The 144,179-nt window shown below is 44.2% G+C and overlaps 2 protein-coding genes across 2 annotated transcripts; both read left to right on the forward strand.

Moving 5' to 3' along the window:
* Positions 1–18,479: 18,479 nt before the first annotated feature.
* Positions 18,480–37,764, forward strand: SPATS1 (spermatogenesis associated serine rich 1; the record flags this gene model as incomplete). Its single annotated transcript, XM_080917453.1, has 8 exons — positions 18,480–18,624; positions 20,245–20,398; positions 22,449–22,609; positions 25,684–25,845; positions 29,816–29,936; positions 31,111–31,173; positions 34,063–34,178; positions 37,562–37,764. The coding sequence occupies 8 exons, from the start codon at positions 18,480–18,482 to the stop codon at positions 37,762–37,764; spliced, it is 1,125 nt and encodes a 374-aa protein (XP_080773579.1).
* Positions 37,765–46,076: 8,312 nt separating this feature from the next.
* On the forward strand, positions 46,077–82,657 carry CDC5L (cell division cycle 5 like). The gene is made up of 16 exons (XM_080916616.1): positions 46,077–46,340; positions 48,754–48,857; positions 50,264–50,425; positions 50,965–51,092; positions 52,317–52,416; positions 57,051–57,269; positions 59,914–60,058; positions 60,915–61,103; positions 61,735–61,883; positions 62,986–63,148; positions 64,022–64,186; positions 67,128–67,208; positions 67,487–67,729; positions 70,364–70,561; positions 81,413–81,625; positions 82,257–82,657. The coding sequence occupies exons 1-16, from the start codon at positions 46,296–46,298 to the stop codon at positions 82,359–82,361; spliced, it is 2,409 nt and encodes an 802-aa protein (XP_080772742.1). The 5' UTR covers positions 46,077–46,295; the 3' UTR covers positions 82,362–82,657.
* The last annotated feature ends 61,522 nt before the right edge of the window (positions 82,658–144,179 follow it).

Here is a 144,179-nt window from a genome sequence, read left to right on the forward strand (position 1 = left end):
CTGGTGTCTTTACCCACTGAGCCATTTTGCAGGCCCTAATTTGACTTTGAATAAAAAGGTTTATCAGAGTTGTTTCTCACACAAAACTTGGTGAGCAGATTTAAAAATTTATACTACAACACAGTAAGTAACGTACGGAGATGCAAACCCTCAGATATGGTCAAAATAAAATTTAACTCCTATGCATGGGAAGCGCTTCATTTTACCCCCAGTGAACTGACAATGTCTGCTTTGGCATAATAGGTGAGTATATTGAAATATCACTATTTAGAATATTTTACCCAGCACTTGAACTTTATCTACTTTTTCTCCCACAAAAAAAAGCATAACATGGCCTCCCGATGTTGATAGGACAGTTAAATCTATAATATCGTCCACCCAGCCCTAAGGGTGTCAAACTGTGCCCAGTGGGGGTCCACACAGAAATCCGGGGCATGGCAATGTGTGCTGGTGACTCACTGGGGACAGGAGCTGGAGCAGACAGGACAATGTCTGCCAGCCTAGCTGGAAAAGAAAATGGCGGGGCCTAGGTCGGTGGATAAGTCACTTGCCGTGAATGTGTGAGGACCAGAGTTCAGATCTTCAGAACCCACTTAAAAGTCAGGCAGTGTGGATCCACGGGCAATTCCAGCAATCAGAGGCAGATGGACGTTTCCTGAGTCAAGCTGGTTAGCAAGACGGACAGGGTTCACAAGGGCTGGAGAGATGGCTCAACTGCTAAGAGCACTGACTGGTCCTCCAGAGGTCCTGAGTTCAATTCCCAGCAACCACATGGTGGCTCACAACCATCTGTAAAGGGTACTATTATTATTTTAGCTTTCTTTTTCTGAGCCAAGGCCTCATGTAGCTCTGGCTGGCCTAGAACTGAAAACTACACGGACAAGGCTGATCTTGAACTTTACTGATTCTCCTGCTTCTGCCCTTTGATTGCTGGGGTTACAAGCATGTGTCATCACCCCTGACATCACCCCGCCCCCAACATCATCACCATCGTCATCATTTTGAGACTGTTATTTTAAGGCAGGGTCTCAAATAGGCCAAGCCGACCCTAACCTTTCTATGTAGCTAAGGTTGAGTGATGTTGAATTTCTGAACATCCTGCGTCCACCTCTGAGTGCTGGGGTTGTAGATAACGCTGTGTCTCATTTACACCACACTGTGGTTTTGTACACATTAGCCAAGCACTACCAACTGAGCTACATCCCCAACTCCTTAAAAATCACTACTTAAAATGATTTTTAACTGTGCGTTTATGTGTTTGTGTGTATGCACACATAAGTGCCAGGGCTTAAAGAAGCCGGAAGAAGGTGTCTGATCGTGAGACTGGAGTTAGAAGCTGTGGTTACGGCTGTGAGCTACCTCACTCAGGTGCTGGGAACCAAACACAGTTCCCTATGAGAGCAGCAGGTGCTCTTTATGGCTGAGCCATCTTTGCAGCCTTTGTTCCAATGACTTTAAAATGTCCACTCACGTTACTGTGCCACTGTAACCACTACCCATCTCCACACTGAAGCGCTGTGTTCTCTGAACACCAGCCAGTCTCTCCAAGCTACTAATCCACTTCCTGTCTCTGTGAATGTGGCTCTTCCAGTGTGGACACCAGATGTGACAGTGACCTGGTTTCCTTGTATATTAGTGCTCCCCTATGTGGTGGCTGGCTATGGATGGCCCTGGGGACTTTTTTCTTATTAACTGTCACCCCTGGAGAAAGCTGCTATTCAGCTGATGTTCTCACTCCCACCAATGGTCCCTAGCATAGGAACTAAGAACTGCCAACTTCATAGCTAGTTTTCTGCAGTCACAGGAGTAAGTGAATGCCATCTGGTGGGGGTGGGTATCGGTGGGACCTCCATGGAGTGAGCACAGGCTTTCAGGCTCTGAAAGTTCTGTCTGAAGCTGCTGTCTCTGCTGTGATGGTTTTGGGATCTTTCTTCATTACTTCACCTACTCTGAAAGATACCTCCCCTCTCTATCTCTCTGATTCTCTTTGTTTCTCTCTCTGTGTATGTCTCTGTCTGTCTCTGTCTCTCTGCCTGTCTATGTCTGTCTGTCTGTCCATCTCTCTGTATGTATGTGTGTGCATTCATGTGCCCTAGCATGTGTGCTAAAGGCAGTTGAAAACTTTCTGGAGACCACTCTCTCCTACCATGTGGGTTCTGGCAACTGGACCCCAGCCATTAGGCACCTTTAGCTGCTTAGATATCACCCTTCTCTGAAAGATTCCTTTCCATATTGTTAGGCCTTAGACTAAAAAATGTGCCATCTATCTATCTGTTTGTCTGTCTGTCTGTCTATCATCTATTTATTATCGATTTATCTATCTATCTACCTATCATCTATCAATTGATCAATCAATCATCTATCTATCTATCATCTCTCTCTCTCTCTCTCTCTCTTTCTATATATATATATATATATATATATATATATATATATATATTTTTTTTTTTTTTTTAATGGTGTAAGGAGCTGAAGAGCTCAGTGGTTAAGAGTGCTTGCTGTTCATGTAGAGGGACACAGTTCAGTTCTTAGTACCACAGTGTGTGTGTGTGTGTGTGTGTGTGTGTGTGTGTGTGTGCACGTGTGCGCATGTGCATGATCACAACCATCTAGAACTCTAGCTCCTTATGATCTAGAACCCTCTTCTGGCCTAACCATATAACATACACACACACACACACACACACACACACACACACACACACACCTTATCTTAAAAATAAACTTCGAGCTGGTACCTGTTTCTTTTCTGTCGTCACCTTTATCTGCTGGTCAGAATGAGTCCCTGGGCTGTTTACAGGCTCATTTCATCGTCTGGAGAAAGGTGCATCTGGTTTTGAGCTTTTCTGGAAAATGAAGAACCGGAATAAACTCTGAGAAGACTGATGTGTGTTAGGAGAATATGTTCCTGTCTATCTAAGGGCACGGGAATCTTGAAGACCTCTGTTCTGCAAACAACAACAACAACTATTATTGTTACTATTACCCCAGAGGCGGTAGCAGGAGCTGTCCAGCAACTGTGAATGTGCACCACAAGCTCCTTCTTGGGAGCTGGAGAAGACAGAAAGGTCTTGGGAGAGCTGCTGAGAAAGGGTCAGTTTCGCTGGGTTGTCATTGATGGAAACTCAGCACTGTTAGAGCAGCTCCTCCGCCGTGTGGTCTTTGTGTTTTCTCCTGCTTGTGTGACTGTGTCACAGCCATGGAGACAGAGATGTTGATCCAGATTGTTGCCCCCAGCAGCCTGAAGAGGTCCTTTATCCTGTAGAGATTCACTGAGGTAAAGCTGGATCCTTTGCAGAAAGAATTTCTAGGGGAGCCACTGTGAATCAGGATTGGACTTTATTATGAGACAACCGAAAAGACCCTGAAGCCTGGGGCTTAACAGAAAGAGTCCCCTGGAAAAAGAAGAGGAATGCTTGTGCGCTGGGGTGGTCTTCTACTGTCTTCACAATAACAGTGTATGCAGTTTGGGTGAATTTCGAAGTTATTATTTCCAGAAGATTACCTAGGAATTTGTGCACACAGGATGATTCCTGTCAGGAGTGTGATGGGTAAGGGGACACCCTAGATAGAGATGCAGGAAATGAAGATATTTTCACTCTGTTCCAAAGCTGGTTGTCTTGTCTGTGAGATATACAGCGTGTCTGGGGAGGAGGAAGGTCATGTGTGACATATTACACACTGGGTTTAACTCCCGATTCAGTTATTTTTACATCCTTAAAAGAAATACTGTCTCTATGACTGGGAAGATGGCTCAGTGGTTATGAACACTTGCTGTTCTTCCGGAGGGCAGGAATTCTATTCCCAGCATCCGTGCGGGGATGGGGGGTGTTAAGAAATGGCTCACAACTGCCTGTAACTTCAGTTCCAGAGGATCTGGTGTCCTCTTCTGATTACCATGGGTGCGGGCACACACAGGTGTGTGCACACATAATACACTGATAATAATAATGATAATAATGTCTCTATGTCAGCAACCTGCATAGTAAATGTTTTTTATACTAGAGTTGATTCTCAGCTTGTGAGAGGTCCCAGCCAGACTCCTTTCCCTCCCTATATTCCCTTCATTTTTCTCTTTCTGCCATGCCTCAGATGGGACATATGTTCTCGACTCCCCAATTTGGGCTTTTCCCATGTGACTCTGAGTAACCGCACAGAGGGTGTGACAATGTGACATTTTCAGTTGAGTCACTAGGCGTCCTGTTCTCACTCACCTCCTGCCTTTGCCATCTGACATGAGAACACATCCTCGCTGTTTTTGGGAGAATGGAACAAATCTGGGGAGCAAGCCTTGGCCTGAGCTGCATCCAGCATCCAGGCCACCTTGAGCCTGAAGCTGATTGGTAGTCACGGACTCATCCAGACTCATGGACAAGAAAACGAGAACATCTCATGTTTGCTGTTGTAGGCAGCTGAGTTTGGGGGCTGTACGTTATGCAGCATTGTTATGGCCAGAGCTGACTAATGCACAGAACAACTGTCAGAAGCCAAAGCAAAGGACAAGGGAAGGAGATGCTGGTGTGCGAGACAAAACAGTAAGTGATGAGTGATGGTTGATGATGCAGTCACAGGCTGGAAGAACACCTGGAAAAGGAACCTCCCACACACATAGACGGACACACACAGACACATACACACAGACATACACGCACAGACACACACACACAGACATACACACACAGACACACAGACATATAGACACACAGAGACATATAGACACACAGATACACAGACACACAGAGACATACACACACAGATACACAGACACATACACACAGAGACATATAGATACACAGATACACAGACACACACAAAGATACACACAGACACATACACACACAGACATATAGACACACAGATACACAGATACACACAGACATACACACACAGACACATTCACACACAGAGACATATAGACACACAGATACACAGACACACACAGACACACACAGACATACACAGACATACACACACAGACACACAGACACATACACATACACACAGAGACATATAGATACACAGATACACAGACACACACAGATACACACAGACACGTACACACACAGACACACAGACACATACACATACACACAGAGACATATAGATACACAGATACACAGACACACACAGATACACACAGACACGTACACACACAGACACACAGACATATAGACACACAGATACACAGACACACACAGACATACACACACAGACACATAGATACACAGACACACACAGACATACACACACAGACACATAGATACACAGACACACACAGACATACACACACAGACACACACAGACACACAGACATACAGACACACAGATACACAGACACACACAGACATACAAACACAGACACACCACATACACACCACACACGTACACACACACAGAGAGTGGTGGTTTGAATATGTGTGGCCTAGGTATGGCCTCGTTGGAGTAGGTGTGTCATGTGGGCATGGGCTTTAAGACCATTGTCCTAGCTGCCTGAAAGCCAGTCTTCTCCTAGCAGCCTTCAGATGAAGATGTAGAACTCTCAGCTCCTCCTGTACCATGCCAGACAGGAGGCTGCCATGTTCCTGCCTTGATGATACTGGACTGAACCTCTAAACCTATAAGTCAGTCCCAATTTAATGTTGTCCTTATAAGAGTTGCCTTGGTCATGGTGTCTGTTCACAGCAGTAATAGCAAAACTAAGACACACACACACACACACACACACACACAGAGTCATTTGTGAACACTGCCTGTCTGGTGTCATTGACCAGTATTGCCAATGTCTGAGAGGTTTCTAAAGAGTGGAAGTTTGATTTCTTTGATGGTCCAGATTTCTCCTTAAAAAGAACAGAAAGAGTCAGACAAGGTGGTGCACATCTTAAATTCTAGCACTTGGGATGCCAAGGTAGGTGGATCTACCTGAGTCTGAGGTCAGCCTGGTCAACAAAGTGAGTTCCAGGACAGCCAGGGCTCTGTTACAGAGAAACTCTGTCTCAAAAAAACAAATGTCATGTAGTCTTGATTAAGATTACAAGTTCAGGAGCTGGAGAGATGGCTCAGTGGTTAGGAGCACTGACTGCTCTTTCAGAGGACCTGAGTTCAAATCCCAGCAACCACATGGTGGTTCACAACCATCTATAATGAGATCTGATGCCCTCTTCTGGTGTGTCTGAAGACAACAACAGTGTACTTAATAAATAAATAAATAAATCTTTAAAAAAAGATTACAAGTTCAGTTTTCTTTTCCTGATAAGAACCGGTTCAGCTAGTACTTGAGACTCCTGAAATGCTTCACCATGCTAATGAGGCTTCTCAGTCTATAAACCTTCAGCCAGCCTTTGCCCAACCTGGACACTGTGACTTTTCTCTTTGTTGTTACCAAATATCTGATAAGAAGCGACGTAAAAGAGATTTGTTTTAGAGTCAGGTTGAAGGGATATTACCCACTGTGGCAGGAGAAGGCATGCTATCAGTGTGAGAGGACAACACAGTACAGACGTTCCTCTATCTTGTGTTTGCAGAGGCCATTTTAGGTTTAAATGAAATTCGATCTCCTTGTGTTAGTCCCACACTAATTAAATGGGAGGAGAAAGATTGACCCAAATCATCGTGGCCAAATTAATCAAAGCAAGTTTTAAAACTCATGTACATGGGGTTTGAGACCTCAGTATTGGATGTGAAGAAGACAAGATAGTTTTTTAAAGCTCAGAGGTAGAGAGTTTCCAAATGGGGGAACTAAAGGGCAAAACGGGCAGGGTTACAGGTGTGGCCCATAAACATAACAAGTTCAAGTTCATCATAACGACTTCCGGAAACGAAGATTTGAAGGCAAGGTGGTTGTAACAGCAGGTAATGAAGAGTTTTTGTAGCAGCCAAGGAACACCACAAAATGACACCAAGCAACAACCTCATACAGATTTACTGAGGACAAGTGGGTACAAAATGGCTGCCTCTGAGTGAGGATGGAGGCTGGCAGGCTAGGTCAAGATGGCCGACTTTATGGGGGGGGGAACTACCATGAGGTGGCAATGGTGGAAACATGCTCTATTGGTCACTAGTGATGGCGAGTCACTGAAGGTGGGATGGGGTGCTCTGAAGAACCTGGTTTCAGGATGTAGACCAACATATTAGACCATATTACAACACAGTAAACCAATGGGTAGTTATAACAGGGTAGCCATCACGACCCTTTTGAAGCAAAGGTGGGGCTGCAAAAATGGCTAAAAACAACTTTTTGAAACAAAGACGTGATTATCATTCTTGAAACAGGCAGTGCAGAACCGTTTGTAGTTACAGTTATAGGTGGGGTATAGCCCAGTCCTTGAAAAACAGGCTTAAAAAGAAAGGAACCTACTTTATCTTTACTGTAAGATGGCTTTTAAGCCTAAGATAGAGGCAGGCTGGTTCTTCACTTGATGGGAAGCCCTGTGGAAAATTACCCAACTCTATTCTAGGATCCCCAGGTCAAGATGCTCCAGCTAACTGATCTTGGCTTCTGTTAAACTGCCTACTCGTGCAAACCTCCCCATGCAGCTTTTGAGATACCAGAATGGAAATTTTGCCTTTAAAAAAAAAAAAAGCCTTCTGTTAAACACTTGAGGCTACACTTGGGTCTTAAATTCCCGAGTATAGTCCCAGCTGGCTGAATTAAAGACTCTTATTTGGCTATAGACTGTGTGGTGTTCTCTAGTAGGCTTCCCTTAACAACAGGAGGGTGAGGGAGTTAATCATATTACCTCTGAGTCTGAGAGCAGAGAGAACAGGAAGGGGGGGGGTTACAAAACTTCAAGCCTCACCTTTAGTGACCCGGTTCCTCCAGTGAGGCTCTTACCTTTGAAATGCTCCACAGTTTCCCCAAACAGCTTTTCTATTTGGAACATCAACTGTTCAAACACATATGTTTACTGAAGACGTGGAAATGGGAGTGGGCATGGGGTGGAGGCGGGGTGTAAGATGACGTTTCATATGGCTACTGCCAGGGTCTAACACCCCTCCTCACAGAATGTCTGCTGAGCAGGGCTGGTGGATAACCTGGGGTTGGGAACCTTGCCACAACCTCAAGTGTTGGCTCTGCCCATATTCTGTCTCACAGATAAGGGGCCAACTCATAAGGATTTTCTGGGGTCAGCATTGTGGTATTCATGTTATCATTTTAATTTTCAAAGCATTGGCTGGTTTGAAAGTTCCAGTAACATTTATTTATGTTTTTTAAAAAATATTTATTTATTTTATATGAGTATACTGTAGCTGTCCTCAGACACACCAGAAGAGGGTATAAGATCTCATTATAGCTTCTTATTAGTCCCCCAAGAAAAGTCTGCCCTCTGCTGGTGGATTATCTCCGCCCCCCAGCCTCTCTGTCTCTGAAGATAGAGTTTCTCCGTTTAGCCTTGGCTGTCCTGTAACTCACTTTGTAGACCAGGCTGGCCTTGAGCTCAGAGACCCACCTGCCTCTGTCTCCTGAGTGTTGGGACTAAAGACATCACCACCGCCACCGGACTGGATGTTCTTTTTTAAAGTGTGGACCACTTCAGTGTATCTGTCATCCCAGGGCTTGGGAGGCTGAGGCAGGAAGAACTCAAGTTTGAGATTAGCTTGCACCGTACAGTCCCAGAATCAAAACAAACTAAAAATAAGAACAATATTGAAATAATGCGGATTATGTAATGCTCTGTTTCCAATTCTGAGGGTCAGGTACCAATCCCAGGCAACAGAGAAAGACTCCTCCACTTCCCATTAATATATGATGTCAGTCAGCTCTTATCATGATAGAATCCAACCTCGTGATTCCCCTGTGACCTCTGCCCTTTTTTAGCTGGTCTGGAGATTAATGTTCCATTACATTCACTTTAGAGACATTTCCTCTAGTCACAGGACTAGATGTTGTCTTGGTTGCCTCTGGCTGGTTTATCATATCTAGCAAGTCACCTCTGGCCCCCTCTCTGCTCAACAATATTTCTACCGGCTTTTCAATTTATCAGATAAAGCCCCCAGAGATCTTAAGGATTTCTATTGCTGAGACAAGACACCATGGGCAGGACAACACTTATAAAGGATAACATTTAATTGGGGCTGGCTTACAGTTTCAGAGGTTCAGTCCGTTATCATCATGGAGGGAAACATGGCGGCGTGCAGACAGGCATGGTGCTGGAAAAGAAGCTGAGAGCTCTACATTGTGAGCCACAGGGAGCTAGAGACTGTTTTTCCACAGGCAGCCAGGAGGAGGTAATGAGGTAACAAATGCAGCTGCCATTGCAGAGAGTGTTCACTGGGACTATGGGCTCACTACAAAAACAAGAGCCAGAAGGATTCTGCCTGGCTCTTTTATGTGGGCATGGGGAATTGAACTCAGGTCCTTATGCTTAGGGAACAGGCACTTTGCTTTCTGAGCCATCTTACCGGCTCCCAGGACTGTTTTTTATTCACCTTTGAGTCTTTGCTGAGCACTATTCTTGGGACACAGAAGGTATCTAATTATGGACCCTGACCTAAGTAAGGTTCATGTAGATGGGGGCTGGATCTGGGGGGGTCACTCATACTTTCTTACCTCACTGAAGGTTCAGCAGATTGGGTCATCATTCAGCACGTCTTTCTTTTTCTCCCATGCCTGGGTTTACACTGCCATCTGGTGGTCACTGATGGCATAAACAGGCACAACAATGAATTGTAGTGGGGTGACCTTTTTCTGACATTGAGGAAGGCAGGCTTGCTTCCCTGTAAGGGTTTTGGCCCTGCTGCTAGGCCCTCCAATCCCCAATTTAACTTGCAGCTCTTGGGTGTTAAAAGGCACATGGCCTTTTTACCAATGCATGCTACTCCTCAGACAACTTTCTTTCATAGCTTCTCAGCCTGCTTTGCCATGACCCATGGGAGAAGAGGGAGAGCTTATTTGATATCTTTCTTCTCGGCAAGCTATTTTTCTCTTATCCCCAGACACCTAATTCTTACCTCTGCCCCAGCTTCTCTCAGGGTTGCAGGAGGTGTAGAAAAACAGAGAACACTGACTGTCTTGTATTTTGTGTGTTATGTGTGTGTCCCCTGTCCCACCCCCACTCTGTGACAGCCAGGGTCTCAGCTCTTCATGTGGTTCACAGTTCCTGTTTCCCTGCCTCATCTGGAACCAAACTCCAGGTCACTGAACTGGGTAAAGCCGGGTCCCGTAGAGTGACGGTCAGGGATGCAGGCTCAAGTCCAGTCTCTGTTTCTGATCAGATGGCCGGAGCTCTGTAGGAATCCCTGAATAACAAGGCCAACATCTTCTAGTCCTGGTCAACTGAGCTGAGTGGCCAAGCCTCATAGGTTTAGAGTTCAGAGGTTTAGAAGCCAGAGACTCATGGCTCTTTGGTTGGAGGCTTAACTTTAACATCAGTGGCTCTGGCTGTGGTGGAGGCAGAACAGAGCTAGCAGCAGATGGCTCGGACCTCCTAGGGTTACAGTTCCTGTACAGGCCTCAGGTATTGGGACCCTTCCTTGTGTAGCAACCAATGCCATGGGCGTTGTTTAGGATGTTGGAATCTTGGCTCTCCACAATAGGCTCTGTTACAGTTCTCTGAAAACTTAGCCCTTAAGGCTTGGCAGCTCTCAGGAACTTTTGGGCTTTCTTTCTTGGTCTATTGCTAAAATCTCCACTGCTGTGTGCTCCACCATTACAGTCTTTCTTTCTGTTACTAGCTGAGTCTAGTCTACTAGACTAGACCGCCTGGGGAGCTGGCTTAGTATGTAAGGAGCATGCAAGCCTGGGTTTGATCTTCAGAACCCATCTTTAAAAGCTAGGAGAGGGGGCTGGAGAGATGGCTCAGTGGTTAAAAGCACTGACTGCTCTTCAAGGGGTCCTGAATTCAAATCCCAGCAACCACATGGTGGCTCACAACCATCTGTAATGGGGATCTGATGCCCTCTTCTGGTGTGTCTGAAGACAGCAACAGTGTACTCACATAGGTGAAATAAATAAATCTAAATAAAATAAAATAAAATAAAAAAGCTAGGAGAGGTGGACCTTTGATACCAGCAGTAGGGTTTCAGAGATGAATGGCTCCCTGGGGTCTGCTGGCCAGATAGTTGAGCCAAATAGAAGGACTATTTAGTAAAAGATCCTCTATGAAAAATTAAAGTGGAGAGTGACTGAAGCAAAGGCTCGCCGTAGACCACCGTCTCCACATGCATGTACACACATACACACAGAGCACAAAAAGATCATTTTCTATTGACCATACCAACCACTCCAATCTCAAGAGGGTACAAAAAAGGGACTTTGTGAACTGTGTTTATACGGCTTGCACCAATCACAGCAGACTCTCATGAAAATGAAGGAAGATGCTTGCAACTAGTTGCAGCCTTTCTGCTGGGCTGCCAGGAAAGTGTTCCTCTTGCCGTCAGAGGCAAGATCATTTAGAGTTTACCAGAGACAATGATCCATGCAAGCTGCTTGAAGCAGTCATAGGTGGGGCTTTGCCTCCAAGAGCAAGCAGCTGTAGTTGTTGGGTTACTGTGTCACTTCCTCCAAGTGTCCATCGGCGTAAGGGCAGTCCCTCTGACTGTTTGGTGACAGTCCTATCAGGGCAGTCAGGATACCTGGGAAAGGTGTAATGCTTATCAACTGGGGAGTCAAACCACTTGATCTCAGCACTCAGGGGGCAGAGGCAGGGGCAGGCAAATCTGTGAGTTCCAGGCCAGAACTCTACAGAGAGAGTTTCAGGCTAGCTGCGGCTACACAGAGAGACCCTGTCTCAATAAAATAAAAGTCAAGTCACTCTGGCCCCAGCACCCCAGCTTTTTATTGAGAGAAAAAAAAATTACCTTAAGAGGGATGATTACAACAAAATTTATCATTAATGTAAAGGTGCTTCAGCTTCTAATCTGTCAGTGCCTTTAATCTTGTTGTGGTCCCTGATCGGAATGCTGCTATTTTACAATTAAAATCAATCCCGAGAAACTGTTTGATCTCTGAGAGGCCTTTGGTCATTACCACCTTCTCCTTTTCTTTCTGAGACGCACATGCACGCACATGCATACAGCACACAAATCAATTTATTTAATTTAATCAAAGATTTGTCCTTCACCATAGGAGAAGCTAGGTTTCAATATAAATTTAGAGACTAAGCCTGGGGGGGGTTGTTTCTATGCGAGATTTATAAACTTGGGGTGGAGGTGGGGCGTTTCTATTAGAGATTTATTAGGGAGAGGGTTAGGAAGGTAAATTTTAGTCTATACCATGGAAAGAATGATGTCTTTGTAAGGATGACACTTGGGAGTGAATCCGTTTTCTGGATGACCTTGAACGAGTCTTTGATCAAAGTCAGTTTTCTATTTTGAAAAACGCAGCTGGCTGTTGAGGGAAGACAGCATCCAGCAGGGCGCTTGGCCCAGAAAAAGGCACGTTAAGTGGTGGGTGAGTCCTGTCTAATCAGGATGCCAATTCGACACTGACATCTGCTTTTGTTCATGGCCACCGGAGGTTACAGAAGTAGCAACGACGGTTGTTGGGAAAGAGCCACAAACTGAAAGAAAATCCTGAGGTTCTGCAGCTCTTAGGTCTGAGACACCCTCCCCCCCATCCTCAACCCAGGCCAGAGCGCAGGGTGCAGCAAGAAAGGTGCTTCAAGAGAAGCGCGCCAGCTCGCGGGAAGTGGCTCGTTGTCCTGGCAACCCTGGACCGAGCCTTGCAGGCGGTAGTAGGCGCCCTTGCTTTGCATCCTGGCATTCGGCAGTTCCGCTGCCAGTTGGTGCGTTGATCTGGGCCATATCCTCCATGGAGTCCTCCAAGGGTAGATGAAGGGCTTCCCCCGGGGAAGTAGGGTGGGACTCAGGTGGAAAGGAGACTCAAGGGTGGGCCGGGGAGAAAACTCTCTGGAGCCCTGAGTCGGGAGGAGGGAGAGTGGGTTTGACATTCAAACCCATGAGCACCGCTAGGACTAGTGAGATTTAGGGTTCCCCCTTGCTCTACCTTTTGAATTTCAGTGACTTATGGGGTATGTTGGTTTTGAATGGTAGCTTTTCTAACAAGCACCTTTAAAAAAATATATTTATTATATATAAGTACACTGTAGGGGCTGGAGGATAAGAGCATGGGCTGCTCTTCCAGAGGTCCTGAGTTCAATACCCAGAAACCACATGTGGCTCACAACCATCTGGAATGGGATCTGATGACCTCTTTTGGTGTGTCTGAAGATAGCTATGGTGTACTCATATTAAATAAATAAATCTTAAAAAATCAATCAATCAAACAAACAACAAGTGTATAACTATATATATATAAACACAGCTGCTTGGTGTTTTTTTTTTTTTTTTTTTTTTTTAAATAAACACAGAGGCTGGGCTTTGCCGTAGAGTTTGTCCATATCCTTTTTTCTTGCTCAGATATTAGTAGAAATGTGGTATTGCTTATTGGCTGGGGCACTTCAGGTGGAAGTCCTGAGCGCTCCAAGGCAGGTTTAAGTAGGCAAGGGCTCTTCTCCATTGATTGGCTCTTAAGGCAGAGGATGAAGAATGGCCGCGTTTCTCTTGAGGGCACCGAGTCCAGACGACAGTACAGTTCCCAAAACCCTTCCGGGTGAATCTGGGCTCAGACTGTCCTAACTGTAAGTCAGTAGCAAGTGTTCTGCAAAAGGGGTTGGTGAGGTCTCAGCCTTGTCTCCTAGGCCCACTTCTTCACATCAGATTCTCCTTAATAAGGTAGAGGAGGGAGCTTTTCCCATCCTGGGCTATGAACTGGGCTGGAAGGAGCTGGAGGACCTCAGCCCATTAATGGCCTGTCATAGCTAAGATAGCAAGGAGAAAAGGTGCCATTTCCTCCCCCCTGACCTGTGTCATGTGCTTCACATTAACCTAAACTCAGCCATGTACCTGAGGACGACCTTGCACATCAGGTCCCTCCTGCTCCCACCTCCTGGGAGCGCCATCATGTCTGGACTCGTGCGTGCTGGGGGTTGAATACAAAGCTTCGTGTGTGTTAGACAAGTGCTCTGCTGACTGAGCTACGGTTCCTGTGCCTGGGAACCTAACTTTAAATTTCAGAACTGCCTGTTTCTCCAGTCTGGTTTCGAGTAAGGAGGAAGCCATTTTAAGCTAGGGGGTGGGGTGTGGGGGATCCATGCTTTGTAATTGGCAGTTCCTTTCCGGAGACACATCGAAAGTTCAATTTAACACAGAGTCTAGGTCTTGGGGAGCTGAGGAGCCCCATAAGCTATCTCCTTGTACAGTGTGTGGGTATGTGCCTTTTTCTCATCAGGAAAGGCCCATTACTTTTCTTCCTGCTGTAGGGTTGATGCATCTTTTCTTAAATTATAGTTATTTTTATTTATTCACTTTACATCCTGCTCTTTGACCCCCTCCATGTCACCCCCTCTCATGCTCCTACCCCCATCCCCTCTCCCCTTCTTCTCTGAGCAGGTGGGGGATGAAGTCTCTCCCACTGAGGCCAAACAAGGCAGCCCATCTAGAAGAACATATCCCACAGACAGGCAACAGCTTTTGGGGCAGCCCCTGATCCAATTGTTTGGGACCCACATGAAGACCAAGCTGCTCATCTGCTACATAAGTGTGGGGAGGCCTAGGTTCAGCTTGTGTATGTTCTCTGGTTGGTGGTTCAGTCCCTGAGAGCCCCAAGAGTCCAGGTTAGTTGACTCTGTTGGTCTTCCTGTGGAGTTCCAATCTCCCTAGGGGCCGCAATCCTTCCTCCTATTCTTCCATAAGAGTTCCCAAGCTCCATCCACTGTTTGGCTGTGGGTGTCTGCATCTGTCTGAGTCAGCTGCTGGGTGGAGCCTCTCAGAGCACAGCCATGCTAGACTCCTGTCTGCAAGCTTAACAGAGTATCAATAGTATCAGAGGCTAGTGCTTGCCCATTGGACGGGTCTCAAGTCGGGCTGGTGGTTGATGTGTTTTAACAGTCATTCACCCTAGAGCTTTAGCTAGCTTGTTGAGCAGATAAAGAAGGAAGTGTGTAACTTTTTTTTTTAACTAAAAACACTCCTTATTAAGCCAACATGGTTTGTTGCGGCATTGTTTTTCTCCCTGCCAGACAGAGGGCTTTGAGCCAGCTGATGAGACAAGTGTGAGAACGCACTTCCGTTATGTAAGGTGTTGTTTCTGCCCAGAGATGTGCAAATCCTCTTGTTTCACAGATGGCACCAGAGACTCAGATTTCCTTCCAAATTCTCTTTCCCTCATGAATTCCTTTCTGGTCTCTAGCATCTTCCATTGGTCTTAAACATGTTTATTTGAAAATTAATATGGCAAGGCAGTGGTGGTGCATGCCTTTAATCCCAGCACTTGGGTAGCAGAGGCAGGTGGATCTCTGACTTCGAGGCCATCCTGGTATACAGAGCAAATTCCAGGACAGCCAAGTGTTATGTGTGTGGATAGGTATACACAAGTGTAGTTGGCCATAGAGGCCAGAAGAGGGCGCTGGATCCCTTGGAGCTGGAGTTACAGGTGAACGTGGGTCCTCTGCAAGAGCAGCAAGGGCTCTTAAAAGCTGGACTATTTCTCCAGCCCCTATTTTGCTTTTTAAGTTATCATAGTTTTTCATCCTGTAGTGTTGCTGAGGTTTCTGGACAAATGGTGACCTTCTGGAGGCATATGGTCCTCATCACAGCCTTTGAGCCAAGCAGGAAAAGATGGCTGGAGCTGGGAATGGGAGTGGGGGTAACTGGCTTCCCTAGAGCATGGCCAACACTAACGTCAGAAGGCATTCTTTCTCTGCCTGGGCAGCGGGAGGCATCTTGAGGCCATGTTTAATGCCTCTAGCCCTTGTTTGAGACGGGAATACTCCCTGGGATATCCTGTACGCAACTTGAGATGGGGGTTGTGACATTTTGTTAAGAGATGGCTCATCGGTCAAGCTTCCCCATCACAGAAGCACCGGGACACTATTTTATTAGAGTGTTAGTACGGTAGAACCTACTCAGAACACTAGGAAAAATGCTAAAATCTTAGATGTAACTCAGCGTTCACTAGTCAGGGTGATGTAGTACTTTTAAATTTTCCCAGAATCCCAACATACTTATGAAGGGGAAAGACCCTCTGATACTATCCACAGGGTCAGTTACTATGTGTGTGTACTCCACTGCACACACACAGTCAGAGAACAACTTTTAGAAGCCGATCCTTCTTCCAGTGTCTCTCTTGTTTCTTTGTCCTCCAGGCTAACCCGGCCTGTGAACCAATGGGCAATTCTCCTGTCCCTACCTTCCATCTTACTGAGCGAGTTCTATAATTACAAATGTACATGCCATTACACCTGGTTTTGAAACATACAACCATAGAATTATTGTGCGTCTGTTTGCTTGTACAGGCTGTGTTTCCCCTGTACATATGCATATGGGGAGGTCAGATGACAGGTTTGTGGTCTCAGTTTTTTTTCCTTCCAAGCTCTGGGGATGGAGCTCTGTTCTAGGTTTAAGGGGCACGTGCTTGTCCCCTGCTGAACCACCTTGCAGTTGTGTTTCTGAAGTTAGGGATGGTGTCATCAGCTCTTCAGGTATGAGGAATGCCATAGTCCCGTCTTTCCTGTGCGAGCCCTGAAGTATGCCAGATGCCTCCATGGCTTGGAGGAACATTCCAGAGACAGAGGGGAGAGTTTGTGTTTTCAGTGCACTGAGGTAGAAAATGTGGAAATCAGTGACTGAGCTGGAAAATGACTTAGTAGCCAGATTTTTGAACATAAATAAGGTGTAAGAATACCTTAATCAGGGCTGGAGAGATGGCTTAGTGGTTAAGAGCACTGACTGCTCTTCCACAGGTCCTGAGTTCAATTCCCAGCAACCACATGGTGGCTCACAACCATCTGTAATGAGATCTGATGCCTTCCTCCGGTGTGTCTGAGGACAGTGACAGTGTACTCATACATAAAATAAATAATTCTTAAAAAAAAAAAAAAGGATACCTTAACTCTGTCCATTCCTCCCTCTTCTTCCCTCTTCCTCCCTCACTCTATTTTCTCTGTAGCACCAGCTGTCCTGGAACTTGCTCTGTAGACCAGGCTGGCTTCAAATTCACAGATATCCACCTGCTTCTGCCTCCGTGTGATGGGATTAAAGGTGTGTGCCACCACCATGCTATTATTATTATTATTATTATTTTATTATTATTATTATTATTATTATTATTATTAGAGAGAGTTTCTCTGTGTAACCCTGGCCATCCTGGAGGTCTCTCACTCTGGAGACCAGGCTGGCCTCAAACTCATAGAGCTCCACCAGCCTCTGCTTCTGGAGTGCTGGGATTAAAGGTGTGCACCAGCACACCCAGCCCCAACTATTCCCTGTATGTGCATGTATCACAGTACCTACACCCAAGTCTAAAGGAATGCCTCAATAGGGATAAAGTAAAGATTCCAGGTCATCTGGACTGGAGAGATAGCTCAGTGGTTAAGAGCATTTGCTGCTTTTGAAGAGGGCCTGAATTAGATGCCCACACTGGGTAACTGGCAACCACCTCTAAATCCAGTTCCAGGGAATCTGATGCCCCCTTCTGGCCTCCTCAGGAACTGTACACACACCGTGCACATACAGGCACTCCACCACACACACATACATATGCAGTAAAACAAACAAACAAACAAAAAAAAAGCCTCCAGGTCATGAAATATTATGTCATCAACCGAGAACTTTTGTTCTTTGTGGTGCATAAAACAATGTTGTTAAAACTGATAATGTCTTCTACTAGGTGAATTGCATGCAAGAATGCAAAATTCTAATCCCATAGGTTTGAGTGTTAATGTGATTTCTAGAATGATTTCTTTTTGTTGAATTATTCAGCATTGTGGTTTGAACTCTCAAGCTTATGGTGAGGTTTTGGCTTGGGGCTGTCTTTTTGATTGATTTCTAATTGCATTGAGTGGAGTCTATATGCTCTTCTTTGGCTCTTTTGTGGCCTAGCAAAGATGGGTTACTCTCTGGTTGCTGGAGACTGCCCTGCCCTCCTTACACCCCTGTCCTTTTCCCATCCCTTCCACTGGCTTTGACTTTATCTCTGGCAACCACTTGGCCTCACTGTACCTAAGGCTGCCCTGGGTTCTGGCTCCCAGGGCTTTGGGAGTCGGCCACGGTCACAGCTCTTGTACCTTACTCCAGAAAACCTGAAGGTGGAGTAGGGGATTGTGAAGACAGGAAGTAGCTCGGCTGACCTTTGAAATCCTGTGAAGGGTGTAATGTGTGTACCTCTTCTTTTGGTTTCCCTTCATTCCCTCTCCTCCCGATCCCCACTCCATTTTCCTTTCCTTTTCCTCATCTCTTTTTTCTTCTCCTCCTGTTTTTCCTTCCTTCCTCCTCTTCCCCTCCCCCCTCCTTTTCCCCTCCCCCCTCCTATTTCCCTCCCCGCTCCTTCCTTAGTCTCACCATACTGCCCAGGCTAGTCTTGAACTTAGGACTCTTTCTGCCTCAGCTTCCATCCACGTAGAACTGTGAGCACATGCTACCACGTCTGGCAGTCATGAAGAGTTAGGTGACGGGATTCCCTGGGTACATGAATCTCAGAGGCGATGAAGAAGTTGACTGCTCTGGAGGACCAGTGTACAGAGGGGTCCTGTGCAGGGGACAAGGGCGGAGCACCTAAGAATGGACTCTACACTCCCAGAGGACTCGATTTGTGTCATTTTCTTACCACAAGCAATTGCGTTGTGTCTAGTGAGCTTTTGTGCTCTGTGAAGTTATTCACAAAGAAATCCAGTGTTAACTTATCTGGACTCAGACAGAGGAGTGACTGGAGGGGTGGAGTGCTGGCTCAGCTCAGATGGACAGTGCTGCTGTCCCAGAGAACTGGAGCTTGTTCCTAGCACCACAGCAGGTGGCTCAACCATCCGTGTGACTCTAAGGGATCTGACTCCCTCTTCCCGCCTCCATGAACACTGCACACGTGTATACATACAGGCATGAAGGTGTGCACACATACACACAATAAAAATAACTCTTAGAAAGTAACTAAACAGGACACACAGTGTTGCAAAATGATACAGATCTACTTTTACACAATATAAATCATACAGCAAAAAAAACCAAACCAAACCAAAACAAACAAACAAAAAAACCAACCAAACAAAAAACTGGTTCAACTCTCCCCGTGATAGTCTCAGATTTAAAGGACGCCTTTGTCATTAAGAGTGGCAGGGGTAGAGGTGGGGGGGGGGAGGTGTTCCTTTTTATTTTTATTTTTCCTCCTCCTTTTGATACAATGGCTGACCTTGAACACTTTATGTAGCTGAGGGTGACCTTGAACTTCTGATTTTCCTGTCCCTACCTCCCAAGTGCTGGGATCACTGGCAAGGGCCACCATGCCTACTTTATGCAGTGCTGAGAATGGAACCCAGGGCTTCCTACTCACCAGGCAAGCAAGTTACCAACTAAGTTTCACCCCCAGCCCATAGAACTCTTTCCATTTATTTACTCTAATACTGTTTGAGGTCAGTCAGGCCAGGCACTACTCTAGATGCCAATGGCAGCAAAGTTATGTTTGTGAGCGAGTGGCTAGGTAATAGGGGGTGACGTGTGGACACTTATGAAGGCACTTCTTCAGGTCGTGGCCACCGGCTGTGTTTCTTCATTCTGACATGAACAACCGTGCTGGGGAGTTGTACCAAGGTGCCCACACAGTGGATGGTGACACCTAGGTGCTCTCCTCCGCTCAGTTCAGAGCACGAGAGCTGTGTGGAGGCACAAGCAGTCTGGCCTAGTGGCTGGGATTTCAGACTCTGGCATCACAAGTATTAAATTTGGAGCTAGATGTTTACTTTCTTTCTGAACCTAGGCACGTGTTTAACCTTCTGAATATTTTTCCTCATTGTGTGTGCTCTCTGTGTCTGTCTGTCTGTCTGTCTGTCTGTCTGTCTCTCTCTCTCTTCTCTCTCTCTCTCTCTCTCTCTCTCTCTCTCTCTCTCTCTCACACACACACACACACACACACACACACATACAAGAACTTATGAGAGCTAGATGGCATATTGATGGGTTAAGATCCCCAGGACACAGGAAATACTAAATGTTAGCTGTCTTATAAATGTATGTATGTATTGGGTGTGTGAATACAGGCATGCTTGCGCCAAGGTGCCATGTGGAAATTAGAGGACAAACTCAAAAGTCAGTTCTCTCTTGCCACCTTGTGAGATCAGATTGTCAGGCTTGGTAGCAAGCCCCTTTACCCACTTAGCCATCTCACCCCTGCCTTCCCCATTTTTCAAGTATAACATAGGAAATAAAACAAAATGTCAGAGATTTCAGCAACATACTTGACTGGTAATATCTGTATTGCAGATGCCCAGCACAGTGATCTTCTAGAATCTAAATGTTGCGTGGCCAACAGAACATCCTCTTGTCAGAACAAAAGGACCAGCCTCTCATCTTCTGATGGAACAGATCTGAGAGTCACTGAGTCCCCAGGCCTCCCCAGGGTGTCGACTTCCTTTGAGTAAGTGTGCATGTCAGGGTGTCGGGGGTGGAACTGTGAGCCAGAAGTCAGTAGTCTGAGATCAGTGTGACCTGTGAGGCAAGAGCATTAGAGCTATGCTACACAGGTTCAAATCCCAAGTCTTCCACTGGTGAGCTGTGGGAATTCAAGCAAACTGTATCACTTCTCTGAGACTCTGGTGTTTTATTTTGTTTTTAAACATTTATTTATTTATTACCCCCACCCATATGCCTTCATGCATGTTGTTGTGAACATGTGGAGGTTAAAGGAGAACTTGAGAGAAACACACACACATGCACACATGCACTCTCGAGCGCGCGCGCACGCGCACACACACACACACACACACACACACACACACACACACACACACTGAAGAAAGGAAAGTGAAGAGAGACCATCTGTAGAAATACAGTCAAGAATATGATTATCTTTCTGGGTAGGAGGCCCACAGATGGTGCCTGGACATTGAGCTAGAGGGGTGGAAGGAAGACCTGGCACTGTTTGACCTGATAATTTACTTAGTTAGAAAAACCTTGACTTTGTAACATTGGTTTATTGATTTCCTTTGTGATTGTGCATGGCACAGCAGCATGTGGAGGTCAGAAGATAACTTTTTGAAAGTCACTTTTCTCTTTCCTCACAATCCTAGGAATTGAACTCAGGTCCCCAGGTTTGGCAGTAAGCGCCTTCACCCAATAAGCCATCTTGCTGGCCTGGAATTACATCTATAAGTACTTATAAAACTGCATTTATGTTTTAGGGACTTTTCTCCATTTGTATTTCTGTTAGCAGTAAAAAAAAAAACTTTTTCTATTTTTTTTTGTTATAATGAAAGTTTATTACAAAAAAAATTAAAAAATATGAAACCACTTTTACTACAAAGAAAAGTCACAGTTTCATAGTGTAGAGAATGTTAACATTTTGATGTTATGTTTCGGTTTTGCTTGTTTGGTTTTGCTGTGAGGGGGAATCAAACCCAGAACATCATACCCGGAGCCTCAACCTGGCCCTGATGCCTGTGATACATCCAGTCCTGATACAAGTCTTCTTTAAAGATTTATTTATTTTATATATAATACGTACACTGTCGCTGTCCTCAGACACACAGGAGAGGGCGTCAGATCCCATTACAGATGGTTATGAGCCACCATGTGGATGCTGGGAATTGAACTCAGGACCTCTGCAAGAGCAGCCAGTGGCTCTTTTAACAGTTGAGCCATCTCTCCAGCCCCCTGCAGCCTGTTTTTAAGAATTATATTTTATAAGCTGGGTGGTGGTCCACACCTTTAATCCAAGCACTTGGGAAGCAAAGGCAGGTGGATCTCTGTGAATTGGAGGCTACACTGCTCTACTGAGTGAGTTCCAGAACAGCCAAAGCTATAGAGAAACCCTGCCTCAAAAACAAGACATAACACAAGCAAACAAACAGAAGAATTAAATTCCTTCCATCCATCCATCATCCATCCATCCATCCATCATCCATCCATCCATCCATCCACCCACCCACCCATCCATCCATCCATCCATCCATCCACTCACCCACCCACCCACCCACCCATCCATCCATCCATCCATCCATCCAGTCACCCATCCATCCATCCATCCATCCATCCATCCATCCATCCATCCATCCACTATCCATCCATCCATCCATCCATCCATCCATCCATCCATCCATCCACTATCCATCCATCCATCCATCCATCCATCCACTATCCATCTATCCATCCATTCATCACATGACAAAGTATGTACGTGGAGGCCACTGGGTAGTAACAGGAGTTGGTTCTCTCCTTTGGCTACATGGTTTACCTGGGATCAAACAGGCTCTCCGTTGTGCAACAAACACCTTTACCTGATTGTTTTAAAGTGCACATCTTTTGAGTAGGTTTCCCTTCAGGCTGTGAGTCAGTCAAGCACACTCAGGGACTATGTGAAGAAGCGAGGCCTGTTGTTGAGGACTTGTGTATAGAGTATGAGATCAGAGTCTGGCCGCAGTTGCAGTTTGAGCACAGCGATGATTCTAACCCTCCCACTTGCCTTCCAGCACGGCTGTGGGGCTGGGTCAGAAGACTTCCTCCTCTTCCTCCTCTTCCTCCTCCTCATCTTCCTCCTCTGCACGATCTGATCCCTCCTCAAAAGTTTCACTGCCTGAAATTCAGAAGGAAAAATACCCCGAGGAATTCAGCCTGCTCAAGTCACAGACAAGTGAGTGGCCCCGGGCCTCACTCCACAGGCCTCTGCTCCCAGGACCTTTCAAAACATCTGCCCTGGTGTGGGACGAGTCTCTGAAGGCCTCCCCTGCCCAGTGCATACACATGTATAGAATGTAAACCCTCTTTTCCAAAATTCCCCAACAGTATTCTGCCCAGTAGCTGTGAAGAAGTGAATTGTGGAATGTGTATGTGATGTGTGTATACATACACACAGACACAGACAGAAGCAGTCGTAGGCTGCATGGTGCAGCGCTGGCCAACAGTGACCTTCGTGTATGGCGGTGGTTCCATCAAAGTTTGACGATGCAGCTGAAAGCTTTCTATTGCCTAGAGATGCCATAGATTTCCTAATATAACACATGTGTGACTTGTGTCTGTGCTGCTACTGTTGGTCAGCTGTATAAAAAGCATAGCACACACATCGCATCTGATAACAATAAATAACTACATTACTGGTTCAGATATTTAGTACACTACACTATACCAGCATTATAGGGTGTACTCTCTCTATTCAGCACAGGAAGTTAAGGGGCTGGGCAAAGGTCCTCATGGCTAAGCCTGACCACCTGGAGTTTTGATCCTCAGAACACACATGGTGGAAGGAGAAAACTGACTCCTGGAAGCTGTGCTCAAGCCCCCACCATGGTGACGCAAGACACAAGCATGCGCACGTGTGTGCACAGAACAGAAAGTTAACCATAGGACACTGTGCTTGGCTATTCTGCTTCATCATACACTGTGCTTAGGACTAGTTACTTTCATACCTGTGAAGAAGCAACTTAAAAAGGAACAACAGTCCACACAGTAGACACGAAGACACTGAGACAACTCACACTGTGTCCACATTCAGGAAATGGAGAGAGAGAGACAGACAGACAGACACACACACAGACATAAAGACAGAGACAGATAGGACAGAGAGACAGAGATAGAGAAACACACAGAGACAGAGGGACAGACAGAGATGCACAGAGAGACAGAGACACAGAGTCATTGGAGACACAGGAGATAGAGAGAAAACAACAGGTGGGTAGGTAGGTGGTAGGTAGGTGGTAGGTAGGTGGGTAGGTAGGTGGTAAGTAGGTGGGTAAGTAAGTAGGTAGGTAGGTGGTAGGTAGGTGGTAGGTAGGTGGGTAGGTAGGTGGGTAGGTAGGTGGTAAGTAGGTGGGTAGGTAGGTGGGTAAGTAAGTAGGTAGGTAGGTGGGTAGGTAGGTGGTAGGTAGGTGGGTAAGTAAGTAGGTAGGTAGGTGGTAGGTAGGTGGTAGGTAGGTGGGTAGGTAGGTGGGTAGGTAGGTGGTAAGTAGGTGGGTAGGTAGGTGGGTAAGTAAGTAGGTAGGTAGGTGGGTAGGTAGGTGGTAGGTAGGTGGGTAGGTAGGTGGGTAAGTAAGTAGGTAGGTAGGTGGTAGGTAGGTGGGTAGGTAGGTGGTAGGTAGGTGGGTAGGTAGGTGGGTAGGTAGGCAGGCAGGTAGGTAGGTAGGTAAAGAATGACTGATCCTCAGCTTGCTTCTCTTTATTCAACCCAGGACTCAGCATACATCCCAGCCTTTCTACCTCAGTTAACCCAATCTAGTAACCTCACTGGTGTGCTCAGAGATGTGTCCTAGGTGACTCAAGATCCCCTCAGCTGAGAGCAGTGCTACCACATTGACCTCTCTGTGCAGGTTTGTCAGCACACTAAGGCAGCCCAATGACGAATTTGTCAAGTCATCAGGTGACACGCTGTAGAATAGTTGAGTTGCAGTATGTGGAACATTCCCCTCTGGTTGTATAGGTCACTGATCTTTCCCTGTGACAATGCTTTAGGTCTGTGTGGCTGTTTGCATTAGTTATTTTTCTCATCCTAAAAGATTTATTATTTCTATTTTATGTATGTGTGTTTGCTTGCATCAGATGCCCCGGAACTGGAGTTACAGATGGTTGTAGACCAATAGAGACCTGTCTATTTAGAAGGAAAATGGAGAACAGAGAGACTCAGTCTTCCACATAAGCACACATAGTCAGGAAGCAGAACGTGGGGAGCAGAACACCCCAACTTCTCTCTCCCATCAGAATACACCCCAGTGCCCCAGGCCTCCTATCTGACCACTGGTCTTTGCTGGCCATCCAGGGGCTTCTCTAGTAGCTCTAGAATGACTGAATTCTTTGTTGCTTACTCACTGTAATTAGTTTTATAAGGACAATTTCAAATGAACTAGGCACTGAAAGAGCCAGTGTCTATCCTAAGGTGGCACAGTGGTTTCCCTTCTTTGGTGGGTGTGTGTCCACAGGTTCCTATGGTGCACACACATGTGGCCAACACTATGCTGCACCCAAATAGGATGCTGTGGCTGGTCTACGTTGAGCACTTTCTCTCTCCACAGCCATCAGAGGGAAAGGCTAATCACAGGTACTTGTAGGCTATTATGACCCTTCCCAGCCTCTGTTGCGTGTGTGAGCACACAACTTTCATGAGTTTTGAAAGGGAAGAGAAAACAAAAACAACTGAGCAGCTTCTTGGATACCTTTCCTCTTCCTCTTCTTCCTCCTGTCCCTGGTTTCCCAGTTTGATGCTGCCCCCGATGCAGAACCAAGGGCTCATATGCACTGAGAAAGGCCCCACAGTTTAGCTGAGTGTGGTGGCCCACACCTGTTGTCTCTACAGTTGGGAAGTTGAAGATCGAGAGAACAAGGTTGGGGGCTGGGAAGATGGCTCAGTGGGTACAGTGCTTACCACATGAATAAGAGGATCTGTGTATAGATTCCAGCATCCATGTAAAATAAAAAGTAGGGGGCTGGAGAGATGGCTCAGTGGTTAAGAGCACTGACTGCTTTTCCAGAGGTCCCGAGTTCAATTCCCAGCAACCATGTGGTAGCTCACAACCATCTGTAATGGGATTCGATGCCCTCTTCTGGTGTGTCTGAAGACAGTGACACTGTACTCATATACATAAAACAAATAAATCATAAAAAATACCACGTCTATGTGAGGGGGCTGTAGGCCAAGCAGGGATGGGTTAGAAGTCTCGTCATCTAGTTGTCTCAAGGGCCCTGAGCAGTGCTAACGGTAGGGTCTCTGATGCCTTGCAGAAGATGGGCAGCGTCCCGAGTGGACATTTTATCCCAGATTCAGCAGCAACATCCACACCTACCACGTCGGGAAGCAGTGCTTCTTCAATGGGGTCTTCCGGGGCAACAGGAGGTCTGTGGCAGAGAGGACAGTGGACAAGAGCCTCGGGAAGAAGAAATACGGTAGCGTGTCTCCTCTGTCAAAGTGGGGGAAAAAGAAAAAGCAAGCAACCCCAAGCTGTGGTTCTGTGGAGCCTGGGGTCTCAGGCTGGGAAGAGCTCTGCAGGGTTACCGTTTCCCCACAGTGTAGCCAGGAAGACAGGAAGGCAGAGAGCCTCATTGGGCAAGTGACAGGTTTTGATGAAGGGCTCAGAATGCATTCGGCCCACACTTTTGTCTTTCTCCAACTCTCATAAAATGCTAATGTGACATTTAAGTCAACAGACCAGTCCTTTCAGATTGTTATTAATAGCAGCCTCATTGAAGTCCAAAGGAAATAATGCATGTTTCAGTTGGATGCCACCTGTCACATACACCTAAAGTAAGCCTTAGCATGAAGTATATAGTGCTAGTTTTGAATTTACTTATGGGCAACTATGATGAAAATATCTACACATATACCACATCGAGATCCACCTTGGTAGCACCTTGGTTTGTAACTTGTTGAGTTCTCTGCCTAAACTCACTCTGAACTGACTTCTCAAAAGATCCCCAGAGGTTGCTGAATGCCGGAGGACCATTTATGGGCCTTTGTTATAGAAATTCCCGTGTAGGAGGAGGCAGCCAATGCCTCAGCAACGAAGTAAGTAGCAACTTCTCTTGTAAAACTCATGTAAAGGACAAAGGGATTTTCAAACCAAGGCTTTGATTTGTGGATAAAGAGTATACAAAAACCATCCTGGGGAAGCTACAAGCACGGCCCGGGTGTGGGGTCCTCACAGGAGTCCCATGCCTTGCCCTGATCCTGAACTTGTCATTCATCAGGGCTGCAGAGAATTGCTCAGTGGTTAGAGCGCTTTTGCAGAGGACCTGTTTTTTATTTCCAGCATCACATGGTGCCTTACAACTATCCACAGTTCCAGCCCCAGGGGATCTGATACCCACTCCTGGCCTCCACCAGGCACAGCTGGAGTGCACATGTAGGCATACATGTAGGAAGAACACTTATATGCATAACTTTTTTAAAAAAGAGGAAAGGCAGGGTGGGAAGAAGGGTGCTGCACAATCATGAGGACCTGAGTTCAGATCCCCAGTCCCACACGAAAGCCAGGTGCAGTGGCCGTCCTCTGTAACCCCAACACTGGGCAGACTGAGATGGGCAGATCCTTGGAGCTTGCTGACCAAGTGAGTTCAGAGAGAGACTCTGAGTCAAGAAATAAGGGAGAGAGCAACCGAGGAAAATATACAGCATTGACTTTGGTATTCACATGCGAGATCATACATGCTCATGGTACACTCCCACAAACATGTTTGTACATACATACTACACACTTGCATGCATTTAAAACGGGAAGCACATCATGGTATTTAATTCACTCCAGTGTTTTACTCTGTGTTATTTAGAGTTGAAGTCAGAATGTATACACACACACACAGACCACTGTAACAAACAGAACTTAATGAATTTAACTAGCAAACCTAGTACCTTATGATAATCATCTCTCTGTTTTTAGTCTTAAACATATCAATCATAGAATAAAATGGTGCTCAGTTGGTAGAGGGCTTGCCTAGCATGTATGAAGCCCTGGCTCCATCTCCCACACTGCACAGACCATACATGGTGGTAGTTGATACCTGTAAATCCAGCAGATGGGAGATGTCCTCAGGGGATCAGGGGCTAGTGGTCATTCTCAGGTACGCAGTGAGTTCGAGGGCAGTCTGGATTACATGAGTCCCTGTCTCAAAACATAGAGCTCCAACCCAAACTACAGATCTGCACACGGCTCAGCTCTTATCAGACCCGCAGAGCGTGAGAGACGTTGACGTGTTCAGGCTGAAATGGGATGTCTGTATCACTCTCCTCTCTTTATCAGTGATAGATACAGGAGAGGGGGCAGAAAACTCGTAAGAGACAGACGTGGTGTATGACTTCAAAAAAGGCAGCGTTTTCTTGACCCAAGGGCAGATTTGCATATGAATTTACAGAGTCTGGACTGCATAGCATGCATATAACCTGCATAAGCTCAAGCCAGACAAAATCTCAACACAGAGGAGGGGAAGTGGGCACAAGTCCAATTCTTAGCCAAAAAGCTGCTAGAAATCAGTATCTGCTGAGAGAGGGGAATTAGGTCTCCCCGCACCCCAGTGATGTGACACTGGGTATGCCAACTACACTCTAGAGCAGGGCACAGGTGCAGGAGCAGTTGGCTAACATAAATGAGATTTCATGTTGTTGTTGATGTGTGCATGTATTTAAAGAGGGAGAAAGAACATTAAGTTTGATGGGTTTTGAGGGTGGGAAGACTCAGGAAGAAGTTGAGGGAAGGGAAAGAATATGATTAAAATACATCGTTTGAAATTCTTAAAGAATAAATAAAAAAACATTGTAAAAATGAAAGTGGCTGGAAAGACAGCTCAGTGGTTAAGATCATTGGTTGCTTTTCCAGAACACCCGGGTTTGTTCCTCGTTATGGCTCACAGCCTTCTGTAGCTTTAGACCAAGAGGATCTGACAGGTGCATATGAAAGAGCCAGAGTTGGGGTCAATCTAAGGCCAGTGGGAAAATTCCACTACAAACTTCTGAGCACAAGGACCCCTTCCTTCCAGGAAGAATAGAGCTAGTTTAGTTCCTAGAACAACTATAAGCCAAACTGTCAAACAAAGCCACCTGTGGCTCCCAACTAACCCCCTTGGAAAGTCCTGAACAGTCCACTGAATCGGTTTGAAGGTTGTTTCACTCCACCAATAGTACACAGTACCCTGCTCAGTTACCACTGTTTGAATTCTGCCCCAATTGTTTGCAAGATATATAATCCCATTAGAATCTGCTCAGGGTCATCTTCTTCCCGAAATGGGGTGACCCCAGTGCTCCTCTTACTTTTGCATTAGTCACTGTCTCCCTGAGTCTCATTCAAGGGGTCCTGGAAGAAGTCCAATTAGAACCTCACACATAGACATGCAGGCAAAACACTCACACACACAAAATAATAAAATGAAACAATAAAAATTCAAAATAAAAGCTACATATCTTGCATGTCTAAAACAAAACTCCAAAACCTACAGCCCTCCCAAAAGGCCAAGCAAACAAATGTATATGTTTTAATCTATGGTGAGAAAAATATATTTATCTGGGAAGTGACCAGAGAACATTATATATGGTAGCCAAGTGAGCTATATTCCTAGTCCTCCATGTTTTTAGTTATTTTTTGTTTTGGTTTTATTGAGACAAGGTTTCTCTGTGTAGTCCTGGGTGTCCTGGAACTCACTCTGTAGGCCAGGCTGGCCTAGAACAGAGACCTGCTGGCCTGGCTCTGCCTCCTGAGTGGTGGGATTAAAGGTGTGTACCACCGCTTGGCCATGTTTTTCTTTTTAACTTTTATTATTTGAAAATTTTATAATGTACCCAGTGTGTCTTGATCATATCCACACATTGATCCTCACCTCCGAGCCTCTTGGAACCCTTACCCCCATCTCCTTCCCAACCTTAATCTTTCATCTTAAAAAAAAAAAAAAAGTGCTTAGTGAGTTTTTAACCTTCAACTGGGGCTGTCCATATGTGTATTAGTGTGAGGTGATCTGTTGGTGTGGGGACGCTACCCGTGGTCATACTCTTAAATAAAAGTGACTGTCACTCTCCTTGAAGGTATCAGCTGCCAATAGATCCTCAGGGTCCCAGAAGCCACCCCCAATCTATTCTGAAAAATGTAATTGGCTTGGTTTTGTGCAAACCTCGCCCAGCTGCTATGAGTGTATATACGAGAGCCATGCCTCATCCAGGGGATGGCTCTCCACACCGCTCTTCTGCAGCCCTCCAGGATTTTAAGAAATCATACCTCAGAACACAGCATAGAAAAACAAAAGGCCCATGAACTCGAATTTCCTAAGGTGGGATAACAAATATGTCTCACAATAAACATGAAGGGATTGATAATTCACGGTCAAGCTACTGCTCACAGCAAACAGGCTTTAGCCTTACTTGTGATGTTTTCCACAGATATTGATCCCAGAAATGGAATCCCCAGATTGAAACCAGGGGATAATCCGTACATGTTCCCAGAACAGAGTAAAGAGTTCTTCAAAGCGGGAGCAACTCTGCCGCCAGTGAACTTCTCACTGTGAGTCCAGGCTCCTTCCAGTTCTGTCAACTGTCTCTGCTGAGTGTAAATGTTATTTGTTTACATATCTTGGTGTGTCTGTGTGTGTCTGAACCTGTGTATGCAGGTGTGTCTACTCATGTATGTGCATGTGGAGGCCAGAAGAGGACATGAAGTGTTTTTCTCTATTGCTTTCTGCACTTACGTTTTAGTTTAGACTGTATCTCTCTGAACCCAAAGCTTGACATTTTGGCCAGGCCAGCTGGCCAATGAGCTTCTAGGATCTGCTTGTCTCTGCCCCTGTCACTGGGGTCACAAGCATACTCCATTGTGCTTGTTCTTTATGTGTGTGCTGGGAATTTAAAACCCAGATCCTGTTGCCTTCACAACAAGTCTCTTACCCACTGAACCTTTCCCCTAGTCCCTGGATAGAAATTATTTATTAAAGGGGCAGATAACAGATATGACAAAGTGCAAATTCCTTAAAGAGTTCATATTTACTTAATTTGTGCCTATAAGATACAAAATGGGCTGAGGATATAATTCATTGGTGGTGAACTTGCTTAGATGTGCAAGGCCTCAATATTAATCTCCAGTACCATACTTTAAAAAAAGCGCGCACACACACACATACACATCACACACACATAATGTCACCAGGGAGGGAGACTATTTGGAGAAGACTTGCAATAGCTAGGAGGGTGTAAGAGAGGGTAGTGGAGGGATGAATAGAGGTTAACTCCAATGACACACACGTATGCAAATGTAATAAAACACATTACATTGTACTTTTAAAACCTGATAAAGCCAGAAATAGTATGTTCATTTTGTCTGATGTCCATTACCACACACTTTTAGACTTCGGAGCTTTTGCACTATCTGTTAGTGGCTAGTCTGTGGGTTGACTTAGGTGAACTTAGGACAATATAATCAGAGAGAACAGATTTATTCAACTGAAAGAACAAACAGCAGTTGTATTATACTAAAAATATCTAAAAAACCAGTTACGTGGGAGTCAATGATCTTGATGAAACATAACTAAAAATGAAACATTGTTCCCTGCACAGTCTTGAAGCGCACTTTTGAGACTGATGCCGGAAGACAGGATGTGTTTTGGACATGATAATATGTTGCTCCCCATGCTTTAAGAGGTCATAGCAATTTTATGGTTGTTTTTACTGTTTTTTTCCCCCAGGGGACCTTATGAGAAAAAATTCGACACATTTATTCCACTTGAGCCACTTCCACAAATTCCCAAGTGAGTTTTTTTCACCAGGTTTTCTATGATCTCATCTCTGTAGAGTCTGCAGTTAGTCAAACCACAGGGACCTTCTGTGTTCCAGCAGGAGGGTCAGTGGAGTGTATATGGTGGACAGGGCCACAGAGGCCAAGGGTCTGTGGCATCTGACAATGGGAGGGAGACAAAGTCTACATATAACACTGACCAACTGCCAGATGCCACAGTGTGCGTGGGTAGCATGGGAAGGGAGTTTACATTCGGTACAATGACTGATACCTTGTTTCCAGATTATTAGTGTGTTCTGGAAAAAGAAAAACACATATTTAATTATTCCAGTTGTGGGAACTTGGTTAGCATTTCAAAACCAAATAGAAGGCCCACAGAACATCCCTGTACTTGAGGGAAATACTAGTCCTTGTTTTTATACTAAAATTAAGAAGTAAAGGTATGCATGTATAGAGGCACGGGCTGGGGAGGTGGGTCTCTCTTTTCACTATGTGGGTCTCAAGGTCACGCCGTCACACTTGGCAGCAAGCACCATTACCCATGGAGCCATCTCAGTGGCCCTAATTCCATGCTTATAGAATTGAATATTTTTTAAATGAAAAATTATGTGTAGAAGTGTTTTGCTCGTATGTATGCCTGTGTGCCATGTGTGTGCCTGGTGCCCAGAGATCCAGAGGAGGGTTTTTGATTCCCTGAAACTGAAGTTACAGTTTCAAGCCATAGTGTGGGTGCTAGCCAGGAATAAGTCAGGGTCTTCTGGAAAGAGCAGACAATGGTCCTACGTACGACTGAGCCGTATCTCCAGCCCCCTAATTTAAACTTTTGCTCTGCCCATGAATTTATTTTATGTATTTATTTGTGTCTTCCTTCTCTCCATTTCTGAATACAAATAGTCTCATGTAGGCACGTGTGCTCCCCAGTCTCACACACCAGGACTCAGTGCTGGGTGGGAGTAAAAGCCTTTCATTCTAAACTTGGCACCTCAAATGCCTTCATTATGTCTCATTATTCCTTACAACATAATTAAGCTTCTCATGTCTGAACTTTCTTTTTTAATAAACACTATTCTAATCTAACCATTCTGCCCAACTATTTTTGTGTTTGTAAATCACCTTTTATAAATATATGAAAATATATTAATGTTTAAATCATAAAATACCAAGAGTGGCTTTTATATTGTGTGTTATATATATATATATATATATATATATATATATATATATATTTTTTTTTTTTTTTTTTTTTTTTTTTTTTTTTTTTTGGAGACAGGGTTTCTTTGTGTAGCTTTGGCTGTCATGGAACTTGCTCTGTAGACTAGGCTGGCCTTTAACTCTGACTCCTGATTGTTGGAATTCAAAGTGTGTGCCACCGCTTCCCAGCTTGATTTTTAGTTTTTAAAGATGTGATGCTTTTGAGTACGTTTTGACTATTGTTAGGGCTTCTCTAAGGATAGTTTAGAGTAACTCACTTCTCCCTTTGGAGTCTTTACCAAATGCTTGCAGTAATCAATAAAGTTTTCAGCTTCGTTTGTGGGATCTAGAAGAATTTTTCAGTTTTCTGTTGAGAACTGGGAACAACATAGCTCATATCTTAGGGCTTATTTAGTGTACATTTCATTAGCACAGTTCATCATCAAAGGAAGTCAGGACAAGAATTAAAATGGCAGAAACCTGGAGACCTGGAGGCAGGAGCTGATGCAGAGGCCAAAGGGTGCTGCTTACTGGCTTGCTCCTCACAGCTTGCACAGCCTGCTTTCTTATAGAACCTACAACCACCAGTCTAGGGATAGTGCTACCCAGAATAGGCTAGGCCCTCCCACATCAGGCACCAATTAAGAAAATGTCTTACAGGCCTGCCTACAATCCCCATCTTATGGAGGCATTTTCTTAATTGAGGTTCCCTGCTCAGATGATGCTAGCTTGTGTCAAGCTGACATAAAACCATCCAGCAGAGTACAATAGACTATTTCATTGTCCTGTGCATCCCACCCTATAATACATGTCTTAACATCCAGCAATACTCAAGGGAGCTGGCATACAAATTTCAGAAGTTCATTTTCTGTATAGCCCCTCCCCCAACCCCAACTTTTTCCTGCTGTTCCGTGCATCTAAGGCTTCCTAATGATGTATCTCTGGCTCTTCAGACTTGAGAACACTGTGCTCTGTCTGCTTGAATTGCCTATTTCCTTGATAATGAAGCCAAATTTGCAGGTGGCCTTTTATTTCCCATGTTATGGGATAGGTAGTCTTTATACCATTATATTACTCTCATTATCCATATCTATACACTTTAAGATTACAACTCTCTGGGGCTGGAGAGAAGGCTCAATAGTTAAGAGCATTCTTCCAGTGGACCCAGATTCAAGTCTCAGCACCCACAGGGCTGCTTACGACCATCAGCAATTCTAGTTCCAGTGGTTCTTCCATCTTCTGGCCTCTAGGCACCACATGGCACATGGTGCAGAAACACCCATACAGTTATAAAACTTAAAAAACAAAGATTACAACTCTTGTTCTATCCATTTGCATTTAGCTGCTATATCATAGGTCATTCTATTGCTTTTGAATCACTCTGTGTTTAGGACTGTCTTTTTAAATCTCCATTTTTATTTTTACATTTACTTGTGTGTGTTTGATCATGTGCATGTGGAAGTCAGAGGTCAACCTTAGGTGCTATTCTTAGGTGTTGGCCGTACCCTTACTGTGTGGGTTCTGGGGTTTGAACTCAGGTCCTTGTGGTTACACCACTATCATTTTACTCACTGAGCTATCTCCCAGCTCTGATGTAGAGGCCTCTGTCACTTTATGGTCACGTGGTCATGTAGTGTCTTTTCCATAGATGGTGTTTGTAAATTTAACACGGTATACATTCAAACTCAGCAGGGTTGTGTTCTTCCTGCAGTTTGCCTTTCTGGGAGAAGGAAAAAGCCAACAATTTGAAGAACGAGATAAAAGAAGTTGAGGATCTTGACAACTGGCAGGTGCCAATGCCCTTCCTACAGAGTTTTTTCTCTGCTGGTAGGTTCAAGCAATCTCAAAAACAAAACAAAACAAAACAAAACAAAACAACAACAAAAAGAAAAAACCAAAAAAAAAAAAAAAAAAAAAAAAAAAAAGAAACCCTACAGAAAGCAGAGGAATTCAGAAGAGCAGTCCTTTGGGAGGCTTCATGTGGAGCTCAGAGATGGCAGTGTCTCTCCTGGACTAGGTGTGCCTTCTGCCTTTAGGAGGTCCTCTGGGCGGAGGTCCTGACTGTGCTCTGAGGGTTGAATGTGTTGCTTGAGAGCTGTTGGGCTTATGAGGGAACATGCTCTTTAATGCTGTACCTCTATCCACAGGTGCTTCCAACTTCCCAAGACAACACTGAGCAGACATGAGCCCCCAAGCATGCGCTGACTGCCCTCCCAGCCAGCCTCTGCCATTGCTGGCTTTAATTCTTTGCTTTTGACCTTGTCTCTGTCCTAAACCATTTGTTTGACTCTGATGAGGGATCACTATGCTTTGCCTTGCTTAACACCCAACTATGAAAACTTTCCAGATGTGTAGAAGAGTTGCACTAATCATAAAGCAGACACCTGGGCACCCTCATCTAGACTCTCTGTGGACAGCATGTATGCCAGTGTTTTCCCCTCTCACTGTTTTGTTGACCCTCTTGATAGCCAGTGGTGCACGTCCAAATCCTTTACACCTTCATACCTACCTTAGTCTTGAAAGTGGGGACATTTTCTAACCACACGTGCGAACTTGCAACGCAAGCTTGGTACTGTGCACCGACACTGACACACAGCTCATGCGCCTGCAGGCTGATGGGAGCACAGGCATGATGGGAGTGTTTGCCGCCTCAGACTGCTATTACAGAGTAGTAGAGACCAGGGAGTTTATAAACACAAGGGATTTCCTTCTCATAGTTCTAGAGCCTGGAGATTCCAAGCCCAAGATGCTGGCAGTTTTGGTATCAGGTAAGGCACTGCCTTCCTGCTCTGCCCTCATAGAGGGGGATGGGCAAACTTGGATCTTGGGGTCTTTTCTTTTGAGATGGGGGTTGTGGTGTGTGTGTTGCTGTGACAAATACTCTAACAAAAGCAACTTAAAGAAGAAAAGGGTTATTTTGGCTCTCATTACCAGAGGGATGCAGTCAACCACAGTGGAGAAAACATGGCAGCAGACAGGGAAGGCACTGGGGTAGGAGTAGGGGGCTGGCTGCTCACATTGTATCCATAGTCCAAATATGAACAGGAAGGAGTACCAGGTTATCAAGTCACAAGGCCTGCTCCCATGACCCACTTCCTAACCTGAGCTTCTTTCCTAAAGGAAAATCTAATCCACTCCTGAAGGACCCCTTGAAACCAGCATTACCTTTCACAGGGACAGTTGACACCAGATCACCTCTCACTAGGCTCTACCTAACCGAAATCCTATCAATTTTCTCCCACTCTCCTACAGTGTTTCTCTGTATAGCCCTAGCTGTCCTGGAACTCACTCTGTAGACCAGGCTGGCCTTGAACTCAGAGATCTGCCTGGCTCTGCCTCCCAAATGCTGGGACTAGAGGTATGCACCATCAGCCAGTTCTATCAGTTTTTAATGTCACTGTATTGGGGACAGTATTAATTTCATTTCTCATTGCTGTATCAGATGAGAAGCAATTTAAGGGTTATTTTGGCTTACAGTTTTAGGGGCTGCAGTCTATTATGTCAGGGAAGGTACAGCAGTAACAATATGAAGCCGCTGACCACACTGTATCTACAACTGGGAGTTGAGAGGAGTGAACACTGCTGTTTACCTGGATTTCTCATTTTTATTTCATCTGTGATCCATGGGAAGATACTGTCCATATTCAGGATGGGTCTTTCTTCCTCCTTTACATATAGTTAAGGTAACAATGAAGGCCAATCACCACAGGGACCAAGTCATGTTCAAACTATAGCAATATGAAACTTAACAACTGTTTACTTTTGATCTTGAGCAATTGGCTCCCAAAACTAGGCTCAATGGTAGCACTGTTTGACAAGGCAACGTATTTCCTAGTTTTAATCTCCAGGTCATGCAGCAGGTCTGTGAGGCTTTTCTTGCTTGGTCTGACAACCAAGGCAGTGTATCTGAACATATAAACACCTCCACCTTGACTGAGGAATGTGCCAGGCATGGGTAGTACACTTTACAGTGACCCTATGGGCCAAGTTTCTAGTGGATTTGGAAAAGGACAGGGAACTCAGAGAGATGACTAGTGTTTTTCCAATGCAGGAGGATCCCACAGTAAATATCCAGGAGGCCACCACTGCCTTGAGAACCCGGCACTGAGGTTCCTTTACTTGAATTCTGTAAGAATCTGTATGTGAAAGGCAAACATTTCTCATTTCTGGGAGTGTGCAAAGGAGCCAAGCCTATGAATCAATTAAACTATCCCAAAGAGCCCAGTGCCTTATTTTCAGAGTAAAAGTGCCTGTCTTTAACAAACTTGGAGTGAGTATAGGGGTCAACATAGTTCTATTCCAACAGTAAAGGCGGTAGGTAGTGTGGCATGACTATTTGGCTACAAATATAATATTAGTAAGAGATTTCTGCTAGAAATTGAGCAGAGAGTGGGTGGTTAGAGCACAGCTGCACTAAAATGAGTTGTTCTCCAATGGGAGTTCAAACAGAACTCAGAATTATGCATTTGTACTAGCCAGATTCAGAAATGACCATAAGGCAGAGAACATAAGGAGATGCAGGGACTAAGTTAGCCTTTGGGATGACGGAGCTCAGTGTGAAGGAAGGACAAGTGGTCACAGAGAAATGGTGGTGCTGTCTATAGGGCTCCTTGAAGCCCACATGGCATTATTATATAATTGGGAAACAAACTTCCCTCTAATGGACACAGCTGAGGGATGTACAAGTGAGCTGTTTGTCAGATCTCAACCCTTATTTGCCTGTTGTTCAGTAAACTTCCTATACACCCATACAGATCAATCGGTACTATTTCCTGAAGTAAATTCACACAGAACTACAGGCTTTCTAGAAGTTCAGTACTGGGACAGCTGATTTTAAGATGCATGTGACAGATGCTGACAACAAGGCCTACAATGTAGTTGGCACAAAAGTCTGGGGTGTAAAAATATGCATGTGACAAAAGAAAGCCTCTCTGAGACATGAACACGAGACTATGCATTTAGGGTCTGGGGGGTACTGGTCCCAAACAGAGCAATGAACTCAGAGGATTCTTGAACCCTGGGGCCCGAGGAAAAGCAGCTTCTCTTTGGGAACACTGTCCCACCTCAGGGCACAGGATACTTTCTAGAAACGACATCCACAAAGATGAATTCTGGAGGAAAAGAGATTAAAAACCACAATTGGATCCACCACAAAGAAGTGCTGGTAGTTGAAACTCAAGCCACATTACGTGACTAAGACTGTTTTGCAGGGACTGGGGAGATGGCTCCACGGTTAAAGGTGCTTGCTGCTCTTCCAGAAGGAACAAGTTCAGTTCTCACCACCCAAGGGAGGCTCACAACCCCCTGTAGCTCCAACATCAGAGGGTCTCAAACCCTCTTCCTGGCTCATCGGACATCCTCACACGTGTTGCGTACACATGCACGCACGTTACATATAAATAAAAAACTTTAAAGAATGTTTTTCTTGCAATATGGTATTAATTACTGTGGTAAGGTGCATGCAATTCATTTTGTAGTAAAGATGCTAGGTCACCAGTTTTCTCAGTACTGGCTAATGTATAATTGAGAGGAAGGGTCTAGGGAAGCTAATCTGGGTTTTGGGGGTGGAGCTAGAGGGCTTGTCTTATAATTGAGTACATTTATTTGGGGATTATAAGGAGTGACTAATATTCTCCCCACCCATGTCCTGATGTCACTGTTGACTTTCATTCCTAATCTTAGGGGATTAAAATTTTTCTGTGTAGTCTCTTGGTATTAAAAGATAGATTGGTGAGGGCTGGCAACACGGCTCTCCAGGTAAAAGCACTTACCGAGCAAGCCCAGTAGGTTTGATCTCTGCGGCCTCAGTGAAAGGGAAGAACTGATTCCTGAATGCTGTCTTCTGACCTCTGCATGTGTGCTGTGGCTTTCAGCACTCTGTCTCCATTAATAAATAAAATATGAAAACAGTACAAAAACAAAACAAGTGAGCTAGAAGTTGATATTTAAGTATTTTCCTCATGCAAGTAAATGTCAACTCAGTCAGATCCAGTTCCAGGTGATTACGGCGGCAAGATGGAGAACAATGCAGCCTAAAGTTCCTTTGATAGTTGGCTGCTGTTCTGGAGCCAGACTCTCCCAAACTGTGTTTCTTACATGTCAATAGTTACTATGTAAAAGGGTTTCTGTGTCAAATCAATCTGGAATTAAAAAAAAAAGATACTTATTTATATATTTTTGGGCTTTGTCTACATGGATGTCTGTGCACCAGAAGAGGTCATCAGATCCCTTAATAGTAATAGATGGTTGTGGGCTGCCATGGAGGTGCTGGGAATTGAACTCAGAACCTCTGGAAGGACAGGCAGTACTTATTACCAATGAGCCCTCTCTCCAGTCCCCCAATTTGGAAATTCTTTAAAACAAAACAAAAAAGGAAGGTTGGGGGAGATGGCTTAGTAGTTAAGAGCCATTCGTGTAGAGGGTGGGCTTGGCTCCCAACTCCCATCTGGTGGCTCCCAACTATTTGTAATTCCAGTCCCAGGGCATCCAATATACATGCAGACAAGACATTTATATACATCAATATATATATATATATATATATACACACACACACACACATCTATATCTATCTATCTATCTATCTATCTATCTATCTATCTATCTATCTATCTATCTATCTATCTATCTAAAGGAAAAGTGTATTAACTTCTAGAGCTACCATGGGTAAGACAACAGAAGTGCATTCTGGGCTGGCGAGGTGGGCAGCCAGTACAAGCACTGTCGGAGTTGGAGGATCCAGGTCCGGCTCCCAGCACCTGCATGGTGGCTCACAACTGCATGCCACTTCAGTTCAAGAGATCCAAAGCTGTCATCTGGCTTCCTCAGGTACTGTATAAATGTGCACAGACATACACACAGGTAGAACACCCACACACATTAAAGAACAAGTAAACATCTTTGAAAAAACAGAGAAGTCGACTCTTCTGCCTACTGAGGACAAGTTGTTCCCAGGGTCGGGTCCTTGAAGGTTCAAGGGAAGAGCACAGTCCATGCCTCCTTTACCTCTAGCACAGCAGTGCTCAACTTGTGGGTCACAACCCCTTTGGGGATGTTAAACGACCCTTTCACAGGGGTCACCTATGACCACTGGAAAACACAGATATTTATATTATGGTTTCATTAACAGTAGCAAAATTACAGTTATGAAATAGCAATGAAATAACTATGGTTAAGGGTCACCACAACCCGAGGAACTATTAAAGGGTTGCAGCATTAGAAGGTGGAGAACCACAGCTCTAGATTCTGCAGGCAAAACTAGCCGCTCCTCATCAGTGAACCATCAACCTCCACGGTGCCTCATTCTGTGCACATCAGTCACACTGTGCCTCCATGTCACTTCACGTTGTCCTTTAAAGCAATGTATGAATGCCATCTTCTAGAAATACTTTTATAAGATTGCTTTCAGACTATTAGCTGTTTCCAGCAAATGATTATTATAAAACATGTACAAGCACACATGCATGACTCTTCGGTCATGAGATAACTCAAGATGATAGCTATGTATTAGCTTAATCTGGAAAAGCTGATCATAGGGGCTGGGCATGGTGGTCCACACTGTTAATCCCGCACTTGTGCTGCAGAGGTAGGAGGATTTCTGTGAGCTGGAGACGAGTATGGTCTACATAGCAAGTTCCAGGTCAACCAGGACTACAAAGACCCAGCCTTAACAACAGAAACAAATACCCAACCCCCCAAACAAAAAACTCAATAAAACAAAACAATCCCAAAAGTTGATCACATGGAAAGTGCAAGGCAAGTAAAGTTGGTTTTAATATTGTTCTCTTAGAGGCAGATTAAACAAACAGAGTACATAGTAGGATAGCAGTCTTAAGTGACCTCAAGGTGTATTATTAACTCCACATGTGAGGGGTAGCAAACGTTTCCAGTCTCTTAGGATGAAAGAGATATTTTTATCACAATGCATTGCCATAGTTCCTCCTTTTTGTTTTATTAAAGAAAAAAAAAAACGTGGATGAGGGGGTCGCTGGGGAAGAACTGGTCAAGGCATAGTGTACTGTAGGATAGCCTGAATGCACCCCTTCGTTTTAGGTACTCCTGAGAAATACACAAAGGCATGGCAGGCCTTGGAGAAGGAAAACAGAATGGCATTACCTGTAAAAGACCACACTTATGGTTTAGTCCTTGTTCTAGTGAGGGTTCTCTAGAGTCACAGAACTTATAGAATGAATTAATCTCCCCCAAACCTCCTCTCCCAAGAGGCTGCAGTCCAGCTGATCCAGCACTGGCTTGCTGTGAACAGAAAGTTTAAAAATCTGGTAGCTGCTCAGTCCCACAAGGTTGCATGTCTCAGCTGGTCTTCAGTATATTCTGCAATCCAGAAGTAGGCTGTAATGCCAGTGAAGGAATGGATGTGCTAGCAAGGTGAGGGCAAGCAGATAAAGAGCAAAAGCTTCTTTCTTCTATGTCCTTATATACACGTCCAGCTGAAGGTATGGCCCAGATTAAAGGGATTGAGTTTTACTACCTCAGGATATGAATGAAATGCCTGTGTCTTCCAATCTTAAGATCTGGATCAAAGCTGTGTGCCTTTTACCTCAAAGGTCTAGACTAGAAGTAGATTCGTCCACTTCAAATGAAGCAGAAAAACACTCACAGATGTAGTCTCCATTCCTGGACTGTAGTTTACTCCAGATATAGTCAAGTTGACAACCAAGAATAGCCATTACAAGTCCATCTCTTTTCAACTTGACAAACAATCATAGCTTCTTATGTCATAATTAATTTCCAAATGAACAATTATCAGGCCATGATAATGCCTAAACATAACCATCCCAGGTACAATCACAGATGAATTATATAGTTAACCAGGTCATAATTATGCCTAACATGATATAACCCATACAACTTCAAGCAAATTATAAGTTTAGAATAGGTGGCAATGTCCTAAATCTGAAAGTTGATTCACTGGTTGAGGTTGCCTTTTGCCATGATCCAATGTAGCCTTTCTTTCATTTGTTTGCGAATTTTTCTGCTTACACAGATCAAATATTCAGTAGGCTTCCCATCTATTCCATGCCTGGAAACACCATGACTGATGACTGAGGAGCCAGCACCAAAGGTCATGCCATGATGAACATTGTGTTGTCTATGCTGCCCATACAATAGTTATGATCATTTTGTCTCCGGCGATTAAATGCTGCCACCTGGTCCCTGCTACCCCAGGGCCCAATTAAGCCCATTGCATTTAATTCATCCAACTGAGCAGCAGCATCTCCAACCCTAAGGTCTGGCACAAGCAAAAGGGAGAGAACAAAACTCTTTAAATGTGCTGGTGCCCCTCTCACCAGTTTGCGTCTTATTGGGTTAGTGAAGGGCATGTCTTCTGGGCCTTCCCACTGTGGAGGATTAGGTTTTACACAGTGTATCCACTCTAGCATTGCAATTTCCCTGAGCCTTAAAATCCCTTCGTCAACACTAAGCCACGGGATATCAGGCATCTCCAACTCCTTCTCAGTAGGCCATCTTTTGACAAACACTTCAGCCAACCATTCAAACAAACTTTTGACACCACTTTGAACTGTGCGAGCTTCCATATTAAACCTAGAATCTCCACTCAGAGGGCCCATGTCAATAAACTCAGCCCGATCTAGTTTTATGTTCCTTCCACCATTATCCCACACCCTTAAAATCCATTCCCACACATATTCCCCAGACTTCTGCTTGAATGAATGAGCAAACTCATTAAGTTCCTTAGTACTATAGTATACCTCCTCATGGACCACACTTTCTGCCACCCTAGGGGCCTGCTTTGTCTTGAGTCTGGTTATAGGTTTAATGTCAACTATTTTGGGGCTTTGAGGGACATCAGTATTGTCTTGCCTGGTATTTCCTTCAGAGACAGTCACTGCGGGTTTAATAGACAACAAAGGATCAATTTTCTTAGTGAAAGTTAAAAAAGGCAGTATTTCAAGGGGTGGGGCTGAGGGTACTACTTCTTCAGGTGAGGTAAACACTTGAGAATCTGAGGATTCAAAGTTCTCAGCTTCAACAGGGTCCTCCCACACATCCCCATCCCAAGTTATAGGATCCCATTCTTTACCAATTAATGCCCTTACTTTACCTTCTGACACCCTCCGAGGCTGGGACTTGAATTTTCCCTGTAAATCGGCCAACCTTATAATAAGAGCTTTGGTTTGATTTTCCATAATTTGAGCTTTGTGGCTGTTGGAGAGAAGATTCTCTTCAAGGGCACACTTGGAAACCTTTAGATTGTTAATGAGCATCTGGAGATGGTCAATTTTATCATTAAGTTCTTTGTTGTCTTTCACCATATTCTGAAGTTGGTTAACTTTATCCCGGAGCTCATTCCTATCCTTTATCAGTTTATCAAGAGATATTACAAGGAACCAACCAATAGCAGCATTTCCCTTATTTTCCCCCAATCTGTCAAAAGTGTCATATACAAGGTCACCAAATCCATTGTTGCTCAAAATTTGTGAGTCAGGATAATCAAATTCATTTATCTCTTTAAGTTTGTAATACAGTTCACACCATGGGCTTTCAGTACTCTCTGAGCTCCCAAGAGAGTGGGTGACTGGAGCAGCTTCAGTAACTGAAGGCTCTGGTGAATTGAAATACCTATTCCAGATACTCAAAAGATTCATCCTTATACTTCTGTGTTTCTAGAACAACTTCTGGTACCAAAGTCTGTATTAGTCAGAGTTCTCTAGAGTCACAGAACTTATGGAACAAATCTCTGTCTCCTTCCCCTGCAGTCCAGCTGATCCAGCACTGGCTAGCTGTGAACAGAAAGTCTAAAAATCTAGTAGCTGCTCAGTCCCACAAGGCTGCATGTCTCAGCTGGTCTTCAGTATATTCTGCAATCCAGAAGTAGGCTGTAATGCCAGTGAAGGAATGGATGTGCTAGCAAAGTGAGGGCAAGCAGACAAAGAGCAAAAGCTTCTTTCTTCTATGTCCTTATATACACGTCCAGCTGAAGGTATGGCCCAGATTAAAGGTATGTCTTTCCTGCCTCAAGATTTGGATTAAAGACTTGGGTCTTCCCATTCAAATAAAAGGTCCATGTCTTCCCACCTCAAGATCCAGATTAAAGATGTGAATCTTCCTACCTCAAAGGTCTGGACTAGAAGTGGATTCATCTACTTTAAGCAGACAATCTCACACTCAAGGTGTGTTCTCCACTTCTGGGTTGTGTTGATTCCAGATATAGTCAAGTTGACAACGAAGAATAGCCATCGAAGTCCTGAAAATTATAGAAGGGAGTTATCAAACATCATTTTCAAGTATTTATTTTGAATAGGGTAACTGTGGCAGCTGTGTTAACTACAAAAATCATTCCAATGAGTCCTTTTGTAGGTGTATGTTCTGGAGCATAACTAACTTGTTCTAAAGCAGATCCCCTATGTCATGGATCAGTCAGATATATAGGAATTTAGGCATGAACTTTCTGTCTAACAATTAAAACAGGAGATAAAATCAGTGCAATGAGAGGAAGTGTGGTGAATGGGTAAGAATTAAAAGCACATGCCACTTTCTTTATGAGGACACTGATGGCTGGCTGGAGAGTTAGCTTCACACTAGTGTGGTCTCACTTTAACTCCATCACATCTGTCAAGACTCTACAATATTTCCAAATGGGTTCACATGTCTAGGTACCAAGGGTTAGGGTGTGAATGTATTTAGTTGGAGATGTATTCCAACTTACAACAGGGAAAAAGAGATTTCCTCATCTGACAAGTCCTATTGGCTTTCATTTTGGTAAAGTGGAAGATGGGAAATGTGGGTTCTTTTTTTTTTTTTTTTTTGTTTGTTTGAAGTGATCATGAAACATGTATTTATGGAATTTCCCATGCGGCTGATTTTCTGAGGTACATTTGGGAAAATGTGTATTGGGTGAGTGAGGAAGATGTGGAACCTATCTCTGTTTCTGGATACGGGGTTCTGATCGTGGAGGTTCCAGATTTTCCATCTATTGCATCCTGAGGGTACACCATCTATGTTCAAAGGTGCTCAAGGACAGTCGCCAGGACCACTGTGCAGAGGGGTGTGCATGGCACTTGGAGGACTAAATGATAAGAAAGGGGCAATGTCGGTGCCTCTGGCTCAAATCTACACCATAGACATGGTGGATCTCAATAGGTTGCTGAAGTGTTCTGTTCTCAAAATACCAATCTTTTGTAAAAATTTTCTAGTACTTGACATTAAAATGTTTTAAGGAAGAGATACCTTTTAAAAGTTAGCATAAATATGACGGAAAACTTAGTGGTAGTTCTGAGTGGAAGAAGCCATCGTCATGAGCCTTTGGGATAGCCTGTGTGACAGGGCTCTGGGAGAGGATGGGTTCAACTGTGGATTTATTAGGATTCTCCATCACAGATAACAGAAAGCTAACTCCAATCCAAGGGGAATAAGAAAGTAGCTATGACTTGGGAATGTTCTGGATCCAGGGACCATGTTGTGGCCAGAACCTACTTTTAAGTCTTTATTAGAATTTATGTTTTGATCCTTTCACTGTATTGGTGATGTCCTTTCTTCCCAGCTTGATCTCAATAGTTTAAAACACAATGGTTAGGTGTCACACAATTGGTAGGTTAGAGACTCATTAGTGTGACCTAGATATGTGTGATAAAAACCATAACACTAAGTGATGTTGGCAGGAGGTAAGGGTTACACATCTTTACAAGAAAGCATTGCAAAGAGTACCAGAGGCAGACAATGGTTTGTCACCTGTCATCCTGCCAGCTGACAAGAGTTAAATGAGATTTTAGGTCACTATATCCAAGTGTTCTTCATAATGCTACATTACCTCCCTCTCAGTCGAAAGCAGTGATATTCTGATACAATTTCCTATTTCAAGGGGAAAAAATAACAAAAACCGGATTTGAAAATTCGTCATGTCTTCGAGAAGAGGCAAATGGAAGCACAAACAACGGCAACAAACCAAGTGCAGCTATGCACATTATAAAATCTTCCCCTAGGGACCTGGGGTGGCACCAAGTTAACTGCCCTGGAATAGTGAAGAAGTTTGCGTGGGAAAGAGGGAGGAGGTGGCATAGATTTGAGAATTACCCCCTCACCGAGTTTTTTTTTTTTTTTTTTTTTTTTTTTGTGGAATCACAGCCGTCTCTGATTTTTACGAACAAGTGTTTGCCCTTAGTTCCTCTCTTCAGATGACAACACAGATTCCAGGGGCAAGACTCCCGCAACTCACCGTTTGTTCCAGAGACCCAACAGTGAGGGATGAGTGCAAACCACTGGCGCGACACTTTCTGAGGGTTCCTAGGGCACCTCCTTGAACCCCTCGGGGGCTGAGGTGAAGTTTGCGTGGCCCTTCTAGGAAGGATAACCAACACTTTGGGAGAGCAATCGCGCCACTCAGGTTAGAGTTAGGATCCTGAGTCCGTCCAGGTCCTCGGCGCTTGGCACTCCCCGAAGAGAACAGACTCACACTATTGCATCGCCCTGAGGACCCTGCGAAGTTCCTATCCTTCAGATGCCCAGCGCCGGGCTCTCAAATAAACTAACAGGCTCCCCACGCATCTAGCGTGCTTCCGACCGCCACACCCCTAACATTTTTTTCCACTCGTACCGCCCCCCCACGTGACGTCAGGACCAATCCGTTCCCTGCGTTCCCGGCCAAGTTCCACCTCTGGCATCTCGCGAGAGTTTTGTTTTCCTCTAGCCTGTCTCGGACCTGCGCGCGACGTCGGGTGCTCTGGCCCCTGCGGTTTGATGATTTTCTGTCAGTCTTAAGGTTCCAAACAGGCCGCGTCTTTTACCTTCGGCCGCAAAGATCTCGCGAGATTTACCGGGGGCTGCCCACGCCGCGCCTGCGCAGATCTCTTCAAAGCAGAAGGTCGCTCTTGGAGGAAGTGGCCTCTTTGCGTCCCGTGACCGAAGCGCCGTTACTACTTTCTCGAAGCTCCTCTCGGCCGCTGGCCGGGACACTCCGCCGTCAAGATGCCCCGGATTATGATCAAAGGGGGCGTGTGGAGGAATACGGAGGTGAGGCAGCTTTTCCCGCCGTCCGCAGCCCTCCGCCGGGTCTGGTAGCGTGTGCGCACGCGCGGAGAGCTCCGGGAGCCGTGGCTGTCCCGCGGGGTCTGCGTGGGGGGCCGCGACAGCGCGTACCCCGGGGACCCTTGCCATGCGTGGGTGCGGACACAGGTCACCTGGCTCACCTCGGGGGCGAGGTTGCGACTTGTCGGTCGGCGCTCCCCGCCTGGCATCTGCTAGGCCCCTGAACACTTATTTGTTCAGTTAGGGACGCGCCCCCTCACTTTGCCCTGAAACCCTGTGACTGCCGGGACGGGACCTCCGCGGAAGTGTAGTTTTTTCTCCAGCTCCTTTCTTTCTCCGTTCGCACGCAGCGCTTCGCTGTGCTAGAAGCCGCTGTGTCCGCAACTTTGTTTTTCCAGTGACTTCCTTACAGTGGGGCAGGCGGCGCGTTTACGTCTGCACCTATCTGCTTATCTGATACCCGGGCATAGTCTGTCCGTTCTGCAGATCCCCAAGGTCCTTTCTCTTACCTTTCCAGTCACACCACTCTTACCGGTTAAGACAGACTTAACATACACGGCGGTGTTTGCTTCCAGAAATGTAGTAGATTATGCCACAGTGAGCGGAACGGGAGAAGAAAGGAAGTAAAAATAGAAATTAAGTTAACGTGCATTTAATCAAATGCGCTGAATGTAGGAGTGCCTTTACGTCTGTGCCTTCTTGAGATAGCTTCTTATTGCTTGGCATCTTTCAGAGCATCCTCCAAACTTAGCTGAGAACACTTTTTGGAGTCGTTGCCCATTAATCGTTTAGTTGACAGTTGTTTAGTGGTTTTGTGGCACCTATTTTGTATTTGCTACAGCTTTCTTCTTTGTTTTCAATAGCACTTTTCTGTGGTTCCGGCTTGAGTTTAACTTCTCAGAGCCTCCGTTTACTAATTTTTATAAGACAAGAGTATGTGAGCTCCTGAAATGAATTGCCAGTTAGGAACATTGTGAACACAGCTGGGCACATTAGTAGGGTTTCAGTAGAAATGAGTTGCCGTTGTCCTTATCAGACAGCAGTACAGGAGGACCAGGTTTGGTATTTTGGTATGAAGCAGATTGTTTGGTGATGTTTGGGAATGAATCTTGAAGGATAGGTACCTGCCATATGTATTTGGTTGAAGATGTGTTGAAATATAGAAAAACCTTATTAAAGTTACAAAAGGAGGCATTGAAAAGGGACTTGCATGCCCTGAGGCTATTTAAACCAGAAGAGGCGACTTCTGAGGAAGAAGCAGAATCACAAAAATCAAGTAACAGTAGGAGTGTGTGTGTGTGTGTGTGTGTGTGTGTGTGTGTTTGAGATAGGATATCATGTAGCTCAGATTGGCTTTGAGCTTGCTAGGTAGGTGAGAGTGACACTTCTGATCCTCTTGCCTCTCTCTCCAGGGCTGGGATTACAGGTGTGTACTGTCATGCAAAGTCTTATGGGAATCTAACCCAAGACATCATGTATACTAGGTAGGGACTCTACCGGTTTAGTAATGGGAGAGAAGATGGAGTGGAGGGACTTAATAAGGCAGGCAGTGCAAGTTCTTTGTGGAGCAAGCCTAAATGTAAAGTGCTCAAGTGCATTCACCTATGATTCTTATGTTTGTGAGTTCCATTGGCAGGTTGTCTGGGGATTGGGTTATGCTTTGGGTACTCTGATGAAATAGTTTCTGGAGATTGGAGTAGATGGTGCTGACCAATGAGGTAGAGGGAGCTGTGGTGAGGAGGATACCAGAGAGGAAATGTGTTGAACCAGAGTCTCAAGTTGCTTCTTTGGTTCTCTTTTCTGGCATATGTAAGACCTGGTTCAAGGTAGCTATTCAGGAAGCTTTTTTTTTGTTGTTGTTGTTGCTTTTGTTGTTTTATTTTGAGTAAATATATGTGAACTTTACCTTGTGAAGAAAATAGCAGGTACATATGGGCGAATAATTTTGTCTGTCAAAGTAGTGTTTTCAACATTGACTTTTCCCACTTCCAGTTTGTTGAGGGGCAGTTAAAATATTTTTTCTTTTTTTTTTCAAAGATATAGTTTTATTTTTAAAATTCTGTGTCTGTACATGAGTACAGGTGCCTTCAGTGGCTAGAGGCTTAGGACCCCTTGGAACTGGAGTTAGCTAATCTGCCTGATAAGGGTGTTGGAAATTGAACTCACATTTTCTGCAAAGAGCAGTGCATGCTCTTAACCACTGAGTGGCCTCTCCAGTCATCTTCTTCTGATTCTTCTATGCTAGTTATCATTAACTATGACTAAAGTCTCCATGCCTTTTTTTTTTTTTTTTTTTAAATAATGAGTGTTGTGTCATTCTGCAGGAACTAACTTAAGTTTTGTCTTTTCTCATTTGAAGGGTTGTGACTGAATGCATTTTCTTTGGTAACTTTTCTAGGATGAAATTCTTAAAGCAGCGGTAATGAAATATGGGAAAAACCAGTGGTCTAGGATTGCCTCATTGCTGCATAGAAAATCGGCAAAGCAATGCAAAGCCAGATGGTATGTACCAGTCAGTAAGTGGAAACCAGCATGATCCTGATCCCCACTGTGATGAGTGAGGTGGCTCTTTGACCCCCTCAGCATGAACTGTGATATGGAGGGCAGGGCAGTATGGAGAGAGGTGCCTTTAGATGACTTACCACTTGCTTCCTGTATCTTGAGCAAACCATTTTTTCCTCCTTTTGACCCTGCCTGTTTTCTCACAACTTAGCACTAATTGATCAGTTGTGAATCCTTGTCAAGTGAGTTGGTGTATTTATTTGAGAGTGCCTTGTGAGACACAATGCAGAATCTTAGGTAGCTGGATCTCAGTTCATTGCATGAATTGTAATCTAAAAGTTTATAAATGGGTTATTTTAGGATTTACTTTCCCAAAGAATAAATGCTAAGCAGTGCTTGATTATTATTATTTTTTAAAAGGTCAGGTCACAGTGGTTAGTTTCCTTGTAATAGGGCAGCTAAAATGCAACATTCCACCTGTGTCACCTTGTTAATTTACATGGTGGTAGGCACGAGCAGTGTCTTTGATGTGAATGAATCATTCCAGCTGTAGCCCATGTGCTGTGAGGAACATCATTTGGATTGTGTGAAGTGACCCAGATTCTGATGGTGGAAAGGGTCAGATGTAGAGCAGAAGGACGTGGTTCTCAGGCTGCAATAGTTTGACTCCCTTTCTCTTAGTGACTGTAAACCATTAAGCTTTAGCCTAGCTCAAGCACCAGTGGCAGTGAGGAGGACATGGACATGTGGACAGATTCTCACCCAGCTGAATACCTGATAGGCAAGGCAGATTGGGCAGGCATTAGAAGATGGAGGATGCTGTTGTGCTTTACATTTAAAACTGCAGCAGATGGAAGCACAGAGCTCTGGAACATTAGTGGGCTTAAGCGGATGCTTAGAGAAGTAAGGGAAGATGCTGTGGTACTCAAACATAAGGAAGTTCAGTAAAATTGTAATATAAATAATACAAGGTGCTATTTTTGCCAGATACTTTTAGAACTTCAGAAAAGCTAAGAACAAGTGCTGGTGTGATGTTCATCTTTAATCACAGCATAGAAGGCAGAGGCAGACAGATTTTTGGATACAAGGCTAGCCTGGTCTACAGATGGAGTTCTAGGACAGCCAGGGCTACCAAAAAAAAAAAAAAAAAAAAACCCAAATAGACAAAAAAGGTTAAACAAGTTTAAAAAGAAGTCACATGACTGCATTTTGCACTTCAGTCTATTAGATTTTTAAGTATTGCTAATCTTACATACTTAAAATACATTGTAATATGAAGAGGGGAAGATGAGTAAGTTTAACTTGATAATGAATTCTCTTGTCAGAATAGTGTTATAGAGGGGTGAGAACATGTGATCTTAGAGTCAGTACATGGTAGCTAATGTTTGATATGTTGTCTTTAATAGGTATGAATGGCTGGACCCAAGTATTAAAAAAACTGAATGGTCCAGAGAAGAGGAAGAAAAACTCTTGCACTTGGCCAAGTTGATGCCAACGCAGTGGAGGACCATTGCTCCGATCATAGGAAGAACAGCAGCCCAGTGCTTGGAACATTATGAATTCCTCCTGTGAGTGGTCCTCAGAGCATCTTGAAGAATGTGTATATGTTAATTTGCTGATGAAACTTAGAGCATTTCCATCTTAATTGTGCCTGTGACTAAATGCAGAGAAACTAAAGTCGCTGAATTCTGTATTCCAGATGTTACATGGTTGAGCAAAATAATGTCTTCTGCCTCTCCTACAAGAGGGTAGTTTACAAAGTGTGCAAATCACACTCAGGAGAGTGAAGAGTGTGAGTGAGTGAGAGAGTGTATGAGGCCCCATCACCAGCGCTGCTGAGAGTTTATTATGACCTCTTTGTTCTGTTTCAGGAGTGTATTTGGATGTTCTACATTTGTGAGGAAGGGCTGCTTGTTTCATCATGAGTGGAAATACTGAAATTAGAGAATTTTAATGCATTTTATTCATATTAAGCTACTGTTTTCCATACGTTTATCTGTTTATCTCGGGAAAGAAAGAATGCCAGAGCTAGAACCTTGGTAATTCTCATACAGAATGGTGTGATACTATGACTAACTCATCTGGGATTTGTTTTTTTTCCTCCAAGGGACAAAACTGCCCAAAGGGACAATGAAGAGGAAACAACAGATGACCCCCGAAAACTTAAGCCTGGAGAGATAGATCCAAACCCAGAAACCAAACCAGCCCGGCCTGATCCAATTGACATGGATGAGGGTGAGTGGATTCTGGGGAGTAATTCTGCTCACAATATGTGACTCAGGCCTTCCTCACATTTTCCTTAGTTTCTGCTGAACTCCTGGTGTTTAGGGTCCCTGTTCTGACAGCGCTTATTCTAGGTATCTCCCTGAAAGTATCTGGTCCTATTTTTATTAGAGTGACTGCTTTTTTGATGGTGCTCCTTATTTTCCCCTATATTCATTTCATTTAATGAATTGAGCAGTGTAGTAGGCAGATGTCCCAGAGGTGAGTGGTGAGCCTCCCAGGATTCTGTCTCTCATTCCCTTTCTAGAAGGAGTGGCAACAAGCTAGCATATTGGACCTTGCTGTTTCTTTGACTTTAGGGTGATTTACTCTCTAGGAAAGGGCTGCTCTGCAAGCAGTGATTCTGTGACATATTGAGTCAACAATCTGGGACTGGGCTTTGGCTCCATCTCTGCTATTTATTAGCTATTTGACCTTAGCTAAGTCATGTAGGCTCTCTGAGCTTGAGTCTTCCTTGCTGAGGGTAGAGAATAAAATCTACTTTACCTTTTTGTGGGTACTTGGTATTTTTTCAGATATAAAGTCTGAATGCAGTGGTTCCCAAGAGTGACTACTGTGTGACGAGGCTGTCTACATCCTTTCCACTTGGGAAACTTTTAAAGCTATAGGCACCAGGTCCTCCCTGGAAGTTACTGAGTTGGTAATTCTTACTGAGAGAAGAGAGAGGACTCTGATCTGAGTGGAATCTAAGTCTTGTCCATCATTATGACACTTTGTTATTGTTGTCTGTTCCGGAGAGCTGTAGAAAATGTCTTGGAGAAGAAACGGTTCTGAGAGAAAAAATTTGAAGGTTATCAATTCCCCATGGTTAGTTGTTGCATTATTCCTCTATTGGTGATGTACCAGTTTGTTGGCGATGCAAATGTTACTGTAGTAGAACTTTCTGTGAGTGAATACTTGATGCTTCATTTTTCTTATCTCTTCTTAGCATCTCTGAAGTAGACATTCTTACTCTGATTTTAATGGGAAACATTCACAGAGGTAAATGGACTAGGCTTACATAGCTAGCAAGCTAGTGATGGGATGATTTGTAAGCTGACTTTCCCTGACTTCACAAGTTTTCTGTGCCCTCTATAAGTAGTGAGTACATTTATGCTTTTGTCATTGTAAGCACTAGGATATGCCTGACTGTAGATGTTGGAGAGGAACTTATTTTTCTTGTCTTTATTTTTGCAGATGAACTTGAGATGCTTTCCGAGGCTCGAGCCCGTTTGGCCAATACTCAAGGAAAGAAGGCTAAGAGGAAGGCAAGAGAAAAGCAGTTGGAAGAAGCGAGGCACGTTTTTTTTTTTTTTTTTTTTTTTTTTTTCAATTCTGTGTCCAATAATAGTTATGCATCCTTAGGCTTAGGAAACTGTATGGTTATCTGCTCTAGTTGATGACTAGTCTGAATAGATCAATTCTCATTTTGCTATTACTCCTTAGTGTCTTTGTTCTGGAACAAAAATTTTACAAAGCCTGACAGAAATTGCAGGCAGATATTTGACCCATGCTATGTTTGATCTCTTCAGGTGGTTTTCACATGACTGCCAGTTACCAGTTCCTCATCCCCCTTGATTAGTGTTGGGCAGGCACTGGCTGTGAGGCAGGAATCTCAGCTGATCATAGAGGTAGTTAAAGTTGATGAGCCTTGAGCCAAACTCTAGGCTGTCGGAGAAGTTGTCATTTAAAAAGTGAGCAAACTATATTAGGCATGTTCTTTGCTCAGGCTTTCCTCCACCTTCTCTTTGCTTCCTTTTGGTTGAATTTATATCATTCTGATGTCTAGAAGCCAAGATAAAGTTGGTAAAGATATCATCTGAACTGAAACTCAATAGCCAGTGGGTTTCAGGTATTAGACAAACTCCCCACCCCACAGTCTACCTAGCAGCTTTTTTTGGCTCCTGTGCTGTCTAGAACTTGCTTCTTGAGCAGGTGGGTAGCTAGCACTGTGTTGGTATTTCCAGTGCTGGATCCTGGGATGGATGCTTTTGGCATAGTAGCTAGCCATTCATTAGTGTAAGAGTAGTCAGAATTGATGGGTGTGTGATACACATGGGGTAGAGAACTATCCCATCTAAGAGAAGGTGCTATGCTTTCTTCACATCTAGCTACTTTTCTGTTCTGTATACTGTTGAGGGTTATGTAATGTAAAATCGGAAAAATACCCCTTTTTTGTCTAGGGCTATTTGGAAACCCAGTTTCCTGAAAGGTATTTAATCGTAAGAGCCTGCAAAGAATACAGTAGTTACATCTATGAAAGGCTTTTAGGTTTGGTTAGGATTGATTGATTAAAGTACATCTGCAGATTTTAATTTGCCCTAACATTTCTTGTAGCATCTGTGTGTTTTTGTAAGCTGTGTTTTGCACGTCTTGCAACAGGACTGACCTGTGTGTGAAGCACTGTACAAGACTATTTCTTACAACTTAAAATCACTTTTATTGATTATAAATGAGTATGCTTTCCCTTCCACTTCTGTTAATGTTGTTTTAGGATATGGTTGATACAATAGCATATGCTTTAGTTAGAGTCACTCAGCATGATGATTGGAATGTTCTCTAATTTTTAGTCTCTGTTCCTGTTACTTAAAGAATGAAGTTTACTTTTGGAATACATTCTTCAAGACTTCTCTTTCATTGTAGATGTTTGTTTATATGTCTGTAAACTCATTAACATAGAGACTTAATTGGATCATTCCACATATAGTGACATCTTACACACAATCGTTAATCTTACTGAGGTTCCCTTGTAACTGACTGATTTTTTTTTTTCACAAGTCACTTTTTTTCTTGAAAGCTGCATGTTTTATATATGGTAACATTATAATAGTTGTGGGTACTGTACCCCCCTCCCCATCTAGTTTATTTTTAATTGTTTGTTTTGAGACCAGTTTTATTTCTTTGGTGAGGTTTGTTCTATTGCTGTCCTCCCAGAGACGAGCAGCCTCTGGTGGTGTTGCTCAGAGAGGGGGAGTCATCCAAAAGGACTTGGATACCAGTCATTGTGCAATGGCAAGGTTGGGGCAGGGTTCTCAAAAGATATCAAAAAGGTTGATATCTTTTTCCAGTTGTTTGTTGTATGATTTCAGCAGTGTTCTGGGGTTACACATTGCTGTGTAGATGGATTTGATCCAGTTTGATTTCCTTTGAAGAGATAGTTCTGAGATTAGCTTTTGAGATTTATTCTGATTCCAGGAGACTTTTTCAGACTCAGTCTCTCAGTCTCTATTAAGCTAGTCGGCTCACAGATTGCCCTCAGTCTCCACGGAACCTGTTCTCTTTTCCTACTTGAATGTTTATATATTTGCCGTGTCCTTCCTTTTTCGTGTTTTCTGGGGAGTGTGTTTTTTGTTTCTTGGACTTTCATACTGGCTGTCACTCTTGTGTATACTGGTTTGTGATTTGTTTTTCTATCTTTGATACTGTGAATAACTTCTTCATTAACTCACTAAAATTACAGCATCATTAGTTAATACAAAGCAAAAATGGAATTAAATGGAATTTTGCCCTCTTCTGATTGTTACTGTTAAATATTGCTGCCCCTGCCTCTCGCTGAGATATGCATGTAACATTGATATGCTTTTCTATTTGTGAGTTCTGTAACATTTTACCCAGCATTCTTAGGCATTCTGTGTCAGGGGGTTTTGTAGCTTTCCTCAGGATTGTATAGAAGTTACATATTTCAGACATTACATAAAGCCTGCACAATACCTTGTTTTATAGCTTTCGTAAATTCATTTAGTAAATTCTTATTGGTAAATTAGATTGTGGCTGGTGTTCAGTAAAAGTCTCTGATTAAATTCTTGTTTATGTTGGTTTATTTATTTATATTTCAGAGAGATGAATTGGTGGCTTTAAAAATATGAAAAGTGTAGGCTTTAATGCGCTTCTAAATTTGTTTTGAGAAAGTTATCCAGTTGATTTTTCTATTACCTTTGCTGGAGACGGTCTGCTTCTGTACCTTTTTTTGAAATGGACTGACTTACTAGGTAGTTTGTGTTGGACTAGAGTATAGACCAGGCTGGCCTCACACTCTCAGAGATTCAGCTGCATCCCAAGTGCTGGGATTAAAGGTAAGCACCACCATGCCCAGCCTTACTTTTACACTTTTGCTATTAAAATACAGTTTAGAATTATAGTAACTAGGTATGTGGAAATAGTGCATGCTGATTTGGGATTGCTAGTTAAGTGAAATTCCATTATTTCCATTTACCCTCCCTTAGCCTCTTAAATTCTACTTAGAGGGCTGGAGAGACCACAATTATATTCTAGGTCACAACCACCTGTGACTTCAGCTCCAAGAATTCCAGTGCCCTTTTCTGGTCTCCTCAAGCACTGTATGCATGTGGAATTAAATCACATGGACATACATACACATAAATAAAGATAATAAATCTTTAAGGGCTTACACAAACTTTAAGACACATTTTGATCATACTCACCTCTGACTCCTCCCAGGTCCACTTGGTACATAAAATGTATTAAACCTTTTCTGATTAGTAGCAAGTATATTTTTATTTTGTTTTATATGTTTTTTTTTTGCTGCAAATTAAAAAAAATCTTAACATTATTCACCTTTTTTGCTACTTATTAGTAACTATAGTCTTTTGTTTGTTGGTTGGTTTTTAAGACCTGGTTTCTCTGTGTACTCCTGGCTGTCCTGGAACTCACTCTGTAGACCAGACTGGCCTCGAACTCCTGAGTGCTGTGATAAAAGTCGATACCATCCCTGCCTGGCTAGTGACTAAATTCTTTTCTTCCTTTTTTTTTTTTTTTTTGGTTAGATATTCTCTGGTGTATTTGCATTTGAAATGTTATCCCCTTTGCCACTTCGCTTCCATCCCCCCTCCCCCTCTGCTTGTTTTCACAAAGGTGCACTACCTTCCAATCACCCTCTCCACCTCAGTGCCTTGGCTTCCCCTACATTGGGCAAACATGCCCTCCCTGGACCAAAGGCCTCTTCTCACATTGATGCCAGACACTGCTATTCTCCGCTGCATATGCAACTGGAGCATCTGGGTCTCTCAATGCGTGCTCAATGGTTGGTGTTCTAGTTCATGGGAGCTGTGGAGGATTTGGTTGGTCGACAGTGTTGTTCTTCTCATGGGGCTGCAACCCCCTTCAGCTCCTTAACCTTTTCCCCACAGCACCTTCACTGGGGTCTCCATGCTCAGTCTGATGGTCAGCTGCAAGCATGCTCAGCTGCATGACTCTGGCAGAGCCCCTGAGGAGGCACCCCTATCTGGCCAGCAAGCTTCTCCCAGCATCAGCTATAGTGCTTGGGGCCCAGTGGCTGCAAATGGTCTATGAATTGTTTTTTGCATATTCAGAGCTTTCTGGGGCTAGTATCCAATTATCAGTGACTGCATATCATGTGTGTTCTTTTGTGACTGGGTTACCTCACTCAGGAAGATATTCTCTAGTTCCATCCATTTGCCTAGGAATTTCGTAAAGTCATTGCTTCTAATAGTGTAAATGTACCACTATATTCTTTTTTTTTAAAAAAAGTTTTTATTGATGCTTTGTAAGTAAGTTCTACTTCATGCACTCCAATCTTACTCATCTCCCAGCCCCTTTATATTCACCTTCTATCCTTGCAACTTCCCCCCAAAACATAAACAGAACCCCCCCCCCCCCCATCATCAACAACAACAAAGAAATCCATCTTGTTGTGGAAACTGTAACGTCTCACTGTGTGTCCTCCAGGTATATTCTTGCCCAGAGAAGGCACATATTTACTTAGAGTTTCTCTACTTTCCCTTTTTCTTACTGTATTTTTAAATCAGAATTGAAAATGGGCAAATTGTATTGAGGTAAGGGCTTGAGTAAATACTTCTTTTCCAGATAACCAGATAGTTTTTAGTGATGTTGGATTAACCTGTTTCTGCCTGGCATTGTTTTCAAGATGACTTTTGCATTCTTTTTCTCCAGGCGCCTTGCTGCCCTCCAGAAAAGACGAGAGCTTCGAGCAGCTGGCATAGAGATTCAGAAGAAAAGGAAAAAGAAGAGAGGAGTTGATTATAATGCTGAAATCCCATTTGAAAAAAAGCCTGCTCTTGGTTTTTATGATACTTCTGAGGAGAATTACCAGGCCCTTGATGCAGATTTCAGGAAATTACGACAGCAGGATCTTGATGGGGAGCTGAGATCGTGAGTCCCTTTGAGTTTGGAAATAGGTGCAGTAGGACTCCAGAGAGCCTTTACTGTCTGCCAGCTTCTTAGGGTTTAGGGTGATGGAGCCTCCTTTTGCTTTTTATGTGTTTAAATGAATTTATTTCAGTGAGAAAAATCAATGAACCTGGGATGTATTGTTGCTACTATACAAGAAGCATTTTATCTATTTACTGTGTGTATGTATTTGTATATATTTGTGTGGCATGCACACTATAGCACACATGGATGTCAGACAATGGGTTGTTTCTGACGTGGGTCATGGGGTTGTCGGGTTTGGGAGTCGGGTACCTTTACCTGCTGAAGCATCTCACTGACCTGATGAGTGTTTTTTAATTAGTGCTTTTGTTTCAGTAGGCAGTTTGCTCACTGATGACATCTTTCAGTTTTTGAGCCTGTATGGGTGTTTTGCCTGTATGTATGTCTACCTCATGTGTGCCTGGTGCTCATGGAGGGCAGGAAGAGGACATGGAGTTCACTGAACTAGAGTTACAGATGGTTGTGAACTACTATATGGGTACATCAAACTAGGGTCCTCTGGAAGAGCAGCCACCTAGTGCCCTAATCACTGAGCCATCTCTAGCCCAGTTACTATTACAAATGATTACTTGTTTTTTTTCTTATATATTCCTTTTTTTTTTTTTTTTTTTTTTTTTTTTAATGAGACTATCTCATGTAGTGCTAGCTGTTCTGGAACTCACTATGTAGACCAGGCTGTTCTCAGACTTACAGAGATCCACCTGCCTTTACCTTCTTAGTGTTGGATTAAATAGCACTATTCCTAACTTACTATTTTTTTTTTAACCAATGACATTTTAATATTTTTGTACATTTGTAACAAGTTATAACTTTTGCTAATGACTTGAAGAAATCTTACCAAACTCTAGTCTGGCTTATTTTATTATCAATTGCTTGTATGTATTCCCTATGGTGTGTTTGTGTTGGTGGGTGTATTTGAGTGTGTGCATGTGTATTTGGAGAAGAGAGATCAACTCTGAATGTTGTTCCTTAGGAGCTGTATTCTCCCCCACTACCACCTCATACTAGGCAAGAGCTCTGTTATTGAGCTATAATCTCAGCTCCATTATGTTGAGCTGAAGTTTTTCATTGGCCTGGAGCTCACTAGTTTTGGTGTATGAGCCCCAGGAATTCGGCTGATTCCCTTTCTCTAGCTCTAGGAATTGGAGTGTTTGTGTTTTTCCCCTTGAGTACATGTGGAGGTCACAGCCAAGACACCCTTATGGAGTTGGTTCTCTCTTTCCACCTCTGTTTTAGAGTTCTAGCAGTCAGTTCACGTCATTGAGCTTATGTGGTAAAAGCCTTTGTGTGTTGAGCCATATTGGCTTAACTTGCGCTCACTCTCTCTCCCTCTCTCCCTCTCCCCTCACCGCCTCTGTGTATATATATGTGTATATATATATATGTGTGTGTGTGTGTGTACACACATATGTATATTTTTTTTGTCAAGATTTATTTTACATATGTGAGTACACTGTAGCTGTCTTCAGACACACCAGAGGAGAGCATCAAACTCCATTGCAGATGGTTGTGAGCCACCATGTGGTTGCTGGGAATTGAACTCAGGACATTGGGAAGAGCAGTCAGTGCTCTTAACCTTTGAGCCGTCTCTCCAGCCCTAAGCTGCTCTAATTTTAAAGTGAAAAATATTTGCCTTTTATTTCTTACAAAGAAAAAAGTGTTTGCTGTATTCTTAAATCTTTATACTTGATGCAGATAGGTAGAAGCATTTATGCTTATATCTCTGTTCATTTTAGAGCTATCTAGGAGTTCCTGTGAGTTTATTGATAGGGATTTTTACTTAGGTATCAAGCACTATACAACAGAATTTTCTTAAATGTTTAGGGCCTTTGTTTAAGTAGGCTCTTCAAATAGATTAAAGCTAGGCATTTGGAAGGGGTAGTCCTCTCTGTGATAGGGAAGAAAACAGGTAGATTTTTTACATACTGCCTGAGGCTAGTTTAACGTCTAACAACCTTTGGGTGCCATTACATATATACCCTTTTTCTTTACTTGGGCAGCAAGATGGCCCAGCAGGTAAAGAAACCCACTGTCAAACCTGATGGTTTAAGTTTGATATCTGGAACCCATGTGGTGGAAGGAAAGATCAAGCTCCTGCCAGTTGTCTCTGAAATGTCACACGCATACCATTGCACATGGTGCACTCCCAACCCTCCAAATAAAAGATAAATGTGGAAACTTTTTTGAATGAATTTAAAAATCATAATGAGGAGGCATGAACATTTGATATATTTTAATTCTGTCTTTTTATCTTTTCCTGCATACACATCATTTTCATATGTTCACGTTTCTATGTGAATATAAACAGTAAGTTTTGTATTTTTTGACACATTATTTTTGACATTATTTTTATAGTTTTAGGCTTTAAATTTTAGCACTTAAATTAGTGTCTTTTGTTAATAATTCTGTAAGTATTCCAAGTTTTTCTCAAATGCACTAGATTCTCTTGTAGGAATCACTTAACATTAGTTTTGTGTTTTTAAAAATTCCATAGAAATGAAATTGTTTAAAGTCTTAATAGTTCTATAGCTTTTGATATTATTACCTGTGTGTAATCTTTTATTTCTGTCTTGACCCATTACAGTGAAAAAGAAGGAAGAGATAGAAAAAAAGACAAGCAACATTTAAAAAGGAAAAAGGAATCTGATTTACCATCCGCTATCCTTCAAACTAGTGGTGTCTCTGAGTTTACCAAAAAGAGAAGCAAACTTGTGCTGCCTGCCCCTCAGGTAATTGGGGTAGTCTGTATCATATTTAGGAAATATTGGTGGGCTGCTGTCTCAGGCCTGTGCTTAATGCTCAAGAAACCACAATTTAATGGAGAAAAAAAATTCCGTTGGTGAGGGCATGAACACAGTCTTGTTATGTGCTTCTACTTCAAGTGGTGGCAGTTCTTGGTAGTTGTTAATTGAAATTATTCTAAATATTTCTAAGGATATTTATTTCGGTAAAATTATAGAAGTACACTTTTAGATTTTCATAGAGATCTGTGGTTTAGTGGACTGTGTGATATTTAGTTGATATTCAATAGTATTTTCTATTCATTAATAGTTTTGTATAAGTACTTATGTTCTTAGTGCAATCAATTTGTCAGTATATTGATTTAAAACATTTTAACTATGCCTAGCACATACACTCCATTGGAACAATTCAAAGATTAGCATGGTTCCTGTGTAAGGGTGGCATGCACACATGTATAATCCATTTTATGTTTATAAAAGGAAACAGCTGGGTGGTTAGGGAGAGTGGAGTGGATTGGGGGGAACGTGGGTTTAAATATGATCAGTAAGCATTGTATGGCATTCTGTAAGAATTAATAAAAATACTAAAACACTATAAAGTACAGAAATACAGCCATTACAGCCAGTTGTTTATAATGTGAACACTCCTTTCCCACCTCCACCCCCTAGTAAAAGGAACACTTAAAATTTTATTTTGGAAATTTTAAAACCAGGCAAAGTTAAGTGGTACAGAGAGGTCATTTTGCCCTCGACCCAGCTTCAGCAAGTCAGTCTCTGAAACCTGGAATGTTTAAGCTGCAGTATTCCCTGTTAAAGAGTTAACTGGGCTGGTCTTGTCCTTTAGATTTCAGATGCTGAACTCCAGGAAGTTGTCAAGGTAGGCCAGGCCAGTGAAGTCGCGCGACAGACTGCAGAGGAATCTGGAATCACAAACTCTGCTTCTAGCACTCTCCTGTCTGAGTACAATGTCACAAACAACAGCATCGCTCTGAGAACACCACGGACACCAGCCTCCCAAGACAGGATTCTGCAGGTGTGCTGGCACTGCTGATCATCTTTGTGTTGCCATGGAGGATACCACATGGTTTGGTTGTGTATGGGTAGGGCCAACAGTTTGAACTTGATGTTCATGATTTCCAGAGCATTTCTCACAGCACAGAAACTGAATTATCAGATTAAGTGTGCTGAGCTAGCAAGGTCATTGGTGACTGTCTATTCATTCACAGCATTTTGGAGTTGGCCTGCCAGTCTGCCTTAATTTTGTACATGTCAGGGAAGTGCAGGCCTTACAGTGTCAGGCTATTAAGTTTTGTATGTGTGGATGGTTTCCCTGTGTATATATGTGCACCATTTGTGTGCAGTATCTGTATAGTCAAAGGAGGGTGTTGGAGCCACCGGAACTTGAGTTATAGACAGTTGTGAGCTGCCTTTCAGATGCTGGGAGTTGTGCTGGGATCTTCTATTAGAGCAGCCAGTGCATTTATCCTCTGAGCCATCTAGCCAGCCCTTCCAATTGTTGGCGCTTGGTAGCCACTGTGCCTGAAAGGTTGTGGAGCTGCTGCTCTTGGTCCTCAGGGCTGCCTCAGAACACTGGGCATGGAGCAGAGCAATGAAGGACACAAACAGATTCCACTAGCCTGACTGCTGTGCACTCTTATCTCCAGGAAGCTCAGAATCTCATGGCCTTGACCAATGTGGACACTCCATTGAAAGGTGGGCTTAATACCCCACTGCATGAAAGTGACTTCTCTGGTGTGACCCCACAGCGGCAAGTTGTGCAGACTCCAAATACAGTTCTGTCTACCCCTTTCAGGTACTGTAAAAACCAGCATGCTCTGTAGTTTAGAAAAACGTGAATTTAAGAACCTGGGCAGAATGGTTTTATTGAGTAATGTTGACAGAGATTGGAATAACTGTTTAATTTTTGATGTCTCCTAATTGGGTTGGCTGGTGTCTTTGGAGGTTGGAAGAGGGTATTGGCTTTCAAAGAACTGGAGTTAGGTTGGGAACCACAGTGTGGGTGTTAGAAATTGAACCTTGGTCCACTGCAAGAGCAGCTGGTACTCTTAACCTGAGCCATCTCTCCAGCTCTGGTATTAGGTGTTAGCTCTGCCCTCTATGGGTTATTTAGGATAGAAATCCCCACAGTCCATTATACCTGTAGATGACAGCGGAATCAAGAGTCATTGGAAGCTAGTCTTTGTATAGTAGTTATTGCTTCCTGTGAGGCTAAAGAGAGCCTAATCTCTATTTTCCTGTGTATATCTTGTCTCTCAAATAGATTGTAAGCTCCTTGGGGGCAGGGACCATGTCTTAAATGATAACAGCGCACCTGTTGGGAACAGATGTCTGGCAGTACCATCAGTCTGGAACACAGCCAAGATACAGGAAGTAAGCAACAAAATCAGAAAGGCTTTGAATAATTCAAGTATAAGTTGCTGCTGGACTTTATTATTGAAGTCTAAACTCAGAGCCTGTTCATCCTTAGATGTGAATCTGAAAATGTGGTGTTTGATTTTCAAACAGTATAAAAGCATAAACCATGTAAAGAGTACCTTTGATGGGAATGCGTGTGACATGAAAGCTAAAGACCTAAGAAGGGAGGTGATAAATGATGAGCACACTGAGCTCAGGGAGTCATCTGGGGTCTTCGAGTGAGTGTGGTGGTCAGCCTCCTGCCAGCTGCTTGTTCTTAGTTACCCTACTGTGTCAAAAAAAAGTTTGGTGGACCTAATACAGGAAGGCAAAAACATCAGATGTCAGGGCTGGAAGCCCCTATAGTACATATAAATACTATGTTCACCAAACCAAACTTCAGTCTTAATCTACAAAACACAGTGAAAGCAAGAGAGAGGTTTTGGTGTCTCTCTTCTTACTTTATGCATTTACCATGACTTAGATTTCTGTTTGTATAGGACTCCTTCTAATGGAGCTGAAGGGCTGACTCCCCGAAGTGGAACAACCCCTAAACCAGTCACCAATGCCACCCCAGGTAGAACTCCACTTAGAGACAAATTAAACATTAATCCTGAGGATGGAATGGCAGACTACAGTGACCCCTCTTATGTGAAGCAGATGGTAAGTGTCAGCTCTTTTTTATATTTATGTATTCAGTGCATTGAACTCAGGGACTTTCAACCTGCTCTACACTGGGAGCTACCTCCATCTCTAAATTTTTAAATTAAAGTTTTTATTTTTATGTGCTTGGTGTTTTGCCTGCATGTGTGTCTGTATGAGGGTGTTGGATCCCCTGGAGCTGAGGTTAGAGACAATTGTGAGTTGCCTTGTGGGTGTTGGGAATTGAACCCTATTTCCTCTGCAAGAGCTGCTAGTGATCTTAATCACGGAGGCATCTCTCCAGTGCTCGCTCTCTCTCTCTTTCATAATACCAAATCAAGTGCAGATTCTAATGAGCTTTTTTTCTCTCGTCCATGAAGAAATAGCTTTGAGACATCCTTAAGACCACAAAATACTAGTTTATTACAAGTCAAGGTTTTGTTTGATTTTAAAGAAGGAAGATAAAAGAATAAAAACGTTGAGGATCACTTCAGAGGATTCACTACTAAGTTAATTGTTTTATTTTTACATATCTAAACATTTAAATTATACTTTAGTGTATATTCATGTGGCATATGTGGGTGCACATTTACCGCAGTGTGCGTGTGTGGGTCAGAGCATAACTTGAAGGAGCTGGTTCTCTCCTACCATGTGCATCTTGTGAATGAGACTTAGATGGTCAGTCTTGGAGACAAGCACTTTTACTGGCCCCAAGCCAGTTGTTTTGTTTTTGAGGTCCAGGCTGGTTTTGAGTTTGTAATAATCTTGCCTCAGTCTCCTGAGTTTGGTAACTATAGGCATGTGTTAGTTACTATGCCCTGCTGTTTTAGACATTCTTAGAGAATTTATTAGTACTGACAGTGTTAATTGACAAGGACCAATTCTTTTCTATAGGAAAGAGAATCTCGTGAACATCTTCGTCTAGGGTTGTTAGGCCTCCCTGCGCCTAAGAATGATTTTGAAATTGTTCTACCAGAAAATGCTGAGAAGGAACTGGAAGAACGTGAAATAGATGATACCTACGTTGAGGATGCTGCTGATGTGGATGCTCGAAAGCAGGTGAGAATCATTAGAAAGTATCATCAGTATGGTCATGCACCTTGGTAGGCTTTAGAGCCGTGCTTCTCAGCCTGTGGGCCACAACCCCTTTGGAGTCATATGAGATATCCTGTATATCAAATATTTACATTGCAGTTCACAACAGTAGCAAAACTATAGCTATGAAATAGCTGTGAAGTAATTTTATGGGGGGGGTGTCACCACAACATGAAGAACTGTATTAAAGACTCACAGCATTAGGAAGGATGAGAACCTTTAGAGGGAGGCATGGTTGTCAGTGCTTCTAGGTTGCTACTTTGACTTTTTCTCATATTTTTAATGAAAGTCCTCAAGTTATGTCGTTTAGCAATAATATATACATGAATGAATACTCGTGTACTCAGAATGTCTTAATGGGTTTTTAAGATGTTTATATGCATATGTGTGTGTTTAAACACTGAAATTTACTATGATTTTCTAAATAAAACACAGGAATGGCCTTTTAAACATTGCTTTAATTCAGTGAAGAAAGGATGTTAAAAGCAAAAGTTGGATTAGTTTTGAATAGTTTTAGATCTGTACAGGCAGACAAAAACTAGATTTGGAAATTGGAAAATATTAGCAAACTCTTAAACTGATGCTATAATTGTCCAGTGATACTTAGGTCTTGGCTCCATTTGGAATAATTTTTCTCAAATACTGTATGTTTTTCTCAGTTACTGTATGGCCCTTTCTGCCATATTGTCTCAGAATGGTTGCAAGGACAAAATCACTGTTTTCTCTGTAACGTGCTGCACTTTTTCTTGTCACTGGGCAGGTGTGAGGGTGTTGCAGTAAATAATAAAATGGACTGCTGAAGTAATAATATCGACCCCTGAGGTCTCATTCTGCGGACATCACTTTAGTGCTGAGCTGAGCACACACATGCGGTCCCCACATCACTTGGCACTTCAGGCCACCTCTATGAACTCAGGCATGGCTCACTCCTCTGCCCCTATTGCTTCTGTCCCAAGTGGGTACAACTGCCCCAGAGTGTTATTTTCTCCCACTGCCCAGCACAAACATAAATGACTCCAAAACCTGATGGCTTTTCATTTAGGTTTATATATTCTCAATCCACAAACCTTCTACACAGTAAGATTACATCAGTGGATAAAGATACAAACTGCTCTTCTATATGAGATAAAAAGACCTATAGAATCCTTTAAAAATATTCATATCTACCTATTGCCTATTAAATCCATCTGGATCTAGATCATCCTTCTGGAGCTCCATCTTCATTTTTTTCTCTCGAATCTCCTCTGCCTCCTGCCTACACTTTTGCTCCTCTCAACCTTTCCCCTCCTATCTCTCTCTTGTCCAAGCATGTACTACATGAGGGTGCAGAGTTTGAGGTCTAAACTGTTGGACAAAGTTTTAATAAGTAACTGACATGATGAATGAGTTAACACTGTTGTTAGTGTTGCTGTGTGATAAAAGTCAGGCTCCTACCCTGTTCAGTAATGGAACTGTGACATGCATTAGCTTCCACAACTGTTCTGTGTAGGTGAGAGAAACATTGAGACGTTGCCATCAGTTGATAGGATGGTTAGCCAGACTTCATTGGCATTCGAGGGTTACATTCTTTTCAAAACAAAGTATTTTATCTTTGCTATGTCAGAAATAGGATTGTTAAGGCAGGTCGTGCCTGAATGATCTGGCATTTCATGGAACTGTAGCAAGGGTTCCTCTGACAAATACCAAAAAGTGATTCTGGCCAGTGGCTAATACTTCAGGATATTTAGGTTTTTTTTTTTTTTTTTTGTATTATTCTAAGCCATTTACATTGACATTCACATTAATTGTAGTATGTATGTTGAGCAAAACATATTATTAGTTTTGTAAGTGTAATGGTAACCATTACCAGGCTACTTAAATATTGTATTCTTTCATTCAGTTCTTGAGAGGACCTAGTGGGGAGGAAAAACAAATAAAAAATCCAGGACTATTCCAGTGAACTAAACTGGAGAAATGACATTTCTTTAAGGTCCACATGCCACTTGACATTTTTTTTTTCCAAGTCAAATTGCTACATTGTCTCTTGGTTTGTACCCAGGTGTTGATTATCAGAGCTGTTTACTCAAACTGCAAACTCCTGTAAATGGCATTTTTGGAGGAACCTAAACTGGTGTACTTTTAGAAACCTAGAATGTAAATACTTGTCTTTTATTAGACTCTTTGGTGTCCATATGGCATTAGACAGTGTGCTGGCAGTCAGCAGAGGCACTTCTCAAACGAGAGGTGGGGCCTCTACAGTAACACAGATGTCACCCACCAGGGTCTGTATTGCTGCTTCTGTGATTTTTTTTTTTTGCTTTTTATATCATCACTCAAATGGAAGAGAACAACTTTTTAAAAAATTTCTTCTTGTGTTAATTTCTTTCTTTGAAACTCTGATGATGTCATCATTGACTACAGCATCAGATGCCTCAGTGCCTGTGGGCTGTAGTTGAGGAGGCTGCTGTTACTTAACCTGGAAGTAAGTCATCTTGCAGGAAAAGAGGTGAATGTGGGGAGCAGAGGTGCATATTTTTTGTGTTTTGTTCTTGGAGATACTTCCAGTTACATTCACGTCACTGTCTCAGAAGTGGCATGGAGTTGTCACACCATTGTAACTGTAGGGTCAAGGAACATTGGCTGGGTTTACTTTGGGTGAAAGCAAAGAGTTGTATTGTGGGAATCTCTTCTATGTTTATGATTGCCATTTAGACAAGAAGGTGGTTCTTTGGTAGGCAGAGGAATGTAAGTGGAGATCTCACTATACATGTCAGTTGTGGAATGAGAATGAATAGTTGGTTCTTGGAGCCTCAGCATTACTCTACACCCCTACATAAATTTCTATAGTTTTTAAGCTTTTGAATATGGCTGATAGGAAATGTCAACTGCATATAGCTACAGTAATGAATATAAATTTTATTTTTAGGCCATACGAGATGCTGAGCGTGTAAAGGAAATGAAACGAATGCACAAAGCTGTTCAGAAGGATCTACCCAGACCGTCTGAAGTAAGTGGTGCAAATTCTGATTTAAGTTTGTTTATTTACCCACTATTAGTGCATTAAAAAGTTCTCATTAATAAAGATTATAACAAAATTCCTTTGCTTTCTTGAATAAAGTAGTTCTCAAATCCATTCTTGAAAATATTGCTCAAATACCATTATGGACTTAGAAGTAGGGGGAGAAATTGCTTTTGAAAATATGAAAGTGCTATTTAGTTTATGTTGTAAAAGTAGGCACAGTATTGTGGATATGTCTGACCATTTTGCTTGTTTTAAAATTTTAGGTAAATGAAACTATTTTAAGACCTTTAAATGTAGAACCACCTCTAACAGATTTACAGAAAAGCGAAGAACTGATCAAAAAAGAAATGATTACGATGCTTCATTATGACCTCCTACATCACCCCTATGAGCCGTCTGGAAATAAAAAAGGAAAAAATGTCGGGTTTGCTAACAACAATTCAGAGCACATTACCTATCTTGAGCATAGCCCTTATGAGAAGTTCTCCAAAGAAGATCTGAAAAAGGTGGGGTTGATCAGGAGCCTCACCATCGTGACATTGCAGCTCTTGTTAGGTCCTGTGTGTCAGAGTCAGAACTTAAGTGGCCACATTGCTACTCAGAACCAAAGGAAGCACTACTAGGAGATAAATGTTCTGTGACGTGCTATGCAAAGAATATGCTCTTTTCGTTAGTATGTAGTATGTGGGTGTGTGGGTGCTTGAGCCCATGTACGTGGTGCAGAGGCCAGAGGATGATTGATGTCAAGTCTTGTCCCCTGTTGCTCTCTTCCTTTTTTTGAGAGAGTGTCTCTTACCAAATTAGAGGCTTGCCATTTGCTGTTTTGCTAGAATGGCTGGTACAAGCTGCAGGGGTCCTCTTGCAGCACCCTGCCATCTCATGTTGGGGTTGCAGGAGTATACCACTATACCCAGTTTTTATGTGGGTGCTGGAATTCTAAACTCAGGACTTTATGCTTGCAGAGCAAGTACTTTACCCACTGAGCTGTTTTTTTAGTCTTCAGGATATGTTTCTAATACTCTCTTATTAGTTTCAGAGGCTTTGGTAGCAAAAAAGCCCCTGTGGGTGTTGTTGGCATGGTTGAGAATTTTGTTGATTGCTATTTTCCTGTGCTAAAGTCTGCACTTAAATGCCTTTAGTAGTTAAGTGTTACTTAGACTGATATAAAAGGTATGGTTTTATACAAAGTAAGCAGTTTCTAGTTGTGAGCTCTAATGGTTTGATTATCTCTTCTAGAACTCCTATTGAAATTAATTACCACTATAGTAGTATTAAGATGTGGGCCCTCAAGTCATTAGTTCTTGAAGGCTCTGTCCTCATGAATGGGTTAGTTGTTTCATGACTGATTCTATGACTTTGTGACTCAGTCAGGTCCTCACCGGATGTGAGATTTGAATTGATTGATGGGATTAATCGATCAGTTAATTAATTGATGGGAAACAAATGTTTCATGGTTTATTTGTTTATATTCATCTTTGTTCCAAAAACAGTTTAAAGTAGCTAGCTGTTTGCTTAGCCGATTCTTTGGTTTATTTTTTTAAGATTTACTTTTTATGTGTATGAGTGTTTTGTGTATCTGTATGCCACATCTATGTAATGCCTGTGGAAGCCAAAAGAGAGATGGAATCCTCTGGAACTAGAGTTGAGCCACTTTGTGGGTGTGGGGCACTAAACCTAGGTCCCCTGCAAGAGCAGTAAGTGCTCCCAACCACTGAGCCATCTTTCAGCCCCTGAAAATTCTTTGTTGAACATTTTTATTCAGTTTTTTAAAATTACATTATTTTTTAAAAATTATTGTATGTTTGGATGGGTGGGTGCTGTGGTTCGTGTGTAGGGGTCAGAGGAGAACTTGGTATGAAGCATTTCTCCTGTTCTACTATGTTGGATTAAAGAATTGAACTCATGTTGTCATGCTTGATGGTTAGTGCCTTTACCTGCTGAGCTGTCTTGTAACCCAGAGCATTGTCCCATTTTACAGTTGAGAATTGGGCTCAGAGGAGTTCAGCGTTGCAGGTAGCCACTTAAACAGGGAAGCTGTGATTGTAAGCCTGCTCAGTTCTATCTCATTCTGCCACCTGAAACTGTTCTTTGGTAGAGAACTCAAACTGGCTTAGGCTCCACTATCCACTTAATGTCCTCAGTCTTACTCTCATGATACCATGGTGTTGTCAGAGATGCCTGGGATTCCTTTCACCTTGTGAAATCATGAGTAGAAGGTGGGATGGAGTACCCATGAGTCAGCATTGGTGCCTTTGGCTTAGATTCTGCCTCATCTGATTACTGTTGTTATGGTCCTGGACAAGTTGTTTAATTTCCCTGAATCCATTAGTTTCATTACCTTTAAAGTGAAGTCAATATTGGCTAGTTTGTAAAGTGGTTAGATTTTTTTGTTTTTATTTTTTAAGAGGTCTTCATATGTCACCCTGGCTCTGGAACTTGCTCTGTAGACTAGGCTGGCTTTGGACTCTCAAACATCTTCCATGGTTAAAATTTTTGGAGATAATGAAAGTTGTACTTTTGAACCTAGTTTCTGATCTGTAGTGACTGGTGCATACTTGGGAGATGTTGCTGTATAACGAGTAATAGCCATGTTTGTGCTCTTGGAGAACCATGGATGCTTGACTTTTAAAAATCAGTGTGCATTTTAGAGCTCTTACAGCTTCCTCTCTCTGTGTGTGATAGTATGTGTTCGTTGTATGTGTATAAGCCCATGCACATGCTAGAGGACATAGGCTATCATTCTCTATCACTTTCAGCTCTATGTCCTTGAGACATAGGATATATTTTATATTGTCTTTCATTGAACCAAAAGCTTGCTGTTGCTGAGTTGCCTGACTGAGGCTATAGGCACATGGTCATGTCTATTGGTGTCTCTCTCCCCCCACTCCCCTCTCAATGGGTTCTGGGGATTTGAACTCAGGCCTTCAGGTTTGCAAAGTAGGTACTTTTACTCACTGGGCCCTCTCTCTAGTCCCTACTTTGAGGCTTCTTAATCGATTTAGCTTAGGTATTGTCCATCCCCTTCTAGAGAACAACCATTAAACCTTACTGTTGGTTTAAGGAAAGAGGGAAATACACTACTCTTAAGCTTCATGATGGTGGAAAGTGTATGCTCCAGCTTGAATTATTCCTGTCAACAGGCCCAGGATGTTCTGGTCCAAGAGATGGAAGTGGTAAAACAAGGAATGAGCCATGGAGAACTTTCCAGTGAAGCCTACAACCAGGTGTGGGAGGAATGCTACAGTCAAGTCCTCTATCTTCCTGCTCAGAGCCGCTACACACGGGCTAATCTTGCTAGCAAAAAAGACAGAATTGAATCACTTGAAAAGAGACTTGAGGTTGGTATCCATTTGCTTATATGTTCAAAATATTATTGTGTATATGTGTGTATGATGTGTAAGTAAGTACTCAAGGAAAGCTTTGTGGAGGCAGTTCTTTCATTTCCTTCTAAGTGGGGTTTGCCCTGAATTCCGGTTGCCAGGGTTGTGCTGCAAGTACTTTTACCTGCTGAGACATTTCCACTGCCTTGGTCTCCTTTTAAAATTCTAATTCAGCTGAAATTGTGAGCCAATTAATACCTCTGATGACTTAAGTCAACTAGGCTGGACAGCTGATTGCTTTGCAGTTCTTAAACTTTGCTGAGTACCCACCCATCAGTCAGAACCTTTTATTTGTGGGAGAAGGAATTACTTAAGTGATGCTGGTTGCTGAAATCAAAGTGAGTCAGTGAGATCTCAGCAGTGGGAGTTTTGATTTATAGCTCACAGAGCACCGAAGTTTACAGAAATTCAATACATTTTTGTGTATCCTGAAGTTTGCGTTTGAGTGGAGCTCTTATGCAGACAGTGGTTTCTGTGATTTCCTAGGTCTGTGAAGCACTGAAACCTGTCAACAGCAGTTCTTGGCATGTGGTTTCTTAAAATAATGTTCATATTTTGAATTCTAGAATCTGTAAACATTTTGCCAGTGTCATGTAAATTGTGCTTCACAGACCACCATGCTATGCTGCCTTGTGGATTCTGTTTTTTTTTTTTTTTTTAAGACAGGGTCTTACTGTGTTACTACGTCACTATACCTATTCCTGGAATTTACTGTGTAGCTCAGGCTGGTCTCAAACTCAGACATCTCTCTGCCTGTTCCTCCCAAGTGCTGGGATTAAAGGTATGAGCCACCACACCCAGCATGTTTTCTAGATTCTTAATGATGGTCTTTAGGGATATGTCTGAGGTCAAGATGGAATATGGAAGGAAAAGGGGATTCTTCAGGACACTGGATACAGAAAATGGCCTCCGCTTCCTCTTTCATTTGATTGCTAGTTTTTCTTTATAAAAAGTAAATTTGAGAGTATTTTTGTTTAGGGCTAAATCTAGATATTAGAATTACTTGCGGTAGCTGGGACTATGTGGAGCTAGAAAATGAACAGGAAAAATGTGTCTACTAATATGAATATCTTAATTTAATCTCTATGACCACATGTATAAGACACTTATGGTCTTGCCTTTGTGCCTGTTGAGTTAGGAAATTAGTTCTTCTAATGTAATTTTTGCAGTGCCAGGGCCATGAGTGTTGTAGTTTTATCATTTCCAGCAGATGGCACTGTTGCTCTGTTTTAATTCATAATTAAAGCTCCTGGAGCCAGAACAGGAGTGGTTAAATTGTAGGTTATACTTTGTGTTGTGCAGGCTTCATTTCTTATAAATGACAGTTACAGATCTAAGGCCAACTTTGTAATTGATTGGTAGGCTGTTTGGAATGCTTCCTTGTAACATTTACATATAAATACTTCAGTCTCTCACTTAGTTTGAAAATCTCAGTTTGAGGTGGGTAAACTTTTTCTACTACAGATGGCAAGGACATTTTATGCTGTTTAAAATGAAGAGGATAATTTTCTTGAATCTTATTCTGTTGAGGCCCTAACTTTTATGACAGCAAATAAATGTCAGAAAGGGAGTACTGCTCTGAAGTACAGTGACTCTTCTCTGTTGAATCAGCCCTGAGAATCTGAAGGGGAAAGCACAGAAAGCCTCTACTGTTCTGTTGGAGATGTACGTGGATTGTTGTGAGCAATCTTTAAAAACATGTGGCTCTTTTTGTTCAGTTCATACCAGGAACTGAAATCTTCTGTTGAACTGTTTCTGTTGAAGGATTGCTGATGCTGGAAGAATATTCATAAAACAGTCTAAAGTACTTTTCTCTCTTTGACTCCTGGATAACTTGGTTTATTGTTAACCTAGCTAATTAGTTTTAAGGAATACTTAATCAAATCTTTCAATTAGTAAACTCTTTTTATTCCAAAAGAACATTTATTAAGTCTTCAGGAAGAAGAAAAACAATTCAAAGATCCAAATAAAGCTTCCATCTAGTGTGTATCCTTCTGTAATTCACAGCTAGATTTCTCAGAGCTCATGAAGTCACAGTTTACTGGTTTGAAATATATAAATACTTTATTTCAATTGTGTGGTGATTCTTTCATCATCTCAGTTGATTGCTAAATTATAAACACTATTCAGAGTTTATTGTGGGAAGGAACTGTAGTTAGAAGGTATAAACTAACTGCTAAACCGCCACTCGAGGCTCAGGGAGGTGGGCTTTGGGCAGGCACAGTGCACCATGGCTGCCAGTGTTTGACTTTTGCTGCCATGAACTTTGGATCAGTGAATCCAAATTGTTGCTCCATCTCAAGCCAATCAGGCAAGAAAATATGCAGAGTTATCATGGCTGGTGTTTCCTCATTGTACTTAAAAATACCATCTGAAGTTTATACTGTGAGTCATGGTTTTGAGCCACTACTCATATTTGTTACTTGGCACTTTTTTTTAAAGTTCTTAAGATACTTCAAAATTGGGATCAGCAGTTAAGAGTACCAGCTACTCTTACAGAAGACCCAGGTTCAATTCCCACCACCCACATGGCAGCTCACAACTGTCTTATATAACTCCATTTTCAGGGGATCAACACCCTTACACAGACTTGCATGCAGGCAAAACACCAATGCTCATGAAATAAAAATAAATCATCAAAAAAGAGATACTTAAAACTAATAGTATCAACTCATTTGATACAGCACATGGATGTATTGTGCTTCAGAGCCTGTTAAGTGTTGTAGTCCCAGATCAGAAGTAAGTGGGAAAGAGTTCTGAATTGTAATTGAATTCAAGGATTTTATTTTGCTTTGAAGGCAGAATTAACAGGAACCTTGTCAGGCATTTGTAAAGGGGCAAGCAGAAATTAGAGCTCAGGAAAGTTGTGCAAGCACAGCTTACAGAAGGTATTTTAACATGAAGCAGAAAGTCCCAAGTCTTGGAATAACTTTTGGGGCTGTTATAAGCTCCTGTGGGAGGTTAGAGCCCTCCCCCCAGTGATTTCCCCCAGAGTAACAGAAAGGCTCAATTTCTGTTCCTTGCCATGACTCTTAAAAAATGAGGGATGGCCATAATTCATTGTAGAAAAACTTTTACCAGATTGTTAAAAATAAAATGTTTTCCCCTTATTTACTCACACATTTAGGGAATATTACTAGATAGCTGCTGTATTACAGACACTGCTCTAGGCTGGGCACCTAACAGGGAACAAGACAGACAAGTGTTTGTGGGCTTGGGTTATCTGGAAGACACTCGAAGAGGGCCTTAATTGGGAAGTACAAAGAGAATCTGAAGTGTTCTAAATTGTTTTCATTTTGAGTGGAAATAGGAAATCATCATTGAGTGAAGCAGTTTCCATTAGGTGCAGAAGTGAAATGAAAAGCCAGGATTTAGGCCCTGCCATTAAGTTTAATACTATTTGAAATTGTAACTATGCTGCACTGTTGAGGAAGCTTGACTGGAAAGTGGGTTTTGTCATGTTAGCTATATGGAAAGGCTTTCCTCAGAGGTAGAAACCAGGCCCAGTGGGGACACTGTTCTCCATATGTTACTTGCACAGTCAGTTTAGTCAAGAAATATTATGTAATATTGACTTCTTGGAAATAAGTGGCTTAAAGAACACAGGTAGCAATTTAAAGGCCTTCTTGGTATATTATTTTAAAGCTCTGCAAGGACCCGAGTTTCTGAGAGTACAGCAGAATTGGCTGTACTGTGGATTCCATTTTTCAGTGCTTTTCATTATAAAGGCAGATATTTTAACACAGGAAAGGATGCACTTGTTACTCCAGAGTGAAAACTTAGGCTAAGGATTAAGTTGGTTGGCATTGATAGATACAGAGGTCTGTGCTGGAAGTACCTCTGTGGTTGTTCATCTGTTCTCTTGAGGCTGGTTGGCTGGAATGGGTGGCACGAGATACGAAGGAGGACTCTTCAGTCCTTTGTAGTTCTCTTTCTCAAATTCTGCTGTCAGTCATCTGTCATGCCTCTTCAGGACACTGGCATGTTTCTTAGTTGTCTCCAGCAAGAACTCAGATAAGAGCTGGACAACTTAGGTCAGAGATTGAGCAGCACAGCCGCTTTGCTCAGTCCTCCTCTGCATGAGTTGAATTATCTCCTAATCTGAAGATGCATCATGCTCTGTGGTGCTCTGTGGTGCTCTGCCAGGTGACTGACTGCCTTGCTGTTTATCTTACTTCATTGGGATTCAGTCTAATGTTCACTAAGTTTGATAGATGCCGACTGTAATCGCTTGAACGTGCAACTCATCAGTAGAGGGAAGGGAAAAACTTGATGTTAATAAGGAGTATGGCAATGAATCGAGAGGTACTCTTGACTTGTCTGAGAGTGTTGTGATTGAACTCCATCCTTACTTTGACAGGATCATGTAGCTGAGTGATGGACTGGGCAGTGAGCTGCCGTCTGCTGTGTGTTTATTTTGGGTGTCCCTAAACCTCTTTTTATATAAGGTTATATTCTGGGCCCTTAAGCAAGTTTCAGTGAGGGATGCTCTGAATGTTTCTGAACCTCACTGGAATGGGCTTAAACTGCAGACGGTACAGGAGACCCAGGGAGAATGTGTTTATTTTGGAATTACTTAAGCTTAGTAACCTTAACAAACTCAGTGAGCTTGAAAGTAACAATTACACTTTTATAAGTCCCATACAGCTCCCTTTGTAATGACCCGAGGAAACACTTACGGGTCCACTGATTCATCTCCTGGGGACCATCAGTTTTCCATTGGTCTCTAGCCAGTCTGTTTTAGACAGTTTCTCTTCTATGCACTTAAAAATAACATTTCTAGACGTTTTTCTAAAAATAATACCTGTGCTTTGTAGAAAATGTAAGAGAAATAGAAAAACTACAGAAGAAAAGAAGCATGCTATTCAGAAGCTAACTCTGGAGATACAGTCACCTTAGAACTTTTGGTACAGTACACATGTGTACACACACATACTTTTAACTTTTTTTACTTATTTTATGGTGTGAGTGTGTGCGCGAGCGCTGCTTGAGTATATGTGTGTCATGTATGTGCCTAGTTGTGAAGAGTATTGGATATCCTGGAACTGGAGTTACAAATGATTGTGAGCCTCCATGTGGATTCTGGGAATGGAACTAAGGTTCTCTAGAAGAGCAAACAGTGCTCTTAACTACTGAGCCATTCCTCCAGCCCCTTTTTTCCTTTTTTCTTTGATTTTTAAAACTATTTAATTTTATAGTGAGTGCTAGTGTGAATATGCCTGTGTGCCATGTATGTGAGAAGCCCACAGGGGTCAGTTCAGAAGAGGGTGTTGGATCCTCTGGAACTGGAGGTACAGATGGTTGTGAGCTGCCCTGTGGGAATCAAACCAAGGTCCTCTGCAAAAGCAGTAACATCTCTCCATCCATACTCAAACCTTGCAGTGTGTAAACTCATTGTGTAAAGAAAGGAAAGTTTTAAAGCTGAACTGAAATGATTGTGTACCACGTTTTCCATCTAATATATCATAATAGCATAAATAGTAGTTAAAGAAAAAAAGAACATTTACTCCCATCTAAACTTTACAGGAAAGTGGAGCTTTGTAAAACCTGTTAAGTACCAGCTATGTTTATGTGTGCTACTGCTTACAAGGCTGTGAAATGCCGTTTTTTAATCCTGTGAACCATCTCTGGTGTGTACCTTTTATAGTTTTATAAACAATTAGAAATCTTTTTTAAAAAAGATTTATTTTATGTATATGAGTACACTGCAGCTTTCTTCAGACACACCAGAAGACGTCATCAGATCCCATTACAGATGGTTCTGAACCACCATGTGGTTGTTGAGAATTGAACTCAGGACCTCTGGAAGAGCTGTCAGTGCTCTTAACCACTCTCCAGCCTCACAATTAGAAATCTTAATAGCTTCATTCAAGCGTTGAAATACATACAAGTTTATGTTTTGTTTATGAGTCTAGAGTGTTTTTGTTTCTTTGTTTGTTTGTTTTTGAAGAGAGTTAGTTGTCTGGTGGCCTCAGGCCACTCACTTCCCCCTGTCCCGTTTGAATTTCTTCAGGGATGTTGCATTTCAGCCCAGGGAGGACAATTTGTTTATAGCATTGTGCTCCAGTCCAGGCTACGTACATGATGAGAATGCCAAGGAAGCAGGCTGACTAAAGGCTAGCTAGCCTGTTGTTCAGAGTTCATCTTGTATTGGTAGTGGTACTGGGAACTGAGTAAACCTAGAGCCCTATGCATGCTAGGGAGATACATCTCGTAGATACATCTCTAATTTGCTTTTTACTTTTTGAGACAGGTCTCACTGGACGACCCAGGCTCAACAGGCCTGCACTTTGAGACCCTGATGAATGTTTGTTTATCTTCCTAGATATACCAGCCTAAGTGGTGGTTTGTGTAGAGGTGGATGTTCCCTGTTGGTGGGTACATTCTCACAGGTAGATACCTTGGCTACCTAATCGTGATCCTAATTGGCTATACAAGATCTGAAGGATCTAATTGGTTCTGCAAATCTGAAGGACAAAGATAATTACTTCCTTGGGCTTTTCTTGTCTTGAGTAGTTTGTACACATGCAGTTCCTGATGTATACACCAGATAGGCTGAACCGCTGTCTAAAGGCTTTTCACCACAATCTGTGTGACGGGGAGAACGAACTTCCCCTTACTGTTGTGGAGATGGGCCTGAGGTTAAATGTGGAGGCAAAAGTGCTCACCTTGCTGCATACTGGCTGAGCTCCTCTTGTCCAGATGTTTGGAATTCAAAATGTTTTGTGTTGCAGAGTGTGGAGCTTTACATATGCATAGTGAGAAGCCTTGGGATGGAAATTCTTTGTTTCTTATGCAAATAACCTGAAAAATAAAATAATTTTATTTTTTAAACTTCTACAATATGCCATTTTAAATAATTTTGAGACCTGTTAGATGAGGGTACATGCCGGTGCTCAGAACATGTTAGACTTTAGAACATTGTATATTTCATATTTTCAGATAGATGTTCATCCTTTAAAAATAACTGAATAGCATTAAAAAGAATTTATTTTGTTCTTTTTTTAAATGTGTGTGTCAGTTTGTCTGCGTGTGCATGTGTGCACAAAGCCAGAAGAGAGTCACAGACAGACATGAGACTCCCAAGTGGGTGCTAGGAACCAAACTTTAAGCTTTGTAACTGGTGAGCCATCTCTCTGGCCTCCTTGAATAGTAGTTTGTGACTGTTGTTGCTAAGTGTAGGTAGTGTGAGTGGTGTTTGTTGTTTGTTGTTTGTAAAGTGTCTCACTTTGTTGTCTTGGCTGGCCTGGAAACACACACTATGGCCTTAAACTCACTAAGATCAGTCTTCTCCTACTGTGTGTCATCATGTTTGACTGTGTAAGTGATCTTTAAGATGTAATGGCTTGAAAGGCATTCTAGTGTTTCCCCAAACTGTATCATTTCCTTAAGTCAGGATTTTTGTTTGTTTTGGTGTTGTGTTTTTCAAAATAAGTTTCAATGGAACAGTTGCTAATGCTTAATTAAAAAAAATTAAATTAGCATCCAGAATAGTGAGCTTCATTCTGACAGTTAAACACGTATGTCAGTGTATTTTCCTGCTTCCCTTCCTCATTTTCGGCTTGCTTATTTTCTCAAGGACAAGGTTATGAATTTGATAACAGCCTGAGTTCTGTCAGAATTTTATCACTAAACAACCAGCTTTTACCTTCTGGCATCTCAGGTCTTACAGGCTTATTTTCCCCAGTGTGCTCAGCAGTCAGTTTTTACATGCTATTGATATTTTCCTTTCCATTTCAATAATTAGATAGAAGATGTCCAAAATCTAAAAAATTTAATACTAAAAGCTACTTTAAAAAATTTTTATGTCTGAAGACTAACTATATATACATACATAGACAATATATTTACTTAGTAAAATTAATTTTTTATAGTATTTCAATTTATTTTATCTAAAGCTGTAGTTGAGCCAGGAGATTTTTTATGAAGTTTGAAGTAAATGAAATGTAATTGTTGGCAATAACTGGAAACTAACAACTTTGAAGTTTTAAAACCTCTGGTGGTTTGGGAATAATAAACAGCTGAACTATATGAGTGAGGTAATTCCCAGAGACAGGGGACTCAGTGCTAAATGTGCTACGATGACTAATTAAATGGTTTCTGCACATAGGTATTAAGCTGTTAACCAGTCTGGAAATTGAATATCTATGGAGTGTGGTCAATGTAAAGCTAATTGAGATATCTCAACCAATGAAAATGTTAATTTGTATAACTAATTTTTAAGACACACCATGTTAACTTGAAATTCTATGCTTTTAAGGGTTTTTGGATGTGTATTGAAACCCACATGTGAGTGGAATGTAATACGGGTACTAGATCGTGTTGAGTTACACACAGTACAGGCCTTGATGTTGCTCTGTGGAATTTGCCAGCTCCTGGGAGTCAGGGGAGGACTGCTGTAGTGGGTGGGTGTGGTTGAAAAGACAGTTGATACCAGTTCTCTGTTGATCTCAACGGGATCCGTTCTCCATCTTGCCTGTTTATTAGAACTTACTGTGAACTTGGTAGACAGTGTTCTGAAACCATTGAATCAGAAACTGGGGCTGGTCATTTTGAAAAGCTTCACAAATTATAAGTTCAGTCATGGTCTAAATCACTAGTTAAAAAAGATGTGCTCCAAAAATGTTTGACATGGTAGAGAGCAAATGTAAAATACTGTTTCCTCTCCTTGACTGCATTGCGAGACACAATTAAAATATTTTATTTTGCAAAATAAAATAAATATTTTTATTTTTTTTTTAATTATGTTTGTGTAGTGTGTGGGCAAGTGCACTTAAGTACAGGTGACCAAAAGGGCCGGAGTTGGGACTAGAGGAGGTTGTGAGCTGCCTGATTTGGGTGCTGGGTCCTTTGCTGAGCTATTGCTCTAGCCCCATAGGATAGTCATTTAGTTTTCTCCATACCAACTTTCTAGAACCTAGATCCAGAAAGTTCTGCTTCTGATCTCAGGGACAAGGGAGAGTTCTTTTCTTCTATCTAGAAGAACTGGGGGTGAGGGTTGTTTCTCTCTCGGAAGTACTCTTTCCATTGTTTGGACCCTTGAGGTATACATCACAGCTCAGACAGCTGCTTTTGTATTCACAGAGCTGTGCAGATGTTACTACACCGTTAGGAGATTTCCTTCCTCCCAGAAGAAACCCTGTACCCTCGGCAATCACTTCCTCTTCTCAACTTGTGCTGAAGGCTGCACTAGTTCGTTTTCATGCAGAGTTGCCCATTTTCGATACCTCATGGAAGTGAATCCTGTGTTGGCACATTTGTTTGTGATTGGCAGCTTTTATTAAACATTGTGTTCTGAAAGTTTATGAGTAGCATGTGTTAGTACTTTCCTGCTTTTTATGGCTGTGTGCTGTTCTCTTGTGTAGGTATAGCTCATTTTGTTTACCCATATATACCATGGGTAGGATGGGGTTGTAGTAGTGTTGCTGTGAACAGGGTGTATATGTTTCTGCCACAGTATGTCTTAACTTAGGTATATGCTGGGAAGAACATTGCTGGATCAGGGATTCTTCACCTCATTTGAACTAGATGGTTAAAAAACTTCTCATCAAGTCAAAGAGTACCAATACGTTTATGTTCTGATAACATTGCATTGTGGAACAGAGGTCCAGTGTATGTCATTTGATATGGTGGTTTGCAGGAGGCACACTGCCCATTTAAAAGAAAGCACAGCTGTTCTCTGCTCTTTTCCCCTAAGAGGTCTTTTGTTGAAGTTGGAATTTAAAGATTTTCAAGTCTTTTTCTCAGTCCTTTACTGATGAGAGAGGAGTGAAATGGTCTCTTCTTATCTATAAAGCAGTCACAGTAATCAGCTCATAACTGTTGATTGCTTGTTCTCTGCCAGGTTCTGGGTGTCTGGGTTTTCCTTACACATTATCTCCTTTAGGTTTCATGGTTCACTGTCAGCAGTGACTATTATTTTACTACTGCTGGAGAAATGGAGGCACAGAGGTTGGATAATTGCTCCATCAGAACAGCTGGGGAGTCCCAGTGGTTCTTACCCACTGTCTGAGCTGCTTCCCTGACCAGTAGTTGTTGGTCTTTTTTATTTTTTTTTATTTTTTTTGGGGCAGATGTATTACGCTGTGAACTTACTGATTTACTTACTACCCATGAGAGAAAAGTAAGGAACAATAGCAGTATACTTGGGTTTAACTCAATTGCAGAAGCATAAAAACTTAACTTGTATAAATGTTGAGAGAATGATGGGTTTAAAGGAGCTTTATTTAAAATAGCTCCATCCCATATTCCAACACACACACATGTATTCTTCCCCACCCCTAGTAACTCACTTGACTTTGACTTTCAGTAAAGTAAGCTGGAGGTGGGTGGATACAGTACCATTTTTCAAGTGGCCTGCTGTACTTGAGTGGAATATTGTTTGGTGTAAGAGGGGGAACATGTGTGATACTGAAGTGGATTTTGGTATGTAAAAGGATGGCTAGGTGGCAGTCCAGATGACTAGTCCTAGGTGACTGATGAATGATCACAGAAGTTGTTTGCACAAGGTAGACAGCAGTTTTCCCATGCTCTGAAACTCAAGCCTGCTTTGGAATTGAATTTTGCGTGAAGTTACAGAATATTTGGGTATACAGGTAGTTGAGTATACTTTGGGTGTACTTGTTGAGGCCAGTTTTGTCTTACATAGTGTATCAGTGAAGGTGAGAGGAACCCTGGTGTATTTTGCTTTAGGTACTTAGTTTGATAGTTTATACTTAGTTAAGTACTTAGTTTAGGTACCTGTTATAAAATAATCTGCTTTTTTCATGTACATTGATGTGATTCTCCACTCCTTCCCCAATTCCCCAGATAAACAGGGGTCACATGACAACTGAAGCCAAAAGAGCTGCAAAGATGGAAAAGAAGATGAAAATTTTGCTTGGTGGCTACCAGTCTCGTGCTATGGGGCTCATGAAACAGTTGAATGACTTATGGGACCAAATTGAGCAGGCTCACTTGGAGCTACGCACTTTTGAAGAACTCAAGAAACATGAAGACTCTGCTATTCCCCGTAGGCTAGAGGTAACAGCATGTGTGCTCAGGAGAACTAGTCCTTTCTTTCTCCTCCTCCTAGCAGGTTATCCCTGAAGTTAGTATTGAAGTGGGTTTCTAATTTTCTGATCTAGACCTGCCTATGCTTAGATGGGTATCAAGCAAACAGTTGCTGCTCTGAAGAGTATTAAAGAACAGACTGTTTATGAATTAACAGTTAATAATTAATTAATAAGAGAATAAGAATTTTGTGACTAGTTTCCTTGAAATTTAGTGGCTTGCCATTTATGTGGCTCTTGGAACTAGTGTCTTTTAGTTTTGTGATTGAAGATGCTGCACATCACAGAACGTCAGATTCTTTGGCCAGATTGGGTTTAGATTTATCTTTTTAGTGTGCACTCTAACCCCTGCCCAGCTTCAGGGCAGTCAGGGCTCTTTGCAGTGTGTTGTGGGTATTGAGAAGACTGCAGAGGTTTGTTTATTGGAGAGCAGCAGAGGACTAACAGGATGATAATCACAGGACCAGAGCAAAGAGTGGAAAGATACTGGCTGTTTGTTCCTGAGAACTGTGAGAGCCTGAGAACGTACACAGCTGTTTGTAATGTAGACTGCCGTAAGTGAACTTGGGTTTGAAGTAACTGGGATATTTTTCTCTCTTTAGTGTCTAAAAGAAGATGTGCAGCGGCAACAGGAACGAGAGAAAGAGCTTCAGCAGAGATATGCAGATTTGCTGATGGAGAAAGAGACTTTACAGGAAAAGTTCTGAAGCACAGTTGATGTTCTGCTACCGAAGAACTAGTTGCTGGTTTCATACTCAGCAAGGCTGAAATTGACCATTCTCTTCATTGACAAAGTTACTCAGCACCCGTGGTTTCTCAGTTGTTTGTTTTGAATGATACTGATCTTGCGCGTTCCGTGTTACCAGCTTGGACTCCAGGATAATGAGGGTTTAAATTATCCAGATGCTCATTCTTTGCCAGTGTCATATTTACAAAACTCCGTAGTTTAGGCCTTTAATTTAAAAAGCCTGACTTTAAATACTGCCTGTGAGTAAACCCTTGAATAAAAAGAACATGTGAAAAATGGAGTGTAGCCTTCTGTTTGAAGTAATTAGATACTTAGGGTGCCCACAAGCCTGCCACTGTGCTTACTGTGTGCCACACTTAATGAGCCCCTCTGTGATGAGAATGCTGCCTGACTCGGGGGAAGTCCTCAGGGGGCAGTCCTTTGTGCCGTTTCTCTACACTGGCAAGATGGACAGACTTGTTATAACCTAACATTATCCCCCCCAGTATCTCCTTAGAAAAGTTTCTTTTCTTCTGGCTATTGACATCAAAACTTGTGGATTATAACTCAAAAGATTTGCTTTTTTTTTGACTTTTAAAATTTTACATGAATTTTTGAAAAATTTATCTTTAAAGATTCATTTAACAGGGCCATCAATTTTGTGTAAAGCTTTGCATTTAGCTTAATATACTTCTGTAAGTTTGGAAATCTGAGGATGGGAAGATGTAGGGAACCTATAGTAACTCCTGTAAGGTGACTTAGTAGCAAAGTGTGGTGTCCAGGCTTGTGACCACAGCACTGGGAAGGCTGAGGCTTCAATAATAACAAAACTAACAACCAAACACAGTGTAGGTCAACAGTGGGTTGGACTCTGCAGAAATGCTTGCCTAACCATAGCCTACTAGGGACTAAAGGAAGCATTTATTCACCTGGTATTTGTTGAATAAATACCCTGTGCCAGAATCTTGGAGCTAGAATACTGCATAAAATAAGTTCTAGTTCTGTTTTCTTGAGCATAACGGTCTCCTGAGAATGACAGATCGCTTTTTACTCTTTTGTGATAAGGCCTAGCTCTATATCCCAGGCTGGTGTAGAACTTACAGTCCTGACTGCCTTACCTCTTGAGTGCTGGGATTACAGGTGTGAGTTGCTATATGACATACGGTGAAAATCCACATACATCAAGTGGCGAACATGCATGTTAGTTACAGCAGATCTCTTGCTGTTGATATTTGTTAGGGCATACTAAACATGCACAGGGACAAGAAGCATTATGAAGTTTACATTCTATGAGGAAGTTCAAGAGGGTGACATCAGTGTGGCCAAAGAAGTCACTTTGAAAGAGGTATAACATGAGATAATACTTGGTCGCCATTTTAGAAAGCCAGGAGCTTCTCAGGCCCAGGAAAAACCATCCTGACAGGATGGATTGCAGCCCCATGCTGCTACTGTGTGTTTGCGGGAGTAAGAAGAGGACAGTGTGATTTCCGTGTCAGGAGTGGCCTTAACACGGCCTGACATGGACCCACGGTGGGAGGGAATTGGACTTTATTTTACACTGTGGAAGCCATGAGACTAAGGAATGATGAGTTATCTGTGGGTTTAGATTCATTGCTGTGGCCATATTGTGAAGTGTCTCACCTGGGTGGAGGTCAGGAGGCTCGTTCCCCTATGAACCTTGATGCAAATCAGACAATGCCAGGAACCTGTTCTTTGGAAAGTCAGTTTGATGGTGTTTTGCTGGGGCAAACACGTGAAGGAATGTTTTGTTAAAGTGGACAGAGGTGTGAAAGGCTAAGGCCGACTTGTGAAGGAAGACACAGGAGAGAGGATGCTTTGCTAAAACAAGGACACGTGATGAAAGATTCTTTGTTAAGGACACACATGTATTGGTCTGCCACACATTACATAGTTGAGCTGCATTTGTCAGGACTCCATAGAGATAAACGCACCAAAAAGCTTGTGGTGTACTGCAGCTTGTGGCTGCTTCCAAGGACATGTGCTGATTGGATGCACGTGCTGAGGCAAGGACGTGGAGGACACGTGAGTGATGGAGACTGCTTGCTGGTTCCTCCCACTAACTGGAGCCCAGGCTGAGGCCTGGCTGTCTCTGCCAGGTCTAGTCACTGCTGTTGCTAACCCAACTCTACAGAGCTGGACTACTGGTGTGTCCGTGCAGTGTTTGTGAGTGGACTGAGCTACTGCTGCCTGCTGACCTGTGAACTGAACTGATTTCCAGACAACACAGACATGTGATGCTCCAAAGAACCCTTCTAAACAGGTCCATTTCCCCTGAATCTTTTCTTTTCCACTTCCTCTGCTGTGTGGTGGATTACAAGGAAGGTTAAAGTGCTTAAGAACTATCATTAAAAATAAGAATAGAAAAAAATAAAATTACAAGCTGCCTGGGTCAGAACATGGATGTAGACCCGTGGGGGCCTTACTAGTTACCTCTGTGGGCATGGACCATATATTTTCCTGGTATCTAGTCCTATAGCTTTCATACCATTCTGATAAGTTCTCATGGGGTTTTTTTTTTTTTTAAAGCAAACACTTGATACCAACTTTGTTTAGTGATTTTTAAAAAATTTTGTTGCATGTTTTCTTGGCTCAGATGTCTGGAACTGTTAAGTGATAATGACAGATAGTCTTGTTTTATTTCCGGTTTTACTGGGGATATCTTCTGTGTTTTTAAGTTGGCTTTTGACATAGACACTCTCTAGAAAGGTCTAGTCTCCCTGGGCTCTGAATTTTATATATAGAAGGTTGAATTAGGAAGAAGGTTGTGGAGCTTGTTGGAGTCTCTCTTAAGACTGTTCTGATGATGTTAACAGATTATCCAGTTTGAAACCATCTCTCTTGGAAACAGTTAGATTCATTAAAACAGAAAGATTCATAGTTCATTTGTGTTTTATGTAAACTTTAAAGTATATGGGATAAATAGTTGTTTAATAAAGACACCCTGTCCTTAGAATGTGGATAGATGTGCTCACAGCCTATAAGATCCATCAAGGCTTGCAGCTTCAACACCAGCATGCCTTTGTCATAGCAGAACCACCTTCGTTGGTCAGTAGGCCCACTATCATCCTTCCTCAGTATTCTGGCAAAATGGAGGCTTCTTATCGGGTCTGACATTTAATGCAGGCATGTTCCAAGTGGTAGGGTTTCTTAGAAATCTGGTATCTGTGGGACACTAAATGTGTGTGAGCCAGTGTACCAACATCATGAGTCTCTTCAAAACATTAGGAGTCACACTGGATTAGTACTTAATAAGAAAATAACCAGTGCTTGGATGGCAGGCATGTGGCTTGTAGCTTCCTAGGATACATTTCTCCCAAAGTGCGATTGCCCTGCTGGTGGTTTAGAGTCTGCTGTGTTTCTGTTATTTGGAAAGTTTGCATTTGTACATAAGCACAGTAGGTCTTGGGACTGTTTTACAACTTAGAGCTTTTGGGCTTTTGGTAGCTGAGCTCAGTGTAACCTTCTGTGCATGCAGCAGCTAGAGCAGGGCACGGATTTGTTCCTGGTGCAGCAGAAAAGACTGCCTCTGAGGTCTAGTTCAGAGCCCTGTTTAGAAGTCCTTTATTTTCACACACACACACACACACACACACACACACACACACACACACACACACGAACACACACATATTCTGAAAAGCTTTTTTCTTGTGGAAATTAAACAGTTGCTAACAGAGAAATCTCTTCAGTCAGTGTTGCTCTTTGGAAGGGCTTTGCTCAGCTCCCTACCATATAGCCTGTTATCCAATGGGCCTTTTTCCTTTAGAAAACTGCGGTTGGTTTATTGTGGCTTTGGGTTTTTTTGTTTTTGTTTTGTTTTATGTGTGACTTTGTTTTAAAATGTTTTTCTCATTTAATGTTACTTCCCTCCCCTTAACATTCAGAGTGTGGTGTTCATTTTGTTTGAATGAAAGGCAGTATTGAAGACTTTGGTTTTTCTCTGAATAGTGAAGATTCTAGCCATTTGCATGTTGGAGTAGCCTTGTTTTGTAAGTACTTTATCACTGTTTCAACAGTTAAGACTAAATATTTCTATGTTGTTAGCTTTAAAAATATTTTGTCATTTTGTTACTTGTGTGATTTTGCATTCTGTAAAGAAAGTATGGCTTATGCAATTTTTGCTTTAGGATGTATTGAGAGTTTTGGGACCTAGAATCTTTTAAAAAGTGTTCTGGATGCTTTATTTCTTCAAAATCTTTTTCTTGTTTTTATATTATTGTGTGTACATTTGTGTGTATGTATGTATGGATACACACACACACAGACACACACACACACACACACACACACACACAGACACACCATGTATGAAGGTAAGAGGACAACTTGTGAGAGTTGTCTCCTTTTACCATGTGGGTTCTAGGAGTTGAACTCAGGGTGTCAGGCTTGGCAGCAGTGCTTTTAACTGCTAAGCCATCTTGCTGACCCCTATGGATGGTTTACATGTGATAGGTGAGCCTGGGATTTCTCAATTTTATTTTAACTTTCGAAACATTGTACAGTAAGTCTGTTATCTGTTCGTCTATTCTGTACTCTATATCTTGATTCTGCTTTTCGCTTTGAGTTTTGCTTCAAATACTAGACTATTTCTCAAGTTTATAATGGCTTACCTAATTATCTATTCTTTTTACTTTTAAATTGCACATAGCATTTCAGCTTTTTCTGACAATTGATTTCAGTCCATCCTCTGGTCTGCTCCCTCTGTTTTTGGCTTTCTGCCCCTCTCTAATCCTTTGGGGAGCCCTTCTGTTCAAGGAGGTCAAAATGCTTAGGTACCTTCCAGCTGACCAGGACCCTGCTCAGTACACGCCTCCGCGACTTCCCTGTCATAATGGACTGAACCTAGACAGGGAGCCCAAGAGAACCCTTTCTTTCCTAAGTGGCTTTCATCGTAGCATTGTCACAGCAACAGGAGAAGTGTCGGCCACCATTGTTTTGGAAGCGAGATTGGAAGTTTTGTGAGCATGGCTACTTTTAATTCCCTTAGTGTTTTGTCTTTGGGTTTGGATTTGAAGGTTCCGTGTCTGCCCAGACTTGTGTGTTGGGATCGCTTGTTAGGATATTTGCTTTTATCTGAACCCTTCTGGAGCCCTACATTATTTCTTTTTGGGTTTTTCATATTGTATACTGACTAAGGCTGAGGAAGGGAGTGATCTTAGCTTTGACCCTAGTGCTTGGGGGCAGGGAGGATGCGAAGTTTATTTTTTAAAAAATCTTTAAAACATGTACATATTTTACTAAGTTCAGTCCTGTGAAGATGATAGAATATTTTCTGAACTAATTTTCCACTCTGTATAAAAGCAGCAACCAAAGCCTTTTGGATAGCAGCTGTAGCATAACTCCATGATGTGAACTCTAATAAAATATAAGCAAGATGTGATATAAATGGTGTAAACTGCTCTGAGCCAAGACCTGCATGTCCTTAATGTCTGTGAAGGGAGGCAGGCAGAGGGAAGTCCCGGGTGGGCCTGGAGCCTGAAGACCACTGGACACCAGAGCAGTCAGCAGGTGCTTATGATCATGGCTGGAAATGCAGGGTTTTGCTCTCTAGCAGTGGGTGAGAGGGAGTTTGAAGATGGGCCAGCAACATCCCTTGGAGAATTGGCACTTTGTCAGGAGGCTATTTCAAAAGTCCTGTGAAGTCATAAGGTAAGATTGTTTTTCCTTTGAGGGCTACAGTAACAGCTTACTAATAGGTGAGGTCACAATGACTGGCTACATATTAGTTTGCTGTATAGGATTGTGCACCTGCCAGGTGCTGCAGCTGTCAGGCTCCAGTGGTTGCTGCTGCGTGTGGGTGCACAGACAACTGTCAGACGGTGGGTTTCAGAGACTTCACTTCGGAGACTTGACTTGAGAAAAGATTCCTTGACCTTGCTAGGCTGAATAAACAGCCTCACCGGTTTCTTTTCCCTTTGTGGATGGTAGAACATTTTAAAATGACATTTGCAGCTTGCAGTCTGTATCTGCTGTGCTGCACTAGTCTAACATTTTGTTACTGATTGCTGATTGCTTTATGGTTTTGAGAATATTTTTATGTGATTTTATATAATTTCAGTTCTTCCAGTTCTTTTGTTCTTAAAAAGTGTGTGTGTGTGTGTGTGTGTGTGTGTGTGTGTTTGTGTGTGTGTGTGTTTGTGTGTGTGTGTGTGTGTGTGTGTGTGTTTGTGTGTTTGTGTGTGTGTGTGTGTTTGTGTGTGTGTGTGTTTGTGTGTGTGTGTGTGTGTGTTTGTGTGTGTGTGTGTGTTTGTGTGTGTGTGTGTGTGTGTGTTTGTGTGTGTTTGTGTGTGTGTGTTTGTGTGTGTGTGTGTGTGTGTGTGTGTTTGTGTGTGTGTGTGTGTATGTGTGTGTGTGTGTGTGTGTGTTTGTGTGTGTGTGTGTGTGTGTGTGTGTGTGTGTGTTGGCTAGTTTTTGTTTTTTGGTTTTTTTTTGGAGACAGTGTCTCTCTATGTAGCTTTGGTGACCCTGGAACTGGGTTTGTAGATCAGGCTGCCTTTGAACTCACAGAGTAACTTTTAAAAGGTAAACTCAACCACTTCTGTTTCCAGAGTCATGTCTGTTATTTACTGTAGCAGAAGTTAAACTTCAGAAAGTAAAAATAGTTATCATGCCTTTAATCCCAGGGCTGGGAGGCAGAGGCAGGCAGACCTCCGAGTTCAAGGCCAGCCTGGTCTATAGAGCTGCCTGCAGGACAGACAAGGGCTCACAGAGAAACCCTCTCAAAACAAACAAAGCAAAAACCAATCCACCCAAATAATTAGGTTAAATGTCACGTGTATTTGTGCTTTACCTGCATGTATGTATGTGCACCATTCCATACAGTACATAGGGAGGTCAGAAGAGGTATTGGGTTCCCTGGGACCGGAGTTCCAGGTGGTTGTGTGTGAGCTGGGCATTGAACATGGGTCCTCTGGAAGAGCAGCAAGTTCTTTTTAACCAAGGAACGTTTTTTGTCATCCTCCTATTTCTTTTCTTTTTTAAGTTTTATTTTACTTTATTCTTTTATTTGAGAAAGGATCTCCAGTATACCTGCATGCCGCCATGTTTTCTGCCATGCTGACAATGGACTAATCTCTGAAACCGTAAGCCGGCTCCAATTAAATGCTTTCTTTTGTAAGAGTTACTTGGTCATGGTGTCTCTTCACAGCAACAGAACACTAAGGCAGAGGACCTTTTGCGTTTCTGCCCTGTTAAGTGTGGGTGGATTCTGACCACTTCCTGGAGGTCTGCAGATCACTAGTTGCAGTGGGAGGGTTTGTTAATGTGAATACCTGAAGAGTACACGTTTCCAAATGTACATTTCAAGAGTCAACTCTATGTGCCGGGGTTGATCTGAGACTCGGTGTGGAGGCCATCACTTGCCCCCTGTGACTGTTTTGATTGGCTTCTGCCTGTGGACTTAGGGCTTTCTAAGGCCTCCAAGCTCTGCTCCAACCCAGCCTAGACTAGTGACTCCAGCTCCCCTCAGTGTCTACCTATATGCTTGTAAGTGTCTTTAGAGGCCAGAAGAACATGCCAGATCCTCTGGAATTATGGGTGCTTGTGAGATGCCAGATGTGGGTGGTGGGAACCAAACTCTGGTCCTCTGCAAGAGCAGCAAGTGTTCTTAACCACAGAGCCATCCCCCCAGCCCTGGAGCCTGCACCAGTGTGCAAATGCAAGGTACATATTAACATTGGGAAATGGTACTGGGCCTCAGCTAGGAGCTACAGCATATGGGAAAAGGCAGCTTGGGTTTGTTTTGGTTGCTCCACACTCTTGAGAAATCTTGATTAATATTCTGTTCCCTATGGTGGCCTTCCTGCTCCTGCTCTGCCCTTTCTTCCAACACACCTATTAACAATTTGTCCTTTCTTTAGAACCAGGAAAAAAGCCGTCAGCAAATATGCCCTGAAGCTCATGGGTAGATGTGATAACTTACTCAAACCAACCTGATACTTATTTAATTTCCCTGCATCGTCCACTCCAAAGCATTTAAAAAAAGTAATTTCTGAAACCTTTGGATAGGCCATTTGTTGGCCCATGAGACCTTCTCCCCATAGAGGCTGTTAATTATACCTGGAACAAGAAAGCTCTGTTATTAGAAATAATATTTGGCCTTGGAAAACTCTAGATAAGTTGGGTGGAAGGTACTGAAGCAGGAGGCGAACTGTGTCCACAGTCCCCAAGATTGTGCTTTGACAAAGGAGCGAAGAGAACCAGGGGAAACAGGTCCAAGAAGCTGCCGGCTCTGGAGAAAGTGCTCTCCAACACCGTAGCTGCTGGCTACGTGCACCTTGAAGGACATCTCAAGTTAAGTAGAATCAAAAGTTCACTTTCCCCTGTTACCCTAGCTGCCTCTCCACCATCGCAGTTCTTTTGGGTTGTGTTACTCTGGGAAGTCATTTGGAAGCCACTTTCTTACTGTGACAGTTCAGTGTAAAACTAGAACAATTTAAAGCAAGAAGGGATTTGGTTCAGTTCATAGTCTCTAAGGTTTTATAGTCTGCAGTCGTTGGCTTTGTTGCTTATCGGCCACTGAGACACAGTGTAATGGAGGCCACAGAAGCAAAGTGGTAGAAGGAGGGAGAGAAAGGGGATCAGGAAAAGACAAAATTCCCAAGGACATTCCCCCACTTTCCCACTTCCTCTAGCTATGCCCACTTTGTAAGGTTTCTAGAACCTTCTTTAAACAATACCTTACTCTGGGCCCAAGTTTTTGATATTATATTCATACTGGGTTGGGATACAGGCTACTAGACTGTGATGGTTTGTTCTTGGATCAGAGTTGCCCTGCCTATGTCCAGAGGGGCTCCTTACAGTCTGGAAAAGCCTCCCTTAGCACGAGCAGGAATCTATGCTTCTTTGCTCTGATGCTCTGAGGAGAGTAATGAGGAGCAGCTCCTGCCTGCAGCCTCCATTGACGTGACAAGGGAGCTAGTGTGTATGTGCATCAGTGTGTGTGTGTGTGTGTGTGTGTGTATGCATGGTTCTGTGGGTGTCTGTGCATGTGCATACTTCTGTGTGTGTGTTAGGGTTAGGTGTGTGCTTAATGTGTGCTTGTGTGTGTAAATGCGTGTATGCACATGTATGCTGAGTTCCCTGGCAGCAGAGCTGGTCTCATTAACTCCTTGAGCTACTGGATACTCAGCAGCACACTTAGCTTTCCTCGCTTGGAACTCAGAGGACAGTCTTGGTTGTCAATCTTTAGGAACTGTCCACCCTGTTTCTTGAGGTGGGGTCTCTCATTGGCCTGAGGCTCACCAAGTAGGCTAGCCCTAGAAAGCCAACCGTTTCTATTTTACAGTGCTAGATGACAAGCATACACCACACATGTGGATTCTGGGGCTCAAACTTAGGTCTTCATGCTTGCAAAGCAAACATTTTACCCATTGAGCTCTCCTGCCCTGACACTTGGTCTCTTTATGACCAGACACTGTCACTGACTAGCAGGGTACTGGTGAACAAGTTATATGTGAGGTTTAGCAGATGAAAACCTTTAGGAATTCTCATTCACTAAATATAGTAAAACAGCAACTAAAACTAAACAATAGCAAGCTATTTCCCGTCTCTGTGCTCCTCTGATGATGTATGTGTTTCCATGTCTTAGAGAATTCTGTTCAGGTAAACAGAATTAGACCGTGAGGTGGTACAAGGTTCCTAGGGCCTTTGAGATTTTGTTCTAATTGCTTTGGAGTAGGATGCAGGCTGTTTTCCATAGCAAAGTCATAGTTGGGTAGCTGTGCAAATGGTATTTTACTATTTTTTTTATTTTTGAAATTATGTTTGTGTGTACATGCATGCTGTGGTGCACATATGAAAGTCGGGGCAACATTTAGGAGTTAGTTTTCACCTACCTTGTGGTCTTAGGGATCAAATTCATGTCATGGCTTGTTAGCAAATATCTTTATCTTCTGAGCTACCTTGCCTCCTCACTTTAAAATGATACCTGAAATACAAAGGCATTTGCATTCTTTTCTTAGTGTTACTAGCAAGGGAGGAAGGGGTTTATTTGGCTTAGATGTCCACACTGCTGTTTATCATCAAAGGACAGGAACTCAGTGGAGCCCAGAACCTGGATGCAGGAGCTGATGCAAAGGCCAGGAAGAGTGCTACTTGCTAGCTTGCTCATCATGGCTTTCTCAGTCTACTTTTTTATAGAACTCAGGACCATCTGCCCAGGGGATGGCACCACCCACAGTGGAACGGGCCTATCTCTATGGATCAGATTAAGAAAACTTTTACTCAATTAAGAAAATGCCCTACAGGCTTGTAATCCCAGCACTTGGGAGGCTGAAGCAGGAGGGTCACTATGGTTCAGAAAGTCAACAGAGTGATTCTAAGACAGCCTAGGATAAAGAATGAACTGTGTCTCAAAAACCAACCAACCAGCCAGCCAACCAACCAACCATCTACCCTCCATTTATCCACCTATTTGTCTATCCATCCATCCATCCATCCATCCATCCATCCATCCATCCATCCATCCATCCATCCATCCAACCAGCCAATCAATCAGTAAGCTAACCAGTCAGCCAGCCAACCAACCAACCAACCAACCAACCAACCAACCAACCAACCAACCAACCAACCAGTCAACCAACCAAACAATTAACAAACCAGCCAAACAACAAACCAACCAGCCAGACAACCAGTTAACCAACTAACAAACAAACCAATCAATTAATGAACCATCCAATCAGCCAGCTAACTAACCAGTCAATCAGAGAGCCAGTTAGCTAGCCAGTCAGCCATTCAGCCATTTAACTAGATAGGCAACCAGCCAACCAGCCAACCAACCAGCCAACCAACCAACAAACTAACCAACCAACCACACACATACATACAAAGAAGCAAGGCAACACTGAGATAGGTGTAACAATACTATGTATCAATGAGGGTAAAAGAGAAATGGTGGACATGTTCATGCTGATGGATGGAAGCCATCCACCAGAGTCCTGTGAAATGGGGGATACTGGTATCTTGTGGTTAACAACTCTGTTCCCATCTTTCCTCCCTAAAGCAACTCTTAGCATGTGTCTAGAAGTGCTTGATGTTGGAAAGAACCTGGGTGTCCATCAGGAGGGGAAGGGTGAATAAGATGTGGGCGAGTCTGCAGCAATTAAAAGGTACTTCAGAGAAAGCAAAGGATGCTGAGTGACATGTTTAACAAGATCATTAAAAACCCTCACTTACAGGCGACACTTTCTTGTTTATTAGGTAGGACTGGAATTGTTCTTAAATTTAACTGAAATAAAAATGAAATCACCCAATTGTGTTCTTCGTTTTCTCCTCTCCCTGTCCTCCCTAAAGATGTCTTTATCATCTCTATGTGCTTCTGTCTAGTTCCATGATCTATATGTAGATATACATAGACACACATAGAGACACAGAAACACAGAGATACATACACAGACACATATACACACACACACACACATGCATGCACAGACATACACAGAAATACATAGAGATATAGATACACAGACACATACACAGTAATCAGAAACATACAGAAGTACATACATATATATATATATATATATACATACACACAGATGTATATACACACAAAAATACAGACATGCATACATATGTGAAAATTAAAGTTTTGAGAGAAAACTTGGCAGTATTTGTCTTTCTGAATCTGGAATATTCACTGTAAGGATTATTTCTAGGGGGCTGGAGAGATGACTCATCTGTTAAGAATCATGGCTGCTCTTCCTGAAGTCCTAAATTCAATTTCTAGCACCTATATGGTATCTTACAATCATCTATAATGGGATCTGATGTCCTCCTTCTGGTGTGCAGGTGTATATGCAGAGTACTGATACACACATAGCATATACACATACATTTAAAAAATCTATTTTAAAGAGAATAACTTCCAGTTCCTTCCATTTTCCTGCCAATGTCATGATTCTGCTCTCCTTTTTGGCTGGATAAAGTCCCCTTGTGTGTTTCTTCATCTGCTCATTGGCTGATGAGTGTCTGGGCTGCTTCTGCCTCCTGGGTATTCAGGAACAGTAGAGCAATATGGTAAGCCCCACAGTCTAGTATTTAATTAATTAAAATATATCCTCCTACACATGAGGTTCATCAGACAAATCTTACTGCCTTATCAGTTGTGTCTGACTCTAGTGAGGCTGTTCCATACATGCTTTGTTTTGAATTTTAAAAGTTCCTCCAAGAAAATATGGATTAGTCAAATGTTTTTTAAAGACTCAAGTGTATGACACTTAATGAATTCACTAATTTTTGAGATGAGGACTTGCTATATGACTTTGTTCATAATTCAGGCTGGCTTCAACTTCACAAGCCTTCTGCCTCAGTTTCCCAAGTTCTGGGCTCACTGTTCTCGGCTGCGCAGCATTTGAGGGGGGAAACCATAAACAAAAAGTCATCTAAGATGTTATTTGTCATCAACAACTTTAAAAGTTTATTTATTCTTGTGTGTGTGTGTGTGTGTGTGTGTGTGTGTGTATGTGTGTGTGTGTGTGTGTGCGCCTGCATGTGGTTATACCATGAAGCTGGAGAATGTTGGATCCCCTGGACTGTTCTTACAGTGGTTGTGAGCTGACCCTCGGGTGCTGGGAACTGAACCCTGGTCCTCCTGTCTTTCCAGTCCTTCATTTTCTCCTTATCTCCGGTCTAATCTGCTTTTCACCAAAGCCTTGGGCCTCCTTGTTTAACATTCTCTGAAACTGCCTGTCAAACTCAACACCAGTTTCGTGGGCTAAGAACCTCAAGAGGGAACCTGATTTCACAAGTAACATGCTGACTCTGGTGGGACTCCCCAGAATTTCCGCTACAAGAGTATCACACTCCAGCAGGAAGCGGGGGTCCTGCCTCCACAACTACTGTGTGTCAGGAGTTTGCACAGATTGCCTTTCCCAACCACCCAGGAGACTGATTCTCTGTATAGACCAGGAGGTGGTGGGTTGGGCTTTAGGAAGGTGCAGGCTCAGGGTCAAGTTCCCAGAGCTGGAGGGTCTGTCTGACAAGGCTGGGTTTGAAGGTATGAGGGCCCTTCTCCAGGCAAGCATCCCTTCCAGCCTAGGGTTGATCCTGGACCTGGAGCCCACCCGGGAGCCAGCCCACTGGTCCTGACTGCTGTGGGTGGCGGAGGAAGGGCTCACTGGTCCCACTGCCTTTCTGTGGCTTGAACAGAAAAGAGACAAAGGTTCCATTTTAGGGCTGAGGAAAAGCATTTGAGGTATTTCCATGGGAAGTGGCAGCCAACAAAAGCTGTGCTGGGTGGTGTTCTAGTTAATTGCAGGAAGGCAGGCAGGCCTCTAGGATATTACCTTTCTCGACTGGAAAGTGTTTCTTTGAAAAACGTTTTTGGTTTAGCCTAGGCCTCCTAAGTTTTAGCAGATCTGCTAGTTCATAACTATGAAGAGAGTCACCAAGTTGGTCCTCAGGGGCCGGAAGGGAGGGAGGTGGAGGCAGCACAGGGCTTGAACAAACCACCCAGACGACAGCTCTCTGCGAAATGATGGCTGCAAAACACTGGATTAGATTTCTCAGCCCATGGAAAGTCCTAAAGGGGGCTGTTCCCTGGAGGCCTGCCTCCCCCAAATGGAAACAGAGCCTGCGCCACTGAAGGAAACCTTTCCTGCCCCTGCGATCAGGAAAGGGCAGGAAATGAAACCAGCACTCTTCTTAAACTGTTTTTTTCCTTTTTAATAATGAAAAAAGAGAGAGAGAAAGAGAGAGAAGCATTTACAAAGTTATGAATACCAGGGTGTTGGGTTCGACACATTGCTTTCCCGGGTGACTTACAGAATGTTTGCTATTCGAAGCTCCTCTTATGGGTGGGGTGAAGGAGGCCAGCACCTTAGGGGAACTTTACCTGACTTACACCTCAGGTTCCCCTGCCTAGGAGGAGACCAGTTTCTGTGATCACAAGCCCCGACCATGTCTTCTATGCCTACATGAGGTGTGTGCGTGCGAGTGTGTGTGTATGCGTGTGCATGTGGATGTTTACATGCATGTGGTGAAGACCAGAGGTCACATCATCTTCTATTGCTCTCCACCTTACTGTTTCAAGGAAAGGTCTCTCACTGAGCCTGGTGCTGATTCAGCTAGATTGGGGGGTGGGGGACAATAAGCCCCAGAGATTTCCCTCCTCACCTCCCCAGTGCAGGGCTCACATGTTCATGGTGGGCTCAGCTTTTCAACGTAGGTTCTGGAGACTGGACTCAGTCCTTACACTTGCTAATCTCCAGCGTCTCCTCTGTGCCTTTGGTTTCTTATGCTGCGGATGGCACCTAAGCCTCCATTTTTCTAGCAAGTGCTTGGTTGTTTAGCTATACCACCGGATCTGAGGCAGGGCTTCTTGAAAGAATTGAGAACGAGCACACATCTCATCATGCCGACGAGCTGCAAAGGGACTGGGTTATGGAGGGAGAAAAGCCCTATCTGACTGAAGCAGAGAAAACTCACAGTTCTGAAGAGCCTTTGCATGATATCTTGTGGGATCCGTTCTTGGGGCTCTGCGTGTTCCCTGAAAAAAGAAACAAAAACAAAACAAAACAAACAAACAAACAAACAAACAAAAACCCACGGAGAAGGCTTTCACTAGTCTGGAGCAGTGGTCACATGTCTAAGGGTACAGAGACATGGCTGCCCAGTGGTCCCCTTTCCTCCCTCAGCTCCCTCAGGGCTGCCACGATTACAGCCAGCAGGGGTCGCTGCTGCCCAACACACGGGTGCCCAGGCCGCGGGGGCCCATTATGCCCAGAAGGCAGGCCACTCCAAGTATCTTGGGAGATTTTCCTTACCAGCAGGTTAGAAATCTACCCACTCTGCACTTGTAAAAGAATGAGTGAGCCCCGTTTCTTCTTCTCCCCAAGACCCTAATGGAGGTCTGCGGGACCGCATCCTCACACAGGGTGTGCAGCTGTGAGGTCTCCCAGCACCGTGTCCCATCGGCTACTCTCAGTCCCTCTCCTGTACGTTAGGCTGGTGATTGCATTCCCAGCTATGCCGGGAGAAACTGCGGGGCGGAGGTGTCAACAGTCGCCGAGCAAGTAGTCTAACGCAGGTAGGGAAAGAAAGAGCAGACATTTGGATCCAGGACACTGAGTGTACTTGGACTGACACTCAGCACCGAAGTCCAAAATGAAGACGCACAAGGTCCTACACTCGGTAAAATCAGCCCCGGGTACTCGGCGAGCTGCCTACACTGTGTGTTGTATCCTGGCTTGTTGACACACGTCGCTCCAGCCTGTTCCCTGATAGAACAGCTGACCAATTCCCCTGCAAGTCATTTCAATCAGGAGGAGAGATGCATTTATTAAGACTGATGGTCTAAGTGCCAGCTCACTTCCTGTGTCCATGTGCTTTAGGCATGGCCGCTGGCTGTCACTATCATAGGTGAGAATGAATTCTTTAAAGAAAAATGCCCTCTCTAGATGGGCATGGCTCTTACGACACACCTCTGCAAAGGAACCCTGCTTCTCCTGACACCCTTAGTTTGACACATGTATGCAGTCCACAAACTGCACAATGGCACAGGGTATTCTATAAAGGACCCATAACCTTTGGGAGAGGACTGGTCAGAAAGGAGGGTAATCTGGGGAGATGTCTCCCTCTGCACAGAGCTGTCAGCACCACCTGGGAGCGCCCAGAGATGTTATTCAGAAGATCAAGGACAAAGAAAGGCCTGGGAATATTACATACCCATGCACAAGTGTATCCAAGCCTCGAGACGGATAGAGAGTAGGAAGGTGGTGCAGACTACAGGACACAGGGGAGTGCAGCCAAGGGAGAGACCTGGCTTTGTGCTTTAAGCCCAGGCCAGAATGAGACAGAATACCCAGAAGTGGGACAGGGGGAGGAGAGGTCACTCTGCACTTTGCTGTCCCAGAAAGAGCAAGGTAGCTGAAGAGGAGGCTTTCCTGGAGGTTTATTCCCAAGCCTCACCAACCATCTTTCTGGAAACTTCCGTCAGCAGTTCTGAGCTGTCTTCTGCCTATTGTTCCAGATCCTGTTTAGAGTCGTGGGAACTAAAGAGAAAGTCACAGCTCCTCCGTACGTGTGCCGAGAGGACTTCTGGGGATGAAGGGTGATGCACAAAAAGGCTTGGAAGGAGCAAGCACATCGATGGATGGGGGTGGCCTGGGAGGGTGTTTATAGCTATGTGTTCATATCGACCCTGACCCCAGCTCCCCACCCCTCCTCAGCCCCACACCCTGCAGAAGGGCACAGCAGACCCCTTCTTTGGGTGTAGGTCATTGGCTTTCTGCCACCCGAGGGGTGCTGCCTTCTGAAAGACCAAATTCTGCCTTTTACCCATGTGCCAGGGTGAGGACGTTGGCTTGATTGAGGACCGAAGAGTCTGTTTTCTTCTCCTCTCAGTGCTGGGAAGGCTATGAAGGGCTGATCAGGCAGGGAGGGCAGTGTGCAGACACTGTCCTGGCAGGGAGGGGTCACCCTGCACTGGGCTGTCTCAACCAGAGCTTGAACGGAACCAAACCACTGATTCAATACACCAAACCCCCAAACTGAACCCAAACATTACTTTTTGACTGTATTCTGAATCCCATGACTGTTTTCTCTTAAATACCCACCAAACCAGTTTGAACGAGACACAAACATATGTGCTTCCTAAAACCGTCGGACCCGAACCTCAGAATAATCTCCCATTCGAGGTGGTGTGGAATGTTACCGACTTGGGTGTGTCCTGGTCATAGCAGCCACAAAGCCCCTTTTATGGCCAGTCCCCCTCATTCTCTGAGCACTTCAGCTTCACCTCCTAGTTTTACACAGGAATAAAATCTGCACACAGCAGAGTGTCCTTCAGTGGTCAACTTGGGGACACACTGACTGATACATGTATAAAAGTTTGTCCCCTCTAGTCAAGATGTTGTTAGCGCATGGCTGTCAGCCTGGGAAATTCTCTTTGCCCTTTCCCTTGCCAGCTTGCTCCCACCACAGCCCTGTTCTCATTCCTGTCTCCTTCTCTGCTCCTGACTCAGAAAAACAGAGGGCGTGGAGATACCCATTTTATGGCTAAGACAACAGAGGTTCACTTTTTTCTTTGGAGGTCATGGAGCTGGGGAGTGGCAGATGTGAAGCCCACCAGGGCTCTGGAGATCTATCCTGAGATGGATGCTTCCAGCATCTTCCTAGGGAGTGGAGCTTATATTTGTCTCTAGGGCATCATGGGACACACTCACCCCCTTCTAAGCAGGCTTTTTATTTTTAAAACCCCACTCACTTTCAGAGACTTGTGGTCGGAGAGGGCGAGTGTTCCTGCACATTGCTATTTGAGCTGCACCACTCAGCACAAAGGGACTTCTAGGGCTCCTGCACATCCAGGTGATAGTGTCCTGCCCTGGGTCGGGTCCCCCAACTTCGGTGTGTCTGTGTGTGGTGTCTGTTGGGGGCTCTAGCTGCCTGTTCTGTACAGACAAACTACATGTGACCCTCCTGAGAGCAGCGCCTGTCTCCCCGAGCCACTGTGCAGGGAACATTGAGCAGGTTCCCAGGCCCGGCTTCCTGGGGAGACATTTTCCAGGTCTACAACAATGTTGAGTTTGATTTGATTTCCCCCTTTGCAGGCGATTGTGTGGTTTGGGGTGTTTTGCTACTAGTTATAATCCCATAAAGCACAGCTGCTGAGATTTTTCCAAGAGGGCTGCTTTCAACCGCCCTCGTTGAAAAGGGTCTAATTTATTTCAGTCGCTTGTGGGAACCCGGCCTGAGTGCGAGACAAAGGCGTCCTGTGTTGATGTAATTGCTCTGTGAGTGTCTCCTAGGGGAGGTTCTACCATCCAGAGCCACCTTGCTGTCTTCCATGCCTCTTAGAGGGACACCGTAGTCCCTTGGGAGCCAGGACAGGCTTCTGGGTAGGTCCATTTCCTGTCTCACAGGCCTTGTTCCTCAGCTAGTCACATTAGTGTGAATTAATCTGGGTGTTCTTCCTGGTTTTATATGGGGCCAAGTCCTGCCCACTGAGGGTGACTCTTTGGGTGAAAAGATTGATGAAGAAGGAATCTCAGAGAAACAGAACTTCAGCCAGGGCAGACTTGTTGGCTCAACGCAGGGACGGCCGATTTAACTAGTCTCTCTCTGCCTCCTCTGCCTCCCTGGCACTGGGTCACTGACAGACTGCTGTATCTACCTATTGTGCTGGGACTGGGACTCTGGTTTGTGAAGCAAGTGCTTCAGGATGCTGAGATCGCTCAGCCCCCACTCCTGCCTCCTCGCTGCATTGGACTCAGCAGCCCAGCACCAGAGAGGCTGGCGAGGAGCTTTTGCCGCTTGTCTGATCATAGACACATTTTCAGCTGAGTTTCTCTTGGCCATAACTGCTTTCCAGTGGGGAATCCCAGGGAGAACTATAAAGGTGGCTATGCCCAAGACCCTGCTTTCTATGACACTTGGAAGGTGGTGTCCACAGAGCCACAGGGATCTATTTCTTTCCAATTAAGAGGAAGTCTCATGGTGGGGAACATTAGCCTAGAAGGTTCCTCAGCACCACAGGGCTCCCTTCTTCTCTAGCCTTCCCTTACAGCCACCTAGTGAGGTTCACAGAGTCAGGTGAGCCCCAAGTTGTGCAATGTGGAAATCCTCTTCTTGGACTTCTTGAATTTCAAGAATCACCTTGATCCTTGGAGGTCAGGGACAGAACACTGGTACCCTGGAGACCCAAGGAGCCAGGAGAGTCACTCTGATTATCTGGACTTCATCAGTGTTAATTTTTATTTAAAAAATCATTAAACTGGCCAGTGTGTGTGTGTGTGTGTGTGTGTGTGTGTGTGTGTGTGTATGTGTGTGCATGTGTGTGTATGTATGTGTGTGTGCATGTGTGTGTGTGTATGTATGTATGTATGTGTGCATGTGTATGTATGTATGTATGTGTGTGTGTATGTATATGTGTGTGTATGTGTAGGTATGTGTGTTTATGTGTGTATGTGTGTATGTGGGTACATGTACATGTTAGTGCTCATGTGCACATGCACAGTTAAAGCTAGAGGTCAATCCCAGGGCTTATTCCTCAGGAGCTGCACACAAGGAGATGCAGGGATCTACCCAAGGTGACATCAAGCCCTTTCTTGCTCTCAGTAGGATGCTGTTTCAGCCTTTGCTAGATTCTGTGGGATATTAGCAGAGGTGGATGTGCCCAAGGGAATGGTGACATCTGAAAATGTCTCCTCTCTGTGTCCCTTTCTTCTGGGACTTGAGTTGGAGAATCTCCTGGGACCTTGAGTTGTCCCGAGATATCCTGGTGGGGGCATCGAGGACATAAAGAACAAGTCATCCCCTATTAAATGTGTTCTTCTCCTGGCTGAACTCAGGATCACCTGAGCTACACAGCCTGTTCATGGTTAATGAGATTTAAGACAATTTGAGGGAGGAATAGTCTCCACTCCCTGCTTGTCCATTTATGTCTCATTTAGCCATGGTTAGTAGTTAGGGTCCTAGCCTTCTAGACTTTTCCACGCAGTCATAAACATGCAGGAGAACTTTCATTTTTACATGGCTGGTACTGTGCTTGCCATTCTTGCTGCTCTTGATCTGTTGCGCAGTTCCTGGCTTCCGTGGTCTTCTCCAAAATCACGGTGAGTCTGTCACAAACGGCTCTTCAGAAATCATCCTCTCTATGAACTCTGAGAGATGTTTTCTTATCTGTTTTTCTTCTCTCCCATCTCTCTCTCTGTGTGTATGAAGGTGCACATGTATGTACATACATGTAGAGGTCACAATTGCTCTCCCACCTTATTTTTTGGGGCGGGGCCTCTCAGTCAAGCCCACAGTTTGCAGATATTGCTAGCCAGCTTATACTGGAGGTCCTCTGTCTCTGCCTTTAGAGACACGAATCCTTATGCCCATCCAGCCTTTACTAAGTTCTGGAGTTCTGAACATCATGACAAGCACTTTAATCACTGGGCCATCTCTCCAGAGCTCTGTCTATGTCCTGAACATGTTCTTGGCAAGAACAGATGTGCTGGGATGTGTGGCCCCTCTGCACACACCTCAGTGTAGGAGCTTTTACTCTGGGGATCAGACTCAGCTGCAGAGTCTGAGGTGGGCCTGAGAGTGCACTTCTGATAAACCCTGAAGGAGCTCAGGCTGCTGGTTTGCACCATGCTCTGAGTAGTGAGTCTTTAGTTTGGTTAAAAGCATGCATCCCAGGGCCTTTTAAGGGCAGAGAATGGGAAAGTAAGAGGACGGTGTCTTTCTTTGTCTCTGATCTGGTGTAGCAAACACCTCAGTTAGATATACTCCTGGCCCTTCCTTGTCCTGGATGGAGGAAGGTCTCAACAAGACTGGAGAGTTGAGAAGCCCGGGAGCATGAGAGACGCTGACTTGCCCACGGCCTTTATGAGTTAGGGCTGGGCCGGACAATAGCATCCTGGATCCTTGTCTGGTGCCTTCTTCCCGTGTCTCACAATTAAGGCAGTAAACGAAGAAGATGGTGGCTCTGGTAGAGTGAAGATGCCATGCAGCTCTGGTTGCCTACCCTTGCCAGGGCACACCATGGCGCGGGGAAGCGGGTGAAAGGTGATGCTCACTGGGCTCAGCAGTCCGCTCCTCTGCAGCCTTCCAGCCACAGACTCCTCCCTTACTCCTTTACCCACGCAAAAGCCATCTCCTGTCAGGCCAGGGGATGCTGGTTCATGTGCCACACGAGGAGCGGCAAGGTTGGTATTCCTTTTTCTCCCCACACCATGAAATAGGTTTTGACTGATCATGTTAATAAACAGGTTTAGTAAAAAGACCAAAGCCTGTGTTTCCATCCGACTCTTTGGATTCATTCTTCTTCGTTTCCACCGTCTTCTCAGCTGGGAGAGCAGTGGTGGGACAAGAAGACCTGCTGGCTTGGCTCCAGCTCCTGGGGGCTCCCAATGTTGACAGGGGCCAGAGCCTTTGCAAACAGGCCGGGACAGAAAAGTTCAACATTGGCACCTGCTGCTTTAAGGAGGGAATCGTATCCTCAGAGACATCACACTTCATTGTTGTGCAGGATGAGGTCAGAGATGCAGGGCGATTACCAGCATGGTGCTAGTTAGTCTCCAGATGTGGGGGGGGAGGTGGGGGATGGGGTGGTGAGGTGGGGGTGGCGGGGGTGGGGGTGAGGGAGGGCATGGCTGCATAGCTTCATAGCCTTACAGTCATGGCCACCTGCAGTGGTAGGCACGTGGCCCCAGGATAGCTGTGAGTGCAGCCCGACTTAAAACGCTGTGAGGTTGAAGAATAACGATTCATTTGTATTATTTAGAATTTCTGCCCGTATGTGTGCCTGTGTGAAGGTTTACACATGTGAGCAGGGGCTGGAAGAGGTCAGAGGCATCAGATCCCCTGAGCTGGAGTTGCAGGTGGCTGCTTGGTGTGGGTGCTGGGAACAGAACTTGGGTCCTCTGGAAGAGCAGGATGTGTTCTTAATCACTGTGATCTCTCTCTGCCCCTCTTTTTGGAACGTAATTGCATGCACAGCCTTGGCGATGGCGTTGAGGCTGGAAAACAAAAGCTATGTTTGAGGTCTTCCAAGACAGAACGGTGACCTGGTTTCTTGGGCTGGTTGCACGAGAGACACGGAGAAAACACACTGAGGAACGTTGAGAAGTGGAAAGTGACAGGGACAGAGGGACAGCAAGATAGAAGACAGATGGTGGGACTGGGAGAGGTAATGGGAAGAGAAGAGGAGGCAGCAGATGCTTCTGGAGATACTTCAGCTAAGGATGGGTATGGGGACCTTGGCTCTTCTCCCTCAGGAGGTGTCCTTGTCCCCAGCTTTCAGTGGTGTGTCATATGCTCACATTTGAAGATAAGCCCCGTTCCAACATCACTAGAATCTGGCTACCAAGCAGGCCTGAGTGGAAGCCGGAAGCCCTTCCCAGCCCATCAGAGTATAATGGGGTGAGCGGGGGTGAGGGAGCTACTGGCTGATTGGACCTTAGTCATGCCACATGTTGTGTTTCCTAATGATAAAATGATTCAAAATTGTCTCCAGGGATAGTTGTGATTAAAGTATTTGCCTTGACTTCCTCTGCTATATCAAACATGCTCATGTGTGTGCTTGTGCGCGCGCGCGCGCGCGCGCACACACACACACACACACACACACACACACACACACAAGCATGTGCATTATTATCTCCCTTTACCACTACTCACCGCAGGCCTTGCAACAAATCTCTCTATTTGGGACAACCTCTGGGTTACAGAGTGCTTAGTGCCAGCCCTCATTATGTGTGTGTGTGTGTGTGTGTGTGTGTGTGCCTTTCTTACTGTAGTTTAGATGTGGCTGTTCTGAGGGGGGAGAAGGGATCCCCCAGGAGGTGGGCATATCGAGTTTGTCAATCAGATCCTTCTCCTGAGGCAGCCTAATAGCCCACCTTTGGTAGGGAGCTGGGTTTAAATGACAGATTTTTCAGGCCATCAGATGTCTGCCTCTTAAAGTGAACTCGTTTCTTCCCAGGCAAGAATCTGGAGTTCTTTCCAGACCCTTCTGTACTTTCTGCTGTGAAATTCCAATTTTATTTGCATGTCCTTTGCTTTAGGTGATCCAAGCCATTCGGACGCAGTCTCTTTTTTACCATGATGGGAGTTCAAAGCATATTTCAAAAAAGAACTGGGATGTACTATTAAATGAATACTCTTAGGAACTAGAAAGTTCTTATGAAGAATTCACAGTGCGTGGTCTTGATTAAGGACATTAACATATGGTCTCCCTCCCACGTTAGCTTCTCTCTAAATCTTAGCCATACTTCAAGCTCTAATGCAAATGGTCCCTTCCCTGGGGTCTCCTTCTTGGCCACTATCTCGGTCATAATTTGTCTTCCGAGTTCTGCCCCCATCCCTTTCTCTCTAGTCACTGCAATTCCAGCAGTCAACCTCTGCTTTGTTGTGTTAAGAAACAGCTCAGACAACTAAATGGCTGGACCACTGTGTACTCTTCCTGGGCTCCTGGCTGAGGAAGCTCTCACCTCTCGTCTGGAACATGCTGTTCCCAAGGCAGAGGAGAAGAAAGTGATTGTGGACACACACCGGGCTCTTAGTCTCTGCTTAGATGTGACACACGTGACCACCCATCACTGCATCCAGATGCCCAAAGCAGCTCACACGGATGAAGGCAGCGTGGGAGGAATATTTCTACTAAAAGCTCTACCACCACAGGCATGCTCACGGGTGCTTGCTGTCTGTGTGCCTTGAGCATCCATGTTTAAATTTCACCCTTTTCCTGAGTTGTCTTCACAAGCCACCTTTGGCAAGGAGCCAGGTTTAAATTACTGAGATTTTTATTCGGATTAAATTCAGGGTTGTTGGGTACCCCATTTAGAGCAGTTCTGGGTCTGCACTTATCCTGGTCCAAAATCCTCTTCTGTTACTATATGGCGATTTTGATTCATTTCTATGTCTCCTTCCTTCTTTCCTTTCTTCCTTCCCCTTCTTTCCTTCCTTCTTCCTTCCTTCTTTTCTTCCTTCTTGTCTTTTTTTTATTTTTTGACAGGATTTGTCTGGTCAACCTGCTTCTGCCTCCCCAGTGCTGGGATTAAAGGCTTGCACCACTGCAGCCCAGCCCTGCCCCCTTCCTTTTCTCGACCAAGTCTCATGGATCCTAGGCTGACTTCAAACTTACCACGTAGCTCAAGGTGTCCCTGAGTGACTCATTCTCCTGTTGACAAGTCAGTGTTGGGGTTACTGAACTCTGGGCTCTTGAATGTTAGGCTAAGCATTCTACCAACCGATCTACAACACCAGCACATTTTATTTTATTTTTTTTTCCACCCCAACAAATTGATTTATCAGCTGAATGCACTCCTGTTGGTCAGACTTGCTTGCAGCTTCCCGGAACTAGCTTCCCCAGCTCTCTTTCCAGCCCCTTGGCTTCTCTAATCTCACTCTCCCCGTCTTGTCCACTTACCCTGCATCACAGTCTGATTTGGGTTGGGGAAGTCTCTTCTGCTGAGTGTACTTGTTATTGCTGTCATGTCTGTGCACGTGTGTACACATATGTGCAATCAGTTTGTGTGAGTTCAGGCACTCACACAACACATGTGAAATGAGAACATGTCTTCCAGGAGTCATTTCTCTCCTCTTGCCATGGGTTCTAGGCACTGAGATTAATGGATGACTGTGGGCAGAGGCAGCAGAAGCCTCTTTAGATGGTGGGAAACTGTAAACATTGAAAAATCTTATATGTCTCAAGTCACAGAGTTTTGAAGTGGATTTATTATATGCAGTGGGTGACCGAGGTCCTCCCTGTACCCCAAACTGGTTTATTGACCTCTACTGGACTTTTTTCCAGCCCACAAATCTGGCGGTCGCTCCTCCTTCCTCTACCTTTACTTCACATGCCAAAGTGGACGGCGCACAGGGGACTTGTGACCTGGAGTTTCACTTAGTGAGATGAAGTTTGCAGACAGGCCACATGGCTATGTGCGTGTGCTTCGCAGGACTGACGGTGCCCATGTCCGCGGTTATGGTTGTCCTGCATGGAGTGGTATGAGGGAACCGGTCACACAACTTCTTGACTGTTTACCGCAACAGATATTAGCTAATTAAAAAAAAAATTAAATTTAAACAATTTAAAAGTTAAAAAAAAAAGGTTAGTTACTTGTTTGAGACTATAGCTTTTGCTGACCTGGGACTCATTATTTAGAGCAGGCTGGCTTCAAACTTAAAGATCTGCCTGATTTTGCCTCTCAAGTTCTGGTGTGTGCTGTCACGAAGGGCTTTTTTCTTTTTCTTTTTTAATGCAATAGCATTTACCAAGCTTTCAAGTCTTTTCTTTCTTGTTTGACCTAGTTTTTCTGAAACTCTAGTGCAGAGCAAGACTAAAAATGCACATATGCCACAGACAAGGAGATGATGGGTGGGGTAGACGAGATGGCAGGGAAACAGAAGACATGGCTTTCTGTGACAAAAATCATCAGCATGTAAACATGTTTATCTCATGCAGCCTCCAAAGGTGCAGTGTACTTACCGTATGCTCATTAGGTAATTGTTACTAACTTTGTTTAACCAGTGAGGAATCTGAGGCTCATATCTATGTATCTATGTATCTCTGTATCTGTGTATCATCTATGTATGTATGTATGTATGTATGTATGTATGTATGTATGTATCCATCCATCTGTCCATCCATCCATCTATCTATCTATCTGTCTATCTATCATGTATCTGATTACATGTCTACCATCTATCGGTGTTCTATTTACCTATTATCTGTCTATCTATCTATCTATCTATCTATCTATCTATCTATCTATCTATCATCTATCTATGTATCATCTATCTATCTATCTATCTATCATCTATTATCTGTCTGTCTATCAATCATCTATCCAGTTAAGTAATTTGAGAAAGGGTTTTATGCATCATAGGTTAGTCTTGAACTCTGTATAACCAAAGATGATCTTGAACTTCTGATTCTTCTGCTTTTACCTTCTTGGAGCTGGGATTTACAGGCATATGTCACCATGCCTGGTTTTATGTGGTGCTGGGACTCTGACCCAGGCCTTGTGCTTGCTAGGCAAGCTCTCTACCAACTATACGACACCCCCCATTCATTCTTTGGATTTCATAAGTTTTGAGACTAAGTCTCACTAAGTTTCACAGGCTGGCCTTCAGCTTGTGGTCCTCCTCCCAAGTAGCTGAAATGATAGTTCTGTGCATCTAGGCCCCTGATGAAAAGGTAATATTTAAAAGATAAACTTTTATCTAAATATTACAGGCCTATAGAGAGCTCTACCCATCTCATGGAGAAAGTCGTGTCCTAGATGATGAGAGGCGGGATTGGCCGACATAATCAGGTGCCACCACAGTGCCCAGCAGCTTACAGCTTGCCACAGAGCAAAGCAGAATCACTCCATTTGGTGAATGACACCACGCTGGATCATCCCAAAGCAAACACCATTCATTGCCATCTAGAACCGCCCAGAAATAGAATTACTCTCCAGGTCGCCCCTCCTCACTCTCTTTCTCAAAGAGATCCAACATTGGTGCTTGCATGGATTGGTGATGCTGTTTGCCTGAGGTTGGGCTGAGAGGAAATAGACTGTGGCCTTTTCTCCTGCTCTATCTTGTCACATGAGCCCAAAGGTAGACAGTGACGGGTGAGAAACTGGTTGATGTCCTGAATCCATTGCACAGTTGCACTGACTTGGCTGGGCAGAGGCCTGCCTATGGGTAGGTGTGAGGAACAGGCTGTGTGTCCCTCAGCAGGCTTGCTGGCGATGCGAGGTGTCACTCTTTGTCTGCCTGAGTCAGGGATTGATTGTCACAGCAGCACGTGCATGCGTGAGCTGTCCCTCACAGAACCTCCTCTCGCCTCTGAAAGGTTGGTTTGCTGTGGATCTTCCTAATAAATCCCCGCTCTTTCCCAGAAAGCTTCTGTGAAGGCTGTTGCAGGGAGAGCTTGTTAAGTGACCCTGCATTTAAGGCCTGAGTCAAAGCCCTGTGTGTTTTTGTAACTAGAAGGCTATGTGTTTCTTAGCTACTGGTCAGACTGGATGAGCTTGCCAAAGAGCCTTCAGGGAATTTCCTCACCGTGTAACAAATTTATGAGTCATATGAAAAGCTGGGAAAGGCTTCAACCAGCTGCCTCTCACTGACTCAGAAGCCGTTTTACAACACCTTGGTGCTGAGGCCTTGGATGGAGCCAGTTGAAAGGTTTATTATATCTACAAATGGCCTGCCATGACCAGGAGGGAGAAAAGCAGAAGGAGCCTCCCTTCTCCTGTCCTCTCTGCAGACGCGGTTCTCTAGAGCTGTTCAGCCACCACAAGGGAATCACCTTCAGAGTCCTTGCTGTTCCCTTAAGGGGTTGTCCTTGGGCAGATGGAGGAAGGTGGGTTTTGGCATTATTTTCCATGTATGTTTAATTAAGGAGTGGGGGTGGGGGGGTAGAGAAATAGAGAGAGAGAGAGAGAGAGAGAGAGAGAGAGAGAGAGAGAGAGAGAGAGAGAGAGAGTAGATGGCTCAGAGGTTAAGAACATAGGCTACTCTTCCAGAGGACCTCGGGTTTGACTCGCAACATCCACATGGTGGTTTACAACCATCTGTAACTACATTTCAAGGGGCTATCTAATGCTTCTTTCTGGCCTCTTTGGATACCAGGTACACATACATACATGCAGGCAAAACATACAAATACATAAAAGAAACGATTAATTTTCACTGTCAATTTCCTTGGATTTAGAATGACCTTAGAAACATACTTTTGGGTGTGTCTATGTTAGGTGTTTCCAGAAAAGGTTATCCGAGGAGACTCATCCTGAATGTGGGTAGCAGGGGGACGGACTGAAGGAAAAGGAAAGAGCAAGTGGGGTAACAGCCTTCATCTCCCTTTGCTTCTTGACTGCAGATGTCAATGTGTCCAGCTGCCTCCTGCTCCGCCCCCCCAACCCCCCCCCCCAATCCCTCTCCCGTGCTTTCCCACTGTGACTGGATCTCAGTGAGCACTGTGACTGGATCTCAGTGAGCACTGTGACTGGATCTCAGTGAGCACTGTGACTGGATCTCAGTGAGCACTGTGACTGGATCTCAGTGAGCACTGTGACTGGATCTCAGTGAGCACTGTGACTGGATCTCAGTGAGCACTGTGACTGGATCTCAGTGAGCACTGTGACTGGATCTCAGTGAGCACTGTGACTGGATCTCAGTGAGCACTGTGACAGGATCTCAGTGAGCACTGTGATTGGATCTCAGTGAGCACTGTGACTGGATCTCAGTGAGCACTGTGATTGGATCTCAGTGAGCACTGTGACTGGATCTCAGTGAGCACTGTGACTGGATCTCAGTGAGCACTGTGACAGGATCTCAGTGAGCACTGTGATTCGATCTCAGTGAGCACTGTGATTGGATCTCAGTGAGCACTGTGATTCGATCTCAGTGAGCACTGTGACTGGATCTCAGTGAGCACTGTGATTGGATCTCAGTGAGCACTGTGATTGGATCTCAGTGAGCACTGTGATTCGATCTCAGTGAGCACTGTGACTGGATCTCAGTGAGCACTGTGACAGGATCTCAGTGAGCACTGTGACAGGATCTCAGTGAGCACTGTGACAGGATCTCAGTGAGCACTGTGATTCGATCTCAGTGAGCACTGTGATTGGATCTCAGTGAGCACTGTGATTGGATCTCAGTGAGCACTGTGACTGGATCTCAGTGAGCACTGTGATTCGATCTCAGTGAGCACTGTGACTGGATCTCAGTGAGCACTGTGACTGGATCTCAGTGAGCACTGTGATTCGATCTCAGTGAGCACTGTGACTGGATCTCAGTGAGCACTGTGATTCGATCTCAGTGAGCCCACATAGACCTTGCCTTATGCTGCTTTTGTTTTTGTTACAGCAGAAAAAGAGCTTCCAACTTAACATGCCCAAATCTGTGCTCTGACCGCTCTGTCCGTGGCTCTTCATCGCCCTTTCATCTTAGAACCTGTATGTGCCAGATTATAAAGCCAAGTTTGAGCAGGAGATGTGGACTCTGAGGTCCTCTGAATCTTCCTGGGCACGAGAAGGCCATGGGGGTGGAGGCTTTCCTCCCTGCTGTCCCGGATGCTCTGCAGTCGCTAGCCTTGTGAGCACCTTTGCTTGACCGCTGACTTTCCTTCTCCCCTATACCTGTCTTCTCACTCAGCCTTTCCTGGAGGACATGTGGAGAGGTTTGCATCTTGTTACCATGACTTTTCTCAGGCCCAGGCTCCTCATCTTGGTCCCCTCTGTTAACCCTCATGACCTTTCACCATGGATCTTGTACTGTACCCCAGGTCCTGAGAAAGAGTTCATCTTGGAGGGTAACTCTCTTGCCTCACAGGACTCTGGCCTGTCATTGGCTCCGGAGGGAAATGATAATTTCTAGCCCTCTCTGTGTATGAGAGTCCCTGCAGGGCTGGCAAAGGGTGTTAAGACATAAACACATTGCAGTGGGAGTCTGAGAGAGTCATCAAATTAGGTGGGGTAGGGCCTGAAAATGTGCATTTCCAGAAAGTTCTTAGGCCATGCTTCCGTGCCACTCTTGAGAACTGCAGAGTGACCTGGAGCTGGTGTGGAGGTTCTTCTCTCCGCTGGGCTCCTGAGCTCAGAGATGTCATCTGATTTATGGCACTTGGCAGACCCTCAGAGTCCCGGGCGGACCGGAGCTTCTAACACACAGCACAGAGGCGCCCGTGTGCAGGCAGATTTTATGGCACGCCCAGGAGAGCACACACTTGGAAGACGCAGTCCCCTCTTCGCTGTAAAGCTTAGGACTGGAGGGAGACAGCTGTGATTATTTTGGGGGTGATGCTCCTCAGGGGATCTCTGAGAAAGCTGGCACTGGCAGCAGCTGGCCGGCATGTGGGTGCCCGGCAGGCTTTGAAATGTTTCCCTGTCTCTGCCCACTCTGCCCTTTTGGGTGGTCCACACAGGGAATTGCCCTTAGGCTGTACCTGGTTGGTTGACTCATGGACTTGATGCTCCCTTTTCCCAGTCCAGGAAATTATCTACATTCAGGGTGAGTCCTCTTAGTTACACGTATCTGGACATGCCTTAGCAGATGTGCCCAGAGATATGTTTCTTAGATGATTCTAAATCCAGCCAAGTTATTAATAAAGATTGACCCTTGTATCCTGGGTGAGCACACTTCATTCTACCTCTAGTGAGAAGCTGGAGGGCCCTGAATGCAAGTATCTAGCTAGGGGCATTCTATTACTTATTTATTAGGAAGTGTGGGTTCATTCTTACTAAGGTGCCCTTTTTTTGTGCTCTGAACTGGCACTGTTCTCTACATGTTAGCCCTACAATGGCAGATTTGTGTCACCCAGCATACATGGTACCTGAAGCTGGGGTCTCAAGGGTAAGGACTGAACATGGGCAGAAAAACTGTATGTCCCCTGGGACTCTTCCTCATACCTCACAGACAGTCAGAGTGGCTGCCCTGGGCATTGAGGAGACACTTGGTCAGGGCTGGCATACTCTCTTCCTTTAAACAGACACTAGGCAGCTTGAGGCAGTGAGGAAACCAACCCTAAATGGCCATTTAACTCTCAGGGGGACAGGGAGGAAAAGATCTGTCCCCTTCACAGTCTGGCCATCTGACTGTGGCTCTCTTGCTTTTCCAGCCTCATCTCTTCCTCCCACGTTCTCTGAGATTCCCTGTTTTCCTCCAGGCTCTTCCTTGTCATTTGCCATTTGCAACTCATGGCCTCCCTGCTTGGATGCCTTGTCTGCTTGGGTTCTTTCCCACCAGATTTCAGGTGTCTGTTTGGTAGGAATGGTAGCTGTCGCCTTGGTCGACCAGGTGTGCAGGATGCACGAAATTTGCAAAGGAGTGTGAGATTCAAAAGCCAGAGGCTAATAGACAGCCCCACCTGTTCCCAGTGAGCAGACTGGCTGGCCAACCTGGGCCATGCCTTCTCCCATGGTCAGTCACCCACAGCTAGTTGTGGGAATATGGGACAGACACACAACTGTGGTCCTGCCTTGAAAAGTGTGGCTTTGCGCACTGCACCACTGACCAAGAACCTCAGCTATCTAAGAGGTCTCTACAGTTCTCTGGGAGCATCCACCGAACCTCAGGTCTTAACTGTGCACAGTGTACAGAGAGAGCCATTGCATGTTTGACTCTGAAAATAGCATCCTTGACATCACAGAAACTCACTTGTTTTCAGGGATTTTAAGCCTGGCTTTGGCCCTCCAGCCAAGATCCTTTCCTCTCTGGATTTAGCTTCTCATCAACACGGAGAGGAGGCTAATCCTGCTGATCTTTAAAGTCCCTTCAAGTCAACAGAATCTTCCAGCTGGGGCAGCTTAACAGCTCCCTCCCCTGTCTCAGCGTTGAAGACTCCAGTCTGGGTCTCAAGCTATGCATGTGAATACACACAAATATGTGTGTGTGTGCATATGCTCTCTGGGAGGATGTTACACACACACACACACACACACACACACACACACACACAGCATCTTCCTTCTCTTGTTTTGGCAGTGTTTTTTGGGCACAAGCCAGGAACTTGTGCATGCTGGGCAAGTGCTCTGCCATTGAGCTGCTACCGTGGAAATCTCCTCTGGCATCATGTAAATTGTAGTGACATCTGTTAAAATAAGATGGGCCGGTCCAGACTTGCGCCTCTGCACTGAGGTGGTTCTGTGATGCATAGAAATCATCTGCCTGGATTTGAAAATATCCCCAAAAGGAAATTCAATGGCTGGTATGACTGTCTTCAAGAGGTACTAATTGTTGGTGTATGTTAGGTAAGAACTGGTATTAGACACACTTGCAGGGTTTTCCTGGTAGGAACCATAGTAGTTAAGTGGAGATGAGGTGGGGTCACTGGATGGGGGACAGAGATGGTCAGTATGAATGAGGATGTGACCTCAATAAATCCAGAGTCCCTGAAATGTACTCATGTACTCAGAAGAATAAAAGAAGGAAGGCTTGTAGGAACCATACACTCACTGACAGTTGGAAAACTCAGATCTGCCTCATGACTGGCCTTAGGCTGTAGGTGGCCATGGGAAATGGGTTAGGAATGTGCCTATGTAAAGGACCGATCTAGAGCTCGAAAGCACAAGTCACGAAGTTCTCAAACTTGGTTCTCATTTTCAAGGTAAATGTTACCTGTTTTCCAACATGGTCCAATTTAATTCCCATCTTCAGAGTTAATAGCAAATCTCAGGTGGACTTGAATCTTCCCAGCCTTGACATAGGATCCCAAGTCAGACTCATGCAGTGAGTAGACAGCAGTCGGATGTGCCTGGGGAAAATACAGTTTTATCCTAACATTCCTTTTCCCCAAAAGACACTCAAGCCACACCATTGGCAGGTGGACAACAATAGGTCACAGCCTTCTCTGTGGCTAACAGGTTTTCACCCTGTTGTCTGTTGCAGAGAGAGGTGTGTCACCCTTACATAACTCAGCTCTATTTAGCACCCCGTTCTTTTTGTCATGGAAAGAGTCTTCACCAGATCCTTGAACAGAACTTCTTTTGGTCTTACTGGTTATAAATGGGTCAAGTGCCAGTTTAAAACTACATTGTCAAAGAGCATAAACGGTCTCTTCAGCTCTGTCAAAGCTTGCTACATCCGGAGCAGGGCCCAGGCAGGCAGCCCTGCCCCATCTGCTTGGTGCCCATTAGGTGTGGGTCCTTTATGATGGGTCTGTGTACGAAAGATGGACAACTAAGTAAAGGGTTGCTGGTTGCTAGTAATGTTGACTGTAACTCTTGCCATTTCATCCATTCTTGGACTTGGAAGTAGCCTTCCTTCAAAGTAGCTTGTGTGTAACTGTATGTATCTCTGTGTGTGTATGTGTATGAGTGACTGTGCTTATATATGTGTGTATGATAGGTATATGCAGGTGTGCATGTGAGTATATATATATATGTGTGTGTATGTTTGTATGTATACATGTTTACTTGCATGTATGTGTGCATATGTATATGTATGTATACATATATGTGTATGCATGTAAATGTATAAATGTACATGTGTTCGCGTGTGTATATGTACAAATGTGTATGTGTACATGCATGTATATATACATGCGTGTATATATAGCTGTAACAGGCACAGAAACAGTTGTGGTAGAAGGAGAGTCATGATCTAAGGCCTATAACATTCCTTCCTTAATTAGACTTTCGGAAATGCTGTATTTTTGTTTTAAAAGAGGCATAATGAAGATGGATTACAGTTCAGGGTCTGATTGAAAAGAGGCAGGAACTAAGATTAACTGGCGAGGGCCTGAGGTTATTTTCAAGGTCGACTTTATTCAGCTTTCTGAAATCCAGGTGGGATAGCTTTAGACTCTGGCTGAGATTTCAGGCGGTAAGGGATGGAGGACTTTTGATCACCATGGGGAGAGGTGCTTGCTGTCTTCTAATCCTTGCTGGGCAGCCTGGCCCTGTCGTCTATCCTGTCTGGGTGTCTGTGGATGCCACCTAAAGCTAAGCTGATGTCTCCCACCTCCACAGGCACTTTTCCATGCACAAGTTTTTCCAGACTGCATTTAGCAGATGTGTGGGTGTGGGTTTCGAGGGTGGTTTGTAATCTTGCAAGCTGTTTAAAGTCTCCTACAGTTCTGCAGTGCCTTTTTGTTTTTAATTAGAGATTAATATTTCTGAAGATTTTCCTAAATAGAAGGGGAACTTGAGCCCAGCCTGAGCATTTCAGCTCTGTGCTTGTTGGAAGGTTTTGACAACAAACGTGCAAGTCAGCAGCAGTCAGAGATGGCCCAGCTAGGAATTAACAACAACAGCAGCAACAACAATAATTTAATTTGGGACAAGATCTTACTATACAGTATAAACTAGTGATCCTCCTGCCTCAGTTTCTCAATGCTGGGATTACAGTTATGCACACATCGCTTCTCGGCCTTTTGGCTAAGATCAAGTGTAGTACAGTTATGCACAATCACATCCGGTTGAGCCCTTTCTTTCCTCCATGATGTCTTTTTCTTCTTTGTACCTAAGGAGCACTGTCACCTCCCTGGCAAATCCCTCAGTTTGGGATAAAAGCCAAGTTTCTCAGGTAGGCTCTTAGCTCTCTGCTTCTTCCGATGCTTTAGACACACTAGCTTTGTGAGTGTCTCTTAGATAAACATGACATTCGCCCACTTGGGTCCCTGGCATGGCGTTCCCCACGCCCGCAACACACTCCGAAGTCTCCTTGCCTTCCTCTAGGTCTTGATTTAAGTGTAATTTCCTACTAATGACCTTTCTTGCCTCTCCCAAATGTTTGCCTGCTTAAAAGAGCATCTACTGTGTGATAGTGTATCTCCATTGTCCGTTCGACTGGATTTAGAATCACCTAGAAGACACACCTCTGGGTGTATCTGGGAGTGCATTTCCAGAGGGATTGAACTGAGTAGGGTAGATTTGTGTGGGTTTGTGCACTCCTCCCCATTCCACATGGGTAGCACTAACACACTGACTGGGGTCCTGGACTGGATTAAAAGAGGAAATGAAGGGAACCAAAGACCAGCAGCATGCACACCTCTCTGCTTCTTGACTGTGAACTCAAGCTGACTAGCACCTCACATCCCCACTGCCCACCTTGCCTTTCTGTCATGTGTCCTCTGAACTGTGAACCAAACAAACCTTTCTCCTCCTAAGTTGCTTCTTGTCAGGCATTTGGTCTCAGCAATGACAAAAGTCACTGTTAACAGCAGTTTGCTTGGGATCCACCAAACCTTCACACAAACTGCTGCTGTCATACCTATCTGTGTGAGGACTTTCTTTTCTAGCCTGTTTCCCTGTTAGGAAGAGGTCAGGCTCTTCCTAGAGTGCTGAGGAGCTCCACCAGCTCTGGGACAGAGCTGATTAAAACAGTGGGCGAATCCTGTCTGGCCACTTTGCTGGGAATACTCACTCTGGGTCACTGCTTATATATGAATGAGCCCTTCCCCTGACCAGATCAGATGGGTCTTTGGGTCCTTCAAAGGCTCCCAACTCTGGTTACATTGCTGTAAATAGTTACCGGCTGATTGATTAAAAGGACTCAGCTTCAGAGGTCTCACCTCACTACCACGAAGGAAGGTCACAGTCCTTAGGTGAATGGCTCAGTTAGGATGCCTTTGCTTGCAAGAGTAGAAGTTCTGATTGGGAATGATTTTAATGATAAAGAGCGTCAGGGAGATGGCTCATTCAGCAAAGTGCTCCCCAACCCCCGCCAGTACTGAAGACACAGGATCCTGAGTTCAGACACACAGAGCTCACGTAAAAAGCTGGGTATGGCTTAAGTGTGTAACCCTAGCACTGAAGAGAAAGAAAAAGCCACAGGCCTATCCCTGAAGCTCATGGGTGAGTCTAGCCACATAGACATGCTTCAGGTTCAGTGGGAGATCCTGTCTCAAAACAACAAAGATGGAGATTGAGTAAAGACAGGACATTGACCTGGAGTCTCTGTAAGTGTGCACACACACATGCGCTCATACCTGCATGCATGCTTGTACATACCATGAACATACACTTTAACACACATAAATTAAATGTAAGACCATTTCCTTATGTAACCCAGACTGGGCCCAACTGTGTGATCCTCCTGCCTCAGACTTTCAAGTACTGGGATTACAGGCCTGCACCACTACACCTGGCAGTAGCAGTTGTGTATTTTGTGTTACCACAACCCTGGCTCTTGCCTTCTGAATGCCAGTGCTCTGGTCCTGCCGTCAGCTCTTCGGGGGAGAAGCACAGTCTCCATACTGCACGCTGGTGAGGAAGCACCTCCCTCAAGTTCAAGTGTGTGGTAAGGCCAGCCCTTGATTGGCTCCCAGATGCTCTGATTCCAAAATCTTCATTCTCCTGCCACCTTGTCATGGAAGGTCCTGAAGCAGGGTTCTGGGTTTGACTAGAGCTTGGTGACACTAGGCTGCACAGTCATCATGTCTGATCCCCAGAGCTTCTCCTTGGGGCTCCCATTTCTCTCCATGACAGTAACATTTTCTAGAGCTGGAAGCTAGGGTAGAAAGGCACATCCCTGTGAGAGATGGGACAGGAGTTCCCTTTGTGGCTAACAGACAATAGCAGGGCACCGTGTATCTTCTCATCTCTACTGACATATGTGTAATTGAAGGTGTAGTAAGGCTCATATATTGGGAAAGAAATGTTGATGACAGCGGTGACAAAAATGAGAGCTGACAGCTGCCACTCACCACGTGCTAGGGAAAGAAGCACACAGCTTACATCTGTGATGGAAAACATTAGGATGGGGAGGAGAGGAATATAATCCTCATCACCCAGGTGTTTGTCTGTGTGTGAGTGTAGGAGTGTGTGAGAATGTGTAGGAGTGTGTGTGTCTGTGAGTGTGTGTGAGTTGTGTGACCATGTGTGTGTGAGTGTGTTTGTGTGTGTCTGTGAGTGTGTGTGAGTATGGGTATATGTGTGTGAGTATATGTGTGTGAGGGTATGTATGTATGTATGAGTGTGTGAGTGAATGTGTGTGAGTGTGTGTGAATGAGTATGAATGTGTGAGTGTGTGTATTTGAATATGTATGTATATATAAAACTGTCCCCCTCCCCATCTCAGGATAGTTTTAATGCCCCATGGTCAACACTTCAAGTAAGAGTGTGTAGTGGATGTTCAAGAGCATCTTCATTCTTCTATCTAGTAATCACCTATGAGATTGCTACACATTCGGGGGCTTCCTTTCCCAACTCCAGATATTTGGAATCCAGAGGCTTGAGTGAACCTCAGGAATCTGCTCTAAATATTCCCTCTACCCCGGTGGTTCTAGGCTTTTTCAGGATGGCTCTTTCATCTCTCCGATATTTCCAAGGAGACTGCAGAGGATGCAGTCCAGCTGAGGATCTTGGGAGAAGAAGACGATAACAGGGAGGGTTCTATCCTACTGAGCTCAGGGATGAGCTGGGCAAAGGGTCGAGAAAGGCTGGTATCAGGAAACCTTGTAAGAACATAGTGATGACACACGGGGGCCACCACTGCTTTTTCCTGTCTTCTGGCCGTGGGGCTTCTCTATAGAAAAACATCCCCGCTGTCTCCCTCTTTACATCAAAGACACAGCCAGTCTTGGAGTCAGTTTAGAAAGAATAAATCAGACACAACCATAGGTTCTTTTAGTCTGTGCATATTTGTTGTGAGGAAACAGACCAGAGAGGGACAGTAGTGTGCCCAAGGCCTTGAGACCAACTCACTCCTCATCCACAAAAGGGCCACGTTTATGAGAACATTTCAGGCTTCTGGCTATGTGAACTTAAAAAACAAAACAAAACACTAAATCAATACGCTTAATGTGATTTTTGTTCATCTCTTTGAAAGATGCAACGTGGTAGTTAAGTCCACTGTCAATATTTTTCTGAACTCTGTGGAAAATATGATGTTAAAGGTTTTTGGTAACCACTTCATTAAGCCTGGCTTTTTCTAGGCCACCACAAAAGGTAAATAAACCCTAATGAGTAGTGCGCTCTGATTGAGATACTGTACAGGATCCAAAGAGTTAGTTCTTCAGAACACACTCATCTCGCCCCCCACCAAAAGCCCTGGGGCATCTGAGAAAGGTGATCTTAGCCTCATGCTGTGCATCAAGACCTTCAGACAAAGACTCATTAACCCACAAATCAGTTACTGGCTAAAGCCAGAGTTTCCATGCACCTAAAAGAAGGGCACAGCATCGGTAACACCCCATCGTTAACGCTCTGCCAGTTGGCCCCCCATCAAAGCACAATGCCTTGGTAACTAGAACTCAGTGACCAACAATGACCCCAGGTCTTACTCTTTCATTTCTTCTGTGAATTTTATGCTAGGTGTTGAAACTTCCATAGTGATTGCAGAGACGTTCCAACCCTCAAGGAATTCATGGTTTTTTGGGGGGAAGAATTACAGTACAAGAAAGCAGACCTGTAATTGGCCACAGTGTGTGTGCTGGGAACTTGTTTGCTATGACTCTTTTATGTGGGTCAAGGTTGGGAGCAAATAACCCATTGTTACTGTTTTTGAGACAGTCTCAGGTAGCCCAGGCTGACTTTGAACTATATGTAGCTGAAGATGACAATAAACTTCTGATTCTTCTTCCCCTATCTCCTAAGTACTAAGACTGTAGGAGTGGGCACCATACTTAGCTCATGAGGTGCTAAGGATTGATGCCTAGCATGCAGAAACTCAAGGAGCTACATCTCCAGCCCTTGATCCCATTTTAAGCATCAGATGTGTTTAAACACTGTACATGTGTTTATACAGTGGGATAGAACAGTGGTTCTCACCTTTCCTAATGCTGTGGCCCTTCATGATGTGGTGACCCTTAACTATAAAATTATTTTGTTGCTACTTCATAACTGTAATTTTGCTACTGTTATGAATAATAATATAAATATCTGAAACACAGGATATCTGATACACAAACCTCACAAAGGGTTTGTGATCCACAGGTTGAGAACCTCTGGGATGGGCCAACTAGCAAGAGAAACATTTAGGTCAGTTATTGGTATACGGTTCCTAAGTGCAAGATGATGGGGCCAGGTAAGGAGGATGGAGAAGCTGAGAGAACAACAGGTAAGAGCCAAAGGTAGACAGAGATTTGTGGTTTTGGCAGAGAAAGAATCCAGATGGGGGGGGAGGGCAGATGTGGTTCCAGATGTGGTTCCAGATGTGGTTCCAGATGTGGTTCCAGACTTTCAGAGAAGTGGGTGAGAAACACACTCGCTGACTGTGTGGGAGGACGTGATGAGGTGCTGAAGGGACACTGTCAACATCCTGGGGAAAAGTGGCATGGTGCTGATTATGTCATAGATGTAGATGTCTCCTGAGTGGTTATGGGTACCCAGTGGTCATCAGGGACCAACAGAGAAGAGTGGTATACAAATGAACGGGTGGACAGGTTTACTCACAAGAATTCATCAGCTTGAATGTAAAGAGCAGGACGTCTGGCTCAGGTGAAGGTTTGATTCCCCAGATAGATGATATAAGACAGAGACTGTTAATTGACTAATGATTGATGTGGGAGGGTCCAGCCTACTATGGGCAGTGCCATCCCCTGGGCTGGTGGGCCTGGGGTCTATAAGAAAACAAACTGAGTGAATCAGAGTAATCCAATAACAGTGCTCCTCCCTTGTCTCTGCTTCAGTCCCTGCCTCTAGGTTCCTGCTTTGAGTTCCTACCCTGACTTCCCTTCATGGTAGACTATAAACCATAAACCGAAATAAATCTTTTCCTCCCCAGTTTGCTTTTGGTCATGGTGTTGTATCCCAGCAATAGAAAGTGAAGCAGGACATGGAATAAACTATAGAGTGGAGACAAAATGCTCATGAAGAAGGATAGGGACATATGAGGTAGCCACTGGCCAAGAGGTTTTACCCAATAAAGTGGGATGCAGATGCTTTGAGATGGGTGAGGAAGACACACCAGAAGGACAGGCTATCTTTGGTATAGAATGGGCCTTTACAGCTTTTGTTCCTGGCAACTGTGAGTTAGGTTATTTGCTGGAAATAACCAAGGTCCCTACATAAAATCAAAGGAACATCTTAATTACTTCATAGGCACTTGAAGCAATTACCAGACTGATGCTGATGAAGATCTGCCGAGAAGAAGGAAAGGCATCTACATCACCGAACAGAGGGTCTGTGTTTGCCCTGAGAGGACCTGACATCTGAACAATTCTGAGCTTTTGTTTTGTCTACCAAAATCACAGTCAAAGGCCCATGTACACTGTGGTATCTAATTGGAGGCCCTCTCTATAAGCTGGGCTTCCTAAGGCTAATTTATCAAAGTCAGAGTGAACTGGATTAAATCAGTTCTTCCTTGAGCCCAGACCTACACAATTTGGGTGGTCCATAGACGCTCAGGCCCTGGTTTTGGATTAATGTGGCTTCTAAATTAATGTTTCCAGACACATTTCCTGTATAAATAATTTTTTTAGTATAATGCCCAACACACAGTGAAAGATAACCAAATTTGCATAAAGTAAAACACCATCAGAAACCCACAGATGTAACTGACTCATGGATTCCCAACATTAGTATCATCAGACACTAACTTGGAAAGAGCTGTGTTTATTATGTCTAAAGAACTGAAAATCAGCTTTAAAGTATCTGCAGAGAACACAGGAAATATCAGTGAACATTTGAAAAATGAAACAGAACTTCTTTTTGCTAGAAAGAAGAGAATAATGTTGGTTCTTGAGTAAGGTCGGGCAGTTACTTGAGCTGATTTTAATCAGTGTTGGCATAGGGAGAGTGTGAATGATGAGGGTCATTCAGAGGCAGGGACAAAATGAAGGAACACAAAGGGAGGTTGAGTGGGTTGTGGCCCATCCTTACATGAACTCTGAAGTTGGACAGAATCACAGGCCTTTGGTTGGGAATGCAGGTACATACGGTCTCAGTGGGTGACAGAAAGTTCAGAGGGTTTTTGAGACATGGTCTCTCACTGAACCAACCTGGAGTTCTCTGATTTGCTTTTCCTGTCTCTACTTCCCCAGTGTTTGGATTACAGGTATGTGCTACATCAAGCTTTTTAAAAATGTGTGTTCTGGGGACCCAGACCCAGGCCTTCCTGCTCATGTGGCAAGCACTGTCCTGGCTTAGCTCCTTCTCTGGTGTCTAAGGATCCTAATGAGAGGGACCTAATGAGCTGGGAAAGACATCGAGGGATGGGACGAATGAGGCCAATTCTGTGACAAAAAAGTTGAAAGATCTGGGATTTTAGTCACTTACAAGCCAACTGCTAAGACTCAAAGATGCTGATAGAAGACATGAAATTCTAGGTCAGAGTCAAACGACAGTTTGGTACCATCATGGGTATCAGTTAGTGGATCCCAGATTTCTGATGCAAAATGGGCCAAAATGACACCTGCATATGAAGCAAGCAGGTTGTGCTTAAGAGAGGAACCTTGAACTTTGGGTCTCTGAATCTTTTGTAATGGAGGAAAGTCAGCCTGATATTTTCTCCAGTTGGAGACATCTTTATTACACTGGTCAGTGTAGAATCCTACCTTTATATTCTTTGTGTGGTTGATATACAAGCACCTCGAAGGGACGGTCTGGAAAGAACAGTCTGTACCATTGTTGACAAGACATCCACTGGATGCGGGGATGAAGGCTTCTTTCTTGCTAGGGTCCAGAGGAAGTGATAACTGAGGAGGTCAGTAGTGAGGTGGTGAAGTATTCATTCCACAAGGACATTAAACATGTAGAAAATCTAGTCAGATGTAGAGGGGCACACCTGTAACGCTAGCTTTTGAGAGGCTGAGGTATGAGTTCAAGGTCAGCTTGGGCTGTATAGTAAGAACAGTAAAAATGAATTTAGCGGGGCTGGAGAGATGGCTCAGTGGTTAAGAGCACTGACTGCTCTTCCTGAGGTCCTGAGTTCAAAATTTCCAGCAGCCACATGGTGGCTCACAACCATCTGTAGTGAGGACCCGATGCTCTCTTCTGGTGTGTCTGAAGACAGTGACAGTGTACTCACATACATGAAATAAATAAATATTTAAAACAAAATGAATTTAGAAATCTCTCTCTCTCTCTCTCTCTCTCTCTGTGTGTGTGTGTGTGTATGTGTGTAATATAGGATCATCCAGAATAAGATTTTCTACTACACATGTGTAGTATAATATAATAATTTAATTCAATATTGTGCTTTATATTTCAGAACAGGGGAGGGCTGGGTGCTGGGCCAGGAGTTCAAACACTGGAGGGAGTTCAGACCCTACCTTTCTGACAACTGGGTCTCCCTTTCTGGTGTTTATATCTTCATTTGTGAAATGAAGAGGATGGAGAAACTGGCACAAGGCAGACAATGAAATGGAATCCAAGGCCTAGATAGATATCCACACACAGCTACCCAATTGTTGACAAAGATGCCAAAAATAAACTCAAGGAAAGACAGTGTTTCCAATAAACAGTGTTGGGAAAAACTGAAATCCAGATGTAGAAGGAGGAAACTAGACATTTATCTTCCACCTTGTGTAAAATCAACTCCAAGTGGATCAAAGATCTGAATGTAAAATCTAAAACTCTGGAATCACTGGAAGATAGAGAGAATGCTACAGCATACAGACATAGGTAAGGACTTCCTAAACAGGACTCCAGTTTTTGAGGAGGTAAGGGCAGCAACTGACAAGCAGGGCTTCATCAAACTAGAAAGCTTCTGCACAGTAAAGGAAGTAGTGAAGAAGTTGAGAGACAACTTAAGGAGTGGGAAAGCAGGTTATATATCCAACAGAAGATTAACATCTCTAATACATAAAGAACTCAAGAAAGCAAACATCAAGAAAGCAAATAATCCAATTAAAAATGGGTCATGGCCCGGAACAGCGATTTCACAAGAGAAGAAATACAAATAGCCATTAAACATTTCAAAAGCTGTTCAACAACATGGTGGTGGAGATGGTCATCAAGGCTGGTTTCTTTCTTAACTGTTTGTGAATAGAACCCAGTGAGAATGAGTGAGCAGGAAAGTCTACAGTAGGAGGTAGTGTCAGTGGCCTATCAGGAGATAAGGCCAGAGTGGTGTAGCCGACTCCAATGGTGATTCTAGTCCTTGTTTCTTTGGGAATCTTCAGAATGATTTCCATAGTGGTAGCATCCAGTTCTCACTACCACTAACTGTGACTATGGCTTCCCTTTCCCCCATTTGTCATGATTTGACTTCTTGATTTTGGTCATTCTGGCTGGGATGAGATGAAATCTCAAATAGTTTTAATTTGCATATCCCTTATGAATAATCATGTTAAACACTTTTAAATTTTATTTTAAGAATATGGGTGTTCTGCTTGCATGTGTGGATACAGCACTTGCATAATTGTTGTTCACAGAGCAAGAAGGAATTGGATCCCCTGGGACTCTAGTGACAGATGGCTGTGGTGTGCCATGCAGGTGCTAGAAGTTGAGCCTGGTTTCTCTGAAAGAGCAACAAGTTGTCATAGACAGTGCTATGAAGATTGCTAGAGGAGAAAAGGTGTCAACCACCTGCCCTCTGATTGGTACTTTTCCTATGTTTGTGTTACCAGCCTGCTCTCCTACTGATTCTTCTGGGACCCGCCTTCTATAGGAACCACGTGTAACAGAGCCCTTCTCTCGGGTTCTGATCCTAAATGAGTGTAGCCCCAGATGATACGGAAGTGGAAATTTCTGGTTTCTTTGGAGACTCAGTTGTGACATGTGGTGCTTTTCTGGAAACTGTCTTATGAGAGGATGTTCTTACTGAAGCAGACATGTGGGAGGATATTTTGCTGAGATCAGACACATGGTAGTTTTATGGAATCAACCTGGAAAAGGGACATGTGGTATTTTGCTAAAGCAGACACTTAAGAGAACACACAATCTTTGGAAAGGGTATAAATACAAGCCAACAGACAATAGACAATGCTGTGTGGTATTGGTTTGTCTTGCCATACTTTGATGGTCATCATTTGTTGTAATTTTGTAAAGAGAAATGCACCAAAGAACTTCTGGTGGTGTTCTGGTGGCTCCTTGCTGCTTCCAAAGACTTGGGCCAATTGGTAGAGCCTCAAGGTTTCTTCTGGATTGAACTGTCATTGCTAATTCATGAATGGTGTTTGCCAGTAGATCGAGCTGCCACAGCTGATCTGTGAACTGAGCTGCTGATATTCTGACAACACTGACTGGATTCACCCCAAAGAGCTGTTTCTAAACAGGTCAACACCCTCCTTTGCCCTATTAACCTTTCCTTTCCATTATTTCTGGTGGGTGGGTGGTAGGCTAGAGGGAGGTTAAAACATTTAAGTATACTTAATGTATACTTAGTAGACTAGGTTGAAAAAATAAGCCTACAGGGTATCTTAATCCCTCTGCCATAAAACCAAGGCCCAAGTCTGTTGCCTGCCACATCTCAAATCAGACCATTGTCAGCTCTGGGCCTGGTTGGGTCTTTGCTTTGGCCTTTTCTATAGTCATCCAACTGATAATGAGTAATTTCTCCTTCCTATCCCAGAGTCACACCCATCTGCCTTTACCCTTTTTACAGAATGTGCAATTGTATTTTTTAGTGAGAGGTCTGTCTTCCTGAAAGATATCCTTCCACATCCTTCCTTGGGCCAGCGCATCCTACAGCACCTAGCGTTGGGCCAGAAACTGCTTGGGTTAGAGTTAGAGGACTCCTTTGTTCTTTTATAATATACTAGACCCACTCCCATTAGAGCCTTCACCACACAGATAGTCTGGGTGACATCTGTTGTACCTGTTCCAGTTGTTCAGGTTGATATATACTCATCTTGTCAGATGGCTTTCAAGGGATGGTCCACACCTCTAACTCTCTGTGTTCCCTGAAAGGCACATGCTCACTTGAAGAAGTTCACAAAGTGCCTACTGATGACAGTAGCATTTCCTTGATCAAGAGGGGTCAGCCCTAGCTCATTTGAGGGGAGGCAGGCTCCAGAGGACAGGGACAGAATGGAAGCACGCTGGGAGGAGAATCAGTAGAAAAAACGTGCAAGCTGTAAATCAGCAGGTGGCTCTGCAAGCTATTAGCTCATTAGCTGGAGAGGAAAGCCAGAGCCAGCCTGGACTGCCATGGTGGCATGAGACCACTTTTTGAGTTTGATCAAATAAAGAAAGCATTTTTAGTAAGTCCATATTTTACCTCTAATTTCTCTCCATGTTCTCTCCCATCCTGAGGTCCTTGCAAATGATAATGCTGGCAGGCAAGTGGCAGGGAGATACACTCTGTTCTCACTGCCTGCTCCATCTCAGTCCTCTGCCCCCTCGAGGCTCATCTTTCTTGTGCTTGAAACACCTGGGCTCATGCCTCTTTCTAGCCCTGGGACTCATCAAGGCCACGGACCAGGCTAGAAAGGCAACTTCTGTTTTCCTGTTCCCACTACTACCCCAGGTAGAGATGAGGTGAGGCTCAGTGTGGCTGCCTGTTACTGTATTGCTATCTGTACAGGGGACTCTTTTCCCTTTGCAGCCTGTGAGGAGATCTCTGTTTTAGGGAAGGTGAGGAGAGAAGAGGTGAAAGATGTTGAGTATCTCCCGATTCTCTTTCTTGCCCTGTGGCCAGGAGTTGGGGGCTGGGGGTTGACATTTAGGAAGATGGAAAGAGAAGAGAACATAAATGCTAATCACATGTCAAAGTCTACATAGATCAAAGTGAGGGCGTGCATCCAGCTGTCCAGAGGGGGCAGAAGGAAAGGCAGAGCAAGGTTCTGGAAGAAGACTTTACACAAGAACAAAATTAGCATAACACTTTGCCGATCGAGAGGAAGAAGGCTGCACCCCCTCCCATCAAGTCCAAGACAGAGCTTTTGTGAGAAAACCTGTGCAGTATGAAACTGAGAAAGTATGCAAGAGACCTGTGAAGCCCCAATCCTTGGTTCCCAGGACTGCTAGCTTCCTAATGATCCCTCTGTTGGAAGTATATTCTTTCTTAAATGCTACTGTTTGTCTCTTTCGTACCCACTGCACCCCAGGATCTGCCAATATCAGTCCTAGTCCTGAAATCTGCTGATCAGTAGCAACCCTGAGATACTTTAATGATATTCTTCTTGCTACTTTTATAAGGACATCAGTGTCTTCCACCGCCATGAACTTCCTGAGTCCCCAGTAGCAAGAGGTAGAGCAAGAAGACCATATTGTTAGCTTAGGGTCACACAGCACAGCATCCTTCAGGAACAAGGAGGCAAATCTGCAGAAATTTACAACTGGGCAGAAGTGTGGGTGGGGCCAAAGGCTTCGATTTAATTGGAGATCCTGTCTTAGTGTTTCTGTCTCAACAGCATTATTTCTTCCATCTGGGGACAAGAAGGGCCCCTCTAGACAAAGGACCTTCCTTCTTCTCCCTTTCCCTTTTCCCAATAGGGATTAAGCACAGTAACCCACATGTGCTAAGCAAGGATAAAAAACCACTAGCGTTTGATTGTTGTTAAGGACAGAAAAACTTACACTGTTGTTCAGAGAGGGGATGTATGTGCAGCCTGAAGCAGGTGAGGCCTGAAGGATCTGAGATTGTTTAGAGAAGGATGCATGTTTATATTACACAAAGGTAAAGGAGCTGAGCTGTCTAGCGCATCATTATCAGAGGGTCTGTGCATAACCAAAAGCCAGTAGGGTCCCCAGGCTGTTAAGTTACCCCCCTTGTTTCCCTCTTCAGGTGGCCCTTCCTGGTACTCAAATATTACATTGGAATTAGACTGCCCGGGAAAAGATGTGACCACAAGAGAGACAGCTGTCTGTAGCGAGGCCATGGCTGAGGAACTGACAGCGGAGTGGCTGTCCACTGCCACCATTTCTAACCATTCCATTGTACAGCAGGTACTTTCTTGAACAGCATATGAGTGACACATGACAATGTCTAGCACTCTATCACTCAAGGCACTTTGCCACCCCCACCCCCAGAAATGGGAGTTTCTCTGATCACCCATGCTTTACGCATATCAAAGCATTCATGGCCCAGGGTTTTAGGGTTAGACACTAACCTAGGTCAGACACTAGGCCTGCAGGCCATTGCCAGCTCAGAGACTGGGCTGTCCTATGGGTGGGGGATGTCTCTACAGAGAGGGTGATAGGTACATTCTTGGCCTATTGAAGGGCCCTGATGTCCTGCAGTGTGTGCTGAGCACCCACCTCAGTGAAGCCCTGCGTTGTCTTCTCATTCCTAATCCTCTCTTGGGGAATCTACCCAATATGGAGCTGGCTACCCACACCCTGTCTTTGGGGTACCCGTGCTTTGCCACTACCTCTGTAATTTCAAAGCTCTTTTTCTTTTCTGGGTCTCCTGGATCTGGGGTGGGGGTTGGAGGCCTGGTGGTGTAGGTCACATGGGTTGAGGTGGTAGCTATGGTTTGGCCATTCTTGGTGTTTTCCCTTTGCAAGGGCAGCATGCAGCAAATAGAGGTGCATTGTTCTGGGAACTCAGAGGGAGGCCGAAGGGCCCTTCCCAGCCTCTCCGTCTCTGCCAGGGTGGTGCAGGGCTGGCTGCCACGTGGAATGCATTTGGTCCTGAGGATGACAGCGAGTGCCGTGTAGGTGACTCGGGATGGGGCTCCTCTGAGGGGATGAGTCCTCTGGAGAAGTCGAGGCAATGTAAGCTGTAGGCATAAGCATCCAGGTGAAGGGGGCACAGCTTGATTTGTTCCCTACACAAGAAGTAGCCCAGGGTGGGAGCCCTTGTCCTAGGCAGTAGCTTAGATCTCTGTAGCTCTCAGGTTCTCCTCTCTCCCTGGACCCTGACTGTCATGGGAAGCTTGCTTTGATGTCCTCTGAGGATCTGTCTCCTTGGCAGGCTCCAATTATCTTGGCTATTCCTTTCTCCCTTCCAGGGTTAGGGAACATAGGCTACAACTGGATACTGCCCCCACAAGCCTGTGACACCCATTGTGGCCTTTACCATCTCATCCCTGTGTCTCGTGCTTGTTCCTCGTTTCCCAGCCCACCCCAGGATGTCTTCCTGGCTCTGCTTGCTGTCTGCTGTGACTGTCCAGCCAGGCTCTGCTGGTCCATGCCCACAGATGAGGGCTGCTTACCTAGCTTGCCTAGCTCCCAAGGCCTTTCCGTACTTTTGCCTAGTGACTGTAACTCTTCATGGGGAAAATAATAACAGCAACAAAGACAAAAATAGCCAGTTGAGGCTTGGGGATATTATGTAACTTGTCTAGGATCCTGCAGTCAGAGCTGAGGCTAGGCGGGAGCTGCCTGACTCTGAAGGGAATCACACATTTGCTGTGCTTTTCTCCCTTGGCTGCTGGGACCCCCTTGATGGAAACCGTCCCCCATATTCAGATCGGGGAGATGGAATCTCAGAGTCCTGTGCTTCCATTATGGCTGTCTTGTTTCTCACCCCCACCCCCACTCCCAACCTGTTTCACTTCTTGCTTCTGCTCGGAAACTCCTCCAGCTGTCTCTGGCCGCTCGCTGCGTCACACGAAGCCTCATCTAGATAATTTTCCACTTCACACTGCAAAGAATAACAGAGCCAGGGGCTATTTGTGTAGGAAAAACTCCTCATAGCCATGCAGCCCCGAGACCACGCTGGGCAGACAGTGGCTGCAGGGCATGGTGTCAGCAGGAGCTGGAAGACATTAACTCCCGGTGTAGATTTCCACTCATCCCTGGCTACTACTTTCAGGGTGGAGTTTCCATATTTCCTGGCCATCTGAATCCACTTCTGAGTCTTTAATCTCAGCCCCTGGTGGTGGTGGGTTGGGGGGTGGGGGTAGGGAGAGGGAGGGCTCCTCCTTGATCTCTCCAGGGACTAGGTATGCAGAAATTCTTGAGCCTCCCCTACTCTTCCAGGGAAGGCTCTGCTCAGCCTGCCTCATTGGATCCTAAGTATAATTTTCACTCTTTGGAGTCCTGGAGTTTGGAGATAGAGTTTGGGGCATAAAATGTTTTCTAGGTCAACACATGGAAAGGTTGGAGGAAGAGCAAGCACCTAGGTGACTGGGAGAGGAGGAGGCAGGGTGTGCGAGAAGACCTTAATTGATTTGTGTCCAGAGTCCTTCAAAGCTTCACTCAAACCTGTTGAGCAAGTTGAGCAAGCTCTGCCCATCTGACTGACCAAGATGAGCCAAAATGGTGGGACTGGTATATCCCCATTGGTTTTCAAGGTAGATGCAGTCTGTCCTGGGAAGGGTGTGGTCTGAGAGAGGGGCAGCTCTATTCAGCACAACCAGATCTGAAGGAACCCATGGCTGGAGGCTGCTGATTGAAACATCAGAGACCAGGGCAGCGTGCATCCTTGAGGAGTATGTCAGCCAGCTTCTCCACACTATAACCAACATGCAAAGAGGTCCATTTTTCAAAGAGAAAAGGTTTCTCTTGTTTCATGATTTCCAGTGTTGCAATCTAATCAGTTGGTCCCTTTGTTTTGGGCCTGTAGCAATGTGACACTGTGGGGTCAGGTGGCAGAGCAAAGCTGACTGCTCATTCGGAATGTAACGGGGAAGAAGGAGCTAGGGTCTTACAGTCCCCTTCAATGCCACGCTTCAGTGATCTATAGGCCTGTACTAGGCCCCATCTTGCAAAGATTCTACTGCAGCAATGCCAGGCTGAGGACCACGCCTTTATTACCCGGGCCCCTGGGATGCACTGGGTATCCAAAACCCAGATGCATGCTGGGAGCATCTGCAATGTACAACTTCCCATCTCTGTTTCACAGACAGGGCTCTTACAGAGCATGACATTGTTTGAGAGCCACCAGCTAGTGGAACAGAACCCAGCCTGCCTGGAGTCCAGTGTCTCATCTTTCCTGTAGTGGGGGATGATAGGAGAATGTTGAATTGTTCAACATTTGCTTCCACACATGCTCATCAATGTATTCTCAGTGCAACTGGGGAGAGAATGGTGTTCTGAGAAGCGGATGTACTGGTAGCATAAGGTAATGTGTAGACCTCTGATCTTGGGGTGAAGTCAGTACTGGGGATGTTGACTTGGGTCTTTGAGTCATATCTGGGCTCTGCTATGGGTGGAGGTGAAGGTATCCAAGGCATCAGATATAGGATTTGGGAGATTGCCTGCACTGAGGGCAGCAGGAAAGATGCTTGCATCAGAAGACACCCAGAGGACACTCGGAATACATGGCTGAAGTGACGGTGACAGCCCCAGGGTAAGAACTGCACTTGGGACTGAATGGAAAAGCAGACTTGCAGATGGGGGGCAGAATGTATACCTAGGAGATGTTTAGTCTGGTGGGCATGAAGGAGCATGTGTCCATGTCACTGGCCTGTGTACCTTTAAGCTTTCAGATCTGTTTCTCTAAATATCCCCTGTAACAGGAGTCAAGGAGTTGTTAGTGGACATCAACTGGAAATGCTCACGTGTGCTGTTGTAACATTCCTTGTATTTATTTGGCAAGGGGATGTCATGTGACTCATCTCCTGGGAGTGCTGTTGGAGACTGCTGTCCTTGAAACGATGCTTGAAGATGCTGTGTGCATCTTCATAGGTGGCCAAGGATGATTCTTGGATTGATGTGATGGAGAGAACGAGGAGAGTGGTCATGGTTTTGGTGTTAACATTCATGACAAGGACACTGATGACCAGGGTGGGCATGTTGGTAAGCAGTTGCTGGGGAAGAACAGATTCTTCAGTGGAGCTGCCTGTAAGTTGGGCAGAAAGCTCCAATGAAATAGTTGCCTAAGAGTGATCCATTTATGCTTATAAATAATCCCACTAAACTCAGTTCTACCAAGCTAGGCCTGGGAGAAATAGTTTTTTTGGTCTCTTCTTAATGTCCCATCTGGGGTGAACAGACCCATTGTTCGTACTTCCTGGGATAGTGGCTATCAACTGACAGTCTCTAGAACCACCTATGAGATAACCACTGGACCTGCCTATGAAGGATTGTCTAGAATTGGTTAGCCTCTGGTCATGCCCATGAGGACTTATTTAGGTTAGGGTAATTAACTCACCCTAAAAGTAGGCAGTGTCATTCCTTAGGTTTGGGTTTTATATGAACATTAGCATCAATCACTTTCTGCTTCCCAAGTACAGATACAATGGAACCAGTTACCTCAAGCTTCAGCTATGAGTTCCCTGTCTTGATTGACTGTGAGCTCCCAAGTCCTCCCTCCTTTAAGTTGCCTTTGTCAGGGTAATTTATCACAGAAGTAAGAAAAGAAACTAGACACCCCTTTAAGCAAAGTCACACAACACTTACCATCTGCATCTTATTAGCACAAATGATAATCTGGATACGTTAATGAATCAGCTTGTAGTCAGAAGACCTCTGGGAGGTCAGAAGAGCTGATGATGACCTTCATCCCAGGACATCCCACCGAATGTGTTTAGGACTCTTGCTAAAAGCGTATTTGTGATTTCCGCAGCCATGGGATTTCTAGACTGGTGAGCAAGGGAGATTGCTGTGAAGGCCAGCTACCTCCCATCAAAAGTGGGGTGGAGACATGGTCCATCCCCTCTGCCTACTCACATTGGAGAGGGTATGGTGTCGAGGGCTGGGGACTGGTGGGAACCATTAAAGGGATTTTGGTGCCAACTGTTCAAGGGTATTGAGCCTTTGGCAATGGTCATGTGGGTGACAGTGAGGATGATAATGGCTGGTTCTGGTGTTGATGAAGGTGAGGAAAACACTGACGGGGACAGTGGATGATGGTGTTAGAGGTGGCAACATGACTGGTTGTGCTGTGTGTGATGGGCAACCACAAGGACTTGTCACTGGTACCAGCGATGCCGGATTCTTGAAAGTGCTGTCCACCAATATGGCCCCAAGATGACCTCCACATCTGCTTCCTTGCTAGCAGGTGGGGCTTTGATAGTTGGCAAGAACAGTCCCTGCTTTAGAGGCGTTTGGTCATCTGGGTGGAGAGGCTGCCGTAACCGTTCTCTATAAATCGGCCCCACACGTTCCTCTTTGCACTGGTAGTTTGCAGGTAAAGTCAGATCCATAAGCCACTACCACCTGGGACTCCAAGCCTGAACAAATAAATTGTGCTTGTTAATCATATCGCCGGCGATGTCATCGTTGTGTGGGCGTTCAGCCCTGGACCGAGCCACCCAGGGGACATGGCCGCCCACCTCAGTATTGTTCAAGGCGAGCGCGCCATGATTCAACATGAAACTGGGAGACAGAGGCTCTTATATCAAAGTGACATAATTTAGAAGCACTCTTTCCCCCCACTGGAGTGGGACCTCTGTTGGGGTGGCAGACAGATGGCTTTCTTGGGAGTGTGGGAGGGATTTGAAGAGGCAGAATTGAACCCTTTCCTACCAGAAGATTGCTGTTGGGCTCCCAACTCATAATTCACCTGGCTCAGCCACTGACGGGCTGCTATTACACACAGCAGCCAGCCCGGCTTGCCCCTCACACACAGGAAAATCACACAGCGTGCCTTCAATCTTCAGTAGCATTCAGCAGAGTCAGAGCCAGGGATGTTCCCAGGCCCCGAAAGCTGTGGAGGACGGCTCTGGTTGCCTCTTAGGTAAAATTTTAGCACTTCCCTTGACATTTTCTGGAAGGGTCATGTTTTCCTTGGGTGCCAATTTGACCAAATATCTGACAAACAATGGATGAAAGGAAAGGTATAGTTTCAGAGAGGCTTTGGTTCAACATGGCGTGGTGATGCTGCAAGTGTGGAGTAGCATCTGTGCACACGGGGAAGACCAGGAGGTAGAGAGAGCAGTACAAAAACCCCAAGTAGCACCAGACCTTCAAAGGACCGCCCCTCGACCTTCAAAGGCCCGCCCTCAACCGTCAAAGACCCGCCCTCGACCTTCAAAGGCCCGCCCCCTCAACTTCTACTTCCACTATCTTGACCTCACGGCATCACAGCCTTCAGAGCAGCATCCCAAGGTGGGACCCTGCTTTGGAAGCATGAGCCTGAGGGCACATGTCAGATTCAAACCAGGCAGCATTCCCCATTCTCAGGCCTGCTATTTGTGGATTCCTGCTCTTGCTGGAGAGGAGTACTTGGCGGAAGCTTTGCTCAACGTTGTGTGCATAGAGCCTTCCTGGCCACCCACAGCTTCCTTGGCACGTGTGTGAAATTATGACAGCTTCATTAAAGCTACCCCTGTGTGTCTTGATATATTAGCGATGGGCAAAATGCCAGTAGGGTGGTTCTTTTTTTACTTTCTTTTTTTTTTTCTAGAAGGAATTATTAAGCTTATTTTATCTCCTTTCCCTTGCTTCCCTTTCTCTCCCTCCTGCTCTCCCCCCCCACCCCAGTTATGAAATAAGATTCCAGGGGACTGAAGAGATGACTCAGTAGTTAAGAGTACCTGAGTTCAGTTCTGTTTCCAACACCTACACTGGGCAGCATACATCTTCCTGTAACCCTATCTTAAGACCTAAATGGCCACCAGGAAGGGCTGTTGGAATCCCAGGTAGCTAAGGTACAGGAAAGATAAGGATTCAGTTTTAAGGTTCTGGAAATTATAGTCGTAAGGAAAAGCTCTATGGTTTAGGAAAAGGAAGGTTCTAGAATTCATTAGAGTATAACATTTTGAGTTTGGAACATGAATGTGTAGTATAAGGAGAATCTACATCTTTGGGACATTTTAGGTTTAATTTTAAAGGGCAAGAGTCTGATTGTGTTTGGAATGGCAGCTCTTAGGAAAAGTTTCAACAGTCAGTAATGTTGTGGAGAACATGCAACGTGAGATTCACAGGATTCTTAATGTTTAAGTCTAGTTTGGCTTTTGTTTTGAAATGTTTCAAAACACAGTAGATGATGATGTAAGATGACAGTTTTGCTCAGCGTCAGCTGTAGGGACACGTGGTTGACATGCCAACAGCCATTATGACCCGGATGATTAACCAGCTTGAGCGAGTCATGTTAATTCCATCTTTCACACCAGAAACCGACTCTGCCAGGCAGGTGTGAGCCAGAATGGGTGAAGTCAGAGGGAGGCGTGATTAAAGCATCCAGGGTAGACAAGTCAGCCTGCCCACGCTCATCCTGTGCAACTAGATGTGAACATGGAAGGTCCAGCAGCATCCGGAGACCACGAGGGAACATAGTGTTGGGATAAGGCTAGGCTTGTTTCCCTGTTATTGCCAGAGGCAAGAGCCTGATGCTTAGTTTGAGGAAGTATCTGGACCCAGGGTTCATTCCCATCAGTACTGACCTAGAGCAGAGAGTCTGGGTACTAGTAAACCAGTGAGTACCTTCCTATGCTGTGACCCTGCAGTAGGTCCTTAATTAAAATTATTCTGTTGCTATTTCATAACTGCAGTTTGCTACCGCTATGAATTTTTAATATAAATATCCTAGATGCAACCCCTGTGAAAGGCTTGTTCAGCACCCCCAAGGGGGTCACGTGTCACACGTTGAGAACTACATAGATGAATGATGATGGCAGAGCTGATAGAATCTGGATTAGATAGCTGAGAACAAAATAGAGATCTCTTCCTCTTTAAACATGGAGCCAGAAGTATGATACGAGTAGCCTCAAGAGATGTGTAGTGTGGGAGAGGAAGGCTCCGAGAGGGGACCCCACTGGAGATAGGTTTGCAGGTGAACAATTTTCCGAACCGGAAGCCAGCCATCAAATGATGAGAACCAGCGAGCTTAGAACCCAGTTGAGACCACCATTTATGGGCTTAAAGATTTCTATCAAGGCTTCTTTACCTCTGCACCAAACAAGGCATTTTTGATGGAGAAAAGAGAAAACCAGAAAATCCTGCGGTCCACCAAGGCCAGAAACATGCAACAGGGTTCCTTTTTCTTGTTTTTAAAAACTCAAAGTTTTGGTGACATCAGTGATGTACCTCAGGCCCCCAGACGAAGGAAAACACGGTAACAGCTTTCTTGTAACCCTCCTTCCCCAGTGAGTATGTGACATCACTGCCAGCAATACTAAAGGCAGTTTTCTAAGAATCGCCTTCTACTTGTCTATCGAGAGCTGATGGATTCCAGTTTCCCCTGGCCAAGCAAAACTGGAGCTTGTGGCCCCTTTATCCAGGGTCCCTCGGGCTCTTTGCTTACCCTCTTTTGGGAGCGACTCTTCAGGGCTTCTGGGGTGCATTCCCCTTGGGTCGGACCATGTCTGGGTTCTCTCCTGTGCTTGTGTTGGCTTTTACAAGAAATCAGACAATAGTTTATGAACCCCTCTGCTCTGTCTACTTTGGGGTCTCCAGTTGTTTTAATCTGTTCCACTATTCATTAACCCATCACTCCTCCTGAGCCCTGTGGGAACTGGGTCCAGGTGTTGGTCTGGGTTTCTCTCCACCAGGGCCACCTTGCTGACTTACTGGCTCTTTCTTCAGGTCTGGCTACTGACCTCAGAGCCAGCACCTTCCCATTTCCCCGGAATCTGTTTCTCCAGACCCCGATTGTTCCCCTATGCAGTCAGGTGGGTATTTATAAACGTCCCACAAGGCTTTGTTTATTGAAATGTAAGAGTTGCTTCTGCATTTCTTAAACTGCATGTGGAGACGGATCATCTATGAAATCCCCGTTTTTAATGTCTGACATATTTCTGAGGAATAACAAGAATTTTCAAACTTAGCCACTGTATCACTCCCTCCTCGTGTATATCTCTTAGTGCAAAAGAAAATTTCAGAACCACCTCATTTGAGCCTCACCAAACTCCCTTCAACAGCTATCTTTAAACCTAACAAAGCAGTAACACAAAAGATCAAATTAAGAAAAAGGTATATACATTTTTAATGGTGTTACCATTCTTCACCAAATTTTTAACACAGAGTACATGCTGGTGGGAGTGCTCGGTGGGTAAAGGAAGGCACCTGCTGCCAAGTTTTCGGTCTGAGTTTGATATTTTGAACCAACCAGTTGCCCTCTAACCTCTACATACATGCCGTGTGTGCTAGCTCCTGGGTATGCTCACACACTAAATCAGTATAGTAAAACATTATAAAACATTACAGCAATATGATGCAGATTAAGAATTTTGATAGCTCCCAATCCTTGTCCGAATTTTTCTAAATGTTTGCTATTCAAAGTGTGGTCCCTGGACCCGAACCATTGGCAAATCCTGGGAGCGATCTGCGATGCTGCCTGGGGAACCAGACCTATCTAATCAGAATTTTCAAAGGGCCTCACATGATTGGTATGTGCAGAGGTGTTCGGTAGCCAGGTTTCCATAATTAAGAAAAAAAATCTAGTGTATCACCATGCCAAATGAAAGTTAAACCAACCTACCACATTGATGGTCCAGCATGGGGGTTTATGTATAGCTACTATCCAAGTGGATGGTTCTTCATTCCTCCTTGCAAGGTGTGTGTGTGTGTTTGTGAAGGGTTTGAATGAAAATGGCCCCCACAGTATCCTAGGGACTAGGTCTCTTGGGAGGTGTGACTTTACTGGAGTTGATGTGACTTTGTTGAAAATGTATTGCTGGGGTTGGGCTCTGAGGTTCCAAAGGAAAAGATGGCAGGATGGATGTTCACACCATTCTTAGAGGCCCAGCGGACAGACTGGACAAGCATCCGGGGATCACTGTCCTCACCTTAGCAATTTGGTCCACAGAATCCAAGTGAAAAGCTGAATATGGTGGCAGGAGACAGTAGTTCTGGCTTTAGAGGGCAGGAATGGGATCCTCAGAGCAGACTTGACGCATGGGTGAGCGCTGGATCTCACTGAGAGACCTTGTCTCAATGAATTAAGCAGAAAAGTTTCACTTCATCCTCCAGCCTCCACATATGTGCATATACATGTAGGCTCACCCGTATGTATGTGCATGCACAAGTGCACACACACACACACACACACACACTCACTCACTCACTCACTTGTTCACTCACAAATGGAAAAGGGAAAGAGAAACCTTTGCTGACGTGGAATGTGGTTGAGGTGGTAGAGGTTTTTGTTTCTGTAGCCTACTCTTGCTTCCTTGGCTATCATAAACAAAATCTGCCAAAAGAGACGAAGCAGACAATGCTTCTGGGCAGGACCCTGCTTCTGGGTATTTGCTGGACTCTTGGGATAGGGCTATTGTGTTGGACACTGGAGAGAGCCTACAGGTTGCCAGTCATAGAGAGGAAACTCTGACACTAAAGATGTTTATTGATCACTGGGCTTTGTGATTTACCTACTGCTGGTGAGATACCATGAAACAGAAGGTTAAGTGCCTAAGAGACTTTTCAGCTCTAAAGACGGAAGCTAATGAAGTAACAGGTGGTCGATATGAAATTCCTCCAAATTTTCATAATAAAATACTAAGCAAAAAGCTTAGAGAGCCACATGAAGAGCATCCCGGAGAACTCTTACCTACAGTTCAGTTACCCCAACACAGCAACTGTGTTATTTTTTTTAGAGTCCTTATCTCCATAAATACATGGTTTCCATAGATGCGGTCTTGGAACCCTGTGGCTGGCTTTTTTCACTTAACCTCGTATCATCAGTATTTCCCCAGTAGCCACACTCGTGGTTGGGAAATTCCTTCCTTCCCAGACAAGTGTGGACACCACCCCCCTCAAACCACAGTCATACTTCAAAACCCAAAGACACATTTAAACAGGGTGTTAAGAGTCAACAGGGCTCTTACACACTGACCCTGCTAAAGCTTCTGGAGAAATGCAGAGGCTTTCTGTCAACCACTGTTCTCTTGGAAGAAAGGGCTAGCATAAATTCCATGCACACTGTCAAGTAATAGTGTTTCCTGGCCATCGTGGGATGCTTGCTCTGCATTAGGTGTTTTCTAGGGAAAATCTGTTACCCTCTTCATGACCTTCCTATTTCTTTTGTTGTCATTCCCCTTCCATCCCATAAACAGCATTGCACCAAAGCTTCTGGGATCTATCCGTTCAAACTGCTGACAAAACGCACGTGGTAAGACAATATCACTTATTATTATTTTGGTTGTAAACACTTACTCATGTTCGCGGCAGACAATTTTGGAAGACAGAAATAAAATTGATCTTTCGTGCTACGTTGTCAGTGTTGGTCTTTGGGAGCCAGGTACATCTTTAAACAATCTCTTCGTTGAAGCTCAAGTGTTAAAAACAGGACTATTTCCCTTTCTGCCCTGTGCCGGCACGTTCACAGCCCGGATGGATTTAGCACCCGTGCCATTTGGCCCGGGCTTTTTAGCCATGCAGTAGCTGAAATGAGAAGCCTTTCCAGCCATCATTAAGGGATGATTTAACATGTCGTCAAGTATATGAAAGGCTCCTCGACTCTGAATAGCAAACAGCTGTTCACCGTCTCCAGCAAACCTGAAGCCGGAGGAGGGAGATGAGGCCCGGAATCTGGGCAAGTTCTGGCCCTACCCATGCCCTGCATCATTTAGCTGAGGCCACGATATTTTGGAAATTTAAACCCACAGCACAGTTACTTCCTTCTTTCCTCTTCCCTCGCTCTGTCTTTTTGGGACATGATTGGCAGTTTATAGTGGGTGGGGCAAAAAGCGTCTTTCCCATAGATCTCCTCTCCCGAAGAGATTAAATGTAGCTTGCTCAAGGCAGTGAGATGAATCTGTGACATTTGCTTTGTTTTGTGGCAATGTCATCTTCAGTCTCATCCTTGAGGGCGAGGATGGTGTTTTCTTGACTTTTCTGCCACCAGAGAGTCTAGAACATTCCACTAGCACTGACAGGCAGCTACCCAATGTTATGGCTGTGAGTGGTGGCATTGAATGAATGCCGAGTGTCATGATCCTATGCCGTTTTGGGAGTGAACTCCAGGGTGCTATTCATCCCTTTGACCGTGTCAGCCCTAATGACACCGATCACCGCACCGTGGAAATGCGACTATTCGTTCTGAAGATGCTCACACTGAAGGAAACATACAACGAATACTTGTTCATATTATCCATACATCAGCGAACGCCCATCATTTAATATTAACAAACGGCATCTGCTGTTTTTGATGTGGCTCTAAGAGCCCAGTTTCTTCTCTTTCCCTCTGTGACAGTTGCAGTAATGACACCCTCCGGTGACACGCAAGCGTCATGTCCGACATGTCACAGAGATGCTTTATACAGCTGAATCATTACCAGTCTCTCAACATTAACCAAGGCCACCTGGGTGCGAGCTTGTGTAGAGAGCGTTCTGAGATAAAGACAGGGAAGTCATGGTCCTTAGCAGACATCCTGTCACAAAGACCAGGAAGTCCTGGTCCTTGGAGTGTTTACCATTTATCCCCTCAGTGTAGACTGGGGCCAGATATAAAAGGTGGAAGTGCGGTGCTCCGAGATTCATTTTATAGGTTGGTGAACGGAGAGCAGGAACAGTTTGTGTTCCTATCTCTAGGGATCAAGGTTGGGTATCAAGGGCTGGGACCTGGGCTGAGTTTCAGCTCTGCTGTCACTTAGCCATGGGACCCTTCAGACATCACTTTTATCCCTTTCCCATTTTTTTTTTGTCCCCACCTGGAAATGAAGGAGTGAGGCTGGAATATTTGAAAGACCTCCCCTCCTCCTTTAAGTCCGGTCTCCTATACTTTCCGATGCAAAGATCTCACGTGGCTCCCTGGTATCCCTGGAGAATTGACTGTAAGCTGCTCTCTGAGCTGAGCCCTGCAGAAATCTCTAGCTCAGCCTGCATCCCCCCTGCTAGACTGCTGTACCAGGGAGAATTCTCCAGGCAGGCGTTTCTCTGTGGGTCTGCCCTGGCGCCCTTATTGCTACAGTTTCCACTCATTTCCTTTGACCTGCCTGTGGGAGAAGCTTGTGATCACTGATAATTCTAGCTAATCCCTTAACTAGGAAAAGGAAACTAGCCATCTAATAGGCAAGATGAGGGAAGGACTTGGCACACCATCTGCAAAATATAACCCTAAAATATTCCAGAGTGTTCTCTGGGAGGCCGCAGCCATTAACGCCCCGGAGAGTGAGCTACTGCATGGCCTGGCTCCTGGTGGTGGGAAGGGTTCTGAGCCCAGCTGGGAGCGGGCACTTTCCCTCTCTGCGTGCTTGCGGTGTACTCGCTTAACTCGCTAAGGCAGAACATCTCCAAGCCCGTAAAAAGCTTTCTGACATGTCCCCGAGCAGCTGGCCTCCCCCATTTCAGAAGATGTCATGGTTTATTAATTCTTTGCAGAAGCAATAAGAACTGGGTATTGGCTTAATTTGGGGCCAATTTACTGTTATGGTAGAAAAAATTGGCTCTGTCTCCTTTTATTCAACACAAGGGTCTATATTTTCTGCTTTAACCCCTCCCGTGCCGGGCTTCTCTCTGCTTCACTTTTACGTGCATGACTTTGGGCCTCAGTTTCTACAATATAAAGTGGAGATAATTGTGGTAACTATTTCCCAGGATCGTGCTGAATAGATATTAAGTTATTGAATTGTTTTAGTGTCTTTCTCTACCAAATGCTCCACATGGTGACACTTAAAAAAAAAAAAAAAAACCTGGAAATATCACATCCAGATGTTCTGGCCTCTTTATGGATAACTGGTACCATGGCAACCCTATGTTCATGTTCTCATTAAGAAGAGCTATCTGGAGTTGAGTAGAGAAAGCACGCTTTAAAGTGGACATCTGTACCTGCTCAGGTCTCTGGGCCTTTCCATTCTACAGAGGTGGGGGTGTTTCTGCCTGGCCCTGTGGTCTAAAGTCTGAGATCTGGGGTTTCCTGTTTCTTGATAGGCTGTGCATAACCACATAGCTAAATTCTCTCTCTTGATGTGAAAACATCAAGGATCTGAGTGTGAATCCCCAGCATCCCTGTAAAGAGGTGGGCGTGGTTACACTCACGTCTGTAACTGCAGTGATGGGCAGGGGGTTGGAGATTCAGGGATGTTGAGCCAAGGCAACCTAGCTCCATGCTCCGAGAGGGATCCCATCTGAAGAGAACAAGGCAGATAGTTTTAGTAAGAAACCCAGCATCCTCTTCTGGCCCACATGTGTGCACATAAACATAAACAAAGAAAATGTGCTTTAGCTTAGCCTTGGGATGTGTCTGTCATGTTACACATGAAGGAAGAAGAAACAGGGGATTATGGGCTCAGGGCTAGTTTGGGCTACAAAGAGGAGCCTTCCATCTTAAAACAACAAACAAAATAGCCCTGAACTGCCCACAGTGCCCTGGTTTTACCTACACTGGTAGTAGCAGGAAACAGTGTTTTTTTTTTTTTGTTTTTTTTTTTTTTTTTTTTTTTGGGCAGGAAAATTCAAACCAAACAAATGGGGCCTCCCTCAGAAGACTGACCTTTGTGGACCAAAATGAGATTGTGATATGCAGACAAGGAAAGAAAAGCATAATTCATTGATAACATCATCTCCAGCTTACTGCTCCACCAGGACCCTTGGATACCAACATGACAGGTGCTTCCTGGACACCATAGGTAAACCACTGTGGCAGGTCATTAGCATTCCTGTTTTTGCAGAATGTAGGCTCAGAAAGGCTGAGCAGTTTGTACTAGGAATTACTTAAGACAGGATGATTTAGCCCCCTAATGGCAAACGGACTGGGTGAAGGGCTCATAGGGAAGGGCCCGAGGCTCTGAGGAGGAAGAAGCTTACTGAAATTGTGAAGCTACACAACCACTAGGTCTGCTCCCTTACTTGCAGAACTGTAGCTAAGAGTAGGGTGCCGCACCGGAGGGGAGTATGTCTCATCTCTGTGGCTTGAAGGGGTGGTGTATTATCCATTGTCCCTTGTCTCTACGGTCTCAGATGGTTTTGAGCAAGTCCCATTGTTAAGGTATCAGGGTTGCCTATGACCAGGAGGGTCTGGGCAAGGCCTGAAACGTGCACTGGACAAGCTCTTAGTCACTGCTGGTCTAGAGCCTTCACCTTTAAAGTGTGGGGATTGGTACGTCTGAGAGACACTGCTTCCCAAGCAGGTGAGACGCTGGCTCCGACTAGAGAATGACCGAGTCGATGGAGGCCAGAAGAGCCTGCTTCTGACACCTCGGCCCACAGTGAACAGGCATCTGTGGACTTGGAGTAGCAAAGGCCACACCGCTCCTAGGAAAGCTACTGTCTCGTGGTATGGCCACCTCTTATTTATTTACTTACAGAGGTCACATCTGAATGTGAAAGGAGTTGGTGCTTTTGGTCATCATGTGATGATGGACACGCACGCTGGCTTTGTCTACTCCACACTGTGCCGTGGGAAGCCACAGGGCAGCTGGGCCTCTGGAAAATAGCTGGGCTCACCTGCGATCTTAAGGACTTCTCAGAGTTGTTTTTTGGCATGTGTATGTATATGCAGGTGTGCATGAACACACGTGTGCAGTGGCCAGAGGAGGATCCCAGTTATTGTTAACCAAGAGGCACTCACCTTGTTTTAGAAGTTGTTCTTCATTCTTGAGAATCTCATACAAGATACAATTAAATCTGATCATATCTATCCTGTGCTCCCCAGTCCAATTTTCCCCATAATTCTCCCTGACCCTTCTGATTTTATGTCTTAAAAAAAAAATCCACAAAGTCAGATCAGTGATGTTAATATGCATGAGTCACCTTGCAATTTGAGAAAATGCCTCTCAGTGGCCTAGAACTTAACTAGTAGGTTGGGATGATTAGCTAGAGACCCTCAGGGATCTACCTGTCTCTACCTCTCAGGTCTTCATACTTGTAAAGCATGCAGTGTCCTGACTGGGTCGTAACCCCACCCCCACTCCCAGCCCAGCCCTCTGACAAATGGTTTGGTATGGTCAAAGGTTAAGATACAGGAGGTGGCTTTGGCTCCCCCAAAGGTTACCCTCTAAAACGTATGGAGTAGAAATCAGTAGAGCCCTGAGGCACAACATGGTGCCTAGAAAGGTTATTCTTTGAGGCCAGCAGCAGCCTCTAGCCAACATACTGGGCAAACTTTACAACCAGAATAAGCCTCATCAGCAGGTATGGCCCTGCATGTCCAGCAATGGGAGCCTCAAGGGTCTCAGAGATCTGTGCAGATTGACGTAAGGGCAAAAGGGCCCTTCAGATGTTTTCTTTGTCACTCAGGAGTCTAGGAGAGGGAGCTCAGTCTAGGATGTGGACCTTGCTCCTTCTGCTCATATGTGTCTATAGGACTTAAGCTGGGTCTTAGTCCCAAAGGAGGCATTCTGTCAAGTGTTAGAAGGCATGATACCAGAGAC

The sequence above is a fragment of the Micromys minutus genome (genome assembly GCF_963924665.1).
Source record: "Micromys minutus genome assembly, chromosome: 5".
NCBI lineage: Eukaryota > Metazoa > Chordata > Mammalia > Rodentia > Muridae > Micromys > Micromys minutus.

Coding starts and splice junctions, on each gene's coding strand:
- CDC5L (XM_080916616.1), top strand. CDS start 46,296: ATGCCCCGGATTATGATCAAAGGGGGCGTGTGGAGGAATACGGAG. Junction 57,270..59,913: donor CTTGATGGGGAGCTGAGATC/GTGAGTCCCTTT, acceptor GACCCATTACAG/TGAAAAAGAAGGAAGAGATA. Junction 70,562..81,412: donor CACTTGAAAAGAGACTTGAG/GTTGGTATCCAT, acceptor CCAATTCCCCAG/ATAAACAGGGGTCACATGAC.